Raw genomic sequence first — 144,179 nt, 5'->3', positions numbered from 1 at the left:
ATATCAAAGCATAACGAAACATGGCTCGAACGATAACACAGTGACAGGTTGTATATTATCATAAAGTTTATAAAATTTTTGTCAGAAACCGTGAAAGTTAACTTATTTTTAATTCAAAGTTCATTTGACGTAGGTATTTGTAATACCAAATTCGATTCTTGAAAGCATAGGCACAAGTTTTATTACATTTCGTGCTCTACTTTGTAGCTTCTTTCATACAACAAAGACAATGGGATTAATACACGTTGATGTTAGTTTGTTCAATGCTTAGTAAACGTATTTTTCCATTTATTATTGAAAAATTAACATGTGCAAAAACAAATATTTGCAGTGAATTTATTACAACATCCTTTCACACACGTCGCGCCTCTAACAACTAAATCGAGTAAATGCATTATTACACTTTTAATTTCCATAAAGCTGTCAAATCGTATTTTTTAAATTATCATCGAGTTAAATTTTCAAATCAACCTAATAGATATTCATATTTTATAATTGACTGAGCGTAGCGTAGTCCCATGTTAACTCAACCGTTTTGAATTTCGTCTGTCTGGAAATTTGATTGTACTTTCCTTTTCCGGTTCAAGATGGTGGCCGTTTTCATTGTTCAGCAAATATTATTTTTTCAAATGTGAAATCGTCGTGTTTATTTTGACTTTTTTGTTTGCGTTTTTTTTTCAAAATGCTGGTAATATACCTGCCTGAAGAAAGTTTGAAAAAAGAATCGTAATTGAGATAGTAAAGTTTCCATGGAAAAATTGTAAAATTACTTATAGGTATTAAATTTATAAAAAAATACATAAAATATATAGTTTATAATTAAGTAGGTAGGTATTTAAATACCTAATTACAAATCTTATGATTTCAGAGGAAATATTGATTTTATAAAATAAGAGAAAGCGAAAAACACACTTTTGCACGCGTGCTATTCACAGAACTAGTAGAGTACTTAAAATAAGTTGAATACCGACAGAATTGTAAAACTTAAATACTACTTTAAAACTTTTACACATTCGTATAAGTATTCTGGAATACCAAATTCTACTATGGCAAAAAAAAACACTCTCAACTGAAAAGCCCGTCTAACACGCATTGACTTTCAGATATTGAGAAATTTGTCAACAGACTGCTGTGTTTATTGTGTAGCCAGATGTAATACGTCTCCGTGTCTCCTCTCGAGGAGATTTAGAAGGCATTTTGAAAATCCTCCCCTGTTTTGGGGATGAGATGAAGGATTGGAAGGGATGGTAGGCAAGAATTTAATATTGCATTCATGTACGGCAGTGTGTGGATAACAACTTAACTGGAAATATCGTATTTTGTTCTTGAAAAGTGTTATGTAATACGAATTTATAATATTTGTCATAAGATAATATTTAATACTATAAAAAAAAATTCTAACAAGAAAAAAAAAATCGGTTATAAGAACTTTCTTAACAAATCTGATATATATATTTCGTGTGCAAAGTGAACAATTTTTTTGTAGTAGATACCGTTTTCATCATAGAGCAATAACAAATAAAAAAGTTATTAATAAAGACTTTTGAACATGAAAAACTTTAGCTTTAATCGTAGTATTATTCAAACCCAAAACAAATATTGTTCCATTTTATGTAATATAATTATAACAAAAGAAACCAAAACAAAAAATGTGAGCTCTTTCCAATAAGCAGATAGTACATCAAAATCCATTCGTCGATAGGTAGGCCATTCACCGTTATTTGAAGTCGATTCGTAGAGGCTGCTAACGCCGTCAAACCAATGTTAATTGTAAAATTTGAGCAATTTGTCGTAGAAATAGAACCTGGCCAACGAAGTGAACGAATGGTTTCCAATCGAATACAGGATGGAGATATTGGGAGGTTTAAAGTAGTACTCCCTCGCAACCCCTTTACCCCCCCCCACCACGCACCCTCCACCATCCACCCCATCCCTGCTCGCTTGTCATATGCAGTTCGATGACCCCAAACTATGAATGGCAACAATCAGGCGATCCTCCCCTAAGCACTCTGGATAGAGCCTGAAGCTCTGAAGGGAAGTTTTATCATAAAGATACACAGGCTTTTCTTAACGCCTACCGTTTAACTTTACCGGAAAGATTTTTCAATTTTACTAACGATTAGTTCATGTTAAAGTCACCTGATAATTTCACCTGCTCGTTGCAGATGTAACAAGACTTTGACATTCAATCAATGTGAAATAAATATGTTTTTTTTCGATTATCCTATAAAAGTGGCTTTAAATAAGGTGTCAGTGATTCATTTTCAAAACAATATTTTGTATATAAGATAATATGGTTCCATGATAACTCAACACAGTGATAATTCCAACACACTTTCAAAAAGTGATATAAAGTCATTAGAAAAGATGAAAAAAAAACCTAACCTAACCTAACCTACTTAACGCAGTTACTTAAGTTTTTGTTTCATCACTTTCCATGACTTTATATAACTTTTTGAAAATGTTATATTATCATTGTGATGATTCATCCGGTCACCGATAATATAGTCATGTGAATATAAAACGATGTTAACTTTTCCATGGCTAATATGGCATAACTGATTTCATTTTTATTTCATTATTCAGTTTGTACAATATTTTTATAACATTACATATTTGTGAGTTTTTTTTAAATTTCACTAGAACTCCTAACAAAGCGCAATTTAAGTAAGTGTTATTATTATTTTTATGGTGGCATATGTTGGAACTCTAGCAATCTTTCTATGTCTTTTTTTAAACAATAAGTCTGATATGTCTTGATACCACACTTATTTACTTAAAAAGGCCTAACACTAGAAAAGATTTATCGCCTCTTGTGTTTGGGAACCAAAACAGTTTAAATACAACATATTACCGACTTATTTTATGTTATAAAGCACCGTTTGTGACTACAAAACATTTCATGAATAACGGAAAAAGTATTTCCATCAGAGGAGTTTGTGAAATATCAGCAGAATGTGAAGAAAATTGTGATTAAAAGCTTATTTTCCTATCGTAAGCCATCAGAAAAAGATCTGACAGTAAATATGAAAGCATAAAAAACTTTTGTGTGAAAGCACTATGAAACAATCCATGATTGAATATTGCTCACAAAGGTCGAGTCACAGAAAATATACCAAGTTCAGACGAATACATTTTAGATGTTCAGATGATGATAGCATTGTAATTTTATTAATTCTTATCATACGACTATACAGTATTCATAAGTTCTTCCCACTGAAAGTCGTCCTTCATAATTCTGAGGCTAATAAAAATATATAATACTGATATAAGTGTACACGTGAGCTTTTTGATATCCTTTCCCTTGTTCCTTTTCTGAATAGCTCGAAGGCTGTGGAACTTGCCATGTATTTATGGATAAGGATTCGTGTATATTGTACATTGTACACCCTTTACTCTCTGCCTTAAGTAAAACGGGGAATTTCATTTTGTATCCTCTATATACCAGACTTTAACCGTACATTCGCTGTGTGGAAAAGGATATTGGATTTCAAAGAAAACCAAAACTACCATGTTTGTGCGAACATTTCTGTCTGAATGCCGTGTGTATGTGTAACGCCAACTTGTAAGAATATCAAAAACAGAACGTGATGTTTTTTTAGTTCGCCTTTGTGTGTGTGACAGGATTTACGGAAACTTATGGGAGTAGTTTTTTTACGAGTATTATTACGATGCCGGAACACGTGTTCACAAAAATTCTAATATTTTCGCATTTCATCATTGTATATTATCAATAATTTGAAGAGATATTTAATAAATTAGCAATTCTAATTATTATCCGTGCAACATTTAAATCTCCTTCACACTTCCCCAACTTCCTTCAGTTTGACTAAATAGTCACATATTGTAGGCTTATCAGTTTCATTGTCTCCAGCAGTTGACAATCTAGTACAACATTAAAATATTCTTTCTGTATTTACACTAGTTATGTCCGCATTTTTCTTCTTACAGTAATTTCTATACAATAACCTACTTTGCTCTCCCCACCGTGTACAATTTGTTTGCCCTAAATTACAGGCATAATTTTATTGCTTGTCATCTCCACTCAAATAACAGATAATAATAACATGAATCCTGTACCCTATTTAGTAATTTGGAGTCATCTTGAATGTAGAACATCTCTTCCAACGTTTGCCCCAGATCGATGAGATCTGCTGGTAACTGCGGGAGCACATAGGTAGTGTAAGATTAAAGGGCGAGGTATAGAGAACAAATTTTCTTTACGGCTAAGTCTCCTTTGAGGATAATAGATTTTCTATCATGTCTGCAAGGGGAGCGGTTTTCTTCACTGGGATGCTCCCACTAAAGGTGTATTTCACTCAGTGGCGTACTGTCTACGCGAGCAATAAGCACACCAACGGAAAATAAGGTTATATATATGGTAAGATGGAAGCAATAGCTACCATGCTGCGAGTTTATATTATTAAATAATACGTAACTATAATATACAGATTATAAACTGGTTATCGTTGATGTTATTGTAGTAATTACATCGAAGTAAAATAAACTCGTTCATAATTAATTATTGTTTTAAAACTATTACATTATAGTTAGGTTTTCATGGTTTGTCTGAATTCTCCAAAAAAATATTCCACTTTGAAAATGCCACTAATATTCAAATCAAAAATTGAACCCGAGTTGCAAACAGACAGTCTAAACCGAAATTAGTATAATTTAAAAAATAATTATTTTTCTATGTTTGAATTGTGCGTTTATGAAGCAATCAAAACTGGCCGTAAGTTTTGTCTTCGTGAAGTACATTATGTTCGATGGAGCTTTAAAATATCCTTCGAATAAGTACCAAGAAAAAGAAACTCAGGATTAAACGAGTTATAATACCAGTATGAAATAAATGGTTGAAAAAAAATTTAGACATAATCAAATATAACTAATGGAAACCGCAATTTTCACAAATTTGCTAACTTTGTACGTAAAATACTACACGAGAATATGATTAGTAACGTAATTAATTATCATCTCCCTTTGAGTTCGAAAGCGAACACGAAATATGTCTTCGGTGTTCATTGAATGGAAACCAATATCACCACTCACTTGACATTTGAATTTCATAATTATAGTCAAACACAGTTCGATATATGAAATTATAGTCACACACAGTTCGATATATGAAATTATAGTGACACACAGTTCGATACATGAAATTATGGTGACACACAGTTCTATACATGAAATTATAGTGACAAACAGTTCTATACATGAAATTATAGTGACAAACAGTTCTATACATGAAATTATAGTGACACACAGTTCGATACATGAAATTATGGTGACACACAGTTCGATACATGAAATTATAGTGACACACAGTTCGATACAAGAAATTATAGTGACACACAGTTCGATGCATGAAATTTGAGCAAAGAATGGTCAGACTTTGGAATCACGAAGACATTTATTGTATTATAATTTATTATTTCCTCTTTGTGCCCTTACCACGTGGCGAAAATCGAAACTATAACATAAGGTTCACAGTGACTTGCGTTTTTAGGATTAATAATAATACTAACAATGTTTTTTTTTTCACAGTTTCTTGGCTGGTATTTGTTTTGCATGTTTGTCAAAAATAAAGCTATTGGCCAATTAATTATTACCACTCACTTACAACTCAGAAACCTCAATCAATGTTATGGGTATTTGATTGCTTTTTTATAACGATTTCTTGTCTTACATGTTTATCAAATGTTTTTCAATTAATTTCCTAAATAATTAAATCAATTTAAAAATTTATTTTTGCATAATAAAATATGTAAATTAAATTAGGTTTGAAAGAGGTGATCTTGAGCCTAGTTTGAATTCATATTTCTTTGGTTGATTTTTTACATAGGTACTGATGACTCATTACTCATCACCAGATCATCAAACATCACCTGTGGTTTTTGGGCTGGTGATTTATCGCTTAAATGAGCATATCTTCTGCGTCATGAATCACATGAGTAAGGTTGAACGAGATTGTTTAGATATGTGCTAGTATTGAATATCTACTAACAATGTTTGCAAATGTAATTTATGTCAATTTTACCTACTTTTCCAGACTCATGTAATATTTGAAAATATTTTTTTTTGTAATAAATACTAATTAAAATGTACACAATTTAACTCTTTCGCAGATTTGGTTAATTTATAAATCGCTAATATATATAATTTAGTAGCTACCGACGTGCATATGTGCAAAATTCAACAAATAGGTAGTAATTCTTGGTTTCATAAAAAGAATTGCCAAAGACTTTTCTAATAATATCGACTTTAAAAATGTTCACACTTCATTAGTCCGGAGCCAAATTGAGTCGGTATAACTCACCTATTTGGTCAACACATTATAGGGTTCATTCAAATTCTATTGAAAAAGAACAGCACAAAATGTACATATAAAACATAAGACATATAAATTATAAATCTAATACTCTTATTGAAAATATTAACATAAACTATTGGTATCTGATGTCATTTTTCTTTTTAAAATCATTATTGACAGCCTTGCTTTATTGCAATTGATTGCATTTGAGGTTTCTAATACAGTCACACGAACTAAAACAATAATAACAATATTTTCAATATCAATTCATTTACAAACCCCCCTATACCACTCATACAAAACTATGCAGAAGTAGCAGATATTTTTATCACCGGAAGAACATACAAAATAACAAACTATTGTTTTTTTTTTAAAGTTATTTGTGAACATTTAGTTTCTTACAATATGATTTCAGTTATAATTTTTTTATTCTGTATTTAAATGTACTTGTACCTTGAATAAATAAATGTTGAATTTGGTACTGCTTTTGCCTTTTTAAGACTTAAACTGTATTACGACCGGATATACGTAATGCGTACAATTTAATTGTTTTGTCTCCATACTATAAAATTCATATAAAAAATATTGAACGTATTCAGCACAATTTTTAACGATTTATTAACTTCAAAGTTAACGTACCTATTCATCACATAAACTATACATTCTTCTATATACGCTTAAAATATGAACCCTAGAATATAGAAGAGAAATAAATGACTTAACTGTTTGGTTTAAAATTATTCATTTCAAGCTAAACTGTTGTGGACTATTGCACCTCGTCGAATTTAAAGTACGAACTCGAGATACCAGGCAAAATACATTATTCTACAACAATAATTACGGACCTAAGTATCACACGAACGCACCTTTTCACTAGAAACAAATTCACCTCAAATATCGATGTATTTAATATTAGTTTACCAGTATACCTGTAAGACATACCTGAATGATGTTTTTATGTGGCACTATATTATTATTTAGGAGCGATTATATGATTTTTTCATATTATTATTAAAATAAATTACTTTATAATAATAATAATAATAATAATTGGATAATTTGTAGAGCGCCATTTTTGTGAAAAATCACCTCAAGGGCGCTGTACAATTTATTTCCTAGGATCTACATTTGTTATTTAGACCAACTGTGCCAACACGAGGTTCGTCATCCGTTCAGGTATGTGTCTGCCGCCAATATAGCGCTGACATGTGTCTGCTGTCAATAAAGAGCGCTGACACAACATCCTCACATAGATAACAAACCTTGGCAGCACCGCTGTGACGTTCGACGAAGACAGAAGATGGAGACTCTGCTGCAAGAATCCTAGGTAGCGAAGGAACTGTACCAGCTGCTGCAGCGAGAGAGACCACCCCGTCCACCAACTGAGTATGAACTGTTAGTTAATTGTGAACCTGTACTATTATTTTTAAGCCATCTGAACTTTTAAAACTGTTTTTTCACTTTTATTATATTATATACATTTAAATACAAAATTCAATTTTTTTATTGTTATTTTAACATTAAAAACTCCGGTTGTCACTGCATTATGCAGTAAATCTTGAAAAATATATATCAGAACGTTTATAATTAATAAAATAAAATTATTAATAAAACTAACGATCGATTTGCGTGAGGAAACCTTCTTTAAGATGATATTTTATGACCCAAATGACTTCGACTATCCACCTTTAGAATTTAAATTTTCGGCAGCGATACACCCTGTATTTTAGAGATATAGGGTTGGGATCGGAGTAGTCAGTTTGGATCCTCGTTTGGGTAACCGTTATCGAGGCAGATAACGCCACCACTAGTTTTCGTCGTAAAAATACATTTTTGGGGTTTCGCGCCGTTCCGGAACAGATATGGAATAAAAGATACGGGTAATCTGGCTTTAAAAAGCTGCGATTGGATCGTTTAGATGCGATGGGCTCTTCATACAACGTGTAACGGCTTTTATAATGGCATTGTTTTCGCTGTTATGTGCGGTGTAATCCATGTTATAATCACATTATCGCACTGTTTGACGATATCCATGCTAAAAATATGATGACAGACAAGTTGTAAGTAGGTTAAAAGATTATTTGAAGAATGAAGACAGAATAATTGACATCAGAATATAACTTCACATTACGATAGGTCCTACTTTTTAAATGCATAAATTATGAGATTTTTTTAGAAAAATATATATTTTTTTTGTATTTCATACCCACGAAGATTATTTAGATATTTATTTAAAATTCTCGTGAATACTAACGCAGTATAGAATGGTCGGTTGTTCATTAAACTTCAGAAAACAAGTCATTAAGACGTTTTTATGTGTGTTGTACATTGAGTGTAAAAAAATACAATCTTCTTGCCATTTATAGGACCGAATATACAGGGCAATATTACCAAAACGGTAGGACAACATTAATGAAAATGGACATTTGACAGTACTGGGAAGAATATTTTTGATAAGAAAACCAAAAAGCTTACACCAGAGTTGAAGCAATGGCCTGAATAAAGTAGAATCTTAAATATCAAGCCTTAAATAATCACAAAAATACTCACGTCACTCACTACAATGACCTAACCTAAAAATCTCGGACTAAGCCAAGAAAAAAATTTGGAATAATATTAGTTCGCTACGCAGGTATGGCACTGAAGCGCCAAAACATTTACGATAAAATGCGTTGAGCGCTGGAAATTTTCGTACTTTTGGCTTTGAATTCGCCTGCGCTCATTAAACAAATCATACTTCCGAATATTGATACAAAAGATTAAAAAATATATTGTGTTTTATTTCGTAATTAATCATAGTTTTGTTGGTTTTATTAAGAAATAAATTAAAAAATCATTAAATTCACAAATGCGTGAAATTCATCTAATTCTTAAGAAAAATGGTTTAATGCAGTAAATTGTGTATTTAAAGTTCAGCAGAACTAAAAACAAGGTTTAAAAACCTAAAAATCACTTGTTCATTTTTAACATAATAAATAATTTTTCAATCGTAATTTATCAGATCAAAAATTATCCTATAATTATTCTATTTCTTTGTTATAAATCCATCTAACTGAATTAGAATTGAAAATCATAAAAGTTTCAAGATTACGCATTTCGTGTATGCTTGATAATTTGGGTTACTGAAAAAGAGTTTTTTGACAGATGCAAATTAAACTTCACTTTAACATCTAATTTTTCATTTCAGGACTTTTAAATAACTTTAAATACCCATAGAATTCAATAACAAACACATTTAAATACATAACACATAACAGAATTTGGATAAAATACACATTCACGGGAATTTTTATTAATACGACAGGACGGCATTTCAAAAATATTTCGAAAACGATTTTTTTTTACTAGAGCATTGTATAGAAATGGGAAGAATCTTTTGAAAATGGGGAACTATTTGCTGTTTAAAAATGTTAGTTCAGTTATCGTAGTTACGAAGAGGCGGGAAATAATTCCTAAATTTAAAAAATATTTTCTTTAAATTGGCCACATTTTGACCAGCGTAATCTCGGGGGTTTTGCGAATTGGCCATAATGTGGCCAAATAAGCTCCATTGGGTTTGTAGATAAATGGCGAAAATTTCAGTTTCAAACTAAATAAAACTATCGCTGATTACGAACTCATTATTCCACCAAACAGAAATATGAAGCACAAAACCCTTTTTTGTTTGAATGATGTTATTTTTCCAACGATGCAATGATTTCGTTATGATGCGCCACGGGCCTAATAATAATTGGCGCTCTCTTTCATTTCGAGTTTTGCAGAACAGAAAAATTGGAATCAATTTTTTTCCAGCAGAAAAAAAAACATTTTGCAAAAGAGATCCACGAAAATAGCACGGAGCATTTTACACAGTCGACATAGAGCTAGGGAATGGTGGGATAAAATAAGTGGGGCTCACTGATATAATGGAATAAGTATCAAGTATCTACGTAAAAAAATACCTCTTTAAAATCTATTTACAAATTAAAATTGTTTTAATATTTTCTTTACTTTGAATATTATATACTTCTTGTTTATCAAAATTTAATTTGATTTAAGAGATTTATTTAAATCAACACTAAATATTAACTCTAGTAATTAGTCAGTAAGAAGGGTCGGAAGAGTGAATTATCATTTTTTTCAATCTGTTACATCTTTTTGACAAACAAACGGTTTAAAAAGCTTTTGAATCCGTGTATAGACTTCAAAGCATTTTAAAAGTTAGTAAACAGATAAAATTAACCCTCTAGCAACCGAAAAAGGAAGCTCAAATCAAAAAAATTATGACACAAAACCAGTTTCTCACTTGTATTAAGAGTTTCTAGACGGTTTTTCCCTTGAGTAATATAATATAATGACCATAAGTGCTGCAAATTTTTGTGCACAATATTTTAAACAATATAGAAACGTTTTTGCATAGTACCTGTAGGTGTAAGAGAAACAATTCATTACATAAGTCGGAATTAACTCAATATTGGAGAGAGATGGATATAAAAACACTGAGGACCTTGCTAATAAATGTCTTTTAAATTTTACACAACTGATAAACGACCATCGATCTAGCGTAAATCTTGTTTATTAGTTTATTAGTAAGGAGGTAGATATACAACTACTTGAATATAGTATTATATAAAGTCACAGAGGAGAGATATATTTTCCCATCAGTATGTTTGGCGAGCGATATGCTGAATTATGAGGTTATATCTATCGTCTGTTACCAGTTTTAGCGTACTCGTGTAGTGCATGGTATTTAAATTTAAAAATGATAATAAAGTAGAAAAAATGACAATAATCAATATTCACATCACTTTCAACCAGTAGGTAAGCATACAATATATTATTATTTCTGATAATCTTAAAATATTCGATATTGGCTTGAAATTAGTTTTAATTGAACTGATTTCATAAGTATCAGTTAAGAAAATTGATGATTTAGTACGTCCAATAAGCGACCAATGTAATGTGAAATACTGCTAAAAATAAGAAGTATGTGGATATTAAGTAAAAATTCTAAATCTAAAACTAAACGTGCACGGTATGGAGTTGTAACTATATGGTGGTGGCAAATAGCAATCCACCCAGGAGACCAATTCAATTCGGATTCCACGTACTTGCTCCATTATCGCCGTGTGCCCCTCTCATATAATAATGTATAGGCGCTTTCTGATCCGCCACATTTGTACGTATTCAATCTTCTCGGCGTTCCGTTTTGGGGCGACATTCGCCCGGAGTACCTCGCCTCTGCTCTATACCCGGGAGCCACGACACTAGGAGATGCAAGAATGGAACGTTAGGAGAGTTAGAAATAGAAATAATGACCAAGAAAGCTTTGAAAATGTTGGTATTTATTTTAAGGGTGTCTATTGATTTCAATACAATAGCTAGGAAACAAGTACTCCGATGTTGTTGATATATTTAGTAAATCAATTTCATCATATAAGCAAATTTAAAAGTAGGTGAATATTTTGATAAAGCTATTTAAATTGACAGTATTACAGTATTTTGCACGTTAACAGTATTTTATCGGCTAAAGAAAAAAAAATTTTTTTTACATTTTGTACTTAAATACTGTGTGGATCAAATTCAAAAATATTTTTATTTATATATGTGTTTTAAACAGTCATTTCCTGCACTATTTACGAGTATAATTTCATAAATATTGTTATATATGTATGTAAAAGCCTTAATAGGCGTAAAATAAATAAATAAATTATTAAAACATTAATGTTTGGTCGAATTAGAGAAATATTGATTCATTTATTAAAATTCAATTCAAGAGTAATTTTGAAAGGTTCATTAAACTTAATAATCCACATAACTCACTATTTAGGGTGTTAAAAAGCGTACCTGACTTACTTTAACCAGTAATTTCTGACATTTATTTTGTAGAAAAAAATGAAATTTTAGTTGATATTTTTTGTTTTTTTGGAGAATTTTCAAAAACCAACAAATAAAAAATTAATCATATATTGTCACTGATCATTCAACCAAGTAACTGTCTGTTAACTTTCCAATGCTTACTGATTTTGTATGTTTTTAGTTGAAAACAAAATAATAAGACACACTTTTTTACACGTTTTACCGCAAATAACCTCAGTAATTACTTATTAAACTATGTCCGATACGTTTCTCAACATCTTCTAAATTAAACGATGAAGTTTTGTATTTTATAATGTTATGTAGAAACAATATATTTGTTCTCTTCCATAAAATGAGTTTCGGACCATTGCTCACTTTTCAGAGACCACCACGAAAGTTACACATACTAATAAATGTATCCATTACCCTTTCAACATCTAAGACTATACTCTCTTCAAACTGTATTCTCTCTATACCAGGGGGTGGCGGGCCGTATGTGGAAAAGGGGGTATCTCCCTCCCCCTCCCGCCTACCCGCAAGGGGTGGTGTAGGCGGGACGGGAATACACGAGCCCGCACACTGGGAATAAGGAGAGATATTGTATTTATACGTATTGTACTGGCTTTCTTGCAAACTTCATATTCGGTCGTGTGACCACGAGGAAATATATTTTTTATGTTAATTTCTCAATTCAATTAAATTAATTTTAAGAATATTGCAAAAATTTCCATTTTATTGCATTTTTAAAATAAATTTGTTTATAAAAATTCTTACATAAACAAAACAGTGGATATATCAACTATACTAGTAATAATAGAGCTTGACTTTTAAAGTTACTCCTATGAACTATTAAGCCAGCCTTGCTATAATTGATCTCGCCGTTAATAAAGACACATCGTAAACAAATACAGTAAATATAGTAACCAGCACATTTATCACAAATTCTGAATCGAAACATTGCTCGAAAAGTCTTTAGCTGTAGGTTTTTATTGTCCCAGTATTTCCTACCCGTCTCTCTCTCTCTCTCTCTCTCTCTCATCTTCATTTCGTATGCCTTAGTCCCTCTGGTTTCGGGCAATTGGAACTGTTATGTAAAAATTAATGAAATTCCTTCACAATTAATAACTTTTTAATTCAACTCCAACTTACGTAAAAATAAAGCATCATTAAACATGATGTAAAATAAGTATTCTGTGAAGTTATTCCATATCTAGTGATTGGGATTAATTCGATCATACTTTAACATTCGATATTTTAGAGATAAAAAAGTGGTAAAAAAATTAAAGTACCTACCGAAAGAAAAAAACATTACTTACTCACTAAACAAGGATTAGGGAAATCTTAAAAAAAATAAAAAATATTTTTTCAAAATCTGTAATTTAGTATATGAACGTATGGTCACCGCAAATAAAGCCTTTTCTACCCTCTTCACAGCGAAAGAGTTCCACTCTCCGAGACACATCCGAATCGCTCCTTCCTCGTCTCCCCGCGCGGCGTCACCGATGCGAATGTGACGGACGGTTTCGGAGGGAAAAAGAGAAATATTTATAAGGAAAAACCACCCCCTCCTGTACCCCTCCGGTACCCCTCCTACACCCCACTGGCTTTGAGACCATATAACACGGCACTGGAAATTTTACAGAATCCTACAAGGTAAGTTTTTCGAGTACCTACCTTAACGTTAAAGTATTATTAAATCCTGATCAATTGATATTAAACATAAAGGATCTTGCATTCTAGGTTGTTGTCATTTTACCGATTTTTTTGTTATTTACAATATACTTATACATATTATATAACCAACACGGGCCGATAACCTTGGATGACGCTCTACCAGGACGGATTAAATCCAAATCCCACAGCTGACACCGACATGCAATACTTTATTTTCAGAACATGTATTACATACTGAAATGCCTGTACTAATTTTATGACAATCTTCTTACAGTCGAAACCATTTATATCTGTATGTCGATACATCTTAAAACAGCTCTGATGTAGGGCTAAGTTTTACATCTAATCTCACAACACTCAAGACTCAACTAGCAGGCCACAATAGCTATTTCAGGAATCCAACCCGCAACCGCCTGACTTAAGACCCCGCTTTCCAAATTTTTACCGATTTAAATCACGTTTTCCTTGAACACTTTAAGCTTTTAGCTCTCAAAAAATGTATGTTACTTTTTAAGATAATCTCTATACGGGGCGTTCTGAGAAAGCAATTATATGAAATTCCCTCCATAAAAAAATCGCAAAGTATGCTATGAAAATTATAAAACACATTTTGTTATTTTATCTGACATGTTAAAGGTATTTATTTACAGTGTTTGTTTAAATTCTACTTAAGACATTTGTCGAAAGATTTTTGCTCTACTTCAAATGAGCCATGCTTTATTAAATATTTGCGCGTACGCCTATTAATTAAAATAGTTTTTTTTGTATTAGCGCACTTTCTCTATCATTCGTATTTACATATTACTTCCCTTTCAAACCGTCTTCATCTTTTTCTCAAAGACTGGTATGAGGAGCACTACGCTTGTGCTAGAATTGGCTTTTGTACTACTGCAAATCTTACAGTTTCGGTCATGGATCTCCAAGGTCTGTCTACTGCAAGTAGAAGATGTAAATTGGGCTTAAACCCACCCCTCTTGCTACCCCTCTGTACGCCCCTCACCTTTACACTAAACTCCTCTCCTCCCCACCCCCTTTCTTCCTCCTTTCCTTCCATCCAATCCAAGCGACGTTTCCAGGAAGCGTTATTTCTCGTGCGCATCGGATCCAATTTTGGATTACATACATTTCTGAAGGAACCCAATCTGCGACGCTCAGCCACCTACCTATCAATAATACTCTCCTCAGGTGAGTGCTGGAAATCTAAACATTTTGGAAATTGTGCGTTGGCGATGCGTATTTTGATGGAATATCTAGCACTTTGCGTAAATGGTCAGTAGATGTGATCACAAATATAATACACACTGAGTGCAAAACAAAAATTTTGTGATATCAGTGAAAAACACTAACTACTGTATCAAGTAAATGGTTAGGTCAAATAATCACGGGACTCTTCAGGATGACTGAATATTTCGTAAACTGAGCGTAAAAACTTTTATCTAGTAAAACAACTGGTATCGATTTGTTCTTAGATATTTAAAAATAACAAGCTGACATTGTTCCGCTTTTTTACCTCCAGCCGACCTCCATCTGACGTCCATCTGACCTCCAACTGACCTCCAACTCTCCAAACACTCTAACTAAAACTACCAAATGCGGTTTAAATAGTTTCGACGGGGTAACAGTGCGCATTAGCGCATCTAATTGTAGATCTATGGTTGAACATCAGTTTCTATAATGATTTAAAATATACAAAATCCGAGTATTTTAAGCCTTTAAGAACATATAGCATCTACAGTAAAATAACATATATAAACAACCTGCACAGGGTTAGCCCTAAGCCGGTTGCAGCGTGTTGGCTCCTTGACTCCTTCTCGCCTTGAAAAGTCGGCGCACGGAACGGACACAGGACATGCCCTGTGTCTGCAGAAACTACAAATATGATACTTATCTATCAGTTGAATACATTATCTTTTGGGTGCTTGCAAGTGAAACTAAATTTAAACCAGGGTTTACTCACGTTTAAACAGTTCCTTTGACTTAAAATTAATAAATAGTATTACTGAACCAATAATGTTATTTTTATAATTAAACATAAATATGAATACGAAAATAAATTTCATTTTTTTCCCAAAAGATAATGAAATATTGTCAGATTAAATTAAGACGATAAAGGCTATTATCATTTTGATACAACAGAGGTTTGATAAATATTATTTTATTAGTGAGAAAACGTGTTGAAGTGTTGTTCCCTCTCTGGCGTACAAATACTCAAACAAGATAGCTATATATATATACAATGAAGATTAAATAAATGTCTGCTGTTGCACTCCTGGCTTTTCCCCTCCCTCTGTTAATTGACAAACTACGACAGTGTTATGGATTATACAATTAATTAAGTTTGTTACATTTTTGGTAATACAAAAATTCAGTGCACCATGTAAAACAGCAATAATATTTTTCTGACAAAATAAATAATACGCATGAATCCACATATGAAAGTTTTCCTTTCAGGCACATTCCATTTTCTTGACGTTTGAATTTTCCCGCCTCCGTTTTTCGCGCCTTTATTCCCGGCACACATGTAGATCACGTGACGCGTGGGGTAGGCGGGGTGGGGTGGGTAAGTCCCGGCGTGGGGTAAGACGGGCACGGGTTAGGGGAGAGAGAGGTAAACCCACACACGCACGCCCCGAGGTGAGTAATGATGCGGCGGCGCGAGAGAGATGTACATTATTATGTGGAAATATAATTCGGTTCCACTCCACCCCCCATACCGCATTGCCTCACCCTCCCCCGGGGATAACAGCCAAACTACATAGATTCCATTTTCCGAGGTGATTCGAAAAGCCGACACTCTCTCTCTCTCTTATGTATTACATATCTCTGGCAATGTAGGCACCCTTTTCGTCCCAAATTGTGTTGGATTAAATTTCCGAATTCAAAAGTGCGTAAATCGGGATGTACGCAATAGATTTTTACCTGTTTTTTTCCTTTCCTACTTCGTTCTTTGGTTATTTAAATTTTTAAGAGATGTATTTATTATTTTCCCTACCATTTAAAAACTAACACTTTCTATTCGTACAGTAATGGAGCAGGTATTAATGGCATTTACGTACTCGCGTAAATATCATTGTTTCTGCCTCCCCTAGTCTTTAATTAATTTCAAAAGATGCTAGTGAATAATGCATAGGGGGTTATGTTAACATTTTAAACAATCCCGATGGTTACCGGCGATAATATAAGTTATTATTGGCCGAAATAAACATATAACACTGCTAACAGAAAGTTTGTTTATATTAATTTTCTATACGTAAGGAAAAGGGTACACATTTAAAAAAAATAAAGATCTCATATTGAATGATAATCGTTATATATATATATATATGTACTATTTTATTTGATTTAACTTGTATTTTAATCATTTGATTTAATCTGAATTTGTAATTAATTTTATTTTAAATATTTATTTAAATATATAATTTATTCAAATACAATATATATGTAGAAGAATTTTCTCGGTTTACCTGCGTAAAATAGTTCTTAAAAGAACTTTTTAACTCCTGGCGTTCATCTTCAAAGGACTTATGTCTTGAGTTTTGTCTCAAACTTATCGCTTTCACGTGTCTGTTCGATCCAGAAATCAAAACTTAAGTGAGTGCTTATCAATTCTTATTAAGTCTAGGATGGAGTACATGGGTTGAAAGTTATTCGTGTACAGCTGAGCAGTGACCAATTTGTCAATATTTTCAAATATGAATACTGCACAAGACACAAGAGTCCAAGCTGGCCCAGTTCATCCAGTGAGACTATGACATCCCAAACTGGGGTTTGTTGTGAGACTAAAGGTAATGGGAAGAGGGAGGAGATGAAAAGCGTAATGTCACCAAACACGGTTAAAGTTATTTCAATTCTGAATTATAGTCTTTTATCAGTGTAACACGGAGAGTATTTTCCACTCTGGAACGTGCCGCAAATATACTATGTAATATTTTAACGGAATTAATGTTCTTTTATTGGTATTATTGTACACTATTTGTTTCATTTTAAATTTAACATTTTTTTGAAAAAAACTAGAAAATTCTAAAAAAGTTCATGCACTCAAACAGACAAATCGTTTTTAGGGAATATCAATAAATCAAATAATATTTTATCGTTTGAAAGATTCATCATTCAGAAATGATATATTTGTTAGCAACCTAATAGACTAACGTATGATCTATGTAAAGTCTTAGTTATAGTTTTATGCAGATGTTTACTCACCTACTATTCTGTTCTAGAAAGACGAAAGCTTCACAAGCCTTTTTTACTTAACAGATTTTCCCATTACAACATCGAATTTCCATATTTATTAGATAGCACTCCACCATATTAATATTTAACACCACAAAAACAATTTGATTTATTCGCCAAACAAGCGGCCAATGAGCCTCACAAGAAGCGAGTAAAGTAATTGAAACTACGCATTGGTACCACCCACCAATTTCTTAACACAATTTCCAACCACGACCTTCCTCAAGTGTAAAATCGTGCACCCGGCCGCGGCCTTCGCCACCTATTTACTCCAATTCTGTGCAAAACGAGTACTAGGAGTACTATGAGATAATTAAATCCATTATGAATGGGCCGGAAAGCTGCGAGAAGCTCCGAACAGACACGAAGTGGATGCTGCCATTGGGTTAGGTCAAGGTCTTCATCACTGAAATCCCCCGCTTATTCAGAGAGCTGTATTAAATTATCACCCCGATTCAAAGGCGTGCTCGCAAATTAAAACCGGTCCCTACATCCGGTGTTTGTGAATAAGGGAGTTATTACTAAGTTTAATGCTGCAGGTATGTGGCTGGGGGAGTACGTTCATCTCTCTCACCCTCGCTGTTTTAAATGCTATTCATTTTCTCGTGGCGTCGCTTAATAGGTACGCTTCGTATATTATTTAAGAGGGTTTTCTCTCCGGCGTTTGAGCATCGCTTTTCCCCACCGTAATGAGGTCGGGAGTCTCTCTCCCCACCCCTCCTCCCCGAGGCACTTTCTCAACTTTCGCTCTTGCCGGGAAATAACTTGGTGTTTATTTTTTACTCGCTGTTTTAATGCATTCTTCACTTTGACCTAGTGAACGAATTCCGCGAGGGAATTACCCTGCCCTTGAAAACTTCTTACCTACTGACTCATTAATGGTATTATGTAAATCAGCCTCAAACTGGTTATTAATGGTACATTTTAGCGTATGTAAACTTAATTCAAATACACTATTTCAAGGCCAGCACGTCGGTTTATGATCTACTGAATAAAGTATATGTTTTCGGATTAACATTGAAAGTGCACGAAATGATCCATGACGTCGCAGAATTTGATCAATTATGCCACCAAATATTCACAATAACCATTACAAAACGATTTCAATAAAAATTAATTCAAAAGATTTCACAGAATTTTGGTTCAGATCTCTTTCGATAAATATACATAATATTCTACACCATCGTACCTATCTAGAATAGTGCGAGTGTTGGTAGCGTTTTACAAAAGAAGAGGTGCGTAAGCCGCGCGTGACATTTTAAATTGCCAATTACTAGAATTTCACCTTGTATTTCTCACGGTACATCCTTTTATTTTTGACATTCGATTACTCCATAGCAACGGAAGACGTTCTCTCAGAGGGAACCGTGCGAGATCCCATAAAGCCGAACGAATCCCGAATTGATTTGGAACATTTCTTTGGGAGACAACCACCTAGCTACCAACGAATATATCTACGTAAGTCCTGTTCTGTATACGGGCTGAAGATATAAGAGGGATTATTAGACTAGAAATTCAAAAGATTCTATAATTTTGTATTTTTATTATGCTACCTAACTACCTTATGCTGTGTTAACAATGAATAAACCTGTTCATTTCCAATAAAGAAAGCTTATTGAAGAGGGTGAACGTACTATCTAATACTAATCTAATGGATTCAAATAATAATATTATTTTATTTTAACCATCATACCTTGCCATTCTGACACTGTTGTGAGTTATTAGATAGTCAGGTATAACTTTGTACCCCTGTTTAATAATATGTTTTCTACTTACTTTATAATGTTTTATTTCCCTTTTGAAGGTTTTTTCTAATTCATTGGGAAAAACATACTAAATAATAAACGATGTAGGTGTTTGATTTTGAAATAAGAATATCCTTGGTAGGAACCTATATATCATTTATCCAGTTTCTACATATCACCAACAGTCACTTTGCTGGAAAGTATTTGAAATTTGGAATAATTGCAAGAACATAGTGCAAACTCAAGTGCGTTTGTTTTAAAAACAAAAGATTGAAACAAGAATTGGGACTACCTTGAAAACAAGTTGTTGGCATTTTTCGTGTACATAATTGGTGCATCGTTTTAAGTATTCATTCGTTTTGTTATGGCGATAATTACCTCGACGTATTGCGTCGAAACTCAATGTATTGTGATTGTGTTGTGTGTTGGTCGCAGATATATTATGGTAAGTGATTGGTCTTCCCGTTTTCATTATTTCCATACCTTGTTCATTCCTACACATATTATCATCCAACTCCAATAAACACCATTTCAGTTAGTTCCGTTTAAATGTAACAGTGGGAACATTTTTTAGTACTATATTACCTATCAATTTAAATGAACTAATAGCATAAAAAATAATGACCTTTGCCTGATTCCTTCGAATGGTAACAGATAACTTCATATCATTATATTTAAAGAAACACATATGTATTGGAAAATGAAATTTTACAAAAACCTAAACAACGTGTTCAACAGCCTAATGAGCTCGGCAAGCAGCAGAAGGATCTAATTTAAATCTCACTGTGGATTAAATCTTGCTTCACTTTGAGGACCAGTAACGCTAAATGATTTATTTACTATTTGTTTGTAAATTGGCACTTGTCAAATGAAATACCTAATCATGAATTTTCCAATCAAATTGTATTACATTTTCTGATTTGAGAATTTACTTCAGTGTGTCCTTCTCTGCAACCTAGCTATTATTTTTCTTTTAAGAGATATTACATTATGTAAAATATTATAAGGAAATCCATTCTCCCGTTGATAAACTTTTGGCAAAGGCGCATGTTAGATAGAAAAGCTCGTATAACCTCCCTTATATTTTGAAATAAATCGATTGAGCGCTTTATGATAATACACAGTATAAACTCTACAAGAATAACAGGGTGGTTCTGAATTAAACATAACATCAAAATTCTTATCTACATTATTTTTTGACTTGAAAAAAAAATATATTCATTTATATTCATAGAAAATATCGAAAATCATTCTTTGATATTTTTCTTGATAAATTGATGCTAATATATTTTGTATGATAAGTGTGTTATTTTCTGTTGATCGGCACCATGTTATTGAGTACAAAATCAATGTAAAAATTGAAACATAATATTTGAATTTTACTATATAAATTATCTTGGAACGTTTTGAACCATGGTTTGCCTATTATGTGTAGATTTTTTTAGTCCTGGCATTGTACAATCGCAGATCATAGATAGTCAAAAGTATAAGAAAAAATAACTGTTCTGCAGAAATCATATTATACCGTACTATCAGTAACTTCGATTCCTAGCGAATATTCATACGCTCATAAAATGTTGTCCAAGTTATAAAATCACACATTTTACTGTAGCGTAGATATACATATTATATACTTTGAAAATAACGAGATGCAGGAGTTATGAGTTATGATTCACATTCGAATGTCCCTAGTAATAATGCTATTTTTAAAGTAAACATATCTACCTTAATGTAATGAGAATTTCTTTGAAACATTGTATTTCAAAATATTTTGTGGAGAAATATTTTTTTTTTTCTGAACATAAAATGTGATTATTTGTGACAACACGATACCTTGGTTCACCTACGTGTACCCGTGTGAGTGGAAGATAGGAGGTCTTTTTGTAAGGAACAAGAAAAATAGACACGGGAAAATGGAAAATTTGTACCTATGGGGATTGGAAAGACGTATCTTGTTTGTCTTTTGGACCAAATATACGACGTAAAAATATCATATTCATGCCTAAATAAATACACTCTCTCTCTTGCGCAACTTGTGAGTCTTCCACTTCTTATCTGAAGGTGGAACCCTCTCCTCCCCACCTGAATAAAATATCTCTTTCTTAATGTTACTGAAGCCGCCATTATAATAATATATTTTTTGGTTTTCTGTGTTATTATTGCGGAAATACTGATCCCTTTCTAGTGTCTGAAATGTGCCGTGTTTCCAGGAAAATCTGAACATCTTTTGGATGATATCATTTTTTGATAAAATTGTGGCACAATGAATTTCAGAGTAGGATAATAAAGGGTACAATATAGAGAAAGAACTTATAATTATAGTAACGTATTGCTTTTATAGAGATTGAACTGAAAAATAATCTTTCGTAATTCGTAACAGATTATCAGGCACCAACTATGATAATCCTTTTATATTAGGTAATTTAGTAGTTCTCACAAAGAAACAATTATGAAACGACAAAATATTTTAGTAAGGACGGGTTGTTTCGGAGAATTTGAACATTCATCAAACTTCACAGTTAATTTTCAAGGACTGTGAATGTTCTATTAAAGTTCTTTTATTATTTCAGTTCTGTGAAGCAACTGGCCCATTTTAATATAATAAAGAAGTTCAATAGGACTTTCATAGAACTTGAAAATTAACTTTTAAATTTGATGAATTGTTCAAATTTTCAGAAACAACCCATCCTAAGTGTTAATATTCTCCCTTACCAACTGCGTATATATGAGTTTTGAGAGCCGATGATTTTTCTTAATAAGCACCTAGTTTTTGAATGGACAAAACAAATGGAAAAAGGATTTCAAAAGGTCGCGTGTTTATTACATCAAAATAATTATGCTACTCCATTTTGCCGAAGAGTTAAACATAAATATAAATAAATATATATATATAAATGTTTACAAAACAATAGTGTATTTATTATTTATGTAGTCAATATGGTATTTCAAAATATTTGACGGAAAAGATAAAAAGTTTTGCTATTTTCAAAGCACCAAATCTCACTGCAGAGTACAAATAATATGCTGTACAAAAGCTTAGTCAAATACTTTTTGTATTTTTTGCATTCTTAAAATTATTTAGAACTGTTGAATAAAAATATTGATACTTAAATTACATTTGATTCCTTTCTGTACACGACCGCTGAATAATGATAATGTACTTGATATTCAAGAAAAATATTCAATGTGCCTTTGAAACGAAATAAAAAATTTGATTTTGGAGCAGCGTGGTAAGAACAAGAATAAATTTTGTCATCGTCCTGAATCGTAAAAGTACCTTGAATTCCTACAAGACCAGCCTCCATACATTTTGATTGTGTTTTTTGTATACAAAAAAGATATTTTTTCTATTTTTCTAAGAATATTTTATGTATGTATAATACTTTGTTATTTATTATAAACTTATCGAGAATATTATTAATAAATTATTATTTTATCAATACCGAAAAAGTTTTCAACTATCCAATTTTAGGAAATTTAAAAAAGCGCCTTATAATATACACCTTTCCTCCTAACAACTGGCCATTTCTGATACAATATACTGCCACTTTAGTCTTTTTTTAAAGAATTAGGATGAATGTTTGTGCCACTACCATTCCAACATTCGTGGCTGCTGGAAATCGAACAAAAATTGAACTCACGATTTTTAGATTTTCCGGATTCGACACGTGTCCAGAAACGGGGTCATATCTTAGAGATTAATTATCCGATCCGAATGAATCAAGTGTTGTTTTGAAGATGAACTTCAAAATAGAATGACACCGAAAACGCCAGACAGGAACCAAAAACCAATGCGTGAGCACACCTTCAGAAACGTTTACTACAACCAATAAATGATCTGGACAAACCGATACCAATGCAAGGGAAAACTTAGGAAGAGGTATTCAAATAATGAATGTTGATCCTGTATTCAATAAATGTAAGTTAAAAATGTATTAAACAAATCAAAATAACAGCAAAAAATACGCAATGACTTGCCATATAAAATGATAAATGATACATTTGATAGTTAAGAATTGCCTGCTTTGATAAGCATTCGGATATCACTACGAAAGACGTCGGGATTTATTTCAGTCCAGACATTCTGGGACTAACTTCCATTGTCCTCTTCATTGTCCAGAATACTTATTATACCGAGTCGGTCAATTTTGCAGATAACACAACCCAAAGTTTGTAAATGAGGCAGTTTAGGTATGCACAATAAATACTGTAAAATGTTAACTATTCACATAAAAAAGCATCTAAAAAAGGCGTTAATATGCATCGACCTAGAACCTATCCTACACACAGTTATAGTTTTCACCAAAATAACTGCGGTAGTATCCGACACTACCAACCTAATTTTTTTTTCTTTCTAAAGAAATATGATTACAAGTGTTTGTTTCACATTTGATAATCTTACATTTTTTTATACGAACTGAATCTCAATAAGGTTTACGATACATAATTCAAAACAGGATCAACTGATTATTTTTTACAGTTTGAACTTGCCATTGTCACCGAACATTTATATTCTGGTAGTTAAACATACATGACTTTGTTGCAGGAGGCAGGTGGCAGGGGTGCATTCTACACAGACTCGTCTAAAGGACTGAGCGTTCAAGACGTGACCGGAATGCTGGATTAATTTAGCATTTAACATCTCCTTCAGTCATGTAACTACACCCTTGGATGTTTATTTAAAAGGACAGATTTTTTTTTTTCAATACACCTTTTTATTTTGATAATCTTCAAAGTTAAGTTAGTTCATTTATTTGTGAAAATTACACTATTTACCCTTTTCATCGAGAGTCGTAGTATAAACAGTGATGTTTTATATGTAGACGAGACATGAAGCGAAAAAACAGGTTCCTCTTTATGCCTCCAACTAGTTTCCAATTCTCCTCCGATCTAACTAAAACAACCGAGTCGGGTCTAAGCGCACCGCTTATCGCGTTCTAGTAGTGGAACAAGTTTCAGCGAGATATTAGTAGCAGTAGCGCGTCTAATTGTAGCTCTATGAGCATAAAATACTTTTAAAGTATTTAATTGAGTTTTCACAGTTCGTAAGTAATTATTTTTCAACAACATGTTTATGTATTGAAAAGAGATAAATAAAAAAGCATAGGCTTTACCACCACCTTGACCACCCGCCTTACTCACCAGATCTAGAACCAAGCGACTTCTTTCTGTTCCCTAATCTAAAAACTGCGCTCGGAGGACAGAGATTTTCGTCAAATGAGGAGGCAATCACCTTTGTGAACAATTATTTAGTTTTATATGTAACTGATAAACTCAAAAATATTAAGTTAATTAAATAAATGTCGTTAATAGTTTATAAAAAGGATATTTCAATTAGGCAAATGAGATCTGTTTTGTGAAATTTCAATTTTCTTAACTATGTTTTGCTATATTTCCAAAGAATAATTAAAACTTTATATTTTTTAAATTTAATTTAGTTATTCGATTTTGGATTTATTATGGCGCTGATGTTTGATATTATTTTTATTTAACTTTGAATTCCAGTTTTAACACGATCGATTAACATTTCATCTGTCTGTAAATTTGTTTGTATGTTTCATTTTCGATTGTTAGTGACTGTGTTGGATACTACACCTTAATCCCAATCTTACTACAAGCTGTCAAATCGGAATAATACATATTATGATATCTACCTGCCTAAAGAAACTTTGAAAAATTATTGTGTTAGGTAGGTTGGAGGAAATATTGGTTTTGATATACTAACTAAAAGAAAATTACAAACATACCCCTTGGACTGTTGATATGTATCTAAATATATTATAACAAAGGTATGCCCGTCAACTACATTACGGAGGTCGAAAATTGACACCTTCGTAAAAATCTGACTGGAAACCATGGTAATGAAGCCATCTCTGTCAAAAAGGGAATCAAAAACAGATACATACATTCGTGTTTCCACTTCAAAAGAAACAAAAATGGCAGCTGATCCCCACCCCTTGAAGCACACAGCCTCCCCCCAATTCTCTTTCTCTCCGCATTGCCTGAAAGCTCCGACTGATATGCTCTGCGACTTTTACAGAACCCCATTTATTTCGCATGGGAATTGAACACTTTCGCCTTTGCCATGTCGTCGGTGGGAATTCTTGATTTGTACCGAGATGTAGTGGGCATAAATCTATTTGACGTGAGCTACGAGACGCGCTGAATGAACCGATATGTGTCATAAAAAAATTCGTTTACATATTCAATCAACCCTTTTGGCAAACGATTTGCAATAAAAGCTAAGCCGCTTCTTATTATCAAAAAGACAGGCAAGTAGCGAGATGAGGCGAGGCGAGTCGAGACGAGACGAGGCTTAACGTACTACGGCCCTACGAATAATAAAAGACTTATATTTTATGTCCAAGTATGATATTTCAATGAATCTTCAATTTAAGATAATCAAATAACACAGACTTGACAAACTAAGTTAACAGGGAATGGACTGAAAAAGAGCATGTTTTTACGCAGATTATTTGTACTACCTTAACCAAAGATATTAGAAGAACTAATATCTTTGACCTTAACCCATGTTTCAAAACATTTTTTTTTCTTTCCTAACAAGTGAAAATACTTTTAAACCTACAAAGATTTTTTGTCGACTTTTTAATCCATTTTCAAGTTGGGAGCAGAAAATAGTTGCATTGAAGTACAAAAATAAAAATGAAAAAATTTCAGCAAAATATAAGAACGTTTGGCTGCTCTAGATAGTAATATATCTGCTTCATACCTTAGTAACCTTGTTACCTGTAAGTTACATGAACCTTTGACATTCAAATTAATTGTACGATGGAAAGGAGGTATAAAAACAAATCACTACAATACTTTTGGTCGTGAATATCTCAAATCATATCTATTTCTACCTAGTATACAATAATATTGTTAACAACGATTTTATCCGTTGTTATTTGATACTTTCGTTGATTTGGACGATATTGGCAGATTATAAATTTTACTGTCACTTATTTATGTTTTATATTACCTAAGTATTGTTAACTTTTGTAGGTAATGTTACCTATATTTTGTCATTGTAATTTTTCAAAAAAGATGTACTGCATTGTATGTAAAAGTCCTTTGGGCGTTTAAATAAAATTTAAAAAAATATTTTTAGATTTCATTCTAATTCAGATAAAAAATTGGTAAAAAAACATGTTACGAAAACTACGAGTATAATTTGCTATCGAGCGCGGTGTCCTACTCATTATTATTTTATTTGCCATCGAGCGCGGTGTCCTACTCATTATTATTTGCTTTCGAGCGCAGTGTTCTATTCATTATTTGCCATCGAGCGCGGTGTCCTACTCATTATTATTTGCTTTCGAGCGCAGTGTTCTATTCATTATTTGCCATCGAGCGCGGTGTCCTACTCATTATTATTTTATTTGCCATCGAGCGCGGTGTCCTACTCATTATTATTTTATTTGCCATCGAGCGCGGTGTCCTACTCATTATTATTTTATTTGCCATCGAGCGCGGTGTCCTACTCATTATTATTTGCTTTCGAGCGCAGTGTTCTAGTCATTATTTGCCATCGAGCGCGGTGTCCTACTCATTATTATTTGCTTTCGAGCGCAGTGTTCTAGTCATTATTTGCCATCGAGCGCGGTGTCCTACACATTATTATTTGCTATCGAGCGCAGTGTTTTACTCCTTATTATTTGCTATCAAGCGCGGTGTCCTACTCATTATTATGTGCCATCGAGCGCAGTGTTTTACTCCTCATTATTTGCCATCGAGCGCGGTGTCCCACTCATTAATATTTGCTTTCGAGCGTAGTGTTCTACTCCTTATTATTTGCTATCAAGCGCGGTGTCCTACTCTTTATTATTTTCACAAAGTTCAAAAGTTATTCAAAGTTGAGTATGTTTTTATTTGTATAATATATTACCATAAAAATGTAATCCCGCACTTCCATACACCCAGTCTCAAAACGCCGCTCTTGGATTTAAAATAAACAGGTATCGTACTCCTTGTAGAATAATAAAAATGCCTTATACCCTTAAAAGTATTCATTTCACTCACAGTTTCAGAAATGTGGTTTCATCTTTCGACGTTGCGATGAATATTACACTGTGAATGTTAAGTACAATGACACGTGTAAGCAAATGAGATATTTGATTGTAATTCGGTGCGTATTTTTGCGTCATATATCTGAATCATTGTAGAACAATATAATGTTGGAATAAGTAAAAGCTAATACTCCAGAACATAAATAATACGCCCACTTCTTGTTAAATATTGGCAGCATTTACTTGTAATCACTGGCAACTCTGTCAGCTAGAGGCGCTAAAATCCATTAAAATGAATGAAAGAATAAATGAATCAGAAAGTATAAAATGTCAGAAGTTGGAGGTATTGAAAAACTACTTAATGGAATGTGGAATTATATTCAATGAACATCCATAATATTAAAATATACCTACTTGTCTCAGTAAAAGGTTTCTGTAGGCATACATAAATTACATTTAGGTATATGCATACCAGCTTTACTACCCGGCTTTGCCAGAGATTAGTCATAATTAAAAATGTGGAACAATTAATAAGGCGTCTTGTCTTTTTTTCCTAGCTCGGAAATAGCATCGTTTGCCCCGAAATTCTATATGGAAAAACTGTCCAAGATTTCATGACACCAGAGCTCACTGAACCAATGAATATTCGGATCATTTTTCAATCGGAACACTTTTTGTAAATATAAATTTGTTATTGTGGATCAGTGGCGGCTCGTGACTTTTGGGTGTTCTAGAGTGCTAATATTACAAAAAATATCATTATTGATGTTGTTGTAGTTGAAAACGATTTTTATCAAAAATTAGATTTTTTGTATGAAGGCCAAACTGAAATTTTATAAAAATCTTTATACAAAAAAAATATTCTGAAAAAAATAATGTTTTCAGTTACAAAAACATCAATAATGCCATATTTGTAATATTAGCACTCTAGAACACCGAAAAGTCACGAGCCGCCACTGTTATGGATTCCCACAAAATAAATACGAAATATTAGATAGAGACGTTGGTATAAAAATAATTATTACATCATTATCGACAATTTGAGAATATTGAAAAATTGTAGTACGTACTCCGGTACAAACATCTATTATTTGTTTTTTTTTCTTACAACATCTGAGATAATCACTTGGATATTCAAGTAGCAGTAGGTACTTCTTATGATTTCTTGAAGTTACCAACTATAATATGTAAGTAACTACTGTGAGCAATATAATAAATGTGCCGTAATGACCGCAGTAAAAAATACCTTCTCCTTAATTACCGACCAATTACATCTTCGAAGGTAAAATCTTGAAAAGGGTTTTGAACTACGGGAAGTTGTGGCCTTGTGGATTCAGTCCAATGCATGTCACTTCAACAATCCAACTCAATTCAATCCAATAAGGTTTCTATTAAAATGATTGGATAATATTTGTAATCAGGTAGGTAATTACGTAGTAAATACAAAATGTTAATATTATTTCTAAATCCATAGGTTCTATTAAAAAATAAGTATTTTACTGATTTTAATACTCGGATTTTTTTATATTCTTGTATAATATTAACAACCCAGTTTCATATTCCTATTTATATAACTGGAAAACAATCAGCAAAAATGTAGTTTGTGATATGTGTAAAATTTCAAAATGTTGTATATAATGCGGAACAATCAATAAATAGTATATGTAAATTCATCAGAATGATCACAAAAGTAGATATTTCAAAGCTACTTTGCTTACAAAATGATACAAATTATACAACACCAGAGATCACCGTTCGAGAGTTATAACTGCTGAATATAATTTAAGTTAACATTTTATAAGAGAAGCGAACTGATCTAAGAAAACAAGGAAAAATTTCAGAAATGTTTAATGAAAGCCATGTCCATTAATGTTCTCTAAGAAAATAAATCTATTCAAAGATAGAACAATGTATTATTTTTTATTACTATGTACAGTCGATGACGACTGTAGATCTGTTTGTTTTAATCAAAATTCCTTGAAACGTTGATTAATGCATAGCTTATTTAATTATCTCTAACAATAATGATTTATAACAGAAGACTTTTACGTCTTTGATTTATATTTTATTTATAATAAGAACACGCTTTATATTTCTTATTGTGTTATTTTATGTATGTATATGTTTATAATATATTCTGTCGGTAGCATTATTCAAATATATTCTCCATTTGCAAAACTCTCGCAAGAGTTGATGGTTTCATTTTTCATTTTGAATTCTCTCGGAAAGAAATGTTTATATACAGGCGTCATGTACTGCGTCTGTATTCGTTTGACGTTCGTCATGCGTAGTAGCAATATTCATGCTAGAAGCAATGGCAAGAAAATACATTTTCATTCATATCCGGTGTATTTCTATGGAGAAATACATATCCATATAATAATAATAAATAATAATACCTGGATGACTTTTATAGCGCCGTTTTTGTGCAAAAACACCTCAAGGGCGCTGTACAAACTTATAATACATTTCTACAGTGTTATTACTTAACTATTTATGGAGAAAATATACAGTACAATACTTACCTGGTAGGTCACTTGAGATTAACACTTATTATCTAATTGTTTATTGGCGAAATTTAGATACAGGGTTTAGGACTTAATTGAAAAATTGAATATAACTGGACTTTCTCTTAGGATTGGTATATTTAATTTAAGGGTACGACAACTTAAAAAGGTAAGTTTTTAGTTTAGACCTGAATTCTGTTGGACTTGTTATGGATCTTAGTTCCGGAGGGAGTTTATTCCAAGCCTTCGGCCCAGATACACCGAAAGCGCGATCACCAAACTTAGTATTTGGCTTGCGCATAGGTTCTATCAGTCTGCCTACAGCTGCTGATGTTGCTGATCTAAGCGTTGACTGCCTCAGACCAGTGTTTTCCGGGAAGCATAGTTCAGAGATGTAGGGTGGGGCCATTTCATTGATGGATTTAAACACCATCCAGCACAGTTTGTACTGGATTCTTTCAGGGCACTTGAGCCAGTGAAGGTTACGAAGGTGTTCTGAAATGTGCGAATATTTTAAAACCTCGGTTATGAGCCGTGCTGCTGCATTAAACACTGATTGAAGTTTGTCAATTTGATATTTTGGAAGGCTGGCATAAATGCCGTTGCAGTAATCGAGACGTGAGACTACGTAAGAATTGATAAGTAGTTTTGTTGCTTCTGAAGGAAGGTTTCTTCGGACAGACTTGAGTTGTCTTAGGTGAAAAAAACCGGTGCTTACAGTCCTATTTATTTGACTTTCAAACGAAAAGTCTGAATCTAAATTGACACCGAGAAGTTTGACTGTTGTTTTTGGGATGATATCGCTGCCGGAAATAGTAATAGGTGAATTATCTATGAAATGTTGACGTTTGTTTGTGGCTACCCAGAGGAACTCAGTCTTAGATGGATTGAGCTTCAGCTTGTTTGAAGACATCCAACGAGTTATTGCTTCTAGACATTCAGTTATACGGATCTTGAGACTATTGATTTCATTTGGAGCGCAGTAAAAATAAACTTGCTGATCGTCAGCGTAGCAGTGAGACAAGAGATCAAATGACTCGATTATTTTGGCGACATCATTTGTAAAAAGGATGAAGAGAAGTGGACCCAAAACGGATCCCTGGGGTACCCCTGAAGAAAGTGTTGCGAAGTTGGACAATTTATTTCCAACCCTCACGGCTTTTAAGCGATTGGATAAATAGGATACCAGCCAATTTTTTATGTCGGAATTCAAACCAAATGTTTCCTCTAATCTCCTAATGAGGAATTCATGATCAATCGTGTCAAACGCTGCACTCATGTCTAGGAGTGAGATAAGTGATAAATTACCTGACTCTACGGCCAGCGTTATGTCTGATAGCATACGAAGTAGTCCGGTTTCAGTTGAGTGGAACTTTCTGTACGCAGATTGACGTTTTGCGAATAATTTATTTGAATTCAAGTGACTGGTTATTTGTGTGGCAGCAATTTTCTCCAGGATTTTTGAAATAAATGGTAAGTTTGAAACGGGCCGATAATTACCTAAGTTATCGGCGTCTAGATGTGAATTTTTCAGGATTGGTGTAACTACAGCTGACTTGAGTGGTTCAGGAAAGTCACCCGTGCTAAGTGATTTATTAAAAACATGAACTAGGAATGGAGCTAAAACAGTAGAACATTGTTTTAATAACCATGTCGGTATGGGATCAAGACTGCACTGTTTATTAGGCGAGCTTGAAATAATTTTTATTACTTCTTCTAGCGTTGTGGGTTTGAAGGAAGACAAAATTCCTTTAGAATTTAAAGTGAATATTGGCGGAGGGGCGTGAGATGCGGAAGCACGAATGGATTCAATTTTTTCCCGAAAAAAAATTGAGAAAGCTTCCGGGGTAATATCTATTTTCGTTGAAACAGTGACTTCCGAAATTACTGTCTTTATTGAGTTCCAAAGACGTCGCGGGTCGGTTCGCTCAGAGTTAATCTTTTCTTTCCAATAGTCCGATCTTTTGGAATTAATTTTACACGTATACTGTTTTTGAGCAAGGATCCACTCGTCTCTTGTAGTTACAGAAGAGTTTTTCCTATAGGTCCTCTCTAATTTCCGCATAAGTCTCTTCTGGTTTTGACATTCATCGTCAAACCAGCCGTCAGACTTTCGAAATTTCCGTGTTTTTGATGATGTCGGGGCATATTTATTTAACAGACATGAAAGTATTTTATTATATGTCTTGACAAGTTCGGTAGGGGTCTTTGTTTCCCAAACATTGGGTGTACATAAGAGAGAGGTCTGTAACTCTTCCAGAAAATCGCTAAAGCAAAATTTACGCCATTCCCTTGATACAATTGTTTGATATGGTACTTTAGGCGGGTTAAAATCAATATCAGTACAAACGAGCCGATGGTCTGACAGTCCTATATCACGAATATCTGCTGAAAGCGGTGGATCACTGTTCTTTTTTTTTTTTTTTTTTTTTTTTTTTTTTTATTATAAATTTTTAAAGATACAGGTATATGCAGTCCCACAAAGCTGTCACACATGACGGCTTGTCTGTAGGTTCTACAAATAATATATATAAAACATTTTTAATTTTTAATACATGTATGACACAAAATTATACAATAAACAATATCACAAAATAATATATATCAAAGTACCTACCTATATACAAATTATTTAGGCAGGTACGTTGAGATGTTCAGGAATACATCAATAATAATGTTCAGAGATACATTGATTCATCGCTTATTAGCCAACGCTTAGTGTTTTTGGGGCAGGGTCTCTCATTATTCTGAGGTTTAAAATAATTATTAAATTTATTGAAAATCTCTGGTATTAAATATTTAAGCGTTCGGCTTCCATACTTATTTGTTACTCTTGGAATAATGAGGCCCTTATTTTCAGTGAATCTTGTTGTGTGATTATGCACCGGTTGCTTTTTATATTTGCTATCTCCCTCATTATCCATTATAATAATGTACCAAAGAAGACCCTTTATTGGAAGTAGGCCCTCAGAACCATACAGTAGTTTTAGATTACTTCTTTGTCTGTAGATATTCGGTGGTACAATTTTTTTTATTATAGCAATTTGTAAGTTTTGTATATATTTAATATAAATATTGCTTGAGTGCCCCCAAGTTCGTATGCCATATCTGAGTATGGATTCGACCATAGAAAAATAAATTATTTTAAGAGTACAATGAGGCAAAACAAATTTCAGTTTATAAAAATTACTTGCAAAAGATCGGAGCTGGTTACAGATTTTAGCCACTTGTTTATCCCATTTAAATTTATTGTCTACTATTAGTCCCAGATAAGTATATTCGTTAGTAAAGTCAATTGTTTCACAGTGGCAAATATTTTCAATTTTTCTATGAATACATTCAGAATTATGAGCAATTATTTTGGGTATATTCCATATTCCCAGGCTTGGTGATTTTACATACATACATTTTGTTTTTTTAACATTAATAATTAAACCAACATCATGAGCCCATTTAAGTAGCTCGTTAAAGTCACTTTGCAATTGTTGAATAGCTATGATAGGATTTTCATTGGATACTACAAGTGCAGTATCGTCAGCAAAAATGAATCTAAAGGCCTTTTTAAAGAGTTTTGACATAACAATAACATATATAATGTACAATTTTGGACCTAAAATTGATCCTTGCGGTACTCCTGATTTAATATGTCTTCCTTTACTCATATCATTTAAAATCTTTACGTTCATTTTTCTATTAGTTAAGTAGTTTTTAAAGAATGAGAGGAGTTTACCCCGGATTCCAATGTTTTCAAGAACCTTAATTAATTGTATATGGCTGAGAGTGTCAAAAGCTTTTGAGTAGTCAATAAAAAGCACCAGTACATGTTTTTTAGAATTAAGTTGAGAATTTATAAAATCAGAAAATTTTTCCAGCAATTTATCACAACTTTTTTTTTTCTGGAACCCGTACTGGCATTCATCTATAATATTCAAATTATTCAAATATTTATCTAAATTTATCGAAATATATTTTTCTAAAATTTTTTCTAGTGCCGGGAGAATAGAAATTGGCCTGTAATTGTTAATTTCGGAGTGATCTCCATTTTTGAAAATAGGTCTTACAATGCTATTTTTTAATTCATCGGGGATGAGGCTGGTATCGATTATTCTGTTGATAAAGTGAGCAATAACAGGGCTAAGTAATTTGACATGTTTTTTTAAATCAAACATACGAATTAGATCTATGCCCGGTGACTTTGAATTTTTCATACCTCCGATAATATATTCAATTTGCTTAGCATTAGCTCTAGGTAAGTACATTGAATGCGGTAGGGATTCTTGCAAGTGATTAGACGCTCGGAAATCACATTCATGTAACAACTTATTAACTCCTTCATCAAAAAAGTTAGCAAAATTTTCTGCCACTGCATCAGAAGATTGTGACTTTAGGAAATATTTAGATAAGACTTCATCGCAACCAGATTTATTTTTCCTACCCAAAATTGTATTAATTTCATTCCATGTTTTTTTAATGTTCTTGAAACAGTGATTAAATTTGTTATTATAGTATGCCTTTTTTGTGTTTAATATTTGTTTATTAAGTTTATTTCTATATTTTTTGAAAGAGATTTCATATTTTTTATTATTAGGCGTGTTTTTCCACTTTTTCCACATGGCATCTCGTATTAGAATACTTTCAGCGAGACTGTCATTCATCCAAGTTTTTTGGTTATTTCGAAATTTTTTTGTTTTTAATTTTGTAAAGGTACTTTTTTCATAAATATTTTTAAAAATCGATTTTAATTCTGCATAAATAATGTTTGGTTCAGACAATTTTAACATTGCATTCCAATCGGTGATTTCGATCAATAAATCAATCCTTTTGTCCGATAGTGCAGTGTAATACTCTTGGTGCGATTTGTCGACGGTACATTTATCATAGTAACAGAAGTTAATACTAGCTGCAGTTAGGTAGTGGTCAGCTATTATTGAATCGCATACGCATGAACTGATTTCGGTCGTCTCCTTCACTCTTACATAGATATGGTCTAAACATGAAGCCGTTACATAATTAGTCAATATCGCTTCTCTAGTCACATCATTTATACATCTGGTCATTCCAAAATGAGACATGAGGTTTTCATATTGCATAGTTATGGGTTCGTGTACATTTAATAAGTTAATATTCGTATCACCTAGAACCAATACGGATTCTTTTATATCAATATTTCCCAATATTGTCTCCAGCTCATCAAGAAATAATTTTTTTTTTGTATTAGGCGGTCTATATATTGCTAAAAGATGTAAGCGAATATGTTTGTTTACTGAAATGGTTCCGTAAACGCATTCAAAATTATTAGTCATAATATTTATTTTTTCAAATGTAAGGTGATCTTTCACGTACACAATAATACCGCCACCCGATCTTTTTGTTCGACAAAAATGGTACGAATTAAATCCCGGTAATTTATAAAGATTTATATTATTTTCATTAATAGACGTTTCGCATAGCGAAATTAAGTCGATGTTTCTCAAAGAGCTAGAAACAATTAATAGTAAAGTGTCCCAATATTTAGATAAAGATCGTATATTTAAGTTGAGGGCAGTTATTTTATTATTTCCTAACACATGTTTTTTTGTTGCCCAGTTTTCAAAAATTGACGTGCGTTCATAATCTATTTCTGCTGAATCAAAATCACAGTTCAAGTCACCCATATAGAATAATATTTTAATTGGCAGCAATAATATATAAACATGTATTGGGATTTATAAATATAAATACGATAGATACATAACAATATAGCAGTTAGTATTTCCGATATGTTCCAGGTTAGATTATAGTTTTGTACAGAACAAGGTAGGTTTACTAATTGGCAACAATAATTACATATTGAACTTTTTCTACACATACGAATACACGAAGAGTGCGCGAACATCAATATAATCATAGATTTCAGTATACTAGCGTTTAACACTGTGGCAATGGGATAATGCATTGTAACATAAATGGCAAAAATTTTCGGCAAGGATATGAAATATTTATGTCTCAATAAATTATATACATTACGATGCATAAATGAAAGTGATAATATGAAGTTAAAAAATGAAAAAATTGTGATTAGCATTGTAATTGTTTTTTAGAATTATAATACATACCTAATCATAGTCTATACGACTTTGAGCGATATGCATCATCTTTTTGTAGTAAGAACAATTAGTATTATTAGCTTTGTGATTGGTATTTAGGGTCATCTTGAATAAGGTGTTCTGATGTGCACAGTTACTACATTTTTCTTCAGTGTTTTTGTTAGGGCATTCCTTCCATTCGTGATCTTTTGCGCAATGTAAACACGTCGCACGTTTGTCCTTATTAAAACATTTTAATGCAGTGTGACCAAATTTGAGACAATGGTAGCATTGCGTCAAGGGGCTGGCATCTTCCACTCGTACTCTGCTAAAACCAATATTAATTTTTTCCTTTTCCATGAGGTAAGACCTTACTGCTCCGCTGGTTTCAAATATATAATTAGTGAGTCCATTTTGGTTTTTTGGTTTAAACATTTTTATTAGTTTAATCGTGTTTTTAGTATCGCTATTCATGATATCTTTTATTCCATCGTTTTGTGTTTTTATTGCCTCAATTATGTCCTCTTCAGTTAAATCTACTTGAAGATTTCTTATGAATATTTTTGGATTTTTCTTTCTTAATTCCTCTGCAACCATGTTTTTTTTAAGGGTTTTATTGATTTCATCTGTCAATTTCTCTGCATGTTCTTTTGAAGGACAAGATATAATTAATTTATTTTGCGAGGCTTTTCGTATTCCGTTCACTGCGATACCCAAGTTTGCTATTTTAATTTTCTTTACGATTTGTTCTTTAATAGCATCCGATGTCATGTTCGAATCTTCACCTTTGATGATCAATGAGAATTTGGATTCCGGGATTACTTTGAGACAACTTGCGTATGTTTTTTTTTCAAAATAGCTCGTATTCTCGATTTTTTTTTCTAATTTTTCAATTAGTTTTGACTGCAGACAAACAATCTCGTTTTGAAAAGATATTTTTTCCTGAGTCCATTTTTCTTCTAATAGTTTTATATTTAATTCCAGATTATTTTTAGCTTTCGAGTCCTTTACCGTAGAAATATTTGAAATTTCTAATTTTATGTTTTCTATTATCGACAGCACGTCCATAATGGGTTAAGCTTGTGACCGCCTCGCGGAACACCTCGCTCCCGGCAAAACTTAGATAAATGTGACAATTCTCTAATAATGTATTGTCTTTCTATAAACACGTCTACACACTACCACGGTAGAATGACGAATGATTGAAATTAGAACATCTAATGTACCACCAGCATCATGAGTTGGGACGTCGACCCATTGGTGGCATCCAAAGCTGGCTAATAGATCTAAGAATTTAACAGTGTTTGGTGATGTCACGCGCTCGAGACGAATATTAATGTCGCCTGTTATAATGAGTGTGTCGGAGAGTCCGACTGAAACTTCCAAAAACTGTGAAAACTCATTATAAAATTCGACAGAGATTGGTCTCGATCCGGGCCTATAAAGGGTGCACAACATGAACGACGTTCCTGAAGAAGAAACCCTGCATCCAATATACTCAAACGTGTTAAATGTACCGAGAGCTACTTTGTTTAGCCGTAATCCTGGTCGGGCTATTATCGCGACACCCCCGTGATTCATGTGTGAGATATTGTTTGATGGTAGGTCCCTACTAGGTCGGGCTTCTTCAATAACCACATACCCTAAAGCTCGAAGTCTCTTAATTGAGTACGAATCACTGTTCTCGTGCCAAGTTTCTGTGACAGTAAGGATATGGAGTTTTTGGTCTCTGAAAATATCGTCCACCACCTCTAGTTTGTTGTTAAGGGATCGAGCATTCCAGGAACCAATCGCAAGCTGTCTGCTCCTATAGTTGGCATGTCGTTCTAATCTAATTTCATTTAAGTTGTTGTGGAATTTATCAGAATCGCGGAGGGCTTTAGACGGTAGGTAATTCTGTTTGTCGATCGGTTCGACTACTTGAACATCCTGTACTGACGGAGACTTATTATTATTTTCATTACCATTGTTATTATTAATAATTTTTGGAACGTATTGTTCCTCCCTGCATAAATATTTTGTTTTTTGTCCACCGCGACACCCCCTGTATCTAAATTTCACATTCGGATCACGGACTGGATTGTATATGGTTTCTTTTGCAGTCACTGAAGGGTTCAACACACTATCACTTTTATAACTTAGGAGTGTAGCCCGATCACTTACAGCAGGAGTGTTTTCGGCCTGTGCTGCATCACAAAATATTGTGTCATATTGTTTCTTTCTGATGCACGGTGTATGTTTTTTATGATAGCGTCCAGCACGGCAACCTCGAAATCTAATTTTACGAGTAGTATAATTATCGCGTCCTAGGTCATATAATGATATTTTTGCGGCTAATTTAGGGTCCAAAAAAACACTTTCACTTTTGAGATGTAGTAGTGTCGCCCTGTCGTATCGGATATTGTTTACAGTCACCATAGTTCAAAGGATACCCATTATAAATCACTTGACGCATTTACACTTGACACGGTTGCTCGCTTGTCTTTCACACTGCACATGTGGCCTATCTTTCGACCGATTTTACCGATGCTGCAGCGTTATTATGCACTTCTTCGCAACGTGGCAGATTTGAACTTAAAATATTTGAAATTTTGTATTAAAAGTTGAATTAATCTCGAATCAGCGACACTAAAATTATTTTATTTTTATACATCTAACTTAAAAATTATTGCGGTTATTTTACACTTTATCTACACCGAAAAAATTGAGAACTTCCCAAGATTTTTCAAAATAAACGCGGAGCGCTTAAAAAAGCAGCCGGCCGCCCCTAGAGCGCCTCTTTGATACATATGGATATAACGTAAGCCGAGATACTCAGACTTTTAAAACGTTTTTTTTATTTCAGGCGATAGTTTTTTATAAAGTTTTCAGGAAAATGATTACCTTTGAAATAACGCCAACGATTATTCATAGATTTATAAACACACGAGAACATTTAGTGAAACCCAAACATAAGAATAATATGCTATTTGGGAGGTGGTTTAAACCATTTATTAGATAACCACCACCTCTGCCATAGGTCACCCCAAAAGGTTCGTAAGGTTTGGTATTTTAGCAGGGGTGCCCGGGTTCATCGCGTGAGGTGTGTTCAAGATGCACCTGCCCATCAGCTGCGTGGCGTGCCAGATCGGGAAATGCTAGATTGAGGAGATCCTTTGATCTCTCAAACTGGTCTCTCATGATCCATCGCCGTGCACCGCAGCGAGAGGGATAGATTCATACATCCGTCACTCCTGGATACACTGATCCCTAGATTCCTAACAACCCCTCATACATTTTTTCCTGCACAGAATATCTTCTCCTTCCTTTCCTTAAAAAGAACCTCCACACAGCATTCTCAAAGATGACACAGGCCTTGAGGGAGATTATTTTGTTCAGAGCCTCCTGTGTGGGGTTAATGTAAAAAAAATAAGAACGAGAAACCTTGTGCGAGTATTCAATTTACTTTTTTCTTAGTGTTAAATGTAGAACAAACTATGGGTATCTTCTCTTTTTTGACACCTTTATAGCTCGTTGTGGAAGTGGCGTTATGAGCTAAATACGGTTGCATTTAGGTAGAAAATTTAGACGGATAAAACTAGGCTAAATTCATCACACCAGTAGATGTTCTGCTCTATAGTTTAAATGTGATGGAGTCCAACAAAAGCCACTATTTTGGTCGACAGGTTGATAAAAATTCTAAAAAGCGAGCTAAAGTCGAAATTTGAACACGAGAAATACTTTCGTGCTTTAAGAGCACCAATTCAAACAGCAGTTTTCACGAAGCCTCTGATATAACTTGATAAACGGAGTCTGGGATTTTATTTTGAATGTCCTTCCGGTAGGTGTATGGGTAAGGAGATGGAAGATATGGGAAAGGGGATGAAGGAGATGAAGGGGATGAAGGGGGTGAAAGCAATAGATGGAGCTGCAGTCGCACAACTCTGTATATTGAACGCAAATGTAATATGGAAAAGTCGGTGGCCGCGCCTGAAGCATCCCACGTTCTTCGTCGTGCGAATTCTCAAATTGGTATGACAATAAGGAATGCTCAACCAGCAGCTCTTTAGTTCAAAAGCTCTTGTTTACGTCATTGGACCAAGGTCTTTCTTGAAAGAATTTCGTAGATAAACATAGCAAAGTGTTTACATTTTAAAGTGTCACGGAAATTAGATAATAATGATCGTGTTGACTTTAATTAATTATTAATAGTATGCATCATATTGTGCGGAAGCATTCACAGTTCTTCCAAGAAATTTGCTATTTACATAAGTTTATTTAAATTGGTAGTTAGTCTCTGTCTAATATGAACACTACATTATTAAATTAATCGACCATTTAGGTAAAGGCCACCAGATTAGATAAAGGTCAATTTTTTTTTGGACTTCCTATGGTTTGTCTAGTTTGTGGAGGTGCATGGTTTTGGTTAAAAAAAGTCTGTCTATGACAAGCATCATCATATCGCCATAATGTTAATATAAGTCAAATGATTAATTTATATTGACTATTGTGTGCATTGTTCTAATGCGCAACACATTAATATGCTAATTTTATTTTTGTTGTAATTTAATATGAACTAATCGTACCATACCTGCCACCTCTATTTTCATTTTCACACAATATCTGAGGCACACGTGCTACCATAATCACAACAGTAAACAATCAACAAGTGAATAATTCCGTAAATAATACGCAATTAAAATAACAGCTAGAAGCTAATTACTATTGAAAAATCACGTTCAACACTAGAGATTACGCATATATCGTAGGTTCATACTTGTTAGCACGGGCGCCCTTGGAAACTTACACGGAACTGGAAGTTGAAATAATGAGGTCACGATTGGATGACTGTTTTGAACGGAACTTAAATTGAAGGATTTCTCGGAACTTGTAGCACATCATTGAAAAATTAGTTCACTAGCTCCATACTTCCTTAGGTCATTGAATTCACGACGGCTTAAAACTTATTTATTTAAAATTGTTGCTTGTCATGTAAATTATTGAGAGAGACAAGGACAATCTATAGTTTATGGTTCAATAACTTTTATTGCAGGTCATTGATTTTCATACTGATCAAAGAAATCTGATTTTTAATATCAGATTGGTAAAAATAGAAAGTGTTTTTTGGCGAGTTATAGCGGCAAAATAATGTTTCTGTGATTTATCAAGATCTTTATATTGTCAATGAATGATCTTGGAGAAAGTAATACTAAAGGTCTCCTGCGCTCACCCTATTTTAATGGATTTCACTTTGAAATAATTGCTACGTAATTGAATGCGGTTTTTAGATAAGTAGCGAGAACAGCGTTCCACTGCTACTAAAAACGTTTTGGCTTGTCTGACTCTGAATCGTTTCCTCTAGGGCACCAATTTGTTAATGCTTTTTAACGTCCTGCCATCTAGAATTTTCGATACAAGACCAGCAAAGATTGTTTTACAAATATAAAATGACGAAATGTAGACAGAAACTTACTCATACCACACAACTGATAAGAACATTATGTAGGTACTACACAGGTAAGGTAACCTGATTTTCATTAAATGATTAATTATGTTTACTTATTTATTTGAAACGCACTTAGCATTGCTAAAACTGTACGGGGTGACTAAAATTTGGTGCAGAATATTCAATTTAATGTGATTAACGTGATAGAGGTGACAAGTCAAATTTCAATTGATCTTAGTTGATGGAAAAAATCAGGACTCGTGCGGCAACAAAATATACGTTGTGATGGCCTATTAAATAAAAACCAAACACATACACTTAAAAAGAGGCTTCGTTTATGTAATTTAAAGATAACCTAAAAATTATTATTAACAAGAAATACATTCACAACTCGGTAGGCGGACAAGTGCTGAAGACACAGCCGCCGAAATTACTCCTCAGCATCTATGTGTTTTTTCGCTGATTTCAGACATAACTCTTATTGTAAAGTACTTGCATTCACTCGTAAATTACGTATTATTAACCTGTACTATTATTTTATACTATTTTTATGCCATGTGCACTTGAAAAAATATTTTATATTTTGTTTGAAAAAATATCATCTGCACTGCATAAAACTGTTTTATTTATCTTTGTACCATGTACCTACCCATAAACACGAGCTCGTGAAGTTCACCTTATGGAGTAGTAGAATAATTAGAATTTTTTATTTATTTTATTTTATTTTGAATACTGTTATAATTATGAAATCTTGTACTATTTTGTAATACATAAATAAATTATGTTCATTGCTTAAGTATTGTTGTTGTTATTTAAACAATAAAAAACTTATGTTGTCACTGTATTATGCAGTAAATCTTGAAATATATATATCATGCAAAAGCCAATCAAGTTGATAATAAATAAGTGTATAGTATTATAAGCTCAAAAATTTTTTTTTAAATTTTTTTTTTATTTAATAAATCAAAACCAAAATTACATCTGAAATCTTAAGATTTGTAAGTAGAATCTTAAATACCCACCTACTTAATAAACCGTATATATTTTGTGACTTTTAAAACATCAAATAATGAATTTTACTATTTGTCCAAAGAAAAGTCACTATTTCAATTGCAATTCTTTTTTCAATCTTTCTTCAGGCAGGTACCAAAATAACTCACCCAAATTTAGCTACCTGGTAAAAGTTAGCCATCGAGTCAAAGTAAGACAGACAGCAACGGACGGTGACATGCCATATGGTCGAATTAAAGCATGACTTTGCTATCCTCAGTCAATTATTATATCACTGTCTACCATTCAAGTAACTAATGGTTGAGAATAGCGACTTGTTCAAATTAACTTTTTAGCATCTTCTAATATTCATTAGTTTCATCGTTTACGTGTGATTAGTTCTTGATTAAGTTTCTATGAGCTTACTTTTTAAGTTAGTTAAAAGAAAATAAATAATAAATGTGTAAGCAAACTGTGTTAACACGTTCTGAGGTCGGATTTTAAATTCCAGCCCGGGAGAGTGTGAAATAATATTATCACAATTGTAAACGGAGGCGCACATACTACAAGACATACAAAGTGCTGCCAACTCGAGCCGGGGTTAACCGGGGGTAATGTGGTTACACGATTTGCTAAATTCGAAAGGAAAATATTACAACGTACGTAGTTATCAACCAGTGGGGTGTGACGTCATCAAAGTGGGCAGTTATGCACACGGTTAATGTTGCAAGTAGAAAGAAAGACAATTATTTATCTCTAGATTTATAACATTTTTTTTTAATGTTAACTGTAAAAAAATGCATACTTGGAAAATCGGGGAATTTATCATAATAATCTAAAGTAGCAATAATTGGTCCGCTATAGGAGATTCCTTAGTGTATATCATAAATGATTCACCGAAGTTATTCCGAATTCATACAAAACACCTGTAATAACGCCAATTCTAAAAATAATAAACGCAAAAAAAATTGAAAATTTTGACCAATAAATTACTTACCAAAATACGAACATTTGATGGAATTCGTTGTTAAAGAGCAGCTTAGTAAATATATTGAAAGAATGAGAATACGAATGTAAATTTTAATTTAGAAATACATGGCTAACCCGCGAGAAGCTATGGAGATTTTAGACTGTCGGGAACCCAAAATAATCTCTATTTCAAGGATTTAATTCATGAACTACCGATGGATGTTAAAGAAGCAAAAGTCTTGCAGCTTTTTGTGGATTATGCCTAAATTCTATAAAGAATCAGTTTTAGATGTAGTGTAAAGTGTGCCTAAATGTCATAGAAATAAGTTGTTAGTTGTTAGTAAGTCTAAAGGTTTAAAACATATATAAAAATGTAATGTTCTATAACTAAATAAAAACATACAAAAAATGTTTTTTTCAGTGGCAAAATATTTTAAACCATGAACCAATCATATGGAGTTTTTATGAATCTATTTGAGAGGACGTATTCTGATTGTCAATCGAATTAAAAAAACAAATAATTTCAAAACTTAAGTTATTAAAAAATATTTTCGAAAATAATCTCAATACATTTACCGAGCTGGCAAAGTAATTTTATGAAATTCGCTCGATAGAGAAAAGTCGCAAATTATGCGTCGAAAATTATAAAAACCACTTTTGGTTTTGTTATTTAACATATTCAAAGTATGAAAAAAATTGCAGTTTCTTTTAATGCACGACATTTGTCAAGAGATTTTCGATATAAATAATAAGTCATGATTTATTAAATTAATACGCTCATTATTCCGCCTATTTATTGTAAAACATTTTTTTTTTATATTATCGCGCTTCCTCTAATTTCTATTCGTATTTATATATCGCCCTTTCAAGCTGCTTTCTTCTTATTTTTCTTTAATCTGTCGATTCTTTAACCCTCACTACAGAGCCTTAAGAATTGGCAGATAGAGCCAGAGATCAATATTGTTTGTTCCGTTGTTGAAACCGAGATGACTAGATTAGTGCATTCATTTTTGCAATCATTATCAATGAAATGTAACGAACTATAATATAATACTTCTGTTTAGGAGAAATAAATGCATCGTAGTAAACCTGCTAAATAATCGCTTTGAAAATAAAATAAAACTTTTTTCTTATTTCATAACTATTTTAAAACATGATTTGTGGATTACCTGCCCTAAGACGTTGCGTAGGCAATTTCCGTAGGAATTGCAACGTTCATGCCGTCAAATTTCCGAATGAAATTCGGTAGGCGTTCGCCTTTACAGAAAGGGGAAATTTGCGAAAATTCAATTTATAAGGAGGATACTTACTACTTATTTTAAAGTATACAGGACTAAAACATGTTTATTGAATATTTACCTTACATAAGGTTGGACATCTCGGTTGTGGACTCGTTACTCAGCGTTCCTGAAAAGTAGTGAAGTTTATTAATTGCAGGTAGGCGAGATGAGGGACGCTTGGGTTATTTAGACTTATATTGATGAAAAGGAAAGAGTCGAGATTTAGATAAGCATGTATGAATGTGAATTAAGCAAGAAGTGTACCCCAAGATCGAGTTGGGTGGGTTCATCCTCTCCACGGAGAAAAATTACTATTGTTAATTTATTAAAAATATCTTCAAATTATTGGTACTTCCGGTTAAAAGGGGATTGCAGGCCTTACGAATGGATTACGAGCTTTCCTAATAAACTTTAAGTAAATTACAAATATATTATCAAGATTTTACATTACAACGAAAATTCTTTGCATCGTCATGATCAAGGAAAATTGATGAAACAATATTTAATTGATGGTTTATTAATAATACCTGTTAATTTATTGTGAGCGCAAAAATCGATTTTTCTCCATGTCTAACTCACCAATGTGGTAAAAGGCGTGATGATTAGTAAGTTATTGAAATGGGGAGACTACCTTCAAACGATAGCCAGTTTTTAAGAAGGAAAAAACCGCAAGTTGTTCGCGGGATTGCTGCTATCTTTACTAGAACCGACACGATTAGAGATAATACTTTATAATTCTGATTATATATCAATGGCGTGTTTTATGTTCAAAGGTAGGCTGTGTGTATTTTTTCATTTGTTATGTGGAATGTGTATAAAATATTTGAAAACAACTATTTTAGCATCGTTCTCCGCTAATTTTTGAAGTCAACTGATCAAATAAGCGTAGAAGTTCCTTACTAAATTATACTTTGACTTATTCGTATGATTCATTTTACAGCTTAGGCTCAGCTTTTCATCCTTTATGGACTGGACCCCACTGCTGCATAAAAAGATCTAAAGTGCTTCGACAGTCACTTTAAAAGATTGAACAATTTTTTGCCGCTCTGCGAGGACACAAATTTATTTATTAATCTTAAGTTAACTCATATCGTCATGGTGTGCTAAAAACTTTACAAACACAAATATATAACAATTGACATTATATGGCAAAAATATCAATACCATGATTCGTAACTAACCAAAAAATATATTCACAATTAACCAAAAAATATATTCATTATTGACCAATAAATATATTCGTAACTAACCAAAAGTTTATCAGAAAACCTGTTAATTCATTAGTAAGGCATGCAATCCCGTTTTAACCGGAATTGCCGACAATTTTAAGAGATTCTAATAAATTAACAGTAGTCATTTTCTCCGTATAGAATTCAACCATCATAAAAAGGTGATAAAAATAGCTTTTATTCAAGGATAGTAGGTGTCAGTGAGACAGTCACCACTGTTACTAACCACAATATAGAAATCAGTGCAATTCCTTTAAGAAAGAAGAGCGAAAATCCAAATAATATGTATATATCATTTGGAGTTCTATTGATATTCCAAAAGTAAATCTGAACTGTACGGTTCGATTCATTGAGGGATGTTCAACTCGAGTACCACTAGTAACGTTCATACTATTTTATTGTAGCTACTTATGATAATTTATTCCTTCCACGGGCAACCCTGCGCCCCCCTTTCCCGCCTTTTGAACTGTCACCGGGTAATTTTGAATTTCGAACGCATACAGAACAAGCGGAGGAGGTTTTATTGTTTCAAATGAACTCTTACTCCGGGCGTTACGTCTCTACTGGATATTAACAGCGACCGAAGTGGGAATCCACAAAATGTTGGATTTTGGAAATAGTTTTACTTTTTTGTCATTACCTCTGGATACCACTTTTTATTTAGATTTAGCTTGTTCATATTTGGATTATGTTAACACAAGATCACATTTGTTATTTTAAGTATGTAATAAAGAATCATTGTAGTAAGCAGGGAGGGACTTAATTAATATTGTGAATACTAACGATGACAAGTCTTTTTCCCACCCGAATTCTGGCTAAGTCGAGTGACATAAAAAGTTATCACAGTATACTGATAACCCGGTATGGTGATTCAAGTTCAACTAAACCCAACACCACTTGTGTACCTTGATTCGCTTAACGATCGGCATCTGGATGTTTTTCTGAGTAAATTTGACCTCTGAGCAGATAGTTGGTATCTAATTCGCAGAGCCACCTTTACCTTGATACCATATGCGATGGCCTATCCAGGCCATATGTTACAGTACTTTAAGTTTTTGTCTTAATTTTTAAAAATATTTTTACAACTAAACGTAACTTCATTGGCAATAGCATCATTCGACGCAGCTTGCCGTGTTGTATAGTATATAATATATACTGCTTGCCAAAAAGTAAAAAAAAAAAAAATTTAAAAAAATCAAATTTGAAAATCAAAATGGCCTGGCCAGACCACATTGCCCATCAAAGGGTTAAATATATAATTGTAATGCAGTACAGTATAGGCTAGGTATTATTGTTTTACACACAGCATGCATAATAGTAGATAACATGCATCGGTAGGTACATAATAGATTATAGCATTTTGAACAAAATCTGTTTTAAAAAGCTTTAGCAATACTTACATTTATTAGGTTCATTAATGAAATAATATATTTAAGTAATTTATTTGTTTAAGTGATAAGATATTTTACTCCTTAAACGTTTCTTCGTCTTTCGTATATTTTTTTTCAGTATAATTCTCATAGTTTTAATTCATTTTATCATTTGTTTCATTAATCAATCGGCATTAATAGTTGGCTAATAATAGAATGCTCCTATAATAATGAATAATGGTACAATGATTGCTTTGTAAAAATTTTTAATCGAGACTGTGTTTAGAAATATTCTTATTTTCCCAAAATTTTTTTAGCAATTTTTTTGTTACGACACTTGCCACCTGCTTTATTTATATTCGGTGTATATCCATTTCCAGCACAGTAATGCCGTTTCATGTAAAATTTCACATTTCAATGGGCGGAGTATGTTATCATATGAAGGAATATTCACATCATTGTTTCTAAAAATGATAATTTATTTATGTCCATGAGTTGGATGCGTCAAGGCATTTAATTTTATTTAAAATCTAACGTCTTAAATGTAATGTCTGTGGGTAAATGGGCAGGTGGATAATATACGTTTTTATATTAAGTATTTAATAGTCAGTAAGAATATATTTTACGTAGATATCTACGTTGCTTCTAAGACAATAAACAAAACTGTTACGTTTATAAAAAAACGATTTTATTCGTTTTTTCCTTTCATGTTTTACAAAAAATTTAGAACATAAAGTGATATTTTTTCAATGTACGTCTTCTAAGATAAAAGTACTAAACAATAAGAGAGAAAATAATTTTGTCACAAATATTTATTTATTCTTTGACGAAACTCGTATGATGTACGAACAATTAAAAATATATCGTAAAAAAACTTAAGTGAAAAGTTATATTACCATGGTTTTTCATCACAAATTAACCTTTTAGATATTATTAATAATTAACGTTTAATGAAAAGATCATTTTACTCAACATTGCATTCGCTTCATTTTGATGAATGAAATAATTCTTAAATAATTACGTTTTAGTATCAAATGCAGCTCAGCAAACTTGCTTATCAAACTTAACCTTCAAATGATTTGAATGAGCAACAAGAACTGACCTATATGCTGTCAAACCGTTTAAAATATAACACGCAATACACAAAACACATCGCGTTTATCATTTCTTTGATATTCCCGTACAACGCATGGTGCCGGCCAATCAACCGTCACATGTCCCGCCGAATGCGCAAGCAATGTTCACATATAGTACGTGACTGTGAAATCAAACAGTGAGCACCAGAACAGGAGCAGTGAACAGTTCATACCACACCCCTACTCACAGTAAGGGTGGCTGGGAAAAATAAATCCAAAAATTCCTCCCTCCTAAGCGGGAGTTAAACCGCCCCGAGGGCCGGCCCCGCTCCCGTTCTATCAATTTATCCAATTTCAAATTGTGGAATAGCATGTGATGTGAATTTTTATCCCGAACTACCCTTTCTCTGGCAGTGCTGTGTAGCTGAATGTTTGAGCCAAATATGTACCTAAATGAAGTCTTGGGACTCGAGTGGATAAAAGAAAATTCCTCTGAAATATATGTACATGTACAGTTGATTTCGTTCTATGTGTTAAATTATATACGTGTTTGTATTCTTCTGCAACAATATCAATTGTCGTCAAATCGATTTGCGCATATTACTTGCAGGCAGGTATCTACTTAGATTTTTTTAACAATTGTTTATTCAGTGTTTTTATGTAAAAAAAAATATTTTACACAAATCTTACAAAACTGAGCCATCAGTTTTATTGTTAGAAATATCTAATTTTCCTTATGTATTTGTTGATAATAAAATATTTTACACATAACTTAATATTATAATACTTAAATTTTTATTATGATACGTAATTTATTATAATAAAACTTAACATTAAAAGATGTTGGTTACTATTGGTTTTTGCGCCATGTTTTCATGTGCAAGCATTTGGAATTATCAATATTAATTACATTATGTATCTTGTTTACTTTTTTTTAAAGATAAATGTATGTTTCTGAGAAGTGATAATGACATTGAAAGACGAAAAGATTTGCTATGAACTGGAAATAATCCGGAGATGATGGAATTGATAGTGGAAATGAATGCGTTAATCTGAAAAAACCGAAACTCTCCCAATGCGTTTTTGCTGAGACAAACAAAGTAAATTTTTATTATTTATTATACATTATAAGTATTTTTTTATAAAATATCATTTGGTTTTGTGAGCCGCATTGGAAGCTTACCCGTGTTGAGGCCTCCATTTTACAATTTTTCGTGACAAAATGTAAAGAATGTAAATAAAATAGACGTTATTGATTTTGTTAAAATTAATGATTTTGGTGAAATATAAAGAAATAAAATAAAATGAAAATAAAAAATAAATAAGATAAAAGAAACAAAATAAAAAAGTAATAAAAATAAAATAATATTTTTTTGGAATAACTTAATGATTAAAACCTCAAATTGTAATATTTAATCACTGAAGACAATATTAGCTACTCCTAAACAAAAATCAGAAACAGAAAAATCAGAAAAAGATACGGTCACATTTAGGACTCGAACCCAGGAACCTTGTATTGACGGGGCACCGCTCTACTTTATTAAAGACAATATTAGCGATTCCTAAACGAAAATCTGAAACAGGAAAAGATACACAGAGTCACATTTGGGACTCGAACCCCAGGACCCTTGCCTTGCCAGGGCACGGAATCGCCAATATTGTCTTCAATAATTAAAAATAAAATAGTTAAGGCATTTTTAGTTGAGTTTTTATTCTTTATGTCATGTGTTAAAAAGTTTTTTTAATAATTCTTAATTCACAATGCAGACCCAACTTGGGAAATTGATTCAATTCAATTTTCACAAATATTGAAACATTCCTTTACAAAGACTACGAAGGCTTTGAGGAATCTAATATAATCATTTTAATGGATAATAGTGTAAATATGGTAGTTTCCTTAAAAGTTGATGCGAAAATGTTTAGTGTTTTTATCAGCCAACATGAAAGTTATGCACGGTGTCAGGAAACTCGGGAGTAAAAACGGGAAACCGGCGAATCTACATCACATTTGGATTCGATTTTATCATGATGTAAAACTTATTTTTGGTATGAGCTATCATTTTAGAGTAAATCAAGTTCGAAGTAATTTTTTTTTAAATCTAATGTTTAATGTCTTTTAAAATGTGTCGAGGGGTAGAACTGGATCCATTTTTTTTGTAACAAATTAGTTTTCCAAAAAAAATTTAAAATAAAAAAATACATATTTCTAGCGTAATATTCTGAACATTTTTTTAATGGTTTCTCGATGTGATATAGATTTACCAGTTTCTCCGATTTTTCCTGACACCATGTATAATTTCACGTATACCGTGTATTGAGACGTTCCTGACTTAAATCAGGAACTATAAGAACTGAAAGTCTGGATTAAAAAATATCCACGTGTTTCGATCTCTCGTGACATTTATTTTATTTTTTATTTTAAAACTAACAAATAAAAACATTAAAAAAAAATCCTTCTGCCCGACCCTAACTGTCTAATAGCTACTGATTTTTTAATGTTTTAAAAAATATGTAAAAGGAATTTTAAGAAGTCACCGTAGACCAAAATATTATCTACATTTTTACTCGAAATAATCTAAGGAATCACTGGTTGAAGTAAGTCAGGTACGTCTCTTAACACCCTGTAAAAGATAAATGGAAAGCTTATGTTTAGTATGAATAGTCTTAAGTGTTGATAACAGGCGAAGCGTCTTTATGGCCTTACTAAAGATTCCAAGAGTTAATGTCCATACAAATAAACCAAAAATACCAGCCAGACACATTGCCAAAATTTCCTTCCGAGAGATTCATTCTCAAAGAAAAATTATGTACAAAAGAAGATATTATTTAGTTGAAAAATGTGATAATAAGGGTCGTTTTGTAAACATTTTTAACTATGCATCGTGTCTCACGTTCACATCGTTCAATATGCAATGTAAATTATTATTTATTTTTGTATCACAAACATTTGGAAAGAGAGTTATAGAAAAAATTATAATAATTTAAAAAGTATTTAGGGTAATGAAATCTATCAATTGTTTTAAAAATTTCATTAATAAGTTCCTCTCGCCCTACAATGAGTTTTGTAACTCAACGGGATTGCTCTAGCAAGAAATAAAGTATATATTTTTGTAAACTTGTAAAAAACGAAGTTTTTTTTACTATATTACATTTCAAAATGCCTTTTAAAACTTTTTGATGAAAATTGAACCTCACTCCCCAGGGACTGATGTCAACCGCGCTAACAACCTTGCCAAATCCCAATTGGGTGGGACTGACATTTATTTCGTATATTTACCCCAGTAATGTCATCAAATTTCAGAGAAGTGCGTATATGTCCGTGATCCAGAGATGTGCAAAATGGGTACCTAAAACCATTTGAAATGCAAAATGGAAATGGGTCAAAACTTTTCCATTTGAAAATGCAAAATGGTTTTTGGAAAAGAATTTCAAATGCAAAATGCAAAATACCTATTTTCAAAATGCATTGAAAATGCAAAATGGTTTCTCAGGTCAAACAATTAAAATAATTATAGAATTTTTAAACAATTTTGTCATTTAATAATGGACATCAATGTAGAACAAATATATTACATGATAGTAAATCCAAAAACACCACGACTACAGATTATGAAACCACAAAAAATTTGCGCGGGACTAATGTTGCCAACGTAAAAACATAGAAACTTCTATCTAACATTTAATATTACAGCGTCATGGCCCCATGTTCAGTATTTGAATCAGTATTTTTTGTAATGGTATCACTCAATTGCCAGGGCTCCTACCAGGCAGCAACTTGACAAATGGAAATTATCTCTCATAGCGAGGTTGAGGACCGACTGATATTTGGGGCTTATGAAAAAAAGATGAGTGGAGATAGTAGGAAGAATGTTGCAAAAAAGTATTTTAAATTGAAAATGCACTGAGAAAAGCATTTAAAATGCAAAATTCAAAATGGTTTTTAGAAAAGCATTTAAAATGCAAAATGGAAAATACCCATTTTGCATTTTGCATTTCCATTTGAAATGGATTTATTTGAAATAAAGCACATCTCTGCCGTACTTGTATGTATGCGTGATTGCAAACAAAAGTTGATACATTGCATTGTCATCAAAGGCGAGTCTGCTTAGTTTCAGCTCGATCGGTGATCGGGAAGTGAGTTAAATTCCACTTCCACTTCAGATTCCATTTCATTCGTACATTCATTCAAAAAAACATAATCTAAGTTTAAATAGATGTTTTATAAATATAAATAATCTGTTAGAAAATAGAGAAGACACTCTGATAATGATATCGCAAGAAAAAGATTCATTTATTCATATTTCTATTATGACCTATGTTGCTTTGAAAATCCATTTAACTGTCAATGCGAGAATTCAATTTGTCGTCCCATACTTTTCGTTGGGTTGCTTAACATTTTTAGGTTTTGTTGACTGTTGAAACTCGGGTGAATATGGGTAGTTAACTTCTAGAAATTAATATTAAAAATGATATTACAGCAAAGCATTTGGTATAATTTATTAACCAACGCTAAAAAACTTTGGATGTGCAAGGTAACTCGGGTACGCAAAACAAACGTGATTAGACAACATTTGAGTATTCTATCATTTAATATTTGAAACACGTAACAACTCTTTAATTTACAATTGTGTAAACAGAATATCAAACACATGCGTGACCTACATTGCATTCCAATGAAAAAAATATAAATAACATTATTGTTTTATGCTAACTAACTTTGAATCATAAATGAATCGTAAGAACCACGCCATAAAAGTTAAAGAGAAAAGGTGACTGTATTATTTTTGATTATGATGATCTCATAGAAATACCTCCAACTCAGGGGCAGTGCTTTGACACCCCTCATTATTGCGGAATGTTGTACCTAAGCGAAAGGAGATGCAACAGGGGTACTAAAATCGATTTCAGCAATGTTTATTTTCAAATTGAAGGCTTTGTTGATGCTTGCTTACGCCAGGGTTGATACTCCCTAACCTGAATGAGATGAAGTACAGAAACTGTCCAAGAGACTAGCGGTTAATCACCCAAATATTTCGGGCGAGTCAATTGTGCGGCCTCCTTTACTTGACACGTCTTACCTTCTATCTAGCAATTATTTGAATACTCTCTTACTATTCAAAATCGTCTCAAATTTGAAAAAGAAAAAAAGGTAAGTTAATAGAACCCACAAAGTCAACCTGAGCATGGGTAATTTTAAAATTGACTAATAAAATAATAATAGAAATAAACTTTTTAAACTTAAATAAAATACAAAATTTTGGTATAATAATGTAATATCATTGTTACGAAATGAAACATAACGTTTTATGATTTTTTTTATTTTCAATAATAAGTAGGTATACAAATCATGTAACAAATCAAAAGGTTTTATTTATTTTCGATTTCCAGTTTAGATTTGTTTAAATGGGAACACCCATATATTTAATCGTTTCAATTTTAGCGAGGTCGTTGCACAGTGAACATGTTACTTGATTGCAATGTGAATTGTGGATTCTAATTTTAAAGTTATCGTGAATTTGGTTTTCAATGTTTTTATAAAAAGTATTGCAAGAGTTTAAAACGAGTTTGTCACATTTTAACCACATTGAAACTAGTGCAATACATTCTGTTGTTGTTTAAAATGTTTTGATCCGCGAATTTCCATTTACTGTTATTGCCGTGTCGTCGGCGTAAGAAATAATTTGTCCTGAGATTTCAAAATAACATAAATCATTTATATATATTAAGAATAAAAAAAGTCCAAGTACAGTTCCCTGTGGTACTCCGTGTTTTTTCTTTGATTCTGTATTATATTTTTTACCAATCTTAATCTTTGTGTTCTGTCTTTAAGACAGTTGGTGAGTATTTTTAGTGATTTTTTTCAAAAACTTAGTTAAGTTACTTTTTAATTAGTATATTAGGATTTACGGTATCGACAACTATCCTTTAATCTAAAAATATAACTAGACATTTATTTTTCTTATCAATCGTCATTGCATGTTCAGTGCTTGAATTTGTGATAAAATTTTATGTCTTTCTAAATGTTCAATGACTTTATTTTTAGAGCATTTTTCAAATATTATAGTTTATGCAATTCATCTGATTTATAAATTTGTATTATTGTGAAGATTTTAAATTGCTTTGGAGAGTGTCCCTATTCAATGCATATGTTAAAGATATGTTGTAAAGGAATTCAAATATGCTGTGTTATATTTTTTACGAATTACAAGATAGACCTTCAGTTTATTAATTTGAATGTCTAAATTTTTGGATATTCCCGAAATTATTTAAGTACAACTCAATATGAAACTCATTCCCCTTACACGAGTTATTCTAAATCAGATAGGTATTAATTAGCATCAATAAACAAATTGGTTTTTCTGAAAAATACTACTGATAAGTTATGTTCAACGAAATTATCTTTTTTAATCTTTTCAGATCTTAATTAAAAATGGCAGTGGCAGAATGTATTTGATGTTTGATTTCAATTGGTACAGTTATTTCGAAAAAAAATTGCTGTTTTTTTTCAATTGTAATATAAGTTACGTCTCAGAGGGCGTATTTCAAATAAATTGTCAAATCGTACACTGAATACTCAAAATTTTACATTTTATTAAATTTAAAAAAATATTGTGTAGTTATATATTGTAAAAATACCCCACAACATCTGTGCATTTTCAAATATAGACATGGTCTGAAAGGGGAAAACGAAAACGTAAGTCGATTTTATTGTATCGTTTTAAATGGTCTTGTGCACTATATATCAATTTTAGGGTTAAATTTTAAAAAAAACCCGAAGAAAACAATAAAAATGGTCTTCCATATATGCCAAAATATGAATTAAAATTTTGCCCGAACTAAAAGATAAAAAATCATCATACACATCAGTGAATAATCTCTAAGTAAACGATCCCATTATTTCTAAGAATAAACTTAAATGCCCTTAACAATAAAGACTTTTTTTTATTTATGGTGTTAAATTAGTAAGTGCTGCGAATAATTTGTACACCGACTAGAAAAGAATGCAAATTAATGCAAAAAATAAACAAAGAAGTTTGGTTTGCTGTTGCATTATCTTTGGAGTAATAATATTGTCATCACACTTATCAGTCATCACTAATCGAGTTATTGATTTAACTATGACGAAACTATTTGTTTGAACATTTTTTGAGGTCAGTAGAACATGACTAAACAAAAATTATGCTTCGTATATTTATTATATAACAATAAATACACCGATAATTATCTTTGTAACGTTTCAATATTGATATGGATAATTTAGTACATTTACTTGCGCATTTATAAGCCTTTTGCAATGTGAAAGAATTTAAGTCTTTCATATTAGAAATAAGTAGATTCAATCGAAATGTGACACCTGGTATCGGGCAGACGGAAAAATGGATGCGATAATAAATTCTTTCAATAAAAGTGGTGAGATCAAATATTATTGTTAAAGAATTGCCTACGTTATGAGATCAGATGTAAATAAAAGTTCTCGTATATTAGCACTTCTTCAAATTTAAATTTGTATAACATTATAGGTTTATTGAACGTGATAATATGTTTAAAGTACAGGTTTCTATTTGGGCGTTTTGCAATTAACTGATCTCATTCATTGGTTGGCTGTACATTTGAAAAGTCGAAGACAAAATATAACTTCAGTTCAATTCTGAAAGTGCTGGGAAGCAGCCTGCAGTGGTTAATTGAGCTAAGACACTACTGAAAAATTCCGATAAAAAACTTATTATCGACGATGCTGGGCATTACGCAAAATATAAAGAAAAATAAATACACGATTTATGTCATTATTGCAAGTGAGTGTTTTTCGTTTCTTTGACTACAATAAATTAATAGATTTGCGTTGTTTATATTATTTGGGTTGTATATGAATAATAATTCAGTCTCGTAATTATACTCTCTGTTTAATTTGTTCACTCTGTAGAAAAAATCTTTTGTGTGTCATGTTTAAAGAAAATAAAGTAATTATTACAAACTAGCAGTTAAAAACCCGCTCCGCGGGTTTTTTTCTGCTAGGCCCTGCGGGCGGCACTTGGTTGGGCTTCGCCCATTTTAAGTGATATTACCAACAGTTACATTTAATAGATAGATATTAGGTCATTCACAGAGAGAGGGTGAGTATATATTGTTAAAACACCGAACAGGAAGGAGTTAATGAATAATAACATGCAAAATTTACGCATAATAAGAATGACAGTTGTTTGAATAAATTAAATTTTACGTATTTGTGATGGATTATTTCAAATGAAACACTATTATTGACTACATGTCTACAACTGATATTAACTGTTATCGTACCTAATATAATTTGCTCGCATAGGAGCCTTGCAGTGCTTAAATATGTGTTACAACCGTCAGTGTCTATAAGTTGAATCAATATTGTATAGTTTGTCACAACAATTAAAGATAGTTATAACAAAGTTGACTGAAATAATAGATTATTGCATAGTGATTAATTGTACCCGTGTTTATGAATAAAATGAGGGTAATTGTGCGATGAGATTAGCAGTCGGTTTAATTAAAAGGCGTTAATTTTACTCCAACTGGTGGTAATTCTTTACCTACAACTATTACTGTATCTAATAAAGTTTAAAGTTAGATTATATATACACCTTCATCAGGAGATTAAAAATCTATATACAGGGTGTCCGGAAACTCGTAGTACAAGCGGGAAACTGGTGAATCTACATCACATTTGGAGTCGATTTTGTAGTATATTTTTTTTTTATTTGAGCTTTCGTTATCGAGTAAATCGAGTTTGAAGTTGATTTTTTTTTTTTTTTTAATCAAATTCTTATAAATTATTACTGAAGATCAAAGTACCCAACTAATTAAAACTATTTGAAAGTAAAACAAATGAAGAAACTCGGATTTGAAGCATTATTTTGAAATCACCCTTCATTTAACCCGGTGTAATCATAAAATATTTCTGCTCTGCAGGGTTAAAACATCTGTTATTCAACCCTAAACACCAAAAAAAACTTTAACCCTAAAATAGCCGAAAAATATTTTTTTTTGGTTTTTTTTTTTTTTGAAAATGCACAAATCAAAAAACTTTATGTTTTTTTGGGTTCCCCATGTGGTGTAGATTCTCCAGTTTCCCGCTTGTACTACGAGTTTCCGGACACCGTGTAAAAAGGTAGATCATTACAACATAGCGCCCCTGAGATGATATCTCACAAAAGCGGCGCTATGCAAATTGTCCAATAAATAAATAAATATAATGTTTACATTTTATTGTGTATAAACCGAAGTCAAAAATTAAATATAGATTGCAATTGGAAAGAAGAAGTGGAAGGAGGGGGGAGGGGTAAGAGTAGGCTGGGTTTATAAGAATTAGGAATTACAATATCGTTAGACGGGAAAGACCAGTTAAGTGGGAAAATATTTAAAAGAGAGTTTATAAAAAAAATTCTTGTTAATTATATCTGCTTTTATATTAACATGTTTCCTAATTTTTAAAAGTATTTTAAGACCTGAAAAAAAAAATAGCATATAACCATAAAACAATGTATTCATAAGACAAATAGTATTTAATAACGGTTATTCTAATAAATTGATAATTGAAATACTAAATAAAAAAATTAAAAATATTCTCTTTAACGGTATTTCTAAAGATAGAAATAAACAATGGCATAGAATTCTGTTTGTGGATAACGATACTTCTAAAATTATATATAAACACAATCCTGGTACTATTCAACTGGCGTTTTACACTAATAACAATGAAGAAACATATTCTTAATAATAAAGATACCAAAAATCAAACAAAAAAATCAGGAGTTTAAAAACTCAATTGGGATGGTTGTAATTTCTTTTACAAAGATAGAACCAATAGAAACTGTTGAGAATAGTTTGGAGCTTGTTGAAGTCTTCAAAATAACAGACGCATGGTTTTCGTTTTTACTGCACAAACTGCATTTTTTAATTTATTTAATGTTACGAGATAAAAATTATTCCCGACCCGGGCAAAACACTTTTACAAGTGGTCAATTGACCATAATGACTGCTTGTTACTATTTTTAGGAGAGAAGAAGTTAAAAATCCACTCGGCGAGGCTTTTTATAACCTAATCAAATAACACACACTGACAAGCTAATTATCAAAACAAAACACTGTCAAAGAAAAGTCAATTGGTAATTAAAACATCTGTTTTATCTATAGGCCCTAGTTTTACTTCTGACCGCTAGGTGCTAGGCAGGAGCCTGTAAAATAACTGGTTGTGAACTTACTAATAGCTCGTACATTTTTTTGTGTTTGAAGTCAGAACTAAACAACATCTCAGCGCTCTAAATGGAAATAGTGAATCTGAGCTTGCAAATCATCTTTTGAATAATGATCACACTTTCAAAATCAAAAATTCAGGTCTTTAAATACTTCACTCAGGATATTCGCAAATAAATAATTTTGAAATTTTAGAAATTAGAAAAATTGTAAATATAAAATCAGATATAATTAATAAGCAAAAAAATATATAAATAATAATGAAAAATGCCATTACAAAGTGATAAGCTTCCAGAAGAAATCTTATTATTAAACGCTTGTTAATGGTCAAGTAGTCAAGTATTGTGAGCTGCATATTTAAATATTAGCGCCAGGCATTTGGTTCGTTTTTATACCACCAGAGGTGCACTCTGTCGGCCATCTATAGTCGTGCGTATCGGCCATATTGAAAGAACGCGTGATTTTTTTATAAACGTCAAACATAATCACGTAACTGTGGATAATTTTCACTGTAATGTGAAAATTAATCCAATGGATTATGAACTTTCTAAAACATATTTTCTTCGATATTATCCAAAAATTATATGAGCAGAAACGATGCTTTTGAAGAAATCTCGTATTATTATGAGGCGATCCTATTTTAGTATGAAATCGTGTCTTAATTTTCAAGTTAGCTGAATTTACACGAAACAGACAATTTTAATTTGACCAATCAGAGGGCCTACATCGTCCAGACGCTAGGACAATAATACTATCAGATTAGGAAGAAAATAAACAAATAAAAGTTTTAGGGCATTCTTGTGTATAAGTTTAAGAAAATTAATCTTTTTCGTAAAGAATCTTAAATGTTAATATTCTTTTTTTATTAGTTGCTTTATATTCTTTCGATGAATCAAACTCTTGGGTATTTAGGATATTTTTTTGTGAATACCGATATTATTGTGATATGTCCTTAAAGTTTTGTTTTTATTGTCAGGTGGATTGGCATTTGCTTGCATTGGGAGTGCATCAGGATGGGCTTCCCCCTCTCTAGTGAAATTGGCTGCTGAGGATTCTCCCATCCCTCTGGACAACAGTGAGTTATCATGGGCGGCTTCCATGCTGGCTTTTGGAGGTGTGTCTATGACGCTGCCTTTCTCCTACTTTCTCAACAGAGTCGGAAGAAAACCCATGATCATTCTCATATCCTTGGTTTACATGGCTGGGTGGATCTCGCTCATCTTCTCAACAACAGTGGTTCATATCTACGTTGGACGATTCCTGTTAGGAGCTGCTGTTGGATGCACGTATGGTTCTGTTCCCGTTTACATTGGAGAAGTTGTGGGACAACACGTTCGAGGCGCCATCGTCACATTCCTGGTGATGTCCCAGTCAATCGGATGCCTTTTTGAGTACATCATTGGACCAAACGTTTCATTTCATACCCTAAATGCAGTTTCCATCATCATACCAGTTGTGATGTTTGTATCATTCTTGCTTATGCCAGAGACTCCATACTTTCTCTACAAGCAAGGAAAAAGCAAGGAGGCTGAGTGCGCTATGATGAAATTCAGAGGATGCACAAGAATAGAAGACATTCAAGACGAAATCAAGGGAATTCAGACATTCATAAACGAGGACTCTAATAATTCAAGCTTTTTGCAAATTTTGAAGCAGTTGTGCGAACCTAAGTCGAGGAAGGCAATCATTATAATAACGGCTTTGATATTCGGTCAGCAATTTACCGGCGTTGTGGCAATAAGCAATTATTTACAGACCATATTCATGGAAGCGAATTCCCCGATCGCTCCCGAGTATGCTGTACTGCTTTGTGAAATTCTATCGGATATTTCGGTAATAATTACAAGTGCGGTAATGGACCGAGTTGGCAGGAAGCCATTGTATGGATTGTCAGCAATCATCTGCATGCTATCTAACATTCTCCTAGGAGTATATTACTACCTCCAATATATCGACGCTATTGGTTTGGAATACGCGTGGATTCCAATGGTCGGAGTGTTTGTACTTAGGATGGGATTCGACTGTGGAATGGCCCCAGTACCCATGGTAGTTACAAGCGAGATCTTGTCTTATAACATAAGGGGTTATTTGACATCATACATGTCATTCATTCAAGGTGGATTCGCAGCTGTAGTTATTAAGCTCTACCAAATCGTCAAAGATGACATTGGACAACATTATCCACATCTTATTTTCGTTTTTTGTTTAATAATTCCTACTTTGTTCATCATGTTCTACATGCCCGAAACTAAAAATAAATCGCTGCATCAAATACAGCAAGATTTCCATAAATGCAAAATAGGTAGTATAGAGATATCGGAACAAAAAAAACATTCTATCAAAGAAATAGCGTAGTACTTCAAATTTAAGAAATGGGTGTCATAGTGAATTTACTTACTAAGGACGGGTTGTTTCGGAGAATTTGAACAATTCACCAAATTTCAACGTTCATTTTCGGGTTCTGTGAAAGTCCTATTCAAGTTCTGTTATTATATTTTATCAGGCTGGTTGCTTGACAAAACTGAATAATAACAGAACTTGAAAATATCTTTCACAGAACTTGAAAATCAACATTGATAAGAATTGTCCAAAATTTCCGAAACAACCCGTCCTAAGTGTTTTAACTTTATGTTTTATAAAAAAGTTTATCTTTTACAAATGTAAGCAATAATTTACTAGAAAAAATCTTTTTTTATTTTATTTTTGTAACCTAAGTACCATAAGGAGAAAAATGAACCTGTTAAAAAAAGTGAAAATACATTCAGAATATATCGAGAACACGTATTCTTTTCCTAATAAAATGACGTTATTCGCAAATATCAATACTTATATGAACACGTGTTCCGCCGTCCTAATAAAACATTCGCTTTTACCTGATACTTTGTTAGTAATTCGGTCGATTTATTTGTTTTTTTTTTTAAGTTTACATTTTCCTTTATTTAACTAGAAATAACTAAAATAAATACATTTTTAATTACATTGTACATAAATATATAACATTACAATATTATTCACTTTCATTGTTTTGCTGATTATAAAAGTGAGCATTTTTTAAAAATGTACTTACACTTTTTTTAAATTTTTAATGTTGTTTGGAAACAAATTATATCGTTGCCCCCCTCGTAAAGAATGCATTGCTTGCCATAGTGAGCATGTATTGTGTTTAAATGTATGTTATCGTGTTGCCGTGTAAATTGTACGTGTACGTGGGACGTTTAAGGCCTGCAGTCCCGTTTTTAACAGGAAAACGAATAATTTGACCAGATTTTTAATAAATTAAAAGTATATACCAGTAAGTTTTCTCCATGCAGTTACGTAACATTGCTCATTTTGTTTCTATATCTCGAAAATGCATCTTACCTGTGTAATAAATGAGATTAATCTTCTTGACTCGTTCATGAATCGGCTGAGAAGAAACTGATTTGTTTTGAAAATCAGGATAGTTAGAATAACGTTGCAAGTTATTAGTTGTGCTATGACGGAAGCAAATAATGCAAGTTTCCGAGCAAACCAATCTATTAAATGTGTCTGAGATCTCAAGGGCAAACAAATTGCTTTAGTAAAATATAAGTGATTGCTTTGCTTTTTAAAGACAGGATGGACAATAATTGGTTATGTGCAATTCATTATTTCGATCACGAGTATCGTCACAAAAGGAATGAATGTTTTATTTATACCCTGTATTGAATTTTTTTTAAATATCTTAAATAGTAAAACCTCAAATTGTAATCTTTAATCATTGAAGTCAATATTAACGAATCTCAATAGAAAAATAAATGCATAACAAAAAAATATTCTATCCTGAATAATAATCCTAGGCAAAGAAAATATTTTATATAACTAACACAGTACTCCTAATTACGGTTCTGAGAGTTTCGTTGTAACCGCCATGTTTGTATTATTATTTTGTCGTATATGACGAAAAAGAAGATGAAGAAGTTACAAGTTCCAACGGACCTACAGCGTTATGCCTTTCTATTTAGGATATAACTGTTAATCCTTAAATTGATTTCAATGTATTGTAATAAAATATAAAATATTTTTAAGGCAAAGGCAAAACTTTAACCTATAATTCCTTTAAATCAATTAACTTGCATAATTAATGATATATTATGTGCAAAAATAAGTTAGTCAAAACACCATAGATAACACCCCTGGCACTAATAAGAATAAATTTTTAAATTTTAGTGATATCGGTAGACTACTTTTCGAGTTTTGCGAGCACAAACATAAGCATCTGAATTTTCCGAAGCCAATCATTTCTGTGGCTTAGTCTGTCTGTGCAGATAGTTAAACAATAGCGCGTGTTGCATTTACGTCCAACAGAGGGCGCTGTTTTTTTTGTTTTTAAGTGTCACAGGTGACATCTATATTATACAGTTATATAAAATAACATGCGTATTCTAGTAGAGTTAGAGATTTTAAGATTGGACATAGATTAAGATTGGATAACACATGGGACGGGTTGTTTCGGAGAAATTGAACAATTCATCAAATTTCAGCATTCATTTTCAAGTTCTGTAAAAGATTTTTTCAAGTTCTGTTTTTATTTCAGTTCTGTCAAGCAACTATCCTAAAATTATACAATAACAGAACTTTCAAATTTTAAATGATTTTCAAATTTCTAATTTTGCGGGTCTTGAAAAACCGTACCAAAACTATAATATAATATTGAAAAAATATTAGCTTAATTGTAGTGTAAGTTTTGATCCAACGAGATTTATAATTTGTTGTAAAAAACGAATAAAAATTACAATCACGCTGGAAATAGTTTCTGTCAGAATGATTTTTTATTGTATGGAATGTTCACAAAAACTGTCGACGGTTCACATGGGAGTTGCAATCTAGCGATTAAGCTGAGTTGTTTTGGAAGCTTTAAGTCTTACACATTCATTTTTATAATATTATAGTATATCTAATTTTTATATATTTTCCGACTTTATTTCCGGGTTTAATCTTCCCCACATGAAAAAAATAAACCCTTCCACACACTTTTCCACAAATGATCATCTAATCAATCCACATTATGCAAGTGCATTATATAAGCATAATAAATACAAAACAATACAAGAACAACACGTCAACTCACCAGAGAAATAATTATAATTATTGATTTATTACAATTTTTTCTGCGTAACCAAACTAGGCACAACCCGTGTTATTGTATTCGAGGATTACTACATAAGAAAATAAAAATATAAATCTACTCATGGCATGAGATAAAAATGATCATTACATGAAAAGAACTAAACAACAAACATTGGTGCTTATCAAAAACATAAAAAAATAAAATACGAAAGAAGTAAGAAAAATTAATTAGAGGGGATAAACAAGGTTCGTCCCCCTTCAAATATCAAACTCTGGACACCAACAGCAAATTTGAACAAACTATTGGATGACTCTGACGTCGGTGTTCAACACAATGAACCCCCCCATCCTAAAATACCATAGTTCGCTACAGATATTGCAAGAGTATAACAGAATAACATACCTTTGTTTGCCGATGACCCAATCAAAACGATTAATTCTATCAATGATGGTAATATTTTTGAATTTAATCTCGATCGCTTAGAAGAATACTACACTTACTATTAAGGCGATGCCATACGTAGTAATGCAAAATCATGTGTTTTTGGTTTGAAAATTTTGTCGCCTAGAAATGTTTCAGATGCTCTAATTAAATACTGCGAGTAGAATACATCTTGGCCTTTGAAATAATCGAGTATTTTTTAGATAAGTCTTTTTATAAGTCTAGAAAAAAATAATGTATAAGGCCTATGAAAACTGCTTTAAAGTTCAAAATTCCCTACTTACGAACCCATTTTCTGTTATGATTTTATTGTGTAGTGTGGCAAATTAAGTTATTTATAAAATGATCGAAAAAAAATTAAATATTTATGCCTGAACAGTGAACATTCACAAAATAAAATAAAAGGCACTTTTTGGCCATGTTTTTTTTTGCATAAATCAAAACAGGCGGATGGTGTTAAGCGGTAATTTAAACCTTATCGCCATCTACGTAAGGGTTATTATTGATAGCGGCTCAATTTAAAATATTCTTCGACGTAGTGCATCGCCTTAACTAGTTTTTAAATATTGTTAAGTTGTGTCAATTGATATCATCGTCTAGAAACAAAAACCCTACTGTGTCTTATTATGGTAACAATATTCCTATTATAAAGATGCCTCATATCAAATGTCTATGTATCCATTTTGAGGGATTACGGGAAGACTAGAGTGGTTTAATGGAAATCGCTTTGTTCTCCCGGTAATTCCCCTTATTACATTCTCCTTTGATGACCTTCCACTCTAACACCTAAATATTTATGTATATCTTTCAGTATTTTATATCTTAGGTAAGTATTAATATTCTCCTATTGAAAGAAGGGCGCTACCGAAAAAGGTAGACAATGTATTAAAGTTGTTTGAAACAAATTTATATATTAATATTGTAGTTATGGCAAGCCACAAAGTAATTTCATTTTTCAAATATGAAAATAATTGTCATTTGATCTAATGGTTCTAATCTGTAAAGCCCCAAGTACACGATGGGCCAATGCAATGGGTCAAGATTGCCTCCAACCCGCCAACGTGTGAACGATGTTGGCCAATTACCGCCAAGGTCATTTTATATGTGCATGAAAAACCGACAGTAAAGCCTAAGACAGATTACGCTACACGCATCAACGCTTATTTGGGAGTGGCGTATGTAGATTATATGTTGAGGTGTCACAATTCGATGTAATATTCTTCCGGAGAAGAGGTCAGATCAATTGAGGAACTGCCACGGAAAACTTTATTTTTAAGCAATTTAAAATTTGTTAAAATCTAAATTAATATTCAAAATCAGATAACTTTTATTCACCCTATTTTGAATAACCAGCTGATCAAGTACTTACCCGGCGATTATTACTCATGTCTACACTCATTTGTTAATATTGGGAAGCTTTCTCATTCCAGATGAAATTACTACTAATAGTTATTTATTTTATTAAATTACTATTAATAGTAACTGTACGTACTTGCGCAATATGCACTATAACTATGTAAAAAAAATAATAATGGTGCCTATCTTATAACTTGTAATAAAATGTATAAAACTGTGTATAAAATGTACGGTGTTAAAGTACTTATCAAAATAAAAATGTCAATTTTTTTTTGGATTTCATTCGTAACAGAACATCATTTTGGTCAATTTCTAACGAAATATTAACAAAAAAGGTGAGTCAATCTATGGAAAGCCGTCAAACAAGACCAATGCGTGGTATTTGAAATATTTTATTTCTAGTTTCATCACGTGGTCATCAACCGCAGTTGACCTTCCTACTCTGAGGCAAGTCATCCGTGGTCTGCAGAGAAATTAGTTCTATACTTCTTATCTCGTGAGGAAATTGCGCCTTTATAGCCTCTTGTATAGGAATAATCTCTGAGTAAACGATCCCAATCTAACTAACTCTATTTAACGTAGAAAGAAACCTGATAAACCTGATAAACCTTATAATATAGATTGTTTTGCTTTATGGTGTTTGCTCAGTATGTAGTGTAGCGAAATCATACGCCGAGTAGAAAAGAATGCTAACAAATGCAAATATATGGATACATACGACAGAGTTCAATTCGAACAGTGTTGTCGCATTATCATTTGCACAATTGTGCTGTGGTAAGTAAAAACACAGTAAATACCAAAATAGGAAAAAAAAAATGGTTTAATATGGAAAGTTATAAAGGATAAAATTTCTTATGTTTTGCATAAGACAAAATTTACTATTATTTATTTTTCAGTAAAAACGAAGAATTTCGTTAATTATTGCTATCAAGTTTAATTTGTAGAATTCCATTTTCATTTTATGTTCATTTTACAACAAAAAACAGTTTCTTTATAAACAAGTTCTGCAATGTAACTATTATTATGCGTGAAAACTGTTTCGCCTTCTGAGTCATTATCAAATCGTGCTGAAGTCACTTACAGACGAAATATTTCTATAATTGCCATGTCGGTAATTATAATGAAACACAAATTGATTTTATTTCTATTAGTTGTCATTATTTCTATATATTTCGCAGTATTTATATTTCCGTAAGCAATAACACAGTAACTATGTTGACATTACTGCGTTTACACTTACGCTTACTAACTTGCTGTGTTTTTATCTACCACCTTAAAAAACAATCTCTCGCCGCGTCGCACTGCCTTTCACTCAATTATTGTCATTACACTCATCACTAATCATTATCTATGACGAAACGTTTTTATTTGAACACTATTTTAGGTCAGTAGAACACAACTAAAAAAGCAAAGTTTCGTAGATTTATTATAACAATTATATCGATGATTATTTTCATAATGTTTCAACGTTGATACCTTAACTTACTCATTTATAAACCCTGTTGCAGCATAAGTGAATTCCAGTAAAAAAAATAGATTTCATACAAACTGAGATCAATCAAAACGTGAGTATAAGGCAGACTTAAAATAAATGCGTTAACAAATTCATTCAATAAAAGACGTACGATCAAATATTATTAAAACGAATTGCCTATGTAATGAGATCAGCTGTAAATAAAATTTCTTGCATGTTAGCACTTCTTCAAATTGATTTCGTATAACTTTATAAGTGTATAGAACGTCATAATATGTTTTATGGACAGTTTTTTTACTTATCATCACGCTTTTTACCTTCGACATGCCTACGTAGGCGGTTTGCAATTCTCCGAGCTCACTCATTGGTTGACTGTACATTTGAAAAGTTGAAGACAAAATAATATATTGGTTAGTGACAAGTTCAGTCGAATTCTGCAAGAGCTGGGAGGCAGTTTATGTTACCTGCGATGGTCAATTGGGCTTAGAGACTCTATAGAAAATTTAAATTATATAATCTATTCTCGACAATGTTGGGTATTTCGGAAAAGTTTAAGAAAAATGAATACACGATTTATGTCATTATTGGAAGTGAGTGTTTTATATTTCTTTGATACAGTAAAAAGTATCTAAGGATTGTTATTTTCTTTGCGTTGTTTACAATGTTATTTGTGTTTGTTATTATTTCGTGTCGTTATTACGAGTATTGTCATATTTAAGAAGATGATTTATCCCTTCGCATAGCACGAAAAAAAAATTGTGTTTTGACATAATGTAAATAAATAATGTACTTTTTTAAAATATTATCCATTTTCTTAAGTGCATGTTTTATATTAGAAAATTAATATTTTACTTTAAGAATTGAACAAGTTTATTTAATTTCAGTCAATATATTTAAAAATAATCGATTATTGACGTCGTGAATTTGTAAATTTCGTTTTCTTTTTACAATTATGTTACGTAACTTAACCTTTCAATAAATTAAAATTCCCGAGTCTTCTGAATGTTTTTGCGATAACCGGTATTTTTATGCTTCGTCTTTAAAGTTTCGTTTTTTTTTTTTTTGTGAATAGCGTTGTTATTGTGCTCTGTCCTTAAAGTTTTGTTTTTATTTTCAGGTGGATTGGCATTTGCTTCCATCGGGTGTGCATCAGGATGGGCTTCCCCCTCTCTGGTGAAGCTGGCTGCTGAGGATTCTCCCATCCCTCTGGACAACAGTGAGTTATCATGGGCGGCTTCCATGCTGGCTTTCGGAGGGGTTTCCATGACCCTGCCTTTCTCCTACTTCCTCAACAGACTCGGTAGAAAACCCATGATCATTCTCATATCCCTGGTTTTCATGTCTGGCTGGATCTCGCTCATCTTCTCAACAACAGTGGTGCATATCTACGTTGGACGATTCCTGTTAGGAGCTGCTGTTGGATGCACGTATGGTTCTGTTCCCGTTTACATTGGAGAAGTTGTGGGACAACACGTTCGAGGCGCCATCGTCACATTCCTGGTGATGTCCCAGTCAATCGGATGCCTTTTTGAGTACATCATTGGACCAAACGTTTCATTCCATACCCTCAATGCAGTTTCCATCATCATACCAGTTATGATGTTTGTATCATTCTTGCTTTTGCCAGAGACTCCGTACTTTCTCTACAAGCAAGGAAAAAGCAAGGAGGCTGAGTGCGCTTTGATGAAATTCAGAGGATGCACCAGAATAGAAGACATTCAAGACGAACTCAAGGGAATTCAAACATTCATAAACGAGGACTCTAATAATTCAAGTTTTTTGCAAATTTTGAAGCAGTTGTGCGAACCCAAGTCGAGGAAGGCTATTTTTATAATAACGGCTTTGATAATTGGACAGCAATTTACCGGCGTTGCGGCAATAAGCAATTATATGCAGACCATATTCATGGAAGCGAATTCCCCGATTGCTCCCCAATATGCGGTACTGCTTTGTGAAATTCTTTCGGATATTTCGATAATCATTACAAGTGCGGTAATGGACCGAGTTGGCAGGAAGCCATTGTATGGATTGTCAGCAATCATCTGCGTACTATCGAACATTCTCTTAGGAGTATATTACTACTTCCGATCTATCGACTCTGTTGGTTTGGAATACGCGTGGATTCCAATGGTCGGAGTGTTTGTACTTAGGATGGGATTCGACTGCGGAATGGCCCCAGTACCCATGGTAGTCACAAGTGAGATTTTATCTTATAACATAAGGGGTTACGTTGCATCATACATGGCTTTCATTCAAGGCGGATTCATGGCTTTAGTTATCAAGCTATTCCAAATAGTCAAAGATGATATCGGACAACATTATCCACATTTTATTTTCGTTTTTTGCATAATGGTTCCAACGATGTTCATCATGTTCTACATGCCCGAAACTAAAAATAAATCTTTGCATCAAATACAACAAGATTTTCATAAATCGGAAATAGATAATACAGAGAAGTTGGAACAAAAAAAACAATCTATCAAAGAAATAGCTTAGATATAATTGTATTTTAAATTTAATTGAGGGAGCCAAAATGGACTTACCAAGTGTATTAACTTTTTGTTTTATATGTAGACATGAAAAGTTTTACATTTACAAATTGGAAGATTATTTAAAAAATACTGTGCTTGTTTGTATTGTTGTTTTCGACAAAGTACTAGTACTAGTAAGATCACCTTTTAGATTTTTTTCTGCACACTGTAAATGCTTCTTGCCAGTGTTATATGCGTTATTAATCTCATTGTCTCGTTCATGAAATGACTAAAAATGAAGTAATTTGATTGCAAATCAGTACCATTAGGATATGAATAGTGTTGGTATGTGCAAATGCATGTTTACAACAGCATAACCTCGATAGATTTCCGAGAAAACCAATCTAAAGAACTGTATTTTGCTATCAAGGGCAATTTAAATCACTAGTTTAAAAAAATAGTGATCCATTAGAATGCTTAATATACACGGTTACTAGTGGAATTTTCATCTATAATTTTTTTGTTTGAGCGTTTGTTTTCATGTAAAAACGAGTCGGAAGTTAAAATTTTTTACGACCAAATTTGAAAAATATCGGTAGCTAAATAACTTCAGCTGTTTAGTGTCTTCTTAAATACCTAGGTAAAAAGGTTTTTTAACGTTTTAGTTTCTAAATAAACAAATCAAAAATGGTGTTTCAGGTTTTCCTAGTGATGCAGATTAATAATTAGTTTTCCGCTTGTACTACGAATTTCCGAACACTGTGTATTGTTATAGAATTGGGTGCAAAAATAAGGGTAATGTGCAATTGAATTTTTGTGAGTCTCATCCCAATAGAAGTGAATAGTTTGTTTTATTACCCTGTCAAAACATTTTTTTAGTGTGAAAATAATTTATTATATTATAAAATAAAACATATATTATATCTCTACATATTATACAAATAATGGGTATGACCCAATTGTCCTGATTGTACTGCCGCTAAGAGCTCCGTTGATAGTAGTCTTGAAGAGAGGTCGTACTTATGTCATCGACGATCGTCATCTTCCTTCTCACACGTCTTATATGAAAACGGTAGACAGAACATACTAGAACGATGACGTCACTTACGACTGTATCATTTATGTAGAAGAGATATAGGTTAAAACGGAGTTACCAGCTTTGTGCCTTTATAATTGTCAAACCTGAAGAGATTCAAAAGTATTAATTACAGTAAAACATAAGATAATTTTAAGACAAAATGTTAAATGTATATAAAATAAGGTTTGCGTAAGATTTTTTATGAATTGTGAAAATTCTGGGCCAAATAAATAACTCAAATATTCAATATATATTTTTGAACTACCTCTATTGCTCAACCTTCTCGCATTATGTTAGTTTTGTGTGACGGAATACACAAAAGTGAAAGTTACTAGTCAACGAGTAACCAGAACCATCATGAACGCAATCATTTCATATAACGGAACTTAGAACCCACAATAAGCCATAGGTAAGTAATAATTCCTACTTGCATAGGTTAGGTATGTACAGTAGAATAAATAATTTTTCATTTCTTTAATTCTGACTTAAATACCAGTATGTTTTATAATTTTTACAAAAATCTATTTCATAGTTAAAATGATAGTAAAAAGTTTATATTTTTCATAGTCCGCCACATCGATCAGAATGTGACGGGGTACTAGTGACGTCATACGTACCTCGGTTTTGTCGGTTAACACTAAGGTCAATCCCACTCGGGTGGGTATGAAAACAAAAAAAAAAACATTTTGAATATTCACTAAGATTTACAATAAATTTGAGTTGTTTTGAAATAATTTGTAAACTGCAGTAGTGTGAGTATAAGCCAAAGATATTAGAAGAATATTTGGTATAAGCAGAGCAATTTGGCACAAAATTGTCCACATTCAGGTGAGGTAGCTGTGTAAGGGCTGCCAGGACCCGCATACCAATCACAAGGCGTTGCATTGTCTCATGGTTTTAATCATTTTTATGAGACGACGAATTAGTTTATTTTCAATTATTTTAACTTCTATATATTCACCATCAGCGTTTGTTGACCTACAAACGAATTGAATGTATGGTTTTCGAGCCATAATATTTTTCACTCAAGTTCTTCAAGGTAAGGTAAAGATAGGAACAGATTTTTACTACCGTATTATTTGTAATCGAGCGTGACCGATTAAGTGATTTATATTATTGTACTCAAAGCATGTCTACACAACAAGTATGCTTGCAATATCGAGGGTATATGTGCAAATTTTACTGGCGTGGTCAAGGCTATCGATTTGATTAAAATAGGTAAATATTACAATTAGAAATTGGCGTTTATGTGAAGTTTTGCCACATTCACATTATATCAAGGCCACTTAAATAATATGGCAGATTAATATGTTGATATTATAAAAAAAATGATTACACACACAATTACAAAATATTACGCTTCTCTTTTAAACAATGTTTGCGTAGAGAAGCGGAATATTAGAATAGTGTTTTTTTATTCTCTAGAATCAACGCGATAAAAGCATTTCTATTTTATTTTTATGTGGACGAATACATTTTTTTAAAAACACACCATTTTGTAAGGCCGTAATTATGCAACTAACTAAGATGTGGCGCTTTTAAATTTTCAATTAATAATTCAACTACATGGTTGATTGAACTGGGTAGAGGAAAATCTGAAAAAATGTTAAAAAACGTCACATAATAAATAGACATAGACTAATCACACACTATATTATCTTCCACTATTCTAATTATTGCTCATACACAATTGAAACATACACAACAGCTCAAGTTTCGATTCTATCAGAAGATTGTAACGATTAAACATCACAAATTAAAACATTAATGAGATATATTATAGACATAGACAAATCACACACTTACTTTCACATATTTTGGTTCCTTGGAACGGGCAATTTGCCTAGTTAGCAACCAATAATTTCGACCTGATAAGGTACAATAAAAACTAAAAATATTTTAATTATATCTTGTATCATATTGTACTGTGTGTAAATCTAAAGGAATAAATAAATAAAATGATATACTAAATAAGGTACCTACCTGTGCTAGTTTTATATCCTTATCTAAAATCGTCTTCTCTGTTCTAAAAGTCTATTTGAAAATCTTTGATACAAATGTGAACGTCTTGTGTATTTAAAACGTTAACGTAAAAAAGACATAGCTTCTTTTCGTATGTCAAAAAGTTCGTCGTCGGATCTTTTTACTTCCGTTCTGAACGAGGCTGTGTGGTGCTGTCAGTAGGTTGGTTCTTATCCACTTTAAACATCTTATTTACACATAATGTTTACCGGGTTTAAAATTAATGATTGCTTTGGGAATTGTTCTATAACAGCACTAATTAGTTCAGTAAATAAAATAACCCACTCATTAACATCGCATCAAATTTCCTTCAAGTTATTTGATCCTACTTCGTTTCCGTAAAGATTTATGCTAGGTACCTACTATAGAAAACCGATTAAGTTTCAAAATGGCCTATTTGATATTTAACAAGCTGGTTTACTATGTGTACACTAGTACGATATTATTTATGTTTATATAATCATTTTTATTCTGGCAATAAACATAATCAGTTTGCTGGAATTATTATTATGCAATTCCAATGTGATGTTAAATGAATTTATCTAATAGAATTACGTCTATGAGTGTGTTGATCTTGATTTAAAGCAATGTAGGTAGGTACTAATTAGAAAACAGTAAAACAACCTGGTATTAATAAAGCTATCGCACACATCAAAAGTGGTTCTTGATTTTTTATGTGTGACCGAAACTTCGCACTTCAATTATTTGTAGTTCAAACATTTTTTTTATCGAAATTTAAATTGTAATGCCAAAAATAATAAATATCAAGGATCAAATCCCACATATATTAATACTCTATCTTTAATACTACATTATAACAGCTAAAGAAAGCAGCGAAAAAAAAAATCGTTACAATACAAGCAATAAAATAATATATAGTATATTTGCGGCACGTTCCAGAGTGGAAGATACTCTCAGTATCGCCCTGGTGTAAGACCACCATTCAGAATTGAAACGTTGCTTGAAATGGCTTTAGCCGTGTTTGGTGACCAGATCTGAATAGCCAGGTACTTCCCCACCTTCCTCTTCCCCATCTCCCTCCCCTCCCCAATACCCTCAGCCTCACAACATACCCCAATTGGGGATGCCATAGTCTCACTGGCTCCAGACGGGAGCAGTTGGGACTCTTGTGCGGTATTACTGTAAAAAAAAAAAAAAAAAAAAAAATTCATACAAAGAACTCATTTCATTGTCAAATCCACTGCCAACTAGAAAGCTTCAAAACTTCGAAATGACACATAAAATTTTGCATGAAAAGAAAAACTACCCCCCTCCCCACCAAAGTCAAAAGGACGGATTTCTCTCTGAAAAGATCAAAAAGTTTTCACGGGAACACAGCGAACAAGACACTTTTCAAAGGGTGATAGTTTTCCAGGCGGAGAGGGATGGAAGCATCTCGATAGGGGTGTCTTCAATCACGTCGCCATGGCAACCGCATCTCCCAATATCCAAGATGGCCGACTGAAGGCAATCGCAGAGGGATCCGCTGTTTGTTACGTGGAAAAAAAAGAAAATTTCACACAACTATGCACGGTTTCTCGGAGTGGAAAATCTACATGATATACTCGTTATTTTAGTAGAACGGCACAGATTGTGTGCCTCGTTATCTGTGTATTTATTACGAACCCTTTATACTTTGACATCTTCGGATTCATCTCGCGGAAACAAAATATTGAAACAACATTGCATAAATCTACTCTGAATCCATAGATTCTATTGAATATTGAACAGGGGAATATAATTATTTTCTTTAATATTTAAAACGTTAAATAAAATCATGGCTACACGTGTCTGAAATTTAATCTAAACTCTTAGATTTAGTTATCTACTCACTAGTTTTAACGTGATAACAATATAAGTCTGCCTTCGTAGATAAGGTAATTGTAAATGCAATGACCTTGAATCAATAGGTTTGGAGTTCAAATAATCCGCATTTTTTCTGTGAGATGTGAACCTTTTAATATAATATGGCTGTCTATACACGGTGCCTGGATAATCGTTGTACAAACGGGAAATTGGTGAATCCACATCAGATTTGGAATCGATTTTGTAGTATTACCCTTTTATTTGAGCTTTCGTTAGCGAGTAAATCAAATTTAATCATTTGCTCAGAGGGGTTAATTTCAGGTGTTTATCATTTAAAATACGTAGAAAAATGTTTTTTTAACCCTTTAGTTGCCGAAAAAAAAGAGAAAAAAAATTAATTGATTTTTTTTAGTTCTCTTTGTGACATTCATTTGTATAGATTCAATCGTTTCCCGCTTGTGCTATCGTTTACAGATACCGTATATAAAGACACAAGGAAGATCCGTGTTTTTATAAATGTTTGTATTCAAGTAAAGGACACTTTAAAATGGAGGTCAAAAAAGTGCCGGTATTAAAAAAAGTGTTCATTTGTTCCGATGTTTGAATAGGTTTGTTACGAATCTAATTGAGCAATTAGATGTGTAACGCAGACCTTTATAACATATCAATAGGTATATTATTTAACAAAGGTGTATGTGACAGAAAGAGAATATAAAACCATCATTTAATTCATCTAATAGTGACACCTGTACAGATTATTTGTTCAAATAACCTACGGCCTTGGAAAGAGATAACTACATAACCTAGATTAACCTGATATAGAATTTTGTTATCTCAAGGTGTTGAATTATTGACATACAAATAAACAACAACAATTATTGCACAAATATCGGATATGAATCGAAGATATTAATAGATTTGTTTACATTAAATATATGCAAACAAAAAATGCGTAGTTAGTTTATTTCTAGAATATTTAGTACATAATATATTTTTCTAAAAGAATATGTAATAAAAATGTTTTTACTATAGTATTCCTCTGCCGAGTGGTTTTTGGTAGCAATTTTTGAATATTCTTTTTTATTTAGGTGATATGAATTTGATTGAAAAATACATGATGGACCTTGGAAAATGGTTATCATTTACAAGATGGTTTGGGCATGTAGAGCGAATGAGCGAAGAAAGGAGTGTAAGGAGAATATACTATGCAAATGTGAATGGTAGTAGAAGTCGGGGACGCCCGAGGAAGACATGGCACGACCAATGAATCAGATACTTGAGTCGGGCCATGTCAAGAGTCAGAACAATAGAAGAGTATGTATGAGACGATGTATGAATGTGAATGAGGCAAGGAGTGTGTGCCAAGACCGAGTTGTTTGGCGGTCCGTCCTCTCTGCCTACCCCTGCGGGGAAACGGCGTGATGGTTAGGTAGTTAGTTAGTTTTTTTATTAGGTATCTATGAAGCGGAAAAAGCAAAAAGGCCAAATGTGTCAAGCACGTGCAATATGCGCAGTGAATTTTTGAATTTTTGGGTCAATGCAACAATTTTAGCTTGTGACTTCCTTTCCATCATGAGCTATTATGCTTTTGGTTTCTCAACTAACCTGTCGAAAAGTGAGAACCCAGTTTCTACAGTACTGTACACTACTATATTGTACAGCAGTTAAACTAAAAATTTAATTTGTGGAACTAAACTTGATGTTTTTCTTTTATATAAATTTTATAAACTGTATGATAATGCCTTCAGAAGGTGAAACAGCCATCATGCATAGTAATAATTACACAGCAGAACTTGTTTATAAATACACGTTCTTTTTGAAAAGTGAATAATATTGATTATATAAAATAAAAAACTTTAAATTAAAGCTGGTAAATTAAAGACAAGAATATAAATTTTTGGTTTGTAATTTGATATTAGTCTGCTAACAAATGAAGAACAAAAGGACTCTGTCGGATCTAAATTAGCATAACATGTTATGTACAAAAAACACAAATGTATGTGAGCATGTTCCAAGAAGCCATACTTATTTCTCTGCTCGAATTATTACAAATATACCCTGATCTTACGCACGAGTGCCTAGCAACATGTTTTTTTTGTCAAACATATTTCGCTGTTTAATAATAATGGATGTATCTCTTGTACTTCAACCAGGTTTTTGCGATCCGGTTTCAATGTCTTATTAACATGAAAGAATATAAAAATATGCAACGTTAGCATTGCTTTCGTTTTAATATGAAAAAATCTGTGAACATAAAAATTAATCAGGGTAGGGCGATAAAATTTGTCTAATTTATCAAATTTTCAAGTACCGTGACAGCTCTACTGCGCTGTTATTATTGTATTATGGGTGAGTTGTTACACAGAACTGAAATTTGAGGATATATTCAAAATCGGTGAAACAATCCATCCTTAATTTTAATTCGGCACCGGTGTATAATCGGAAAACACGCCAAACGCGCGCCCAACATTTGTACATTTGACATGAGAACGGGTCGCTTCTACGACTCGTTTTTGAGTTCAATAGCTCGGCTGTGGAACAATTTTCCGGCCTCTCTCCTACAAAATGGGTCTTGAAGACACCCATATACCTCTCCTAAAAAAGACCCTCTCACATAGGCCCTAAGAAAAATTATTTATTGTTTAAAAAACCAACAAATTTCGTAAACAATGCTCACTTCTTCATTGTTTAATTGAAACGTTCTATGTTTTATGATGAACGGGTTTATACATGTTTTTAAAAAACATTTTTAAACTAAGAGCAATGTATAAAAAATACTTTGATTTTTAAACAATATAAGTGGTTAAAACTTAGTATCGATTCATTTTTAATTACAATAATGCCACAGTACAGGTTGCTGTGCTGGCAGAACATATCTACGTATAATGAGAATTAATACCAGACCCTATAATATTGATAATACATCTAACTCCAGTGAAATAGTGGTAATATCAACAACTCTAGCCACTAGAGGCGCTAGTTTAACATGTTGACTTTGACATTAATTTCAACAGCGGCAAATTAAATTTATTAACTGGATCATACCACGAAAGAGTTTATGTTAGTATCATAGACATATGAATATTAGTAGACCTGCCCTAAGTGATTAAAAGCGTATTATTCCCCACTCCCCATACCGGTTCCATTGGAGCCGGCTGTGCTCGCGTATGGCCTCAAGTGAAATTTGAAAACGTGACGTCATCATTCTTGTGCGAACTATGGTCGAGGCATCATCGGTTCATTTTACGAAATAACACGGCAAAATGTTGACTTGTGCTATGAAAACTTGTAAAAATAGATGTGAAAAAGAGAATAAACCCAACTGTCGTATTACATTCCATATATAAGCATTATTTTACTTTATTTTAAGCATATTCACATCGTATAATATGGATCAGTTGTAGAAACATATACTTTCACATCGAGAAACGTCTGGACGCGAAACACAAAGCTGGTTGGTTGCTGGGAAGTAAATTATGAACATTTATAAAAGTGTCTTAACTAAATACTTAAACGAAATATTCGACTCTGAAAATAGAAGAAATTTTTTGTCGAATTTGGACTTCGCAAATTTGTTCATAACGTGGCGAGTAATTTGCGCTCCCATGTAAAAATGTCTATTCATTCAAAAGCAGATTTTACTTTTAAGAAGTAAATGGTGATATTATAATGCGAGATGCCTATTTACTGTCAGATTGATTTATTGACGAATCACAGTCAGCTTCACCCCCTTCGTTCTTCAACAGTTGATTTTACCCCTCGCCATTATCTTCTCGTCTATTAATTCCTATGTCTGTGGTTAGTATGCATTATGCATGTTTGTTCCATGTGGTATGCTGTTCATGTTGAAATTATAAATTATCGTCATTGTTCGTGTTCTGAATTTATTATTGAATATACTCGTAATAATCAAATTTTTAGACACCCGAGTCATCTATCTATAAATCAAATGTAAATGTTTGTTTGTTAAAAATCTTAAATCTCCGAAGTTCATCATCGATTGCTTTGAAATTTTGACACAACGGTGCATTTGAATACGCCTGTGTTTTTATGTATTTTTGGTATTTTTTTTAGTAATTGCCTGTGACAATTTAACACATGCTTCTTTTAAAAAAACTGCGCCATCTGTTGGACAAATATGGTTTTTTTAAAAACAGCGCCTTCTGTTGGATGTAAAAGCAACACGCGCTATTGTTTCTCTATCTGCACAGACAGACTGAGCTACATCAACTCGTGGAGCGACACAGTTAGTAGATTTACAAAAATTATAATTTTAAATGCGTATTCGGATTCGAATCTCGTATTAATCGTTGACCAGACATTTTCTCAAACGATTATTTATTAATATTATATTCCCAACACAACCTTTCAACAACTAAAATATGATCCGCCATTCTAAAAACTATGCATGTGTAACCTGATCTGGAATGATTTTTGAAAAATAAAATATTACGTACTAGAAAAATAAATTAATGAAGCATCGAATCAGTCAAAAATATGGGAATTAGTAATTTTTAAGAATAATTGTTATAGTAACCATTGGTATAGTGATGAAACCAAAGATATTAGAAGAACGAGATATGCTATGTTGGCCGCCGGACCGTAGGCGGAGTACTACCTAATTAGGGTACTTTGAATACTATCGGGACGTGTACGCACAGAAATCTGTTCTATGTATTAGTGCGGATACCTTAGCGTAAGCGAAGGTGTGCAGTAGTATTGGTAAATAAAACCGGCGACACTGGGCAAAAGAATTCCACACAGTATGAACTGCTCATAGCACATCTCGTTCTTCTAATATCTTTGGATGAAACAGTGACGTGTGTAGTTTGTGTGTGTTTGTGTGAGTGTGTGTGTATATGCATGCGTATTTAACAGTTTACATTATTGATATGATGCCACATTTAAATTTTGTCAGTGAGGTCTGAACAAAATATTTTCACTTCTTGGTGACAATAAGGTGATATGAGATAAACAAAAAATATGTAAAATAATCAGGTGTTAATAGCTCTGTGGTTAGAATGTTGTCCTGGTAAGATAAAGATCCTGGGTTCCATTACCACTTGCGACTGTTACTTTTGTATTTACGGTATATTGTTCTATTCCATGTTTCGCTTTGATTTATTATTCTTCTTCAATAATTAAATACAACATTGATGGGTGAAACCTCAAAAAAATAATTGAATAATAATAATTTTATTTCAAATGCGAATTGCTTTTGTTTAAATGTGTGACATATTCTTGAATGAATTGATATAGTGAAGATACGTTGCTGAGATAACTCGCGTGGTTTCGTTGAACTACAAAGGACCAGTGGATATTTTGCGGATCGTTCAAACAACTATTTCATTCGCACACATATTCTTTGAGTGGCATTCTTTTTCATTTATGCGGTGTTACATTTTTGATTGATTAGTATGAAAATAACATATCTTGTGTTTGTATAATTTCATTGGATTAATGTGGTCATTTTTTAAATTTAAAACCGCACAAAAGTCCCAGATGCTCCCACCCGCTTGCCGCGGAGCCAGTGAGACTATTGCATCTCCAATTGGGGTATGTTGTGAGGCTGATGGTAGTTGGGAGGGGAAGGAGATTTGAATGGGAAAGTTGGGAAGTACCTATTCAAATCTGGTCACCGAACACAGCCAAAGCCATTTCAAGCAACGTTTCAATTCTGAATGGTGGTCTTACACCAGGGTGATACTGAGATTAACTTCCACTCTGGAACGTACCGCGAATATCCTATATATTAATTTTTACGAAATGCCACAAATTAATCAAATAAAATTTTCTTACGGGATTTGAACCGTCAACCTCCAGCTTGCTAGTAGAAATCCTCACACCTAGACCATGGAAGTCTTATCGTTTAAAATATTCAATATATTTAAGTTTTTTTGAAAAGTAAATTTCTTCTTTTTATGATCCTGAGTCTAATATTTCTCTAATCCTACAATTAAAATAACCCGTGATTTTTCACCGGTCCACGCTAGTGACATAAAATACGAGACCGATTAGTGGCGGAGCGGTTCAAAGCATCGGGTTCCCACCCAGACTTCCATAGCGAGTATTCGTCCACAAGATAAGTTCTCAGCAATGTCACAAGCAACATTTTCTTTTTTTATTAAAATATTTAAAAATATTGTCAGCCTATTGGTACGTAATCCGCAAAGGTTTTTATTTCTTTAAAAATAACGTTTTTTCATTCTACTTTAATATCGTAGAATTGGTCGTTTATGGCTTGTAAATTACAACTCAAAACCTCCGTTCCGTTTCCTCTCTACAATAAGTCATTCCGTGCCGTCAAAATACACTAAATATCATCCCGAAAGATGATAGGACCTCGGGGATACCTTAAAGCCTCCAGAGTTAATAAATATAATTAAGATGTACGCAAACTATATCTGTTGAAAATAGCAGTAATTTTGATCCATAAAATGTAAGTCTCTTCACAAAATATGTGCCCGTATATAACTATGTAGCCATCCAAGTGAAATTACCCGTCGAAAACAATATGTAGCCAATTTTCGATGCAAGGTTCATGTTTTCCTATACGCAGAGGGCATAAAGCAAGTATTGATCTAGCCCAGAGCAACTGGCAGACTCTTTCGTTTCACATTGATCTTGGCGCTGTAGCTACGAATTTACATCTCTCCCACATTCACAATATAGAAAGGGTGAATTTACATTATAAGTAGGCTCCGTCATTGTAATCTTTTGTTTCTATCTTGCAGGCGGCTTTAAGAAACACATTGCGAATGCTTTTACGATTAAACAAAGGTACGTACTTTTTCATTTTATTATTATACACTGCGTCACAAAAATCGCACCAATTCAAAATCCTACGAGACGAAAAAACGATTGTCTTTTTCAGATGTGCAACGTCGTCGACCTGATGATTCAAACCGTTGGAAAATCCGTTGAACGGCAAAACGGCTTAAGTTTAGTTGTCGAGCAACATCACACTGTCGCATTCCTGATTGCAGTAGTGCCACCACTTGAGCGATTTCATCAGGAGTGATATCAATTTGAGGGGTTGTTTTCTAGCGCTAATTATCCACGTGTGTCCTATTCAATGTTTGGATGGTGAATAACCTCTATTTGACTACTCTTTTATAGCCCAGGAAAATGACGCAAGTTGTGGCACCTGTAAAGAGTATATGCGCTACATTTTTTCAACGTCCCGTAACGTCGGAAAATTTGTATTTATGAAATGAAACTATTGTCTGATAAGAAGTCATTAATTGTACTTTCAATTTCTATCAATATTGTTTGGGTTAGGTTAGGTTAGGTTGGAAACCAAATTTTCCAGATTGCCTGATGAATTTAAAAAAAATACTCGGTTCTCCAAAGTATTAAACGATTTTGTTAAATATTTTTAAGAATAATGGAGTTCTGATACTAACACTTTGGCTGGTAGTTCTATGAAAAATTAGTATCCCTTGCAAAGATTTTTCTCACTAAAAAATAAAAACCGAAAAATTTCATCATAGATCATAAGATTTATTAGTGGGTATTTGAATACCTACCAACTTGATCATAAACCATATACACGTAGAAAACTTACTGATATAAAATATAAGTAATTTATTAAAAATCTCTTCAAATTATTCGAATGAAATGAAAGGTTTCCTAATAAACCATCAGTAAAATGTTATGCGTTTTGGTGAAGTCGGTATACGTGTTCATAAAAATTCTACACATTTCGTCATTGTGTACTATCAGGACAAACGCAGGTGCGAGAACACGTATTCCGATATATCACGTACAAAAAAATATTAGGACACGGCATGCTATCCTGTTTTTAACAGGATTTTTATAAAACAGCAATACTCATTTTATCCATGTATTTTGTGTATTTTTTATTTTATTTCAAATAAACGTCCAATAAAAAGGTCACTATTTCAATGAGTCATGATATATTATTATCAAGTCAAATCGAAATTCATTTGTTTCGTCATGATAATATATCATGACGAAATGCAAAAAGATTCGTATTTTCGTAAAAACGTGTTCTGACATCACGAAAATATATTTGTAATTTACTAAAAGTTTATCAGGAAACCTGTTAATTTATTCGTTAGGCCTGCAACCGAATTATTTATATTAGAGATATTTAATAAATTAACAATACTCAAAATGCAACGTTAAAGAATTTACAACTAATACAGGATTGGATATTATAAGATCTTCTGAAATCAAATTCTCGATTTTAAAGCGGATGATATTATTCCTTATTGGATTTTGACAAATGAATTCCCGGAGATGTATTTTGTTCTCTCGACTCTTTATTGGTTTTCCTCGCTAAATATCATCTGAAGTTTTATTAAAATCGTAAATTGTATAGATATGAAGGATGTTAGGCCCTCTGCAATACAATGATTACATAAATTTTTTGACAATTTAATATAAGACATGTTTTGAATTGATATCAGTAGTACCAATATCTCTTAAGTCTAACATTAAAACATACAGGTAATTCCAAAATAAATGATCCCAAAATATTCAAAATTCAAGCAGATACTTAACAAAACTGTGAAACAAAAAAGGCAGAACAAGATTCAGTCAAATCTAGGAATTGAACCCAGTATCTATATCTTGCCGGGGAAGTTCTCTGACCTCTAAGATTATTTGACCATATCAAGCTACGTAATTTTTAACTCTATCATACTTCGACTGAGAGTTCCCAACATTATCTTCATTTTATCGGTTATCTTTTTCATATATGATTCCATGATTCTACCCGTACTAAATCCAATTTAGATAGTTTCGTGGATAAATATATCCTTTTTTATTTTAATATGCGACATCTATTGACTTTTTTACAAGCCTTTGATGAATATTTTTTACAGTGGAATGACAAATGAGTCAAAACCTCAAATTGTAACATTTAACCGTTGAGGACAATTTTAACGACTTTCAAACGAAAAATATGTAACAGAAAAAGATTCAGTCGTATCCAGGAATTAAACCCAGGACCTCATCCTTGCCGGAAAAGCTCTATGACCACCGAGCTAATTCGACCACATCAACAGATTCTTTATCACCTTTTTTGAGAGACGTTAGTATTGTCTTTAATGTATCTTTGAGGTTTTGACTCATTAAGTTATTCTAATATTAAAAAAAGTTACAATTTTTTTCTATGAAATTTTTCGATTTTATTTTTCAAGCGAAACAATGTGGACGGTGTGTTGGCCATTTCCACACGGAGTCTGTATAATGTAGTATTTTTGATAATCTATTTATGATTAAACGATACAAAAACTCTCTAATTTTAGTTTTGATGTATTTACTGTCTTCTTCCTTGCTTTGATTACATTTATATGAAGTATTACAGTAATGGATCTCTCTTGGTTCACATAAGGTTATTTATACTTCCGGATATCGACAATGTGTGTTCTATAACACGATTAAATTCACAAAATGAACTTCTAGATCAGTGGTTCCCAACGGAGGCGATACCGCGCATCTGGGGCGTTGATGACCTAGAGTGAAAATGAGGGGCGGGAAAAGGCTACACGGGGCGGTGAACGGCTGAAATGACGCTCATAGAAAAAAAAAGGTTTGCTTAATTTATTCAAATAGTCGTTGGATACCACTGCAAGAATCTTGCATATGAACCGCGGAATTTAGTGTTAAGTTAATATTTATGGATTAATAGTATTATGTTTTTTTGAGGATATTATTTACAAAAAAAAACATATTTATAAATTTAGAAAGCAACAATTCAGGATTACAAATAATGTCAAAATGTTGAATATCCACCAACGCCTATAATTGCAAATAGAAAATGTGGCTTATACAATGAAGGAGGACTGGACTAGTAAAGGATCGAACTCGCAACGCCCTAGTTAACTAGCTAACCTGTTAAATGTCAATTTCCATTTTAAAAAATTTGCCTGCGGCGCTTTTCCCATACGTGGTGTCATAAGTTTTTCAATGAAGATGGGGGACAGGAGGCGTTTGAATAAAAATACACTTGAAAATTGGGCATTGAACTAGATAAGGTTGGAAACCTCTTGTTCAATTGATAAATTGCACGTACAATAAAATTCTTATTTTTTAATAAAAATCATTTCAATTCCAGAAATACGGCGATAGGCAGAAAAAGAACATACATTTTAAATACCATCGAATAATCGTTACCTAGCGAAAAACACACATTGCTATGATTTTACTGTCGAGTTTGTATTTCGAGAATTGGACAAATGCAAATGCTTATATTTATGCAAGTTATAATTTAAAAAATCACAAATATAGCTTGTGTCTTGGTACAATATAGGTACGAAGATACAAGCTATATTCGTGAGCTTGATTTTGTATATGTTTATCATAGAAATGAGTTACTAAAAATTTTTTTGTACACTTTGAATTAGATTTAGAATAAATTTAAAAAAAAATAAGATTCATTGGGACTATTTTGGAGAAATATTATTGTTGATTAATATTATTTTTGGGTGTACAAATTAGTGACCTTACATAAGATTTAAAAAGTCTTTTTAAAATCCATTTGTTACATGTTTTGAATGATAAAGAAGTGGTAGACTCGGTAGACTTAGTAACAAAAGAATTCATCTCAAAAAGAAATTTCTGTCACTTATCTTCCGAACTTCAAAGCCAAAATGTTTTATCATTCAGTACAGTATGGGCGCAAAGTTGACAAAACTTTTCCATATAAACTTGGCCCAAACTTTCAAGCCATATATAATAAATGTAAGCAGCTTCTCCGAGAAATGTTTTGTTGTCAGTCTAAGTATTTGTTTGGAAAACAGACTTGCGGATTCGAACTTCTTTTCGGAAAAAACTTTATTTTTCTTATCCGCATAACATTATTTACGCTATTTAAGTTCCTATACTATTTTTCATGTGGTTATCGGCCGCTATGATATTTATCAACTACATTTGACACTTTCGTAAAATTTGTTTAAAGCTTAATATTATTCGGTTCCATGATAACTCAACACAGTGACAATTCAACACACTTTCAAAACGTGATATAAAGTCATTAGAAACGATGAAAAAAAAATTAACCTAACCTAACCTAACCTACTTGACCCAGTTAATAAAGTTTTTGTTTCATCACTCTCCATGACTTTTTAAAGATGTGATGAATTATCATTGTGATGATTTATCTGGTCACCTATTATTCACCTTCGTATCTACAAATTTAAAAAAAAGTAAATTACCTTAAAATAAACGTGAATAAAACAAAATATCTAATACTCTCAATAAGCGAAAATGGTCAACCAATATATGAGCATACACTCAAATTAAATGAACATCAAAACAATTTTTCTCATTTTACTTGCAGGAACATAACCCAAATTTTAAAAAAATATATAATTTGGATTTGTAATTGACGATAAACTCCACTGCCATGTCCACAATAATGGAATCTTAAAAATTTAATTAAAAGCATCTAGTTCTTTTAAAAATTACGAAATATCTTGTCTACTAAATATTTACAGAATATATTATACTTTACTTCACTCTCATTTGGAATATGGAGTAATAGGATGGGGCTCAGCAGCACATATCACGCAAATAAACAAAATGTATTTCAGAAATACATCATACAATTTTCATTCCCAATTTTAAGTCCCCATAAGACCCCAACAATAGAAAATTTTAACCAGTTCATCGTTCCAAACACAAAAAAAATCCAAAAATTAAAACAAACTCCCATTCAGTATCAAACAAATTATAACTGTCCCTAAAAAAAATCGTCATAGAAGCTACTGAAAATACTCTACACAAACCTTTAAATTGAACCGATCTAAATGAAACACATCTCGTTCTATTTCATGTTTCGCTTAGATTTTTTAGCATTATCTTCAGTGATATACTTCATTGATGGTTATAACCTTCAACATAGTAAATAAAAAGTTATTCCTGAATATTCATTTAGATTTTTAGAAAAATTGAAAAGATATCCCATATAAATAAAAATTGGATTTTTTTATCCGAGACACTGTCTAAGTTGAAAACAAATTCATTAGAACTTCTTGGTCAATTAGCAAGGTAGCTGCCAAAAATTACCTACAGGTATAATATGCACAATTAGGCATCCCCTTGGATCACAGACATAGGAATTAATAGACGAGAAGATAATGGCGAGGGGTAAAATCAACTGTTGAAGAACGAAGGGAGTAAGGCTGACTGTGATTCGTCAATAAATCAATCTGACAGTAAATAGGCATCTCGCATTATAATATCACCATTTACTTCTTAAAAGTAAAATCTGCTTTTGAATAAATAGACATTTTTACATGGGAGGGCAAATTACTCGCCACGTTATGAACAAATTTGCGAAGTCCAAATTCGGCAAAAAAATTCGGTTCTATTTTCAGAGTCGAATATTTCGTTTAAGTATTTAGTTAAGACACTTTTATAAATGTTCATAATTTACTTCCCAGCAACCAACCAGCTTTGTGTTTCGCGTCCAAACGTTTCTCGATGTGATAGTATATGTTTCTAAAACTGATCTATATTATACGATGTGAATATGCTTAAAATAAAGTAAAATAATGCTTATATATGGAATGTAATACGACAATTGGGTTTATTCTCTTTTTCAAATCTATTTTTACAAGTTTTCATAGTACAAGTCAACATTTTGCCGTGTTATTTCGTAAAATGAACCGATGATGCCTCGACCATAGTTCGCACAAGAATGATGACGTCACGTTTTCAAATTTCACTTGAGGCCATACGCGAGCACAGCCGGCTCCAATGGAACCGGTATGGGGAGTGGGGATAATACGCTTTTAATCACTTAGGGCAGGTCTACTAATATTCATATGTCTATGCCTTGGATCAAAATTTAAACTGACTGCATCACACACTGAATAGATTTTACACACTAGAAATGCGTTCCATGTGGAATAGAATGAAAACCAATTTCGCCACTGACTTAGAACATTTATTTTTGTTCTAGCTCGCTTAGCATGGACCGTGCTATTTTACACTTGCCTGACATCGTATATTGCTATCTCATTTGATTGAAATAAAAATCTCATGATGATAAAACACGAATACAGTTTAAGAAAATAATGGTCAGACTTTTGGATTGGAAATTTGAAAAACAAGTAAAGTATTGTATCAAATAAAAAAATAATATTTAATGTGGGCGTTTCAAGAACTATTAGCAACGCATGTTTTTGTTTTTTGGGTTACGTTATTAACCCAGATTCAAGATAAAAATCAATCAATTTTGTAAAAAGTGTAATGATGACAATTTACCGTATCACACTAAAGCATTGCGTTTAATATACTTCCCTCTTATCGATGCTCAGTTCTTTTAAAAATTGGACATTTGCAGTACACCCAGTACGCTTAAAAAATATATCACACACTTTAATAAAAAATATATTTTTATTCTGATTTCCAAATCCTTCAATGTTCTTCCAGGCATTACTATTAAATACGAATCGCCTCCGTTCAAGAAACACACGTAGAATCTTTATCGCGCTCTAATAAAGTTCCCATGTTTACGCGATCCAAAATTAAAGCCTCCCCCTTTACGTTTTACCCCAGACCCCTCGAGTACCTACTCGTTCCTACTAAAGTCGGCCAGGAAGCTGAATTCACAAACGTCCGGACTAACGATAATAAACCTGTTTTAAACAGGAAAATTCCCGACTTAACGTTTTAGTTAAACTACCGGTTTCACAAATCAAGACGCCACTGTTAAAACAAACCCCTCTACAATAAGGTGCAGTTTAAAAAGCTCCTGCAAAATTATGCATCCTATTAGAAATGGACTTTTTTAGAGGTTGTTTTGTCTGTTATTTGCGTTTGTTTTGAGGGGATAGTATGCCAAGTTCAAATGAGTTTCTCGTAGGTTACCCCCTATCTTGAATGTGTTGGAGTAATAGGGGGACTCGGGGTGTTCTTCGTATTTGTTCGCGTAGGTCTTTCTACGTCGCGTCGCTAACTAAATACGAGCAGATGGGACTAAGTACGGGTATAAGTAAGAAACTGCCGGCAACCTTGACCTAGTATTCACAGACGGAGTTCTTCTTCTTCTGACTGGAAGATGTGAGACATTTGCATATTAAAGGCTGTACCCACACTAAGCCAGCGTATGCAAATTAACTGTGGGGTTGTGAATGGGTTTAACGCCTGTACCAATATTCTAGGTTATTAGGTATTCATGGATTATTCTGAAAAACTAATTCAATTTTTGTTTTAAAAGGATGTCAACTTGGAAGATGCACGTTGGCAGGTATTAGAAAGTTCATATTTTATATAGGGGAATTCACATATTTGTTCTATGTAAACGAAGTCATAAAAATAATGTTAATTTAAAAAAAATAGAGGTTATTTAAATGATTTCGATGCAAACGCAAGAGATGTTAGTTTTAGATTTAAAAAGTAAACGTCGAGGTGTCTGGGGAATATAAAATAATGTAATCTTAAAACAATGTAAATACTCTTATTTATTTTCGTGCAGTATTCACAAGCAGGAGAATGTGGTTTTATCACGAAGAACACAAAAAGCTTAAATAATATTTGATGTATGTTGAAAATCAACTTACTTTCTCATAAATGTATTGTGTAGCACTTTCATTTGCCACCCCTTTCCATTACCGAAATCAAAAAAAGAAAATAATAAAAATTGAGTTCCACAAACATCGAAATGAAATTTTATCGAGAGCGCCCAATAAAAAAATCACGATCAATAAAAGGTAAACAATAAAGGAACCAATAAATTTCATCTCCAGGCGGAGTGGAGCATATTTTGAATAAGGTAATATGCAAAAAAACTTCACGGATCATTTAACGTAATTTACAATGAGATCAAATGTATCCATGTTATTGACTCGGGTGGTATAGATGGAACCTGAGCACTTTATTGAAAGGACTCAAATATTCGCAGCGATTCAAATGGAATAGCGAATGCACTTCGACATTTTATTATTCATAAAAATTTGTTCCTTTTTTTATGCTGTCTGTAGTGTATTTTAAAATCATGCGTTTTCAAAAGAAAATATTAAGGCTTCAATAGAAACGTTCAAAAAGGCGAAGAAGATGACTTGAAACGGGGGTATTGTTGAAAAATTAATTTTGGATTAAGCGAGTAAATATTAAAGGAAATATGCTATAGTTGATAGGTGTTAACGAAAATATTTTGTAATACATATATTGAAAATAGAACTCTGGACAAATAACTTCAGCAGTATTTAAAGAAACACCGTTTTTTTTTCACACCCGTAAAATTTAAAAACATAATTCAAATTTATTTAACTCAATAAGATTATCTTACAAAATAACATGCATTTTTTAGAGCTTCAAACTTAAAGTGGCCAAAGGAAAGTATGTTAAATTTCTTTAAAAATATTTTTTTTTACAATTTAAGTTTCTAGTGATTATTGATTTTAAGGCAGTTGTCTTACAAACTTCCTAATCTAACAAAATATCAGAATGAACTGCAAATATTACATTATGATTCGTATTACAGTGGTATTATAAACTGTCGACCGGTTGGTAAATAAAATAATAATTGACTCATACTAACCAAAGAAAGGTTGATGGTTGAAAGATGTGGTTTTAATTATTTGTTCTTTTAAATTACTTTTTTCCAACACAAAACATATCGAACCTACATCGAACCCGATTATAACCAGTCTGGAGTCAAAGTTCTTACCCCTGTACTATGAAGGTCACCTCGCTATGAGTAATTTATTGCCACTGAAACATGGAGTATTTTTGGATAAGTTCCTATACAAATAGACTTTATCCTAGAAGGACATTAACATTTAAAATCTTTTGTATCTAGTCGTTTATTCCAACCCGCAAAATGTAAACAGATGTACAACGGCAGTAGGTACTGTACATACACAGTAGACGGGTAGGCACTTTAATTCTATGCGTTGTGAATATGCTTCAATATTCAATAAAAAAATCGACGCAATATTTCATGTTAAAGAATTTATTTAAAACACCCTTGTATTATTTCAACGTTGATTTATAAGCTATTAAACCCTTTGATCCGCGCAAAATGCAAAACTCCGGGATGACAATGGTGTAGTTTTTGTCCTTTTTCACGGGAGATGTTGCTCTCAGGCCATGAAAGGGTTGAATCGGAAATCAATGACACAGAATTAAACTACTATCGATGACAATAAGATCCCATCCCTTCGTGAAAGTGGGTAGCTACAGACTACCCGGTTAGTTGAACCTCTTCCATGGGAAACGCAGATAATACTTGAGTTTGATTGCTAATTCTAATACACTGAGCACTGAGCAATTGCCGGAAACGTTCTGATAAATTTGCTACGCTGAACATATAATGGGATCAAGCTATTTTATTAAAAACTCCACGTTATGAAAAATTGTTAATTTGTTAATAAAAACGTTTGGTTTTCATTATCGATTGAACATTGCTCTTAAAGCATCCGCATTCCAAATTTCTACCGATTTATAACACATTTCTCTTGAACACTTTAGACATCTTACAAATTAGATTCTTACACGCCCATTCAACATTTGTGTACAAGTTGCCAGTCTTGTACCTGGTTTAAGACCGTTTTAATCAAACAAACGCCATGGTAATAAGTCAAGTTTTTCACTGTCATGAGGTCAATTATATGAAAATGGCAAGGTATGCTCCGAAAATTATTAAAAAAGTGTTTTGTTTTGTTATTTAATATATTTACACAATGTATCTTTAAATGCAACTTATGCATTTGTAGAGTGATTTTTGCTCTATTTTAAACGAGTCTCGTTTATTAAATATTTTCACAATTTTTGACATATTTTTATCGTTTTTTTAATATTAGCCTCTCACATCCGAATTTACATATGTCACTTTCAGACCATCTTCTTCTTCTTTTTGAACACTTACTACGGTGACGGCAAAAGTAAATTTTATATTCTTATCTTACTTATCTTAATGACGTTTCAAAATCATTTTTGTAAACTTTACATAGGTATATTCTGTTAATTTAAAAATTAATAAAGTTACCTACAAATAAACAAAAATAGTGTTAACCGCTTTTATTCTTTTAATCGGTATGGTAAAGTACAAAAAGTCATAACAATATTCAAACATATATGTATATATCCATACAGAATTTGCAGGACCTGTATAGAATTACATTTCATGGAAATAAGTTGGCCAAAATGCGTAAATATAATCAGCATAAAATATATATATGTTTTTATTTACTTTCAACTACTAACTTGACGTATGTACGTCAGTGGAAACACGTTTGCTTTTTCTTTATAAGTTACTTAAAATACAATTTATTATTATCTGTCATTGGCGACAATTCGGTTCATGGTTCCATGCTAACTCAACACAGTGACAATTCAACACACTTTTAAAAAGTGATATAAAGTCATTAAAAACGACGAAATTTTTTTTTAACCTAACCTAACCTACTTAACCCAGTTAATAAAGTTTTTGTTTCATCACTTTCCATGACTTTATATAACTTTTTAAAGATGTGATGAATTATCATTTTGATCCGGTCACCTCGGTTCGTTATGTGAATTAGTATTTGGAATGAAAGCAATATTTTCTGAAATACCTATAATGATATTGATTTTGAAGGAGTTTGAAAAATGGGGTTAGTAAAAAAATATTGAGATTTAATTTTTATGGTGAGTTTTACGATATCTACCTGCATTTTAATGATATCTACATATCATTACTGGATTGCTTACTACAGGTTCTTAAAACCTAATTAATTTATTATTTGCTATTTTATCATAAAGCTTAACTCTAGCCAAAACATTAAGGGCTAACATAAATATTTTTGTGTGATCTAAACTGATCATTGAATAGAGGTATTATTGTACTAATAAATTAGTATGTTACATCTCTCTCGACAAATTAACAATTGATAAAGAGTTTTCTATTTTTGTTTTAAAAAAAACGAGGGTTGCCCGGGATACCGAAAGCTCATTGCGATACCAATTGTTTGCAAACACCACTGGTTTTCAAATACCACTAGTTTGCAAATAACACTGGTTTGCAAATACCACTGGTTTGCAAATACCACTAGTTTGCAAATAACATTGGTTCGCAAATACCACTGGTTTGCAAATACCACTGGTTTGCAAATAACACTGGTTTGCAAATACCACTAGTTTGAAAATAACACTTGTTTGCAAATATCACTGGTTTGCAAATACCACTGGTTTGCAAATAACACTGGTGGCAAATACCACTAGTTTTCAAATAACACTGGTTTGCAAATACCACTGGTTTGCAAATACCACTGGTTTGCAAATACCACTAGTTTGCAAATACCACTGGTTTGCAAATACCACTGGCTTGCAAATAATCACTAACTAAACTGATACTCTTCGTTACAGAGACAACAAATGTTGGCTACTTAATATTATTAATATCAAGCATTTTCTAATTAACTATACACCATCAATTAGAAAACTTATAAACAATTATAGAAATTGATTAATTACGTAATATATCTCAATATTTAATTATTTGACCATTTAACGGGATTTATCGTTGATTTAAATTACTGTATTAAACATTAATTCTACATTTCTAATAATTATATACTAGGTTTGTATTCCTTTGATTTACATTGATCTTGTCACAATCAAAACATTAAACAACATTTCCTTATCTCTTACTCACGCTTAACAAAATATTAATTTATTGACTTTGGATATTTTGTTATTACAATCATCTCTCAGTAGCTGTCACATCGTCAAGTATTCAGGTCTTTGATATCAATTTGGCTATAATTGTTTTAATTATAATTTTTATAAAATAGCTTTAAACAATAATGTTGGAATACATAAGAAAACATTCTTATGTTTCCCTGGTTGCAGTAGCATGTAAGTTTTTTTCATTAATACATTTTTAAGGTAAATTTGATATTTGACTGTTCTTTTTTACCGTAAAATATAATATGTTTTTGGAAAAAACAATATTAATAATCTTAACATAATGTGCATTGTTAAACCGCAAGAGAAAAGTTCATTGTTGCGACAGGAATTTTAACGCCGTCTATAGTTATGTTAAATAGGTTTATCCCCTAAAAACAATAATAATAATTTAAGTGAGCAAAACTTTTAAACAAATGAATAATACTCGGATACATTAAATAGCGCAATTTTTTGTGAAATACAAGAACTCTTAGCATTCCTGTATTTTGTGGTAATTTATAATATTTTTTCAGGTTCTCTTGCATTTACATCACTGGGAGGAGCACTATCATGGGCATCACCTTCCCTGGTCAAGCTAAGGGATCCTGAATCTCCGATATCCCTCACATCTTCCGAAGAAGCTTGGGTAGGATCCATCTTGGCCATCGGTGCCACTATCATCGCTATTCCTTACACCTATACCTTCAACAACTCTGGAAGAAAATGGTTGATAACGGGAATTGCAGTGTTCTACATCTCGGGCTGGGTGGCACTAATATTTGCCACTGAAGTTCTTCACCTCTACGTTGGCAGATTTCTCTTGGGCTGCGCAGTCGGACCAACATACGGAGTAATACCCGCGTACCTTGCCGAGGTAGTAAGCAAAAACGCGAGAGGTGCAAACGTTGCCTTTTTAGTCATATCACAATCCGTCGGAGCACTCATCGAATATGGCGTTGGACCTATAGTCTCGTTCCAAGCACTCGGCATCATTTCACTCATCTTTCCAGTCTTACTACTTATTCTCTCTCTGCTATTACCAGAGACTCCATACTACCTACTGAGCGTGAACAAAAAAGAAGAAGCGGAAGAAATACTCGTGAAACTGAGAGGAGCAAAGTTACGAGAAGAAGTTCGCGAAGAGTTTGACAGTATAACGAAGTGTTTGGAAGAAAGTCCACCCATGAGCTATAAAGATTTATTACACGAGTTGTCCTTATCAAAGACCCAGAAGGTCATAGTCATTATTGCGGTAGCAACGTTTGCTCAACAGTTCAGCGGAATCGGCGCTATCATTGTGTACATGGAATCAATTTTCAAGCAGATGAAATCACCGATACTACCAAAATACGCTGTTATGATGACTGAGGGTTTAGCTGATGTAACCGTATTGATGACACTTTTGGTGATTGACAAAGTCGGAAGGAAACCATTACTAATGGCATCCTCCCTTGTGTGTGTGACAGCTAACCTGATCATCGGGTGTTACTTTCACTTACGCGAAGATGACCTTATTCCGGATTCCCATACATGGATAGGAATGATGGGTGTTTTTCTCATTCAGATCGGTTACGGAATGGGGCTGGGGTCCATTCCCATCATTGTTATGAGTGAAATTATGTCTTTTAGTGCAAAGGGGTGGATATCTGGATTTTATCTCATAGCTCAAGGTACTTACAATGCAGTTTCAATCAAAGTTTTTCAAATCATTGGCGATTCTATTGGCAATTATTACGCCTATTTCTTATTTGCCACAGCAATATTAACATCTGTAGGTTTTTTGATGGTCTATATGCCAGAAACAAAGGGCAAATCATTACAAGAAATCCAACACATCTTATCAAAAGATGAACATGATTTTGATACCAAAAAGAGGGACAATCAAGTGGAACTTGGCAGCATACCAGATCTGAATAAAACTTATAAATATTGATATTTTTTGTATTAAAATAACATAAGATTAGCACATATTTAAAATTTTAATTGAGGTAATCATATATGTAATGTTTGTATTAATTTATCTAAAAATTCTAAGAAATGTTTTAAGCTGTCAATCAAATTTGTTTTCACAAAATAAATGAAAAAATGATTATTTTTTCGTATCATTAAAAATAATTACTAAACATTTCGCTTCACCACCTTTACTTCACTATTTTGATAACCTTATTTAGAAATGGTATATTTTAATTTTAAAATTGCGTACTTAAAATAAATATTACGTATAGTGACGCCATTATAAAAAACCACATAACCGAAAAAATACATATCTCCGGGATAATGAAAGGCATAGAGAAAGATCAGGGAAGCGTTAATATATTAATATCAAACCCTTCCACAGGAAATTTATGCAAACACATTGCATGTTTATCAACGCAGAGAGTTCTGCCGGTACCTTAAAAAGTAGATGCGTTACCTACCTTAATAGGTACCAGTGGCGTACAGTGATTTTTTTTTTACTTTCTTTGTTTTTGAACTGAAGGAATACTGAACATTGTATAGTTTATAAATGCAAAAAGCTTTTTAAGTGTCATTTTCAAAATTGGAATCAGTTGCGTGAAGAAGAATTATTCAGACATGCAGTAGGGCTATAATACTGAAAAATGTATGCCGCCCTTATTGAAATAGGCGGTGGAGTAAGAGTCAGAATAGTTGCTTTTATAGCAGTTGATAGGGGTTCAAATCTCGGTCGTGGCAATTTTTTAAACTTTTATTTTTAAAAAATACTTACATTTATTCATTTTTTTACTAAATTTTTTTTTCCTATGATTTTCACGGGACCGCGTTTTTTTAAAATAAAATATAATGTTATTTTACTTGCTAAAATTACAATGAAAAAACTTTTCTATTTATCATACAAATATGTTTCTCATACACTATCGCCTGACACATATTCTTGTACTGTTACATTGAATTTATGATCACACAGTATAAGTATTTAATCTGCTATAATTTTTTTTATCCTTAACACCAAAAAAACGAAAAGATTTATTTTTTCGTAACCAATGACAATAAAACTAATCCCGCGGTTCTGATTACAATTAATCATTAGTGATTTCGTATAGAGTCAAAGTGCTTTTGTCTACTGAAATACCTACTTATGATAAACATACAGATTGTGAAACTAAATTTTAACACTAACAATAACACATTTTTCAAGCTGAAAACATTATTCTCAATTAGATTTTAAAAAGACTAACTTTAAAAAAATTAACAAACATTTTTCATTATTCTCTACCTATCAACTTGTATAACTTTCTACGAACATTACATGATATATCTAAAATAGCTGCATTTTTTTAGTTCAGATGTAAAATTACTTTTATTTTGGAAATCTCACGATTGAGATTATTTAAAAGTTGAAGCAATAATTAATAATAAATAAGTTGATAGAATTAATTGTACACATAACACCGGGATTGATTATAAGAATAAAATTGAAGGTCATATCATTGAAAAATAAAATTGTATTAATAAATCTAAACGGCACATGAAACATGACACAGAAAATAAAGGTCTCAACTAGGAATCGAACCCAGAATCTCTGTCTTTCCGGGACAATTTACCCGTCCGTGGATAAAATGGAACCGAGACGTCCAAGGCCCTGCTTATAAATAGAAATTAAGAAAAAACGAACATACCTAATAAAAAAATAAATAAAATCGAAAAAAATCCATAGTCCAATAAGTTTCAGCTGCGGTTTCGACAAAACATTAAACGAAACTTCGGTTCAGATTTGAATTATAAGCGAAAAATTAGTTAGTAAAGATTATTTTGTTAATTCTGAATTTGAAATATAATAGTGACCAAAATTACATATAATAATTAGAACCAAGTGCTTAGATGTGTTCTTCATCAATAATTTAATTTTCATAAAATATAATTTAACATTTGGTTCATTATAATTACTTTAGGTACATTTCTGGAATATTATTAAAAAAATCTGAATTTGTATTTTAGACCGTATTGTTTGTACATCTTTTTTGTCTTTAAAACTATAATATTAGGGTAAAAAGAATTTTTTTTGGTTGTTATGTTTCTTTCCATTTCGCTGTCTAACATAAATTATTGCATTTAGGGTCTGATGGCAACGTAACCCTTCCCAAAGCGGTCATATTTTTGATTCTGCCTTTTATCATTTAAATAGGCGACGTACGAGGCAAGGAACAAAAGGTTTGGCCGTGTTCAGCGCATTGAAGTCTGGATAAAAAATCTCGATCGTTCCTATGTAAATGTAAATTATAATCGTATGTAAATGCAACCCTTTCACGTGGCGGGCTGGCTCGGTTTATTATTGTTATTATTATATACTATTTAAATTCAATGAATGGCGGGGATTTGATGGTTATAATTTCACGTTTTTTCATCAGTCGCTTTTTAAATGTCGTCGTGATCAGAGCGAATTTTTGGCAAGTGTGTGAATATTTGTAATTTTGTAAATTTTAGAGATCTAACATTTTTCTTAAGGGCTTATTGTGAAAAGTTTTGAGTGTTAACGAATACCCACTTTAGGTTTCAAGACTTGTGCTTAAAACGATTTCTTGAATTTATCGGTGAAAGTAAGAGTTATGACTTGTAAATTAATCTTTAGCAAAATAGAAGTTAAGTGTTAACATTTTATTGCTTAAAAACGTTTATTTTATGTATTTTTTTAAGCAATGTTAGGATAAAAACTAAGTTTGACGCCATATTGAGATAGTTCGAGCAGAAAAATAATTCAAAAATAGAAATCGGAAGGGTAGTAAAATAAAAGTCCGCCATATTGTCCACTACAAACAAAAGGTGCAGTGATTTTTTGAGTGATCATAAAAAGGAGCGGAGTAAATATACTTTGCAGTAAAAGCAGAGAGCTGTTACTGAATCCTTTTTTAATATTTTTCTCAGTTGAATTATTTCATGGGTAGTTAGGGAAAGAGTTTCCATTATAGTGGTTGCTTACAGTCGCGGTGCGTAAAACAATAAATAATTTAAGACACGTGACATTTAACCCTCCCCAGAGAGCTTTACCTCTCTTTTGTTGGCTTTTCCTCATTTTTCTTTTAGTGCGAATTCGAGTTTTATGTGAAACGTCTATAAAATATATCCAATGTCATAAAAAAATAAAGTTTATTATAAATAATTCCGTTACATGCTTTTTTCGGCATGCTATACAAAAAATAAATTTGGAGAAGAAGATTCTTATGGTGGGTTTCTCAAAATCTATTTAATAGCAAATAGTGTTAAAAATCGATTACATTTATTCAATGTTCACCTCAACCGCAAACTCAAACTTGTCCCAGTCAATTACTAAAACCAGTACTACCTCACTTTCCAGGGATTTCTTCCAACTGTTTTAAAATACAAATTTAATGGAGTAAACAAAGATACTGGTACGAAAATCTTACCTTTAATTTTGATGTTTGATAGTAATGATTTTGAGGCGATGCTTTAGTAGATTAATTATCTCTGTAACAATAGAACAAAACTAACATTAGTAAACTCAAACAAAAACAAAAACATGTTTGCCTTCCAAATTGTTTTGATTTAAACGGATTACACATATTTTATCATTGTATTATCCCGTAATCCATTCCGGCTTATCGAAATTGATTTTTTATGGTTTAGTTCGGTTCAACGCAATAATCTCAAGATTAAAAGTTTAAATCCGTATAAATTAGTTCCTGCTCATAGGACAAAATACAAATTTTATCTTGCTCCAATCTAAAATATAAGACTTATTTTTTATATATAACTAAGCCACATATTCAATGCTTCGAACATAATATTTGATTATAAAAATTATTCCTCATATTACAAGTGTTAGAATAATTACAAAAATGTCAGGTGGGAAAAATTTTAAATAGAATTATACAGAAATAACAGACACATTATCTCCACTCATACAGGTGATTTCACCAATTGAAAAGAACATTTAAAAGTTACCTTATGAAAGAAGTTTCTGTAGCCAATTAGAGCACTCGCGATTTTAAATAATTTTTACAACGAAAAGTTTTTTTCCTAAACCACTATTAATTTATTCAAAAAACAGTAAAAGTTTATAAAATACTAACGACTTTTCCACACGTTCAACTGACAGCTGACATATTAAAATATATTTTTTAAAAACAATGTCATTATTTTACATTGACATGTTAAATCTGCAAAGAATATTATAAGAGTTCGTACGAACAACGTACAAAAGTTTATTTTATAAACTTTAGAAACATGTCTCTTAATTTTCCACTGAAGGAAGAAAATTGAAGAAAATCGGGAGCCCGTCCACGCTGTGGAAAAGCCGCACTACGAATGGACGAAGAAAGTATTCTCCCGATTTTCTTCAGTCGTAACGATCTACCTACAGGCAAATATACCACCCCTATACTAAGGGTACGTCTCCAATACATGCAGTCATAGAGACAGTATCGAGATTCATTAAAAAAGGTGGGAGGTAAATGCACTACCTCTTAAATATATAACAGAATATTTTCGCCCTTTTTGTGCATTTGAAATATATTTTCTTGTTTTGTCGCGTTTTTAGAAGAAGCATATATTTTACGACAAACGAAATGTCGTTGAATTCGTACGGTTATAGTAGCAAAAATATTTCGAATTCAAGTCATCGAAAGCATCTCGAGTTAGTGATCTGAATATTTTTATTCCGGTGTCGTATTTTGTTTTGTTGTTATACTACGTTAATATGGACAAGATGTTCTCCTTACACAGGTTGTAGCATAATATCTACAAAAGGAAAGCTTGTTTCGATGTTTATAGCGAACATACTATGACTTAACAAATTTTATTACACATTATTATATTCTATACAGAGTTCTTGCATACTGTCTTATTCGTGGGAACCTACCAATGTCATATAATTGGGACAGACAATATCGGCTTTGTTTGACAAAAAAATGTTACAAAATCAACTAAGCGGCGCATTATATTTAGTTCAAAATCCAATGAAACTTAATCAAATAATTCAATCGAGAAATGATATGTGAGAAAATGAAATGATTACTCACCTTTAAATAATGGATTAAACCTATTTAACAAAATATTGCCGCCATACCATTTGTTTGTTTGTTTAATTGATAAACTGGTGAAATATAACTACGATTTTTTCACATTTATTATTATCTGCAACAATTAATGTTAAAATGAATTTCGTTCATCTTACCAGGCATAATCACGTATTAGTATTATTAATATTATTATCGATGAATGGTTAGGAAATTTTAGTACGTAAAACATTAAAATGAGAATATCATTGAATTATTTTCTAGATAAACGGTTTTGTACGTTGTATTTTAGGTATTTAAGAAAATAAGTTCAGTTCAATTTAACAATGCCCTTTACGCTTCAAGGTAAGTTTATGAATTCAAGAAACTTCATGGAAAACTCTACAAACGATAGTACACATCAATCCATTTTTTTTAAATAAATACGATACGTATGTACTACATAATTCTTATTGACGAAATTTTCACCAAAAACGTTTTTAGTTTATTTTTTGCATACGAGAATAATATTGTCATTATTCGTTTTTGTTTGGAACCATATGAAACATAATGACGAATGTATGTATTCCGCTATGCAAGGATTCTACACATTTTAACGAGCTATTTATCTTCCTTGCCAAAGGCCCGGAGACAAAAGCGAGGGAAAAAAAGGCCAACACCGGAAAGACAGTAGAAGACAGTCGACAGACAGTCGGATCGAGCTACCGGGGTAAAGACAGGGCGTATGTAATTTAACGAAAATAAACGAGCAAACCGGGATAGAATAGTGGGAGAAAAAACACAGATGATAGTCGTTGAAACGGCTCTGTTTAGAGACTGCTACAGCCGGCCGGAAAAGCGCGCCGAGGAAAGCTCTAAGCCAAAAGCTTTATGTTCTTCAAAGAAACTTGGAGATATTCGCGTAGGAGTTAAACCCATTAATGATGAGAAAAATTAATGTTAAGTCATTAAACCTCTCGTACATATACATTTTCGTATTAAATTATGTAGATATGAGAAAAGTGAGTATTACTGATTTATTAAAATCCTGTTAGAAACGGGATAGCAGGACGTTTCTTAGTAAAATGTTAGACTGTTTTGATTAGATTGTTATGAACACGTGATCAGTCTTCGCGATGATACATTCCTTTTTTACTAAAAGTTTAATATGAAACCTAATAATTTATTAAATATTATTCAATTCATTTCTTGAAAATCACCTCAAGCGCCCTTGAGGTGATTTTCTCACGAAAACGGCGCTATATAAATAATCATTATTATTATTAAGGATCTCCAGTCCCATTTTTAACAGGATTACGAAAAATTTGAAGAGATTCTTAATAAATTACCAATATTTCATGTCGGTAAGTTTACTCCGTGTAGACGATACATTTTATTATTAACCATCAAATAATCACACAAAAAGTACAAGAAAAGAGGTTACTGTCACTACAGGGAAAATAATTCTAGATCTTCAGCTATAAACGTGCTGCCACCGGCCGTTATTGTGTCAATTGTGTTTCTCCAATACATTTAAGATTAATTGATATGATTTTGTCGATAGTTATAAGCATTCACCAGTTTTAATCACAAGATCGCCACGGAGTGGATTCGACGTTTTCTTTTCAGCTTTTTTGTATAGTTTTATTGTGTTTTTTAAATTATTGTTAAAATTCACCTTACATCAATCATGCAGAAAATTTTAAAATGTTCAGCTGAATCTAAAGCTAAAATGGATTCCGATATGGCTTAAAGCATTTCATCGATCTTATATCTAGTCGTATACTCTGTTTTAGAAGAATATTTTTTCTCAGAAAAACAACAAAGTAGAATAAAATGTACTTTATATTTTCTGTCTGATATATTTCGTTATCATATTTCTGTTGGAAAATATAACACGTCATTCCGAAATTCTTATCGTGCGAGTAGTGCGCCGACCCCCGAAATTTTGCTATTTCATATTTATTTTTCGGTACATTTTTTCCATCTCTCCCCTAACGCGTGCACGCATAGCCCACCATCCCCTGTGCCCCCTCTCTCCTCCTACCCCCTGCAAACTAAACTACCCCAACCCACCCAGTGCCGACACACTCCCCCGACCTCCCCTTTCATAGGGATCGGGAAAAACTAACGAAATGCAAAATTTCAAGGAACAGAATAGGAACTAACATGGTAAATAACGGTGGGGTGCGTCGGGAGAGATGTTAGCGCCAGGTCCTTTCCTGCTCCAAACTTAGAGGGGTTCAAATGGGGATATGCTGTTTACAAATATAATTCACTATTTTATTTTTCCACATAAGCTCTAAGTAGATACCAATAAAGGTATATTTAAAAAAAAATACTATACAGGTGTTCATAAATCATAACACGCATCCTAATATAATATATAATTATAAGTTCAGACCAAAGAATAATGAAGAACATTTTATATGGTTACTTTGATAAAAACAATGAAAGTACATGTTAAAATTAATCAAAGGAGTTTTTGAGGCAAATCTAAATTTATCATTTGAAGACGAAGATAATATTAATTAATCTAAACAAAACATGAAACAGAACCAGACACAGACAAATAAAAAAATAACGGACACAATTAGGAATTGAACCCAGAATCTCTTGTCTTACCGGGACAGGCGTCTTAACCAACTTAACCTCTGGGACCTATTTATTAAAAGTTATATTATTTATTTATGATTTATTTATTCGTAGTTGTGTCTTGTACTGTTTCATGTTTCATTTAGATGTATTAGAATTATCTTAATTTATGGATATAACCTTAAAAATAAGTAAAAAAATGTTCATAAATCTAAATTCAGTTATTCAATATTTTTTGGATGCACAATAAGGGTTGCTATAAAAAATTTAAAAACAAGATATTTTTCGTAAATATCGCATAAAGGGCGAATTACAAAGCGACAAAATTAAATGAAACTACATACTTTAAAATTAACATAAACATTCTTAGCCATTCAAATAATTATGCATGAAGTTAGTAAAAAAACCTAATACCTATCTATTTTTACTATATTTTACATATGTTGCAGGCCTTGAAAGGGTTTGGATTTAGGTGTTAACATTTCAAAAATTAAGTAAAAAATTGAATAAGATACATAATTAATCGAAATTTTCGCGATCGTGTAAATAAATTAAATAATGGACGATAGTTATTTCTTGGGCCCGTTTTCTGTGCACAATATTTTCGCATCAAAATAAATATTATTTTGAGGAGATCTAGAATGGTAATTGATGTATCTTTAAAAATTATGCAATAAGTATATTTTGTTGATGTTAAATGCATAAATAATGCAGTTTACTACTGTGTTGTGTGATAAACCTACCTGCATACCACTATTTAAATTACATACTTAATAATGTATGTTAATTACATTTTTTCTGTTAAAAATTATTATTTTTCATTTACTTTCTGTTCGAACCCGATATTATGTGGCGAAATGCTAGTATAAATAATGTTACAGCCTCGTTTGGCACCTAAATTATAAGTAAATATAATAGATAAAACATTTAGAATTATCTATACTGGTTGTAACGTTAAATTTCAAAAACGTAATAAAGCTTTTGTCTAATCTGTGTTTCGTTTTAAAGGTTGCCAAAAGAAAAAAAACTTTTACATTCAATTTATTTCATATTGCACGAAAGAGGTTTTTTTCCAATAGGTACTCCCGAAAACTAATATTTTACGATTTTTTCTAAAGAACTCTAAATGATTGTTTCGTAAATATATGATTCTAGTTGTTGATATAATAATTCTATTTACAACCACGATAGTACTAAACATTTAATGAAAGTGATTTAGAAATCGATAGAATTCAATTTGTCATACAACGAAGCACGAAGAGGAGTGAGAAAATAGTTCCATTTTATAAAATACAGTTTTACTCGCGGAGGGTAATACCAAATCATGTTCGATACTCGAATGATTATCCCCACCCCAAAGCCTCCTCCTGTCCTTTTGCACGTCACTTGTAAACCCTCCACCCGAAATATCCTAGCGTACATCAATCTATAAAACGTGTAGGAGTATAACCTAACCCTTATCCAATACACACAGCAATGGCGTCCCGCCGTGGAGCTAGTCTCCCGTTTCCCGCCCTCTGAGCTCCCCCCACGCGCGGCTATATTCACGCCCATTACCCCAGCCCCCGCCAAATCAATAACCAACCAATAAATCTATCCCACACGTTAAAAGTTCAAACCTAGTTCTTTATAACATTCCCATAACGAGATTTAACATTAACCCTTTTTATGGAGGGCTTTCTAAACTTGCTTCGTAAGTTGCGCGCGTCCAGCTCTAATTCTGATCGAAAATCGGTAATTTGCGCATCGTTTTCGCGCAGATTGAAAGATGGCCGCCGCGGCGTCACTTGAGTTTCCAACGAAAATGTAAAACGAAAATGGCATCCGTGTCTCGTTAAAGCGACGAAAATGGTTTTCAATGCTACTTTTTATGATATAATATATTATTTACCGGTGTTGGGTGATATTGTTTTGCAGCTGATAGAATTGTAGTACAAAAATGGTGATTGCAAATATGTTCGGAGAAGACTGCTGTATTTAGGAAAGCGCTAATTAGGTTTGAGATAAATCATAATTTCTTTAATCTTATTATGTTTTTAACATGATTTTGACATCACAGATAAATGGTTAAGTTGGCGATAAAGAAATAGTAAAAAAACTGTTAATTAGGTACTCAATAATTATCATCGTGGTATTTAAAAAAAATCATGAAATATAATTTGACAATTTAAACTTTGTGAAAACTAGACTCTAATCAAATACAAGATATTATTATATGAAATTAGTTTCTACCTTTTTTTATGCTTGCGTTAAACGGTAGAAAAGGGAAATAATTTCTTTAACATTTTTCAGAGTTTAGAGCATATTATAAGTACTAATGAAAATCAAGTGAGTATTTTCCTACGTATTTTTAGGTAAACTTTATTTTGAATTTATATTATTTTTAACGTATCGAAAATGATTTCATAATAACTATTGAATTTCAACCAATAATTTTGAATGAATATTACATTATTAGGTTCTTAACCACCTATCGACTGTTTGGTAGGTATAAAAAACAATTCCAGCATTAGATTGGTTTTCACGGGTAAGATAGTAAGATTTTTGCTATTTCAAAAATTAAGCTTTTTTCTACCACGGAGTTATATAATTAAATAAATTATTTCTTCCAAAGCTTTATCATGTATGAAGCAACAGCTGAAAAAGAGTTATTTATTTTAACAGCTGCTGCTGTTTTCTCTGTCAATAAAGATAAAAAGGTTTACTTAGAATAATATTTTCATGAACACTATAGTGGTTTTTAATTTCAGTTAACAATTGAAGTGCATAAAGTGTGAACGGAAAGAACCACAATTTTTTCTGATGTTACATGATTTAAATCAATAATTGATCCTTTAAAATACTACAAAAAATTATTATTATTAATTTTAGAAATGGAGATAACGCTCACTTGATCTCCCGTGCTGAGGATTTAATTTACATATTTAAATTTAATGGTGCGAAGCAATGATAAATATTTTAGTTTTTTTTACTGCAATTATTTGATATCAGTTTCATTCTATTTTTGTTGACAATATTATTATGAATTTCTCATCTCCCCGTGATTGAGGTTTGAATCATATAATGTTTTTGTGATTTTTGAATGAGAGTGGGATTACGTTCTAACATTTAGTACCTTAGAATAAGAAGCATTTATGGTGTGTTTTTGACCCTGCGATTTAGTGTTTCTAATATACATGTTAGTTGTTATTTCTCGTACGCCTTGCCACAAACCGGTATAAATGCAATAATATCGATCTAATAGAATTTGTTAACAATACAGAGATATGTTGTATTCCATCCTCTTTAACTACATCTATCGGCTGAGAACCCATTTCATTTCCTCAGAGGAATGTACTTCGATAAATTTCACTATATTCCCCAAGTTTAGAATATCAAACAATTCAATACATGCAAGTTGGATTATGATGTTTCTTTAAATAATACCTACGTTGTACAAACAAAGATTAGTAATCTAATACCTTTTATCGTCAGTTCACAAGTAAAATCATTATTACGTTAGACCAAATAAAGATAGCGAAAGACTTTAGCTGGCGGTCACATCGCTTATTTAATATTTATGAATGTACCTAGATACAGACTGATATTATCTTCGGCCTTCACGAGAAAGGTTTAACATAATTTGTTTTACTACTTTTCATACGTTTTACTTATTCTATGTAAAGTGGTATACATTTTAATATGTTTCAAAAAAGTACCGGTTGGTTTACTATTCATTAAAGTACCGGTTGGCTTACTAAAAATTAAAGTATCGGTTGGCTTACTAAACATTAAAGTACCGGTTGGCTTACTAAACATTAAAGTACCGGTTGGCTTACTAAAAATTAAAGTATCGGTTGGCTTACTAAACATTAAAGTACCGGTTGGCTTACTAAACATTAAAGTATCGGTTGGCTTACTAAACATTAAAGTACAGGTTGGCTTACTAAACATTAAAGTATCGGTTGGCTTCTAAACATTAAAGTACCGGTTGGCTTACTAAACATTAAAGTATCGGTTGGCTTACTATACACTAAAGTATCGGTTGGTTTACTATACATTAAAGTACCGGTTGGCTTACTGTACATTAAAACATCGGTTGGCTTACTTTATACTAAAGTACCGATTGGCTTATTATACATTAGAGTACCGGTTGGCTTACTATACATTAAAGTACCGGTTAGCTTTCTATACATTAAATAAAATAATATAGTATTTACATGTTCCCTAACAATATTTCCAATTAGCGAAATTTTATTATTAAGGTATTAAAAAAAAACCGAACAACGCTTTACAGTGTATTTAAATATTTATGATTTTATTACTTAATTATTTCAAGTAAACCTAGTTACATACCTCTTATATCCTTTAGTAAATTGTGTTTCTACAATCTTATCTGCACAAAATCATCTTTACTTAAGAACGTAATATCCAACATTTTAAAGTTTAGATAAATAGTGAGGCTTACTCATAAAATTGAATTAGGTACACTAAAAACTTGAAAATTAAAAATCGAACACAGTCGAATCACACACCGCGAATTTGAATCGAATGCGCCAACTTAAATTCCGCGAGACTGACTGAATTACTGAATTTAAACACTGGAGGAGGCTGCGAAACGAAGCCTCCCCGGGGCAATTAACTCCCGCACCCCTCCCCGCCCCCGAGGAAGTTCAAGGGCGGCTAACTAACCCAATTCAGGGCCGCCTAACTAGGCTGGGAATGAGTGAGTCAAGGCCGCCCATCTGACTCCGTCTGAGCAAATTGCCCCTTATGCAAATGTAAGAGGGCGCTAATCACCCTATTTCAGGGTGGCGTATTATTAAGACTGAAGGAAGCGCGTGTTTATGTCTGAGCGTCTCTCTCATTCTATTTCTACCCATCTCTCTGTCTCTTTACAGTATCATTTACTCTCTACTTGCTTACTTTCTGCGCGTAAACTTATTATGATATTATTAGAGGGGTGTTTTGTTAATTTGTTTTCTAGGGTATGCTAATTGAGTGGTTCGCGGGATATGATCCGAATTTTAACTCAATTCTTGTATGATATGTTGTGAAAATTTTGAGAAACAAAAACACACAGTAGGTAGGTGCTTGCATTGTCTATGCACCTCTCCTAAATACAATTTAAAACTCATGTTGTTGATGAAAGAGCGCACAAAATCACGAATACATACGGCAATGAAAAGTCAACTTGAAAGTGTAAAGAAGAAATTAGGTTCTTAAATCATATTTAAGACGCCCTTCGTGGTCTAAACTACCAAAGCTTGACTAGCAATCCGAAGGTCGCGGGCTTGAATCCCGGCGTGCGCAAGTATGTTTTATTTGATTAATTTATGTTATTTATGATGTTAATTTATGATTTATTCATTTAAAATGATTTTCTTGGTGGAAGATACTCTCAGTATCGCCCTGGTGTAAGACCACCATTCAGAATTGAAATGTTGCGTGGAATGGCTATAGCCGTGTTTGGTGACCAACTCTGAATAGCCTTGTAGTTCCTCGCCTTCTTCTTTCCCATTTCCTTTCCCTCCACACTATCTTCAGCTTCACAGCATACCCCAATTGGGGAAGTCATAGTATCACTGGCTCTAGACGGTTGGAGCAGTTGGGACTCTTGTGTGGCATTATTATTGATGGCAATCTATTCTAGATGAAACAAGTAATGCTGGTTTCATATTGTTTCATATATTATCAACATTTATCTATATAAAATTATGAGATATGATTTTTTTACATTAACCCCAAACAGAAGGCCCAGAGGAAAATAATTTCGAGGGTATTTTTTTTGAGGAGAGGTAGGAGAGGAAGTTATGAAACTGGGTAGAAATCTAGGGATTAATGTGTCCAGGATTGACGGACATATGAATATATCCTTCCCAGTTCGGCGCAAATCGATGGGTTGAGAGACTAGTTGGAGAAGTCAAAAGGGTCGCACCAAACAAGCCTCTCCCTATACCAGCCGCTCCCGATCTGGCCCGATCTGGCAGGCGCACCCTGAACACGATAACCTGATAAACCCGGGCACCCCTGCTGAATCACCAAACGTGGTGAATCATTTGAGGTCACCTATGGCAGAGGTGTTAGTTATCCTACAAATGATTACCGGGGCAGCGAATTGTAAAAATGAACTCACTAACTAACTAATTAAAGCATTAATGCCAGTAATAAACTTGGAAAACACATCAGAAAGCGTCAACATTCATTACGCATGCTGATTACGTTGAAAACGAATTATTTGATACCTTATCATCGAAGACAATATTAGCGGGTTTAAATAAAAAATTTTGACAGAAAAATCAAGAAAACATTTAGTCGCATCTAGGAATCGAACCAATGACCTCAGACTTGCGGGGCTTTGCTCTGCCACTGAACTAATCCGACCCTATCCCCTTTACCTATATCATACATCGACCAAAAACTACTAACACCATCTTCATTTTCTTAACGCATATTTGTAATTACTGCTATCTTTATGTATGATCGCAAGATTCTTTCCGAACTAAATATAAAATAAATTAAAAATATAGAAAACTCTACTTTGATTTTTCTGCAACAAAGAATTTTTCGCCATTTAACGAAATCTCCTAACCATCAATAATTCAATCAAATCAATAATTGAGGCATATTGCAACCGTTACAGTAAATAATCGAAATGTAATTCGAGCAAATAACGCAATACAACTCTCGTCGGGTTCGATTCAATTGTGAAACAAACCGTATGCAAATTCGCTACTGTATGCAAAACGGTTCTTTTATTACGGCCCGGGCTGTACCTACAACCAACCTCTCCGGGGTTCCAATTTTAAAATTAAACAATTGCATTTCGTTCTTTATTTGAACAGTCACTTGTCAATCTTGTGGACCCCTTATTGTGAACCTGATGACGTCTTACTGGTTACAAATCACGTCAATGTGGATTGAAAAAAGAGATTAACATATTTAGATCTCATTACAAATGATGAAATGAATTGTTCCATTTTCATTACTGTCTTCTTTCATTTATTAGGCTAACTAATAGTATGTTAACAGTAGATCTCGTGTCCCAAAAGTAGGTTTCAAATTTTCACATTAAATCAAAACTACAATTTCCTCTGCAATCATAAGATTTGTAAGCAGATTCATATTAGCCATATATATTATTTCAAATAAAGAATTCTACATTTTGTCAAAATATATGTCACCATCTCAATTCTTTTTTCAAACTTTCTTCATGCATGTAGGCAGTTAATTCAGGTAGGTGAGTATTTCAATTTATTTATTTATTTATTTATTTATTTATATATATAATTTGTACATTTATTTATAACAATTACAGGTAATAAAGCCTAAGACGTTATAATTGTACCATTTATGCAGTGTATATGCAATGCCAAAAATCTCGTAAATGCGCTATAGGACACAAAAAATAAATCTAATTTCTTATCTACCGCATTCAAAAAGCACGTAGCTCTCCCCACAGGTGAGTTCATTAATAAATTAGTGCGGCTTGCTCTACTATATAGAAGATTGTGATGACGTCCTCGAGAGTGAGACTCTGGTACAAAAAAATTTAATTGGGCCAGTATCTCATTATTAGATAAGTGACCGTTTATTAGTTGGAAAAAATATTTAAGCAAAGCAATACCTCTACGTGTCTCTAGGGAGTGGTAATTGGTCATGCCTAATATATAAATCGATGGGTAAAGCCAAGGGTAACGTCCATAGAGCCGCGAAAATAAAAACCTTAAAAATTTTTTATGGACTCTTTCAATGCGTAAAGTGTATGTTAATTCATGTGGAGCCCAGATGATCGAGTTTGATTCAAGTACACTTAGGACTAGTGTGTTATATAATAACGTCAGTGTTTTTGTGTTACGAAACGGATATGAGTTTCTAATTACGAAGCCGAGAAGCCTGTATCCTCTGCTTATTAAATCATCGATGTGTTGGTGAAAGGTTAGTTTGCTGTCGTAAATAACTCCTAGATCTTTGATTTGATTTAGGTGTTGGAGAATAATTTCATTGATTGTATATTCAAATAAATGCGGTTTCTTTGATCTTGTATACGAGACGATATTGCACTTGGGTGTACTGAAGTTCAAGCCATTTATTTTGGCCCAGTTTGAGACGCAGTCAATGTCACGTTGAAGGAGAATACAGTCAAGATGGTTTTTTATTGAACGATATAGTTTCAAGTCATCTGCAAATAGTAAATACAGCGAATGTGTGATGACTGAACCAATATCGTTAATAAAAATCAGAAACAGAAGTGGTCCAAGGATAGACCCCTGAGGAACTCCAGAAAAAACTGTGAATTCCAAAGAACTGGAACCCTTATAATAAACAAACTGTCTACGATTTCGAAAATATGAAGCAAAAAAACAGAGTAGTCTTTTGGAAAAACCAAATGAAGCTAGCTTATTTAGAAGAATGTCGATGTCAACCTTGTCGAATGCTTTTTCCAGGTCGAAATAAGCAACATCCACCTGTCCCCGATTGTCGAGAGTTTGTGATAAGAAATCTGAGATGCATAAGAGGTTTGATGTTACTGACATCTGGGGTCTAAAACCATATTGACGGTCATCAAGAATTGGATTAACGTGATTAAGTATATATTTATGTAGAATTTTCTCGAATATTTTCATGATGGAACATAGAACGGCAACTGGTCGATAATTCCGGATATCGCGTTTATCTCCCTTCTTGTAGATAGGGGTTATTTTAGTTAATCTCCAGATGTCTGGGAGAATCCCGTTTTTTAGGCAAACATTGAAGAGATGACATAATGGTGGTATTAAAAGGTCGGAACAACCCTTTAGTATAAATGTTGGAATATTGTCAGGACCGATGGAGTGAGGTTTCTTTAAATTTGAGAGTGCCTCCTTAACATCTTTTTCTGAAATACTGACCAGGTCGAATGAGGGCCCAATCTGTACAGTGTGAAGGGTAGAGTCAATATTGAGAGTTGGTTGGACATTTTTGTAAACAGATGAAAAAAAGGTCGCAAAACTATTTGCGATTTTATCATCAGTAGTCAATTCCTCTCCGTCAAGAATCATAGACTTAAATGAGTTGTTGGATTTTTTTAGATCCTTAATGTACTTCCAAAACTGTTTGGGATCGATAGATAATTTTTCTTCCATTGAAGTTAAATGATTTTTAAAAGCTTCACTGATTTGAAAACTCGTAATAGAATCCACGCTCATGCAAACTCTGGCGGGATAAAATGATAGCATCTAGAACTGCCACCATCTTGAACTAGAAACAGACCGTTCAAATGAACTTATAGACAGATCAAAGACCAAACGGTTGAGTTAAAATAGAACTTCGCTAAGGTCAGTCAATTATTTAAAGGAAGCAGTTTAAAGGTTCAAAATTTTCTTTTGTTTCATCTAAGAAGTGCTATAACTCAAAATATTCATTAAAAAATCATGTATTAGTAACCTAATGTTTTTTAATTTTATTTATTATATTGGTTCAAACTATACCATACCAGTAAATCATACCTGCCTTACCAATATAAAATATTGCTAATTTATTAAAAATGTCAACAAATTATCCATAATCCGCGTAAAAAACCACCAAGTCATGGTGCATGAATAAGTGTTCCGATATATCAGGAATGTACTAAAAGTTTTTTTAATAAATCAGCGATTCTCATTTTTCTCCATGAAGTTTTTTTTTCCGTATATTCAAAACATTCTTAGAAAATTGATACAAACGTGGTGAAACAGAATATGAATAACTAGGTAGGTATAGTTAAGTAAATACTTGTAAGAAGTATAATTACCTAAGTTTTTTATTTAAGATTATTCACTCCAAAGTAGACTGTTGTGAACTCCTGCAACTCATAGATTTCAGAGTACCTACTCGAGCAACTAGGCAAAATATATTATTCTGCAACAATAGCTATAACTTCAGTACTAACTACCACATGCATACAACTATTTCTCGCTTTCACACACTTGGAAACAAATTCACCTCAAATATCGACATATTTAATATAAGTTTGACTGTGTTCAAGACATACCTGAATGACATTTTTAGGTAGCAAATTTGAAGAGCGATTGCCTATATTTGTTGTTTTCTTGTAGATATATTGTGACCTTAAAAAAATTGTTATTATTTTGTTGATGTTTTAAAAATAAAAATCTTCTGTTGTCACTGTATTATGCAGTAAATGATGTATCATTTAAAAGCCCATCAGGGCGTTTAAATTAATAAATACATTAAAATAATCGTTTAAATAATCCATTAAAATTCATTCTTAAAATAAGGTACTTGCAGACAACTTAATATTGTATACACGAACGATTTTGCCTTTAAATATATTTTGAGGTTATTCATCTCAAGTTATTGAAAAGCAATATTTTCTCCCGCCGGGGGGCATTTATGGGGTGACATTGTTTTCCCGGGCTCATTTGAATATTTTGAAGGGCATAACCAGCTCGTCTCAAACAAATTCGAAAGTGATTTTGGAAATCACCTTTGCTTTATCTATTTTTAAATTGAATATCCATACAGAACATCGACGACTACCCACAAGAACAACACAGATATTTGTACCTAAAAAATTTTGTTTCACATTATAATAACAGAACAGACACCGAACTTGAATATTAACTTTGAAATTTGATACTGCTCAATTTAAGTGAAATAGCTGACCCCTAGAGTTTGGTAGAAATATATGTATTAGTATCAGAATACAAATAACAGTCATTTAAAAAAAAAATTAATTCATTATTGTTATTTTGATAAATTCATTATAGTCACCTACTTTTGTTTGCTGGATAAGGGCATAAATTAATAACACCAGCGACACTAGCAGAAAATCGTCTTCGACTCGTCTATCATAAACAATGATATTCGTCATTCTCGACATCTATAAGCCACATCTCTTCACCCTGCTTGCTTACTCATTTATAGACACTTGGAATCGGGCCGCTAACAACAACACTCCTTCTATAGATGGCGACAAGCTCAGCCATAAATAGTTAAATGTTTTACCATAATTTTTCAACGAACTTAATTTGCCACATTTTACAATAAAACTACAACCGAAAAGGGGTTAGTAAGTAAGAAATTTTGCACTATTTTCTGGGCTTATAATTTGTTTTTGTTTTTTTGGTTCAAATGCCTAGATATGTTCTACTCGCAGTATATAATTAAAACATCTAAAATATTTCTAAGCGATCACATTCTCAAACCTAAAACACATGATTTTGCATTACTTCGTATTCCTTTTTTATATTCAAGCTTTACCTACACAACAAATTACTTAGGAATAATATATTATCTTCAACACCAAGTTTTAAAAAAGGACACACAACATCCACAAATGGAAACTTTCACTTTAGGGAGTCGGAGAAACGCGATACCAAAATTATCCAACTCTTAAATGCGAACAAAAAAGGTTTTACTTAATATTTTTAGTTATGTAAATACGCCTACCACCGGAACAAAGGCAAACGACAAAAAATGTGAGTAATTCACTTTCGATTCATAAAAATACACACAACTCTCACTGAATGCCTCGACATACCCACAGAGGAAACACATGTCCATTAGCAAGGTTCCCTGCTACCTCGTCCTTTCCTTTCATACAACTTCCTGGGAACACATCTGCATACCCCGATACGGCTGCCCATTTACATACACGAAATCCAAGTGAATTGCGCAAGTCTAAAAAAGGGTACGCCGGTATTATTTATCATTCGCTTTAATGCGTTTGACATTTCTGTCCCTCTGCGACTTCTGAAAGATGATATTTTTGTATGTTAATAAAATGCGTGTCGTAAAGGTCCCGAGAGTAGATTACTTTTAACCCGACTCGTTATTGCAGCTATTCAAATTGAGTGCTTTAAAAAGTCGTTTCTTTGGGTCGACAGATCTCACAATACTGACGATCATCATTTTTTGTTTAGTCAACTTCTTTAAATTTTTCTTTCTCAAGTGGCAAACTAATATTTTATAATTATTATTTTTTTGGTAAACTAATGTTTAAGACAAGATTCTTTATGCATAGCACAAAGGGTAACAATTATTTTTATAAGCAATAATTATTAGCCTGAAACACTCATCCACATTGAAAAATCTCCTGATAAAAGATACATGACGCCAACGGGACTTAATATTTGTAATTTGGAATATTAATATTTGACAAGTTCACGTATCTTCACCAAAAAATGTAGACAATTTGTCTCGACGCCATCTAGCGAGAGAGTTAGCACTTACAATGCCTTACTCATATAAAATAAAGTTGGTTGTTTTCAGGTGAAAAAAATGTAATAAGCAGTAATTGTTGAATGAATCACTAGTATATATTGAATTATTTCGCGGATAAGAGATAAGCCGCCATAGCTCAGTGGTCAGAGCTGTCGACCGGAAATCGAAAGGACACGGGTTCAAGTCCCGTTGGCGTCATGTATCTTTTAACAGGAGATTTTTCAATGTGGATGAGTGTTTCAGGCTAATAATTATTGCTTATAAAAATAATATTTTATAGTAAAACCCGTAGACAATGGGTTTCAACGTAATCTGTTCAACAATTTGCATGTAGATATGTAATTAAATTAATGAGCAATTTTTAAATAACCACAAAATTAAAAATAATACCTAAAATATATTTTTTAAATCAAGGTAGATTTTTGAGAAGTTTGATGAAATAATGGTTTAGAAATTTCGCTTTTCTCTTATTTAGTAGAATATAGATTTAGCTGAATTTACTATGAATGTCTTAAAATCTAAATTATGTTTTCATAATTGTATACTATCTATTCTGCTTCATTTCACTAGCTTTGAGCAGTCTGTTGAGTATATCTTATAAAAATCGCCAGTAAAAAATACAGTTTCTTACCATAAATTTTTTAATAATAGAATAGTTTAAAAATATATATCTTTTTTGTTTGACTGAAGAATTGAACTTTCCTCCACAGGAACTGGTTCTTAACTACTGTGACTTTTTAATGTATTTAATACTTAAATAATTGGTTTGACTGAGGATTAAACCTTCCTCCCCTAGGACTGATTGAAATGAATGACTTGCGCTATCGCTTTAGCCAATTCCTATTGGATGGCACCTAGATTTATTTCGTATATTAACTGTTATACATTTTCATAACGCATCCATTTGTGTGTGTCTGTGAGTGCCACCAAAGTTAATGGAATGGTGGGAAGTGGGTTAATTTCCACTTCTAAGATTTCATTTCATTCATTCATTCATTCATATATTTATTCATTCATTCATTAAAATCTATGAATTTAAAAATGATTGGAATCCAAAGAGACACAAAATAATGATTCATATTTACATTGATGAATTTGTGTTTTTTCTATTAATTAATTAATTACAAATAAGTTCCAGAGTGGAATATACTCTCATTATCGCCTGGTGTAAGAGCATCATTCAGAATTTAAACGTTGCTTGAAATGACTTTAGCCAAGTTTGGTGACTTCTCTGACTACTCCCTCATCGTGCTCTACCCCATCTCCTTCTCTTCCCCACTATCTTTAGCCTCACAAGATACCCCATTTGAGAATGCCATAGTCTCAACTGACTCAAGACGATTGGGAGCAGTTGGGACTCCTGAGCGGTATTTACATTTTTTTATATTTCATTTCAGATGCTGCCACCTGAATAATATGGAGGAAGAATAAATTGATAAAGGTGCGTTTCTACGATAGCAGTCAGGTACCGATAGTACCTACCAACAGGGGCCTGGCGCCCTTCCGGCGATTAAAGAAAGTGAAATCGGGCCCTAAAAAATATAAAAAAATATCACTCACAATTATTGGGGTCGGAAGATGATGCAGGTAGGTAAGAGCGAAAGGGTTTCTAGGGTACGGACTGGTTCCAGAATTTATTTTACAAAAATGTCAAATTTTTTCTATCTTTTAAAAGCAAAGCATAGTTCCATATAATATCAACGGTGCTTTAGACAATTGTATTAATGAGCAACTTATTATAAATTATCGTTGTATCCACTTTACAGTTGTTTTGTATGGAGCTCGGGTCTTGCCTCCAGTTGTAAATTATTTAAGAAAAGTGTCATTTTTTACATTTTTTACATTACCTCTACACAAGAGGCCATGATAAGGATAAGGAGAATATAATGCAGGGTCAATGTATTCAGAAGTGACGGATGTATAAATCTACTGGGTCAAGATAGTCCGGCTGGTAAGGTGAAAAGGTTTCCTTTAACCAGTCTCTCCCGATCCGACCCGCCACGCAGTAGTTGGGCAAACGCATCCGCCACCAAGACCTAGTCAAACCTCACTCCAAGAAACCGGGCACCCCTGATAAGTCACTAAACGTGACATATGATGTTCTATGCTAACTCAACACAGTGACTATTCAACACCCTTTTAAAAAGTGATATAAAGTCAGTAAAAACCTACTTAAACCAGTTAATAAAGTTTTTTTTTCATCACTTTCCATGACTTTATATAACTTTTTAAAGATGTGATGAATTATCATTTTGATGATTTATCCGCTCACCAATTATATTATATAATGAACTTGTGAGTATCTTAAAATACTGATGAAGGTATGAATACAAAAATATACTATGTAAATACCTACTTATTAATAAATATATTTTATATCTCTGATTTCCCTTTCCCACGTCCCACCCTGTGTTTTATTTGACGCAACAGAAGAATATCGAAAGGTGCGCACCACGATAATAATTTCTCCTATACCTGCGCATTCCTTATTTAAATTTTATTCTAGGCTCATCTGCCGGCCGGGAAGGGTTGGAATATTAAAAATAAAGGGAACCTTATCCTGCAGCAGAGGGTTAACCCTTTCGATGATAAGAAAGGTAAGAATTACTCCAACAAGACAACTCTTAGAGAAGATGATTTTTTACCTTAGATATATTGTTCCCTTTAGTACATCTACACGGTACATCGATAACTGTAGGGAATGTTTGTGTACTTTACGACACAAGCTAAGACGGGCTAATAAAAGTCGTTCTCTCCTCCTTTTCTATGACTGTGAGATATAAAATTTAAGTAGTGTTAGAACGTGGTAACACCACACTTTGTATTTTCATTTAAAAGTTTACAATATTCACTTAATAATACTTAATATTCACTTATTAGGTTAATTGTAATAAATTTAAAAAAATCATCGACTACCATTGCTTTTACGTTTTCGAAAGATTTGTCAAGATCGTAATTTTTTAATTAATTACTTTTATATGAAACGAATAAAAACTGACGCAATAATAACCTTTACAATATATTTGTGTAATTAAATATATTTTAGTTTTTTATAAAGTGGTTTTTTTACAGTTTACAAGAAAAAAATAAGTAAATAATAATAAAAATGTTATATTTTTTAACCACAGTATTTTATTTATTTATTAAAAGTAACGATAATTGTCATACTACATTTGAATCGAACATTTTGCTGTTACCTCTTAGAATGAAAACAAATTTGTGTCTGTGACAACGACCTCTTTTTTTACTTATAATATAGATTTATAATAAAATTATTAATATACGTAAAATCAATTACTGAAAATATTAAAAAAAATTAATGTAACACTGAATATATAAATAACTAGAAACTTTCAGACATTTTAAAACTTGTGGAAATGGTCACTGTTTAACTTTATTACCATGATGTAGAAATCTGAATGTTTGAAGCAGTAACAGATTTCTGGTATGATGAAACTTGTATTCAACTATTTCAGCCTTTAAAATCAGTCTTGAAGTAACTACAAAAGTGTAAAATAAATGCCAAAGGTCAAATTATTTGTTTCAACTGTGCTTTAAGATAAACAAATAAAAGTTTTTCTAAATCGTTGTTCTTTTCCCCACTATGTAGTTAATTATTTAAATAAAAATATTTTATGTTCTTAATTCAATTTGAACAATAAATAAACATGAAAAACTCTATTCAGCGTCACCAGGGCCTCATAGGGTTAAATGAGACTGCAATATTTAAATGTCAAATTTGAATTTATTCGATATTTGGGTTGGTCGACTACTGACTCCGCAGTTCCGGTATATTATTTAGGTTGGAATATAATCTACGTTAAACCGTTGTCAGTAGAAAAATAAGAAGTAAAGAAATTCAATATCGAGACACAAATCATCAGAGATTCAGGATGAAACGGGAACACAAAAGATAGTCTTTGATCTTGAATCCCTTCAACCCTTTATATTTTAATTTGTGCTTGTGTTGGGAGAAAATATATCCATGAGAAAACTTTCAAAGGATTCAAAAATACCTCTGTGCGAACATTGACATATTCGATTAAATAATATCCTGAAGGGTCCTTCCGAAACCGGTTGACAGTATATTTAAATATATTTTTTAAAACAAATGAATGCGATTTAATGATCAAGTTAAAGTTTAATTTTGAATTGCGAAATATTACTAACCTGGTAATGAAGACCTAAGTAGCAAAATTTATGTTCCTTAGCTATTAGCCTAATGATTGCGTGTTCAAAATCTTAATTATTATATACAGTGTTCCAGACTTAATTATAACGCGAAATTTTGGTGGGTTTAATGAAATACTTCGAAATACTTACAATATGTTCGTATAAACACACCTTTATATTAATTATTATTTCTCCGCGCTCGGTCAGCGAATTTTAATTTAAACTCATGTTTCCAAATGAATAACCGCTGTTACTAGGCATGAACTTAACGCATTTAAACACGTAAATTAGTATTGATCGCAAAAGTATTTGTTTTTCTGGTTATTAGAAATGCTTTATTTACAAAATTATTGCGGTATTGGCGTGGAACACGGTTTAAAGAACGTATTTTTTTACATAGTTCAAAAATGTTAGTTAGGACTATTTATTGCAATATTTTGGGTGTTTAAACTGATGTTTGGTGAACAGCCTAATACTTCCCCACCTTGCTTTTCCCCTTCTCACTCCCTTTACAAATAGAATAATACGTAAAATCAGAACATGGAGAAATAAAACCTTGAATAACCTGTAAAATAGTTACATTAATAAAGAAAAATTGTTGTATCAAGCCCAAAACAACCTATTGATTTTACTTTATTAAAATTATTTAAAACTAATAGAAACCATCTAACAAAATTATATTATTGTAAAACATTTTAGGACGCTGGTAAAGAAAATAAAAAAATCTAGCTACAATCAATAACATTATTGGCAAATGTTCTAAAAGTAAACAACTAAATAAGAACCAGCAAAAATTAATTACATTTAAAACAACTGCTTCGGAAAGTCAGAGAGGATCTAGCCAAAACAAAAATACTTAAATTATTCTTCGGCAACATGTAGATAAGTAGAAAATTTAGCCTTGCTCAAATTATTGACAGCAAAAAATACGTTCTCACATAAGTAACGATTTGCCAAAACAATTAATCAACATAATCATTAGTAAAATCTTTAAAAAATATGCGTTCAAACATTTACATAACGAATATATCAAATCGCATAAAATTATTGCTAATTCTATATAACAAAATATAAACAACGCAAATATTGACAAACCAAGTTTCGCAAACAGTTTTTTTTTCGGTCAGGAGAGCGTACAACGATCTCAGGTACATTATAATACTGTTTGTGTGGCACTCGATAACTTGTATAGGCGTAAAAATTAAACGGTGTCAGCTCCCATTGTGGCAAAGGGCTTGTGTTGTTATTGTCGACCCAAAGGGTCTAAAAGTGAACGTTTTTGAACGTGTGGGATAAGGGATGATCATGTTAGCGGGGTAGCGTTATTATTGATTTTCATCTGACAACAGAAGGTTCAAGAACCCTAATAAATAAAAAAAGGTAACAGGTAAAACAGGGAATGATGGTTCCGTATTTTACGGCTTAAGGCAATTACATTCTTTACGGATTAAAGGGGGTTTAATAATTTATTGGCCGTTCAGAGGTGATCATTGCGAGGCCATGCAGATAGTGTTTAACATATTCAGATATAATTGATGATCATCTTTATATTATTTGATTCATAAAAAATACACTTTTGTTGTCAGTTATCAGATCATGAGTTTAGCTAAGATATTATTTTTGATTTTTATTCGAAGACCACACAATAGTCCGAACCGTCTGGAGCCAGTAAGATTTCCCATCCCCAAACGGGGAATGTAATGGGGCTGTAGGTAGTGAGGATGGGAAGGATATGGGAAAGAGGATGGTGTGTAACTACCTGGCTATTCAGATATGGCCACCAAACACAGTAATGGCAATTTCAAGCAACATTTAAATTATGAATGGTGGCAATTAGGAACTAGGGTGATACTGAGAGTATCTTCCATTCTGGAACGTGCTAAAAATACGCTATATATTATTTCAAATAAATACGTTTTGAAATACAAATAATATTTCAATATTTATTTTATTGTTATAAACCAAAATATTAAACAATCGGTAGGCTTATTGTTGATATTTCATAGCTTAAATATTCTGATAGTTGAGTAAATTTCATAACTAAACGTTTAATGATTTTTCTGAAATAAACGCAATTGATTATCTGTTTTATAATTCAGTAAATTAGTCGCGTAAATCTTGCATATCCCATATTAACACTGTCGCTCCGGGGTGGGGTTATATACTTCCCCCCAAGCAAGAATTTTTTGCGATATAGTATTGATATAGTTTTCACTATTTTTTGAATACAACAAGTAATATCTATCAAATCCGTCCGTGGTTGAGAGGTATGGCTCTCGACTAGCAATCCGGAGGTTGCGGATTCAAATCTGGCGTGTGCAAGTAAATTATTTTTTTTATTATATGTAAATTTACATTTTTTGTTATTTCACAATTAATAATATGTATTATAATTGCAGTATGTAGTATCGCTCAAGTGTAAGACCACAATTCAGAATTGAAACTTTGCTTGAAAACTTTAACCGTATTTGGTGACCAGATCTGAATAGCCAGGTAATTCCCTACCTTCTTCTTCCCCATCTCTTTCCCCTCCCCACTACCTTCAGTCTAAAAAAATACCACAATTGATAGAATCTCATTCGCTTCAGATGTTTGGGAATAGTTGGTACTCAATAAAAAAAAACCTCTCCCCCTCCTGATCGACATTACAGGCCGCAAGTGCAGTAAACGGTGAATTTTACTGAAACAGACTGTAATACTTTGTATTTGCGTTACGCTCAATTACGTACAAGCTAAAAATGTGTATATTCTTGGTAAAGAATTATACTTATATGGTAGGTAATAGGCATTAAAATCGCTTGACAAACGGAGTCTAGAAACGTTCGATTCTAAGCATAAAACTGTTTTTTATTTATTTTGTAAATAATTTTATAAGAAAGCAAAAAAGTTAATCAAGTGAAACTGTCACAGATAATCTTAGCTAAAATACAGGATTTTTTAAAGTTGTTTCCTTTATGCGTTCATACATTTCTATTGAAAAAAATTTTTTTTTTCGTAGTTAACGTTTATGTTTTTTATTGAGTAATTTATTATTTTATTTGTATTCTACTTAAGCGAAACGATAGGAAACAGTTAAATTTATCTAAAGCATATATTTTGGTATTCATAATACCTATTCGTTATAAAGATTAATCAAAATAGTGATTTAGCACTAAGCTTCGCCTTAATGATTGAATGCTGGGCAAAGATGGGCGATGTCTTTTTAAAACTGTAGATAATAACTAATATCTGAGTGTGACAGGAAATGAAAGGTAATATTGAGGACCCCATATGGGGACATATGAGGACCTATATGGGGTACTCCAGTGACCGCTTCGGGTCGTACGTGATTTTTACCTTTAGGTAAGTAAAGGTTAATCATGTTATTAGCAACAAAAACTTGTTATAAATGCTTTTTTCAAACAAACAAGAATCTTTTTACAATCGAATAAACGCCCTCCACTATACAATGGTGTGAAGATGCAAAATCCATGAATTTTATTTATTTATGCAATACTGTGTAAACTATTTCGTCACGCGGTTGGGCAGCGTTGTGGGGCGGGTTAAGGTAAGGGCTGTAGGAAGGGATTTATTAATGCGTGTCTTGAAGAACCGCGGATTATATGAATGAGGAATTTCAGATGCCGGTGGCTCGTTCCAAATACGACTTGCAAAAAAACGAGTCGAGTTCTCATCAACTGTGAAAGGGTATTTCACGCACTTGCACTGGTGAACCGGGGATCAATGCAAGTAGGTTTCATGGTTCCATAGGATAACAACGGATTATCACTCAGATGGACCGCCGCGCCGTCCTATGCACAGAATCAAGTGTGTTATTTCCTAAACTATCATTTACATACTTCTCAGGGTGACCAACTTTTCTCAAATAAACCCATAAAAAAAAATTGGTATTATGAGTTTTATTGCTTTTACGAGAATTTACCGGTATGCTGTTGGTCAAATATTAACAAAACAATTTTTATACTTGTGTAACAAATATAACGAATACAGTAAATTTATCTAGGTAAGTATATCTAGTAATTAAGGCGATGCACTACGTCGTGTAATATTTTGAATCGAGTCGCGATCAATAACACTCCTTACGCAGATGGCGATAAGGCTTAAATTCCCGCTTAACACCATCCAGCTGTTTTGATTTAGGCAAGAAAAAAACATGACCAAAAAGTGCCTTTTATTTTATTTTGTAGACGTTCAGGCATAAATATTTAAATGTTGTTTAAATAACTTAATTTGCCACATTATACAATAAAACCATAACTGAAAATGGGTTCTTAAGTAGTAAATTTTGAGCTTTAAAGCAGTTTTCATAGGCCTTATAAATAATTTTTTTCTGGGCTTATAAAAAGACTTATGTAAAAAATACTCGATAATTTCAAAGGCGATGTATTATACTCGCGGTATTTATTTAAAACATCTGAAACATTTCTAGGCGTCCAAATTTTCAAACCAAAAACACATGTATTCATTTATTTATTTATTTATATATACGCCTAAAAAGGCTTTTACAAAGATTTGATACATGATGCAGTACAATAAGAGAATATGTATTATACAGGAGATATTGACAGTATATAAATGTAATCCATTTTAAAGAAGGTAAAAAATACATACTTGTAAAATTGTGATTGCAAGTATAATGAGAAAATATTAAAAAATATGAAGCAATATTAGTAAAACGTAAGAGTAACATAAAGTAAAAAAGAAATTACAACAACACTACATATAAGACAAATCATTAAAACTAATTTACCAACGCTACTCTAATTTGTAGGAATCAACAAAGTGTTGGTGTAGATCAGTGTTCCGCAAACTTTTTATGTTCACGGTACACCTAACTAATCAAGAAATTTTAACGGTACACCAAAGAAAAAAAAACAAGGTAAATTTTGGATAGGATTGGCTAGGCTTATTACGAATAACGGCGAACTTTGAGGTTAAACTACGAAAGCTGCATGTCATCATAATTTAAAAAAACATCCCAGGTTTTGAATGGTTTGTTTGGCAAAGCAGAGTTTGTCTAGCCGGGTTTGTGTAATTATGATTGATATTTATCACATAACAGTGACAGAATGACCGCGAACTGTCACCGAATCGGTTCGAGAAGTGAATTTTAATTTTACGCAATTCAAAAAGTTTCCTTTTATAGTAATTACGGCATATCTAAAGTTTTTTTCTAAAAATTATTCGTAATAAGCGTGGCCACTCCGAACCAAAATTTACCAAAAACAATATTTTATTAATATTTATTATTAAAATCAATATAACATGAAAAGATGTTAAATGCGAAATGTGAGCCTGTTTAACTGAACACAGACGATCAAAATTTGGAAAAATCGTTGATAAAGCTGCTCGCATCTCTTCGTCGATCGTCCTCAGGCGTTCTCTTTTTTTTTTACTTTATCGTTGTGAGAGTTGAAAACCCCAATTCGCATAAATAGGTCGTGGCAAATGGTAATAGAATTGCAATAGCTCGCTTTGACAGCAGTGGATACTCATTTTTTACGTGGAGCCAAAAATGTGCTAACTCTGTTTCAGAAAATTTTAATTTTAATGTCCAATCAGTTTTAAGCTCCATGAATTCGTAATGTTATGTTGTCACGCGCATGCACCCCGATAGCTCATGCGCAATCACGTGATAATGTAGCAATAGCACCCCACTTATGTAGTGTAGCACACGTGATAATGTAGCGTAGCGGCGCGCGTAGCACACGGCCACTTCGCAGCGATCGAGTCCCACCCACGCCACCTCCGGCCGCCGCGCCGCACAGAAAAGTAAAGACAGATTTACAAAGCACTTTGTGATAAGTGACGCGGGACTCGCGGCACACTTACAAATGGCCACGGCACACCAGTGTGCCGCGGAGCACACTTTGCGGAACACTGGTGTAGATTATGCTTAATTCTATATGTGGAGTCAATAAATAAATCAATAGCACCCCCATACTTGTTGCCCAGATCATGCATCCTATTGGTCAGTGAGTGTGTCTGATAGTTGGTCGAGTATGTATTACAGAAGAATGTTATATTTTGTCTTGTATTCCTAGTCGGCACATGTAGTTTAATAGTGGCAAGGATGGCAGGACTATCAATTAAGTTGTTAATGACTCTGTGTAACACAACCAGGTCTGAAATAATTCTCCTGTCAGACAGTGTTATTAGATGCAATTGATTCATCAAACTCACATAATTAATGTAATCAATAGGAATTCCGAGCTTAAAATTTACGTACTTAAGAAATTTGTGCTGAACTCTTTCTATATTATTGGAGTGAACTTTATATAAAGGGGACCAAATAGGTGAATTATACTACAATTGACTTCTGACTAATGAAATATAGAGGGTTCTCATACAATCTATGGACTTAAAATCAGTTAAAGTTCTGCAAAGGAAGCCAAGCATCTTTAAAGCCTTATTAGTTATATAGTTGATGTGTTGAATGAATGACAAGTTTTCATCAAATATTACACCCAAGTCACGAATATGTGATACTGGTATTAATTTAATATTATTTAATGTATATTTATGTAATTTATTATAACGAGTTTTGGAAAGTTGTATTACTTGACATTTCTGAATTTTCAAAAATAAAGCATTTTGTTCACACCATTGATGGAGTTGTTCTAAATTACTCTGTAAAATTTGACAATCGTATACATTTCGTATTCTTTTATATATTTTTAAGTCGTCAGCAAATAGCAGAACTTCTACATCATTAAATTGGTCAACAATGTCATTGATGAATAATAAGAAAAATATTGGGCCGAGGTGGGACCCTTGAGGAACCCCACTTGTGGCCTCGAATATATAAGATTGTACAGAATTCATCTTTACACTAAGCACCCTATGGCTAAGATAACTAACAATCCAACTCAATAATTTACCTTTGATGCCCAACAATCGAAGTTTATAAATAAGTATGTGATGTCGAACCTTATCAAAAGCTTTACTAAAGTCAGTGTATATACTGTCCACTTGTTGTTTGAGACCCAGAGATTCAGATATGTAATTTTCATAAATCATTAAATTACTTAAGGTAGAGCGACATGTGATGAAGCCATGTTGGTTAGGAACAATAATGTTGTTGATAGTTTTACAATGATATCTAGGACTAATTTCTCAAAAACTTTCGGTAAAGCAGACATTATACAAATTGGTCTATAGTTTGATATATCGCTTTTATCTTTTATTTTGCATTACTACATAGTGCATCGCCTTAAGTATTACGTACCTGGACAAAATCTATTTACCTAACTACTGGTAAGTTAGGTACCTAACAATACCCTAATTAAAGAGTAACACTTACAATAAAGGGGAAATAAAGCGACCATCTTCCCCAAAAATAACGACTTCATCAATGGCTTACTAATGAAATTAAAAACTCACAACTGGCCGCATTAACAAAACTGACCAAAGTACATGCGGCGCTCCTAGGCACTATAAGATATGTAACCATTGCATCGAGCATCAAACGGCCGATCAAAAATAGAGATTATTTTCCACTTTAAATTTTAATTGATCACCCCTATTCTAGGCGATAGAAACAACAAATAAATAGGAAAAAAACTCCCTTCCGTTCGGGTAATTGTACATCATTTCCGCTTTGGTCAGGAAGGGTTGAACCTTCATTACTAGGTACCTACCCACTTCTAGATATGTAATTTACCTAAATGTTCGTTACGGAGGCAAAAAATAGTTGAATAGTAGTTATGTAAATACGGCTATGAAGTTGATTTTCAAATGCACCACTTAATTTTATATAGGTGTACGAATTTGGCGGTACTTTTTGTGTCAATATTATTTGGAACATTTAAAAATGGTCGAATAAAATATTAAACAATGTATTTTATCTTAAATTATAATTATTTTCATTTGATTATAATGACTTATTCTTTTAAAGAAAGATTCTGATGACAATATTTTGATAGGAGAACTGAACCCGCGAGACCCAAAGCAAACCCGACGCCTTGGACAACTTTAACAGCTATTTAGCGGTGTTAAAAGTATTTTCTATGACCATTACGTCTGGGTTCAAATATATACCCATAAATTTATCCAAATTTTTTATATCCATTAATTTTCATTTTGGACACTAACAATTTTTTAATAAAAATATCCTTAACTATCTCTGCATATCCACGTATTTGAATGAATTGTTGGATTTGAATTGTATCAATTTATTTTTTCAAAAGAAACCTAGGAATTGATACTTTGGAATAGCCCTGATAAGAAACCTTTTTCTGTAATTTCCTAGAGATAAATTTCTAACCGGTAATAAATTTTATGTTTTGTTTTTGTACAAGTTTTCGCCCAAGTTTTCGCCCAAGTTTTCACCCAAGTTTTCACCCAAGTTTTCGCCCAAGTTTTCGCCTAAGTTTTCACCCAAGTTTTCGCCCAAGTTTTCGCCCAAGTGGCTGGAGCCGGTGGGACTATGTCTTCCCGAATTGGGGCATATTGTTAGGTTAATGGAGGTATAGAGGACGGATAGAAAAGAGGAAACTATTTACCTGGTTCTTCAGATATGGCTATTAAACACGCCTACAGCCTTTTCAAGCCACGTTTCGATTATAAATGTTATTTTCACTACGGCGATACTGAGAGTAGGTATCTACTAACTGTGGAATGTGAAATAGGTAACTACATATATTTCTTTACTTATGTGTAGGTAAGTACATACATAAATATGCATCAGGCAAAAATACATTCACCGATTACGATATGTGAAAAAAAACTTTGGGACAACAGAACTAAAAAAACCTAAGAACAAAATTTTATTTAATGAATTTCTTTAAAGATAACACGAGTAAAAAAATATAACTTAAAAAAATTATATAAAAATACAAACAAAATTTTAAACTTTTATTTAAAAAAAGCTTAAAATATCCTTGTTACTTTTATGAGGGTACATCGTAAAATACAAACATAGATACATATTTTTGATAATTAAATGTTTCTATGTATTTCAGATAACATGAAACTTAAACTCGACTAGCATTTACCATTAGAACACATGATGCATACTTGTTTGGAATATTTTTAAGTATATTATAATATTAATTATTTTCACTGTCGCGCGTTTTTTTTGGTATAGGAAATTTCTATAGAAACAAAAATCTTGACACATTACTGCCACCTATGGAATTTTCACTGTAACAGTTTATGGTCGCAAGATTCCAGTTAGACACCTATCGAAGATTTTTACTCTGAATTTTAATTTGAAAGATAATTTATTGGATTCGCTAATTAAAAATGACAATTTTTTTATCAAACGAATACCATAAATAAAAAGTCAATTGATAAATAAATATTAAATTTTTTAAAGAAGAACCTTTTTGTATTCCAACTAGAATATTAAATCAGGTCGGAAACCGCGAGAAAAATGCGTATACCGTCATCTATTGATGAGTAGAATTTTAACGATAAGAATGTCGGTAAAGCAGATTCAACACATCAGATTTTATCAACCGTCCCCTAAATGTTTGTTTTTTCTTTGATACCAACAAAAACTAACCACTTTTTTCTTTTAATCTATTTTTTTACTTTTCAACTATACAATCACTAGTAGTATCTATAATATATTTGAAAGAAATTCAAGTTGAATACGTGTGGCTTTCTTTTAGCTTTACATAGTGTTACAAACTATTCTAAACAAGGGAAAACTTTTAATTCATTATTAATTTGTCATTTCATTGGTATTCATTCATGATTAAAAAAAAGTCTGTGACATCTTTTTATGCTAGGGATCGGAGGATAAAAACTTATTTGCAAGTATAATTACAAATAATGCAAAAAATAATGAAGAATATTTTTCAATTACCTACAGTAGTTATTGCAGTCATGCAGTCAACTAGTATTTATAGTAGTTGATTAAAACTATGAAAACAATACATACAGCAAGGAATGCATTTGTCATGTATTTGATCTTCGCCTGTTTACACAATGAGGTAGGTAGTAGGTACCTACTTAAAATGAATAAAAACATATACTAAAAAGATTGTATGGTCATTAGTTTAGTTTATTACTGTTTAAAAAAATCATTATAATTTCAACTCATAAACTTTATTGTACCAAGTAAGGAAAGTAACATAAAATCAATTCAGTACTTACCTACCTCAAATTAAATTAAGGTAGGTACCTACGTCATAAAAAAGGTTTCATTGGAAAAGTTTTGTTGGTAAAATAATCAATTTAAACATAATTTAAAAATTAACACTCAAAATAAAGTTGCTTTTGACACCTCGTACTTAAGTATGAAAATGGGTAATTCTACATTTATTTAAATAAATACGGCAATGCAATAAATATGGTTAATTCGTTAAATGATATTACATAGATTATAAGTCATTTAGAAGATTTGGCTCGATTAAGTAAATGAAAATTTAATTCTAGATATGTCAACACTCTGAATAAGGAAATGCATAGATAGTATGAGCAAAGATCGGGAGCCTGTGCAGTTTTATCCTCTTCAGCCTTTCATCCTCCAGCAATATTGATAAGTGTTCCGTGAAAGTATCATCATTTTCTGTGTTTTAATATCAATCATAATCATTACTAACATATAAGGTTTTTTTAAAAATATTGTATATTGAACTACCTGCTTTAACGTAATCATCTAAAACGCTAGCTACCCCAGCAATTATAGTTTATTTACTTAGGAATACATTTAGTAATGAAAATCAAAAAAAAATAATTTGTTGTATCATCTGTAGAAATTACTCTTTACGTACACATTAACGACATTAAGGGTGGGTTGTTTCACAAAATTTGAGCAATTTATCAAATTTAAACGTTAATTTTCGGGTTCTGTTATTATAGCATTATAGGCTAGCTGCTTGACATAACTTGAAAAAATCTATCACAGAACTTAAATTAAATTAACATTAAAATTTAAAGAATTGTTCAAATTTAGAAATAAATATTCAAGTTCCGTGAAAGTTCTATTTTAGTTCTGTTTTTATTTCAGTTGGCCAATAATGATATAATAACATACTTTTAATAGAACCTTAACAGAACTTGAAAATTAACTTTGAAATTTAACGAATTGTTCGATTTCTGTGTAATAACTGATCCTAAGTGGAAATCACTCAAAATAGTAGGATTTATCCACAAAAATATGTAAGCCTTTCGAAGACCCTCAATCAATTCTAACCCTTTACAGTGCCTAAATTAGGAGTAAGCTTGAAAATGGAAGTACTATTTGGAATCCACATCACTACAAATATTAAAAAAATGTAGAATCGGTTAAAAAAATCGTAAGATCTTTCAAATGTGGTCTACATGACCATCTTGCTTCATACGTCTTAGATATTTAAAATAAGAAGGCGATTGACTGATCTAATATGTTTACACAGAATAATTCACGGCCATCTTGATACTGCATTATGTCTTAGAAATATTGAAATATATATTCCCAATTCGCGTTATCTAAGACGCCATAGATTCACCTGAATAAATTAAAAAATAATATCGACTATTTTAGTCCTGAAAGTAGACATTTTTTGATTTTTTTTAGATTCGGAAAAAATTTTCTGCTGTTGCCAAATAAATTGTTGCGCTAATAATATATTATGCATTACTTTGTGTCTCTAATGGTGTCTCTTTTGTCTCCCTTTGTATTATTTATAATTTTAATAAGCTTTAATATAATTTTTTTATTTTTACTTGTTTTGTTTTTATTTTTCATCTTTATTTAGATGCGTGCAAATTAATGTACTACCTGCCTTAGATTTTTGTAACTGCATATAGATACTATTTGTGTATTAACTGGATTTTTTTAACTGAATTATACTCACATAAGTGAGAACATATGGACAAACAAGGTATAAATAAATCATCTTGTTTGTTGTTTGTTTAAGTTTGTTGTAAAAAATGTTAATGAAAGGAAATGGAAAAAAAACTATCTGAACCTACAAAATTTAGGGTAGACCGAGGCTATTCGGATCATTTTTTATGTTTTCTTGAAAAAAATTAAAACTAATGCATTTTCGAAAATTTTTTTTATTTAATATTCAGCATTTGACATTTTTATATGTTTTAATTTTCATGATCATAACATAAACTAACTTTAAAAAAACATATGACTATTACTGTAGACCTCTCCACTGATCCGAATCACCATATATATATGTGGTGATTCGGATCAATGGTGGGGCTACTCGGATCAAACCCGAAAAAATGGTTAAGTATGAAAAAAAAAACAAAAATAGGTTTTAGAACCCATAACTTTTATGAAAGTATCATGACACTTATTACACTCTTATTGGCTTACCCACCGCACAAATAAAAACTTTATTAAAAACTTTCTTGTCGTAACATTTTTCGTGGCACCATTCTTCGCAAGAAGAACATTGAATCTAATCTTCCTTTGGAGAATGTACAAAACCTTCATTGCAATAAATGCAAAACCACTTTCTTGAAGCTCCAGCCGATGAAGAAGCTGCTACGGAAGATTTTTTAACTTTAAGTCCCAGGGTACCTTTTCCTTTGAACTGTAATTTTGGGCGGTTTTTGGCGAGAGATCTTTTGATTTCCTTTGCGTTCGAGGCTTTTATTTTTTCTTCAGTATCTTTACGCAATTTGGAAACGTTTACTGGAGATGTAATATGAAAAATTGGCACCTTTGCAACGCGGGAGTTCTTTTTAGTTGGCACATCCTTTTCAGGAGGATGTGCCAACTAAAATTGTCGTGTATGGGATTCCGTAGCTCATAGCAGCACTGAGTTATCCCATTTCATCGGATTTTACTTTCCTAACGGTTTCATCCATTGCGATTTTCGACCATGATTGATTAGTCGTCTTTTTCACATAGTTGCGCACCATCTGTTTCAAATAAAAATACAAAATAATTAACGCATCGAATTTTAAAAGCATTAAAATATGATCCAAATAGCCCCTCCACCGTCGGTCCGCTTAACCTCACATTTATTAATTTGATATTCACTCAAAGTAAAGTAAAAAAACATACAAAATGCAATTTATTACGCTTTAATTCTGTTTACTGTGCATTTGATTGATAAATATATAACATATGAACATGACTGAATATCTTACCTTTTCAGAAAAAAACACTAAGAACGCAGAGAACAATATTACATCAGGCATTTATTTGACACGTAGCTTGTACGATCTTCACATATATCGATTTTTAGCAGTCAACCCACGCAATCTGTAATATTGGTAATTTTACTATTATGGCATACGGTAGATGGGTACGCTATGTCCAAATCCTTTCATTGTCATTTGGTTACAATAGCCGAGATATATCCATATTGCTTAGCTTGATCCGAATAACTCACCTGATCCGAATAGCCTCGGTCTACCCTATCTAAAATACCAGTGTGATGTTTTCTTACGCAATTTGACAGTCGCTTTGATTTTCATAGTTTTGAGAAATGAATTTTAATAATGTTCTTGGAATTTTGTACCTACACCAAATAATTTATTTAATGAATATTTGTAATCCATGAACTGTATATTCATTAAATTCATACCTTGATTTGTTTTTAAATTAACTTTAACTTAACTTAACTTTTTGATAATTTGAATAGGTCGAAGCCGAATATGATTATTATTTATTGTTATATTAGAAGCAATATGTTTCTATAAAACATTATTTGGTAATGTGATCCTCACCGGGTGTTAGCTCGTGTTGCCCCCCAATTTATAATTTATAAGATACAAAATATGACTATGAAATAAATTTAAAAAATAAAATAATAATTACTAAAGTAAGCGAACAAAGATTAGCAGACCAAAAGCGAGCTATTTTCAAAAATAATTTAATTTCTGTAGTCACATTAGAACAGATTAAAAGAGAAGTAGCAGATAGATTGCAAAGGGGAAATAATTTAGAACAAATTAACACAAGTAACAATGTCATATCAGATGCATTGAATGTAGATAGTTTGGATAATATTCTAGTCGAAATGTCCAATGATATTACAGTAGATTCAAATAACTTAGCCGTTATTTATAATCTTAGGGAAATCAACATTGCAAATTTAAACTTTGTTGATGAAAATGTAGTAGAATTAGCTAACTTACTTCATAATAATATAAACAGATATATAGATGTAGAGCCAACAGTTAGACCAAAATTACCGAAATTGCATACGTCAAAGAAATTATCTAAATTAATTTTTGAATTAAATAACATAATCTTACCAAAAATCATATTTGACGAAATTAGTTTTTTAGATCTTCATACAATAGTATACGCTAGTGCGATTACTGTTTGTAATAAGTTAGGAATTAAATTATCATCCTCTGACGATAGATCATATAGTTATAGTAAACCAGAATGGCAGATCAGATTAGAAAATGATGTAGTATTTTTAAGAAGTAACATAGCTAGAGTAATAGAATATAAAAATGGAAATAGAAGTAGGAAAATTTTGAGACATGTAGATGAAATTTGTAGAAAATTTGGTTATAACATTGATAGTCATAATAATGAAAATATAATCAATGATTTATTGGATTTATTAAAACAAAAATTAGGCGTAAAAGCTAGTAGATTAAAAAGATATAATTATACGTATAATAAAAAAAATAATAATAGATTATTTCAGAAAAATGAAAAAATATTTTATTCCAAACTTGACGATAAACAAAATATTATTTCGAATAATAATATTCCGTTACCATCTGAATCAGATATGCGCGATTTTTGGACTAAAATTTGGAGTAAAGATATAAAACATAACGAGTCAACTCCATGGATAGAAAATGAAGAACTCAAGTTTTCAGGTATTGAACAAATGAGTTTTTCTAATATATCGGTTGAATTGTTAACCAAAATTATTAAAAATACTCATAATTGGAAAGCCACGGGTTGCGATTGGATACATAATTTTTGGTACAAACGTCTGACTACTTTACATCCTCTTTTGGCAAAAAATCTTTCAAAATTTGTCAGTCAACCTCAAAATTTTCCAAATTTTCTAACTAAGGGTATTACTTATATGTTACCCAAAAGCGAAAATATTAATAATCCTTCTCAGTACAGACCCATTACATGTTTACCGACAATATACAAAATTTTAACCTCTTGTTTAACAGATTTAATATATACTCATTTAGATGAAAAAAATATTTTATCTGAACAACAAAAAGGTTGTCGCAGAAAACATATGGGATGTAAAGAACAATTAGTTATCGATTCTGTAATTCTAAAACAGATTCAAACTCGAAAACGTAATTTACATACTTGCTATATAGACTACCAAAAGGCTTTCGATAGTGTCCCGCACTCGTGGCTGATCAAAGTATTAAAAATATATAAAATTAACCCCATTATTATTAGCTTTTTGGAAAATATTATGTCCTTTTGGAATACCAATTTACTTATCAATTTAAAAGGTAAGAAAATAGTAATACCGGGCATTTCAATTAAAAGAGGGATTTTTCAAGGAGACTCATTGAGTCCTCTTTGGTTTTGCTTAGCATTGAATCCTCTATCTAAAATGTTAATTAAAAGCAAGTTTGGAATAAAAGTTAAGGGTAATACAAGGGAGAGTAGTACAATTTCGCATTTATTATTTATGGATGATATAAAATTATTTTCGAATTCTGAACAAAATTTAGAGAAAATGATCGAGGTAGTTAAAAACTTTTCAGATGATATCAAAATGACATTTGGTTTAGATAAATGTAGAACGATCCATATAGAGAAAGGCAAAATTGTAGATGGGGACGAGAGTATATTTAGAAATTTCCAAATTACTAGTATGAAAAGGGATGAGGTTTATAAGTATTTAGGATACCCACAATCAAATAGATTAGACCATAGTAGTATTAAAAATGATATTAGGATTAAATTTCAAACTAGGATAAGGAAAATTTTAAAATGCAATCTATCTGCTAAAAATTTAGTAAAAGCAATAAATACTTGGGCAATACCTCTATTAACGTACTCATTTGGCATAATTAAATGGTCTAATACAGATTTAGATAACTTAGAAAGATTAACTAGAACTACGCTAACAAAGTTTAATTGCCATCATCCAAATTCAGCTATAGAACGAGTTAATTTACCTAGAAATTTAGGAGGTAGAGGTATAGTCAAAATAACTTCTTTGAAACATAATCAGGTAGAAATGCTAAGAACTTTTTTCCATTGGAAAGCTCATAGCTCAGAAATGCACAAAATAATTTGCAAGGCAGATAGAAATATTACACCTTTAAATTTATACGATGAGAATGCCAACATTTTTATAAATCCCAACCAGGAATTATTAGATTCCTGGTCAAATAAAATTTTACACGCAAAACACTTCAATTATCTCAACCAAACGTATGTTGACAAAATTAAGTCAAACAAATGGTTGAGTATTGGAGAGTTGAGCGCAGAAATAGAAGGATTTATGCTTGCAATTCAGGATAGAGTCATTAATACTAAAAATTATAGAAAGCATATAATCAAAGATACAAATCAAATTGATGATTTGTGTAGAAAATGTTTGGCTTTTCCGGAAACTATAGAACATATTATATCGGGATGTTCTATATTAGCACCGTCCGAGTATACATTTAGGCACAATCAAGTTTTAAAAATAATTCACCAAAATTTGGTAATTAAACATAACTTGATTGACTGCCGTAATGTAGTACCATATTATGAATACGAACCAAATTCATTTTTAGAAAACGAATTTTATAAAATATATTATGATAAAACTATACTAACAGACCGAGCGATTAGTCATAATAGACCCGATATAGTTTTACATGACAAAATTAAAAAAATAACTTATATCATTGATGTTGCTATTCCAAATTCCTGTAATATTCAAAAATCTGTTAGTGAAAAAATAAGAAAATACACAGATTTAGGAAATGAAATAAAAAGAATTTGGCATTCTCAGACTATAAAAATATTACCATTCGTTATTTCGGCTACTGGCATTATACCTAGCTCTCTAATTAAAAATTTAGGCGTATTAGATCTATCAAAAAATTTATATATAAAGATGCAAAAGTCGGTCATTTTGAATACATGTAGGATAACAAAAGATTTTTTAAATATTTATGTTGAGGGATCAGTAGGATTTATAGGCCCTGTTAGAAGTTCTACCGAGCCGAACCCTCTGATATGAAAATATCTGGAGACGGTGAATTTTTTTTCCCATTTGATATCTGGTGATTTGACGTGTTGTTGTTCTTGTATTGTTTTGTATTTATTTTACTTATATAATGCACTTACATAGTGTTGATTGACTAGCTGATCATTTGTGGAAAAGTGAGTGGAAGGGTTAAGTTTTTCCTTTGGGGAAGACTTAACCCGGACAACTAAATCGGAAGTTTAAAAGAAAAAAAAAAAAAAATTAAAAATATGTATATTGTGTGTATTGGTACGTGGTTAACATACACAATATCATATGAATAAATAGTTGTGTACGTAGTTATACAAAATTATTTTTTTTAAGAAAGGCATACCTTCAGATATAATTTTCGTACGTGTATTTATTTATAATAAAGTTCTTTTGTTATATCGCCTTATTAAAATCACATTGTATACCACTGTATTAGATTTTTATTCCAACTAGATTCAAATTCAACCCTTTTCAGTTAATAAGGTATAAAAGAAAAAAAATAATCTAAATAAAATATATTTCAGTAGTTATAAATGTAACTATGCCCTCTGCAATAAAACGGTCTAGGTTGAAAAAGTTTAGGTAGGTAGGTAGGTTCAGCTAACCCATTGAGCGCATTTTGCACCCGTGTTCTAAAATTAATTATGAAACACCCTAATATTATAGAACTTCCTTCTTCTTCTGGCGCTAATAAAATTAGTAACAGTATTTTTTTATGTATTTTTAAATGTAAGTATGTTAGTTGTCTCTAAATATTTAAATATATTTGCCATTATTACGGTAGTCACAGGCCTTAGTCGTAAGTCACTAGATATTAGTCTTATATGTAAGTCATTAGTTTTAAGTCAGTAGTGATGGGCCTTAGTCGTAAGTCACTAGAAATAAGTCTTAGATGTAAGTCACTAGTCATTATGAATCCTAGTTGTAAGCCAGCTGTATATATTATTTATTTATGAATATATTTGCACAGCGCCCTTGAGGTGATTTTTCACGAAAACGGCGCTATATAAATTAGCCAATTATTATTAGGTATAAGCGAAAATTGTCGAAACCGGTGAATGATAAATGCATCAATACATTAGTTCCCAACATTTTTGGGTCGACTTTCCAACACGAATCTTACGAGATTTTTTGGTATATATATTTTTTAATTTGGCCATCAAACTGCTTGATTAAAAATTTTGCACAAATTTAGCAAAACCAATTTGTCCGACGATCGAGAAATTTTTTTTTCATCCTTTGTTGTAAATTTAAAGTATGGAAAATTATTTTTAAAAATTCACAATCTATTGGGATAATCCAAAATTTGTTTCGCCATCGACCGATTGGGAAACATAAAATGATTTTTATTTTTTTTCTTACATGATATGTATACTATTTTTGTAAACATTTGATCAATAAAAGTGATTGCTTTCTATTAAAAACATATAAATATATTTTTCAATATGGTCTGTGGTCTTAAATATGAAAACACATTTACGAAAATTGCAAATAACGGAAAAATTGTAAAAAAATGTTATTTCATTAAATTTCTTGTTAATTAAGAAAGCGAACTTATTGCTATAATTATTTCGTTGGTAAAGTTGTTGTAATTAAAGTTGTTCTACCAACTGATTACATACATTTTTGTGATTTGCACCGGAAGGCTCGGCCTTTTTTACACTAACACAAACAAGACTTCTTTTGAACGAGCATCGCTCAAACAATGTAGATTTTCGTATCGCATAATGACAACATTTCAATTTGCATACTTAGTTCCTGCCTATAGTTTTGAAAGATAAGATTGATTTCTTGCAATTAGTTTATAAATTTGAACACTATCGATATTTTTAAGTAGGGTAGGCAGTGCTTTTTCGTCTATATAGACCGCACGAACCTGCCTATAGGTCAAAAAGCTAGCAAAGCGAGACGTTCAACAGAAGAAAATGAAGAAGGAACATGCCTGCCGAAAAAGCGTTTTTTTTTAAAGAAAGACAAGCATTTCCGGATAACGAATAACCTGACAATATTTGAAAATCTCCTGCTACCAACACAGTAAGCGAAAAATGTTGCTTGTGTTGTGATTGAGGACTTAGCCAGCCGAGGAATTGAACACACTACGACTAGGTGGGACCCAAACGCGATGTCAACTCGGCCACCGACCTATATTTATTTATTTATTTTCACACGCACTACAAATACCATTATATAACAAAAACAATTAAAAAATTACACAAAACATACACGGAGATAAATTATGCTGTTAAAAAAGTGACAGCATCCCAACTTCCTGATAAAAGGTTAGTAATTCAGAATATATCGAGAACACGTGTTCTTTTCCTAATGAATATCATGACGGATCAGTATGTCAATATCAGTATGTCAATATCAATATCAGTATTTGTATGAACACGTGTTCCACCGTCCTGATAAGACATTCACTTTGGACTGATACTTCGTTAAGACCTCTTTCAATTCATTCGTCATAGGCCTGCAGTCCCGTTATTAACGAATAATTTTAGTAGAATTTTAGTAAATCAACAGTATTTCTTATCAGTGTAGTAATCGCACTATGAAAATTTGAAGGATACTTCGTTCTTAAAGTTGTTGAAGAACACATGGAAAATATCCGCATTTCCTGCGAGGCAGTTAATTATCCTAGTAAGTTATCCCAGGGGCATCAGCTTTGGTACGTTTGTTATGCATCTGGGAAGTTTCAAAAGCCTGTGTTGGCGGCCTCGTGTGAAATTATCCAGGATATAAAATCCTATTTTAGCTAGAATGTCTAGTATTTTTTTTTTTTTTTTTTTTTTTTTTTTTTATTTAGGAGAAAAAACAGATACAGATATCAATTGACAAGAATATACAAAACATCAACTAGAGAATTTACCTGCATCCAAACTATTTCTCACGAATTAACTTAAACAGCAGTTAAAAACATTTACAAATATTTTAACTTATAAATAGGGGAAAAATATATACATAAGAATATTATTTTACAAATAGAGATATGAAAGAAATGCGCAATATCCTTATAAGAATTTACAAATTATTTTGAAAAAATTTAGAGAGTAAAACAAAAAAAAAATATATATATATATAAATAGATAAACAATGTTAAACAGAAATTAAAAAATATATACATATTTAAACAAGTATGTATGTCTTAGTTTTTTACTATGAACTTTGTAGGAAAACAGTCTTCATTTTTCTACTAAAAGTAGTGCGTGTATCAAAGAATAAGTCAGAGTCCTTGAGGTTTTGGTTCTGATTAAGTGATTCGCACATTCTTCTGATTGGATCCCTGACACCAGCATTTGTACGCGTCCTGCTAATGTGGAATAAGTCGTTAAGCCTTGTTACTCTGGGTGGTACTTTGAAGTTTATTAATTTCAGTAAGTCGGGACAGTCAATAACGTTGTTACAGATTTTATACAGAGTCATGAGATCAAGGTATGTTCGCCGGTTAGATAGAGTGGAGACTTTATAACTCGAGAGCATATTTATGTACCCGCGTTTGGGTGCGCTCATTCTGTAATTGAGGCAACGCAGAAATTTCTTTTGAATACTTTCAATATTTTCTTTATAGATATCGTAAAGTGGATTCCATATGGAGGTGCAGTATTCAAGTTGAGAACGGACCAGAGTGTGGTAAAGAAGAAGATATGTTTCAGGTTTTCGAAATTCACGGCTGTTTCTGATGACAAATCCTAGCATGCTGTAAGCTTTATTCACAATATTATCAATGTGCGCATCGAAGTGGAGTTTGGAATCAAAAAGAACGCCTAGATCTCTTATACAGTAAACGCGCTCGAGTAAATAATTACCAATACAATAATTGTGTTTGATAGCGTTGTGGTTTTTAGTAAAACTTATTTGTTTACATTTATTGTAGCTTAGGTAAATTTCGTTTTCATTGCAAAACGTTTCGAACCTTACTAAGTCGCTTTGTATGAGCAGACAATCGTTTAGATTCCGAACAATGGCAAATATTTTTATGTCATCAGCGTACAAAAGATATAAACAATGCACGAAACATTTAGTAACAGTGTTAATAAAAAGAATAAACAACAGCGGACCCAGGATTGACCCCTGAGGCACGCCAGAAGTAACTGGTTCCCATGTAGAAGTGTGTCCTCGTAATGATACGGCTTGTTGTCTTTTTGTTAAATATGAGATAAACCAACGTAATAAATTTCCTCTAATTCCGTTGTACATAATTTTTTTGATAAGAATAAGGTGGTCAACCTTGTCAAAAGCTTTTTTGAAATCGCAATATATTGCATCTACCTGGTGGCCTCGATCCATACTAGTAAATAAGAAATTTGAGTAAATAAGTAAATTACTCATGGTAGATTTGCCTTTTACAAACCCGTGTTGTTGTTCAGTAATTTTGGCAGCAAGCTGGGGATATATATTGTTATGGACAAGTCTTTCCAATAGTTTAGGGATCGCCGAGAGAATGGATATTGGTCTATAGTTTTCCACTCTTTGACGCGAGTCACCCTTGTGGACCGGTATAATATAGGCCAACTTCCACCTATCAGGGAAAACTCCATCACTCAGGCATTTATTAAATATTATGGTAAGCGGCACACACAGTGACGACGCAGCAGATCTAAGGAAAAACGCCGGTATTCCATCGTGACCCGCACCCTTGTTTATGTCCATCGATTTTAAACTCGAGTGCACTTCTTTTTCCGTTAGTTTAATTGTGTGAATGTGCGCAAGTCCAGAGTCCTGAACTTCCTCAAGTTGGTCAATGTTAATAATTGGGTCATTGATAGAGGAAGGTTCAAATGTTGACTTAAAGAATTCAGAGAACATATCACAAATTTCCTGGGCATCGTTAGATTTGCGCCCTTCGAAGGACATTGCAGCAGGGTATCCATCAGACGATTTTAATGAGGATATGTATGACCAAAAGCTTTTGATGTTATTTTGAAATGAACTTTCGATGTTGTCAAAAAATAACCTTCGGGTTTCATAAGTCAGTTTTTTGTATGTAGCACGTAAGAAGGAAAATTCACGATAATCAGAAAGACCTTTATATGTCTTCCATTTGAGCCAGACTTTATCTTTTTTCCTTGATAACCTAATAAGTTCTGGAGTAAACCAGATGGGGAATTTGTCATTTCGTCGTGCCAATACTGGAATAAGCAATATATTGATAACAAACCGATCAGAATCTTATAAGTCATCGGCAGTAATGCGACATCCCTCCTGGAACTAAGGCTGCAGATAAGCAGTATTCCAGAAATACATGATGTAGGAAATAGACATGGGTAAAAACCGAAACAACATTTTATGCATTAGCTCCATTAGGTCCTGAGGATGTCATCTTTGGGGATGCAGTGTGGAGGGTATTTTTATGGAAAGGAAGGAGAGAAAGTTCTGGGAAGGAAAAAGGTATCGGGACGAATCTGGGGATCAATTCAGAGTGGAAGATATTATCAGTATGGCCCTGGTGTAAGACTACCATTGAGAATTGAAACCTTACTTGTAATGGCTTTAGCCCTGTTTGGTGACCAGATCTGAATAGCCAGGTACTTCCTCACTTTACAACTCCCCATCTCCTTCCCCTTCCTACAATCTCAGCATCCGCTGCCAAGAGCTATGCAAACCTCACCCTATGAACACGGGCACCCCTGCTAAGTCACCAAAGGTAGCGAAGAACTCGGGATGTTGATTATCCAATAAATGTTGCCTCCCACATTCTGATATTCCCATCATTTGAAACCTCTCTCTCTGTCTCGCAAGTTTATTATTTATATACAAACATGCCTCTGATATACCCATCGTTTGAAACCTCTCTCTCTGTCTCGCAAATTTATTATTTATTTTTTTATTTTATTTATTTTTAACCAATATACATATAATACATAACTAACCAATATATATAATATTAGTGGTAACAATACCTCCCTAATTGAGAAATTCTCGTGTTTATATACAGGCATGCCTCTGAAATTCCCATCTTTAGAAACCTCTCTCTCTATATCGCAAATTTATTATTTATATACATTATACCGGCATGCCTCTGATATATCCATCGTTTGAAACTTCTCTCTCTGTCTCGCAAATTTATTATTTTTATACAGGCATGCCTCTGATATTTCCATATTTTGAAACCGCTCTCTCTGTGTCGCAATTTTTTTTTATTTATATACAGGCATGCCTCTGATATTCCCATCTTTTGAAACCTCTCTTTGTCTCGCAAACAGCGTTAAAAGTGCGCTTTCAACAGAGCTCTCAGCGGCAAGACCAAGGTTAAATGGTATTCATTTCACACGTGCGATTTGAGCGCACCCATGCGGGTCTCACCGCCTCCACGGGGCTATAAGCCACTTCCTGCCTGCATTGGTCTGTCCGCTTCCTTTCACTGCCACTGCGAGCTTTCATTGGTTAACCATCACTTATCATACATTTAATATCTAATAACTTGCACACAATACAAACAGCTGATGCTATCACAAAGCTGTTAAATATTTAATATTTTTCCACTCAATTATGAATATTTAATAGAAATACATGAAGGAGTTAGGGTTTTGCCTATTGAATTTTTTTTTTTAAATCTATGCAAAGTTAATATTATGTGTAATAGAACGTTCATGTTGGATTCCATTTAGTGTTTTTTTATTGTTACACTATGACAGGCCGTGAAAAATCACGAGATATTATAATTATAGTATTTAAGAAGCTGAAAATACTTGTCTTAGGATCATGTTGCCTTTCAAATACAAAAAGGTCCCAACTTTACTTACGTAATAATCATTTGCTAATGAACACCATTGGTATCGTAATAAATCATTTGTCAAAAATTTAAACAGAAGAAATACATATTTAATCATTTTACAGGTATACTTTATCACTTGTCTTCACGCAATCATCAGTTCCAACGTTGAAAATTTCAAAGCTATTTTGAATTTATTACGCAGGAATATTCACATGACAGACAACCGATGATGGTATATTTAATTAATTCATCAGTATTGATTGTTCATATAATTTGCAGCTAAACAAATGGCCCAAAATGGTTTCGCCGGGCGTATAGCAAGAGCTAAAGATATTTAACCACAAAATAGGCTTCTTTTTTAGAAATCATGCAGGACAAAGGAGAGTTGGGAGACCGAAGCGCTGTGAAGGTTAACACAGCATTCTTGGATTTTCCTAGAAGCGGGCGGTGAAAAATCTGTGTTGTATCGCTGGTGATAAAGCAATTATAATAAGAGCGAATTGTGTACCTCCGTGGAAAAATAAAGTAGATTGGTAGGTTACTGAATATTTAACAATGTACTGACGGTAATACGCCGTAAAATTGAAGTGTCAAAAATAGAAATACCTAAAAAAGCCAACTGAAAAATGGTATATGTAATCCCGAAAATTATGTATAAACTCTCAGCATATACTCGTATTTGCCTGAAATGTAAGCGATTACCTATGTCGTCATGAAAACCATTTCATACTGGAAACTTCATGGATAATTAACTGATATCATGAAAAAAAACTGAATGTACACATACATATTTTTTTCTTTTTTTAATGGCTGCATAACAGGTACATTATCTAATCACTGGTAATTTACTGTATGTTGGTTTTACGTCCGTCATCCTACATCGCCTATCTATTTTCCTTTATTATCTAGCTTAAGGAACTGATGAATGTAATCCAAAGCTAATAATTAAGACACGGCTAGACAATGATATCAGTATTGGAAACAAAACCATAATAACTTGTTAGAGAATCCTTCCACTTGTAACTGACCAGCTCGTCAGGGAAAACCTAAGTGCCGTGGTATGATGACATGTGAAAAATTATCATAGTTGATCTAGTTCGAATTAAACTGGATAAGCTTTCGCATAGTTAGGTAGTAATAG

General features: G+C 32.4%; 3 protein-coding genes across 4 annotated transcripts; all 3 read left to right on the top strand.

Annotated features, from left to right (window-relative positions):
• The first annotated feature begins 56,305 nt into the window (after window positions 1–56,305).
• LOC149422257 (facilitated trehalose transporter Tret1-like) lies at window positions 56,306–61,075 on the top strand. Its single transcript, XM_089633552.1, has 3 exons — window positions 56,306–56,513; window positions 59,918–60,987; window positions 61,058–61,075. The coding sequence occupies exons 1-3, from the start codon at window positions 56,453–56,455 to the stop codon at window positions 61,073–61,075; spliced, it is 1,149 nt and encodes a 382-aa protein (XP_089489678.1). The 5' UTR covers window positions 56,306–56,452.
• A 6,653-nt stretch (window positions 61,076–67,728) lies between these two features.
• LOC149422256 (facilitated trehalose transporter Tret1-like) lies at window positions 67,729–71,097 on the top strand. 2 transcript variants are annotated; one of them, XM_089633686.1, is made up of 2 exons: window positions 67,729–67,891; window positions 68,419–71,097. In XM_089633686.1, the coding sequence occupies exons 1-2, from the start codon at window positions 67,831–67,833 to the stop codon at window positions 69,795–69,797; spliced, it is 1,440 nt and encodes a 479-aa protein (XP_089489812.1). In that variant the 5' UTR covers window positions 67,729–67,830; the 3' UTR covers window positions 69,798–71,097. The 2 variants fall into 2 exon arrangements, with proteins under 2 accessions (XP_089489812.1, XP_089489813.1); XM_089633687.1 differs by lacking the exon at window positions 67,729–67,891 and adding an exon at window positions 67,907–68,074.
• A 22,261-nt stretch (window positions 71,098–93,358) lies between these two features.
• LOC149422255 (facilitated trehalose transporter Tret1-like) lies at window positions 93,359–95,381 on the top strand. Its single transcript, XM_089633685.1, has 2 exons — window positions 93,359–93,497; window positions 93,842–95,381. Exons 1-2 carry the CDS (start codon window positions 93,446–93,448, stop codon window positions 95,239–95,241), a joined length of 1,452 nt encoding a protein of 483 aa, XP_089489811.1. The 5' UTR covers window positions 93,359–93,445; the 3' UTR covers window positions 95,242–95,381.
• The last annotated feature ends 48,798 nt before the right edge of the window (window positions 95,382–144,179 follow it).

This window comes from Hesperophylax consimilis, chromosome 7 (assembly GCF_061612785.1).
Source record: "Hesperophylax consimilis isolate HC1 chromosome 7, BYU_Hcon_1.0, whole genome shotgun sequence".
Taxonomy (NCBI): Eukaryota; Metazoa; Arthropoda; class Insecta; order Trichoptera; family Limnephilidae; genus Hesperophylax; species Hesperophylax consimilis.
The sequence above is the reverse complement of the archived record's forward strand: the minus strand, read 5'-3'. Positions and strand labels throughout refer to the sequence as shown.

Excerpts from the sequence above, each read along its gene's own strand:
- LOC149422257 (XM_089633552.1), top strand. The coding sequence starts at position 56,453 with ATGCTGGGCATTACGCAAAATATAAAGAAAAATAAATACACGATTTAT. Across the intron at positions 56,514-59,917 it reads GATTTATGTCATTATTGCAA|GTGGATTGGCATTTGCTTGC; the intron begins GTGAGTGTTTTT and ends TTTTATTGTCAG.
- LOC149422256 (XM_089633686.1), top strand. The coding sequence starts at position 67,831 with ATGTTGGGTATTTCGGAAAAGTTTAAGAAAAATGAATACACGATTTAT. Across the intron at positions 67,892-68,418 it reads GATTTATGTCATTATTGGAA|GTGGATTGGCATTTGCTTCC; the intron begins GTGAGTGTTTTA and ends TTTTATTTTCAG.
- LOC149422255 (XM_089633685.1), top strand. The coding sequence starts at position 93,446 with ATGTTGGAATACATAAGAAAACATTCTTATGTTTCCCTGGTTGCAGTA. Across the intron at positions 93,498-93,841 it reads TTCCCTGGTTGCAGTAGCAT|GTTCTCTTGCATTTACATCA; the intron begins GTAAGTTTTTTT and ends ATATTTTTTCAG.